This window comes from Dreissena polymorpha, chromosome 2 (assembly GCF_020536995.1).
Source record: "Dreissena polymorpha isolate Duluth1 chromosome 2, UMN_Dpol_1.0, whole genome shotgun sequence".
Taxonomy (NCBI): Eukaryota; Metazoa; Mollusca; class Bivalvia; order Myida; family Dreissenidae; genus Dreissena; species Dreissena polymorpha.
Window position 1 is genome coordinate 26,860,056 of NC_068356.1, and position 123,700 is coordinate 26,983,755.

General features: G+C 35.7%; 3 protein-coding genes and 1 long non-coding RNA gene across 14 annotated transcripts; 2 read left to right on the forward strand and 2 right to left on the reverse strand.

Moving 5' to 3' along the window:
• Positions 1 to 8,056: 8,056 nt before the first annotated feature.
• On the reverse strand, positions 8,057 to 72,037 carry LOC127866330 (uncharacterized). 5 transcript variants are annotated; one of them, XM_052406801.1, is made up of 3 exons: positions 71,895 to 72,037; positions 23,661 to 23,868; positions 8,057 to 10,364 (listed from the first exon to the last, which is right to left on the reverse strand). In XM_052406801.1, the coding sequence occupies exons 2-3, from the start codon at positions 23,812 to 23,814 to the stop codon at positions 9,265 to 9,267; spliced, it is 1,254 nt and encodes a 417-aa protein (XP_052262761.1). In that variant the 5' UTR covers positions 23,815 to 23,868; positions 71,895 to 72,037; the 3' UTR covers positions 8,057 to 9,264. The 5 variants fall into 5 exon arrangements, with proteins under 5 accessions (XP_052262761.1, XP_052262762.1, XP_052262765.1 ...); XM_052406802.1 differs by lacking the exon at positions 71,895 to 72,037 and adding an exon at positions 51,249 to 51,484; XM_052406805.1 differs by lacking the exon at positions 71,895 to 72,037 and adding an exon at positions 33,308 to 33,517.
• Positions 28,159 to 29,131, forward strand: LOC127866341 (uncharacterized). Its single transcript, XR_008042961.1, has 3 exons — positions 28,159 to 28,258; positions 28,375 to 28,401; positions 29,065 to 29,131. It is a non-coding gene; the product is annotated as an uncharacterized LOC127866341 (long non-coding RNA).
• Positions 72,038 to 72,238: 201 nt separating the features above from the next.
• On the forward strand, positions 72,239 to 86,689 carry LOC127866334 (5-demethoxyubiquinone hydroxylase, mitochondrial-like). Of its 3 annotated transcripts, none has more exons than XM_052406812.1 (7): positions 72,239 to 72,361; positions 78,390 to 78,603; positions 79,418 to 79,532; positions 81,567 to 81,651; positions 82,702 to 82,756; positions 83,581 to 83,663; positions 85,849 to 86,689. In XM_052406812.1, coding segments are annotated over exons 2-7 (552 nt in total). In that variant the 5' UTR covers positions 72,239 to 72,361; position 78,390; the 3' UTR covers positions 85,850 to 86,689. The 3 variants fall into 3 exon arrangements, with proteins under 3 accessions (XP_052262772.1, XP_052262770.1, XP_052262771.1); XM_052406810.1 differs by having other exon boundaries at positions 83,581 to 83,649; XM_052406811.1 differs by lacking the exon at positions 72,239 to 72,361 and adding an exon at positions 72,492 to 72,651 and having other exon boundaries at positions 83,581 to 83,649.
• An 867-nt stretch (positions 86,690 to 87,556) lies between these two features.
• LOC127866329 (ethanolamine-phosphate cytidylyltransferase-like) lies at positions 87,557 to 120,392 on the reverse strand. 5 transcript variants are annotated; one of them, XM_052406796.1, is made up of 16 exons: positions 120,240 to 120,392; positions 117,933 to 117,975; positions 117,351 to 117,396; positions 116,552 to 116,637; positions 114,293 to 114,368; positions 111,435 to 111,501; positions 109,992 to 110,039; positions 107,360 to 107,441; positions 106,009 to 106,032; positions 103,913 to 103,945; positions 101,387 to 101,525; positions 97,287 to 97,363; positions 96,865 to 96,942; positions 95,893 to 96,024; positions 90,207 to 90,295; positions 87,557 to 88,326 (listed from the first exon to the last, which is right to left on the reverse strand). In XM_052406796.1, exons 1-16 carry the CDS (start codon positions 120,356 to 120,358, stop codon positions 88,212 to 88,214), a joined length of 1,254 nt encoding a protein of 417 aa, XP_052262756.1. In that variant the 5' UTR covers positions 120,359 to 120,392; the 3' UTR covers positions 87,557 to 88,211. The 5 variants fall into 5 exon arrangements, with proteins under 5 accessions (XP_052262756.1, XP_052262757.1, XP_052262758.1 ...); XM_052406797.1 differs by lacking the exon at positions 103,913 to 103,945 and adding an exon at positions 105,168 to 105,188; XM_052406798.1 differs by lacking the exon at positions 106,009 to 106,032.
• Positions 120,393 to 123,700: the final 3,308 nt, after the last annotated feature.

The window sequence follows — 123,700 nt, forward strand, 5'->3', positions numbered from 1 at the left end:
GGCAACAAAATGACAACCAAAATGACGTTTTTGTTAATAAAATGAATATATAACCATTTGGTTTTACATTATATTCATAATATTTATTTATGTTCATGTAATGTAAAAACAAACACTTACATTAATTAAATTATGCAAGATAAAATCTTAAATATAGTTTTTTGAAGTAGTCATTTTATTGTAAACAGCACTATGGCGATAAAAGATAAAACAATTTAATTTGTTCAACAACTAATTTAACAAGAGGGCCAAGATGGCCCTAGTTCGATCACCTGAGAGAAGTCGGTTCATTCAATCTTTAACAAACGTAAAACTTTACCTAGATATTGTCCAGACAAACATCCTGGTCAAGTTTCATCATTATTGAACCAAAACTCTGGCATATGGAGTGTTTTTGTTTTTGTAAGATTTCTCCTGGTGACCTATATTTTGAGTTGACCCCCCCTTACCAAACATCAAACTTTGCTTACAAAAACAAATATTATGACCAAGATTCATAAAATCTGAAATAAAATTGTGACCTTTATAGTGTTTACAGGGATTTTGTATAACATAATGAAAATTTGGACAATCTAAGGGCAATACTTATGGCATTAATTATGTGATGTATATAAAAGCAATCTGTGTTCCAAGTTTCATGATGATTGGGCAAAAATGTGATTTCTAGAGTGGTCACAAGCTTTTATTACAATATAAATATAAGAAAACTGCCCCCCCCCCCAGCAGCCATGTTATTCAACTGACCAAAACCATTTTCTACCTCAACTCTCATATCAAGGAAACAAATGTTTTGACCAAATTTCATGAAAATTGGGCCAAAAATGTGACTTCTAGAGTGTTCAAATGTTTTCACTATATACATATTGAGAAAAATGCCCCGCCCACTTGCAGCCATGTTTTTTCACCGATCTGGACCATTTTTGAACTCGTCCGAGATATCAATAAAACCAAAGTTTTGACCAACTTTCATGATGATTGGGCAAAAATTGTGACTTCTAGAGTGTTTACAAGGTTTCTCTTTAGCCAAATAAGGAAAACTGCCCCACCTACTGGCGGCCATGTTTTTCAACGGACCGGAACCACTTTTGAACTCAAACATACCATTAAGACAAACATTTTGACAAAGTTACATGAAGATTGGGCATGAAATGTGACTTCTACAGTGTTTAAAAGTTTTTTCTTTATTTTGACCTAGTGACCTAGTTTTTGACTCGGCACGACCCAGTTTCGAACTCGACCGAAATTTCATTGGGACAAAGCTTCTGACAAAGTTTCATGAAGATTGGACAATAAATGTGACCTCTAGAGTGTTTACAAACCAAATGTGGACGACGGACGGACGGACAGACGACGGACAAAGACCGGTCACAAAAGCTCACCTGAGCAATCAGGTGAGCTAAAAATCAACAAGAATGTCAAATACATGTACAGTAGTCACAAAATATGCGCACTCAGGGTTCTGGAATATATTGATTAAGTTGGATGATTATAAGATAAATAAAAATTTGAGTTAGAGAGCAGATAACATTATTTTGGCAAATTTGGTATTATTTTAAGGCAATAATTCCTAATACTTCAGCAATCTGGCTTTTTTCCATACTTGGCCACCAAGATTTCATGCCCACAAACATTGTTACCATGTATGATGAAGATACTTTAAAACTGGGGTATAAAAAAATCATTCCTTTTTACACAAAAAACAAATACACTTACACCAAAAATGTCAACACATTTACATGAAACAATATTGAAACTTTACATACCCAAGAAAGTGTATTATAAAACTAGAATAGGCGGTCTCTATTTATATAGAGCACTAATTTCTATAGATATGTGGTTATCCAAATATCATAATACAGACATGATTGTCATAAAAAATTGAAAGATTTAAGGTTTTATTACACAATTTTACGATGTCCATGTGGAAACATATTTTCCGGTAATTTTTATAAATGTAATAGTTTAAAAATGACTTTTACATATTAATCAAGGATGTCAGTCTGTTAAGTTTTTTAATACAGGGTTGGTGATTCAGCTTAAAACTTACAGAAAAGGAAATCATGGGCATGTTATTCTTCAAATGTGTAGAAAAATGTGTATAGGCAAATCTTTACAGATTAACATTAATTTTGTATGTGTGCCTTTGACTTCAGACTGCTAGCAGAGATTTGGTGGTCTCACTAAAGGAAAATCCCTGTGAAACAAGCAAGTATAGAATTTGTCCCTGACTTGTTTGATAAAGGTTGTATTGGTTCATATGGAGTGTTTGAGATGAAAAATAATTGTATTAATGCAGCAAATGCTTCCACATGGATTACATATGTAACTAACTACTTTCACTATTTAAAACTAGATCAATAAAAGGCAAATATTGTGATGAAAGTCATAAAAATGTCAAGTAAAACAATCACATTTGTCAAAATTAAACAATCACACTTTTCTTTTTAAAGTTTGTTTAACAACATGCAAAAAACATGAGTCCTAAAAGATGTCATAAAATGAGAGATAATGGTATACTATCGGCTACATCCCACATAAAATGAGAGATAATGGTATACTATCGGCTACATCCCACATACAAAGCATAGTGAGAATACATGTAAATATGTTTAATAATTGTATTAACACTATTGTTCTTCTTAACATATTACTTACATTGTACATTCTTTATTATCTTAAACATCGTTTCTGTCACAATTTGTACAAATAGCAGCCTAACAAAGAAAGCCAAAAGGGAAGTTTATTGTAAAGTAAACTTCCATATTGAACACACAATATAACCATGCGTATATTATTTTTAAAGAATGTAGAGACTCTGAAACTTTATTTCAAAGTATTGTCAACTTGATATCTATGAATTACATTTAAAAATCTACACAAAATAAACCCACACATTTCCTACAAATAAGATATTTAAAAATAACCATATAAAACATTTACAATATATGGTTATCCTGCAATAATTCAAACCACAGCTGGCAACTGGCCTGTGGTGAGATATTAGAAGTTGTCAATAATGGTTCAAACTTGTACCTTTACTCTCATATGCTTGGGTTTATAACAAGAATACAAACTGACATATTAGGCTTCTAACATTTATGTAGTTTTTAGCATTATTATTATGTTTGTAACGTAACTTTGGCCTTCTGTATAGCAAACAGTGCATACCAACTCAGTCAAACCTATTCAGCAAAAAGGAAATCAGGCAATTTTGTTGTCATGAGAAGACTTTGATTGTAGTTTGTGGAGTATATTTAGATCCCAAATAGATCAGAAAAATAGAATTATGTTAAGTTCTACAAAATTATTTCATTAACAGGAAATTTCTTATCAACTCAGAAAAAGCTAAAACAGAGTATACAAAAAATCAATAATTAACAGGTAAACAGAAACTGACATCAACTACCCTTAATGATTTCAACCATTCATATTATTTTTAAAACAAAATGTTAGGCAGAAAATAAAATAAAAGTCAGGAGACAATCTTATAAGACATCTTAAAAAACAATTGTTCAACAAGTAAATCTTGTAACAAAATTGTTCAACAAGTAAATCTTGTAACAATGATTAATATCAGAGATACCCACAACTAAGTCCCACTTGGTTGTGATTGAAAACAACCAAAATTCACAGATTAACCAAAATAAAGGAGTGTGTTTAAATGTGAGTTTTGTCTACCCTATACCACAACCATCATGTTTGGTTAAGACATTTTCATGAAGCATTAAGATAAACATTATGTAGCCACCTTTATAGTTTGACCTGCATCATGCAGAAATAGTTCTAAAGCCATATGCCAGGTCAGAAGTTACCATGTCTATTGTGCACAGAGTAGCTCCTGAATGGACTCCATTGATGCACAGGCTGGTCTGGAGCTACTGCTGTATTTGCTATAAGACCCATTTTTGCATGAAATGACCTGAATAATTCAAGTATGAGAACAAACATATTACTGAATACAAGGTTTATATTCATACAAATATTTAATTACACTGCAACGAGTTGATCTTTCTAATATGGAGCAGGTATAGCCAGAAAAGAAAACTTAAGCAAGATGAACACATCATACATAAGTTTGTGGGTTAATTATTAATTCTTCTATATCTTAATATAGTTAAAATATATAAATAATAATAATAATATTATACAAAAGTGAAATCATTTCCTATATGAAACACGTCATAAGATGTACAAAATGTATACTTCACAAAATAAAAATCATTATACAGAATTTTCTCTAAGTGTTGTTATGTTGTTATCTGTATTTTTTAACAGTAGGTGATCTGACAAGTTCAATCAAAACTATACTGCATAAGGAAAACACCATTACCCCATATACTCAACACAGAAAACATGTCAACATCACTCATGTTTATAATACCTCAACTTCAGAAATTTACATTTGGTAAATTACACCTACTACTGCTGGTCAAGCACTACTAAAGAGTAGTGATACCCATTGTTAGTACCCCTACCCCTCTCCATATTCTATTTATTATGTTTTTGCAAATCCCTTTTTTTTTAATATTACTGGAAGTTAATAATTTAATCAATATTATTGCTTTAATATATTGCCTTTTTTGTATATTTTGTATACTTGGGTAAAATAAACTATATGTTCTGTTCTGGTAGATATAGTTAGTAACATGTCACTTTAAACCCAAACACTACATGGAAATATTGAAATAACAAACAATTTTTATCACCAAGCAGCTGTCTATATACATGTATGCATTATGCACATGTTCATCAATAAACAAATGACTAGCTGACAGAATGTAGATATAGTGGCTTTATATTGAAAGAATCAGTCAATAACACTACTTTTTACATGGATATGCATAACAATAGAATGATGTAAGACACTTCACCATGCAATAACAACAAATCATGTCATAACAACAAAGTGTCAGTAAACAAAGGCATACCACAATACGAGAAATTTACAAAAGTAAAAAAAAATATTCACATAGCAAAATAGCTCTAAGCGAATTCCACCTGTATAATGGTAGACTTATTTAGTGCATTTATCTGTCACAATAAATTTTCAGTTACACAAATATTTTTTTTTCAGGACTGCATTTACCAGAAAAAAATCTTTTCTGAATAACCTGTACATGAGCTTGTTTTGATATGGCTGGATGCAAGTGTTTTGTAAGTTGGATGCAAGTGTTTTGTAAGTTGATGGAAGTTTAAATATAGCATGCATCTTCTGCATACCAACAGCTATAAATGTGATATTTTTTATGCTGACCTTGTGAAATAAAACAGAGCTTAAAGCTATCAATTAAACACTATAAAAATAAGGAACCCACTAAAGATATACATTACTATTTTAAGTTGTCCATGGACAAGCAATATTTTAGGGGTTTCAAATGATAAACAAGTTGGGAGTAAATTATTAAATTATAATAAGATTCAGATAATTCACATTTTTTGTGACAACTTAATTTATGCATTTAAACTAATCCATGAACAAATGAAAAGCCATTATATTTCTACAGCCCTGACATGTTTTGCATACTGGTCATGTACGTAATTCCGGCCTGTACGTAAAAAATCGGCCACCTATGTAAAATCATTTTCATGATCTTAACGCACATATTTTGTTTTTATTTAGAAAAATCAACATGAAAACCATCCCTACTCTCAATATTTTGCAAATGTAAGAACCACATCACTGTAAACTTTTGTGTTAAAATGTCACAAATATAGCGGGAAATATTTGGCTCGTGGGGAAAGTGATGTCATCATTTGTTTCAACAATTATATTCATATAAGAAACAAATATATTTGATAAAATTATTTTTATTTTATCTAATAAACTTAAATTAAAGTTTTACCAATTAATTGTACAAAAAATTATATTCAAAACATAAAAATCAGAACCTAAATATATTTTTTAATATATGAATTACCTCCCTTTATAAGAATATTACTAGATTACATGTTTTAATATTATATATAAGCGTTTACTAATAATCAACACTGAAGTCAACTTTTCAAACAAAATGTGTTTACTTTTTTAGCTATGTTTGTAAAGAATTATTAAACACATTAAAAACATTTTTTTTTAATGAATTAGCAGTTTCCCATTGCTTATATTTATTAAAATAGGTAGGGGGAGTAACTGGTATAATAATTTCGCATTTATTTTAAATTTCAAGTCAAAAATTTTAATAGCATAAACATTGATTAATACTCTGAATTTGAGGACATTTGTCAAAAGATAATGCTTTGTAATTTTATCTGCAGATCAAACTGAAAAGTGGCCGATTTTTTAGGTACATTTAACCTACGAAAATGGATAGTTTACATGTCATCATTTTCTGTTAATTAAGTAACATTCACCGATCTAATTCTATTTAAATTTTCATGCTAGGTTAGTTTTGAACCCAGGATTATATATGTGAAGTTTAGTTTCAACCAGTTGCCTAACACTAAAGATTTTTCTTAAATAGTCCCAAAAGTGGCCGGAATTACGTACATGACCAGTAAAGTTATTAACAAATCAAGAAATATTACAACCAAACCAAGTTCACCCCAAACAACTTTTGGAGGAAAAGTACATTGAAGAAAACAATTGTTGAATATTCTCCTGTTTAAATTCACTTAAAGTCTAAACTAGTCTTGTTACATTATTAGAGACACTGTAAGGCAATTAATGTTAACATTCTCCAAGGGCAGAATGTAAAAACTCAAACAAAATCTGGATGATTTATTAAATATGCTCGTATTTGTAACAGCCTGACATATTTATAACTTTATGACACATTAAATCATTCATTATAACATACTTCTAGATCTAATTTTGCATAATTGTCTTCATTGTGTCAACATGACATACAAAAACTCATCAGGGAGTCACATTTTTTAAACTAATATCAATTAACTGTAACATTTATTTTACATCAGCAGGTATTCAAATATTGATAAGTTGTAGGGAACATAATATTGAATGAACTTCAAAAGCTTTTAAAATGCTCCTACTCATCAGATATTTTTAAGAGATTATTTGCACACACAAATGATAAGTACACAAGTTTGTGTGTGTTGTTTACATTATAAACAAGCACCATTTGATAAAAATTAATCAATAATATAATTGGATTAAAAGGTATCATGCAGATGTAAGCAAGCTGAACACAATGTTAAATTCTATTTTGTCATCTAAACAAAAATGTACTCAAGTTATGAGCAAGGCATACTAGGCATACAAGTACAAGTCATGATCAACACTTTTCTAACTTGTGTATGTTTAAATATTAATGTTAACCTCTAGCTAGACTTGAGCTCTTCCATGCTATGACTAAGAGTAACTGGGTAAGGGCAAAACTCCTTATGTAGATTGTGTATCTGGCAACACCTATACATTTTGCTTCACATGGTGAGAATAGAAAAACTGACATATAATCAATAAAAGAATAATTGTAACTTAACAACCTGTTAACATTAACAACTGTTTTTTTAACTGAGTACTTTTTTGTGCTTTAGTTTATTATCAAGCTGTCTGGGACTGACTGTAGTCTTATTTTTTCTTACTAAAATGGTAATGTTTCTCATAAAATTTGGGGATTTATTTTTCATAGGGCAAGTGCAACCAATTGGACAAAATACGATAAATGATATATTAGCTTCAAATGGGATTGATTTTGGTCCGGCCAAATACATTAGAGTGTGATTGTATCACACACACACACACCACAATATCCCCTTTGAAACTTAAGTTATTGAGCAGAAACTGTACTTTCTATATCACAAAAGTGATCTTAACGTTAAGCCCTTACTGGCCTTAAATTAATTTGCATGCGTGGTTAGCATTTTAGCAAAATACACAATTTAATTGCAATATCTCCATTCACTGGAAACCATTTATCTATTTTTAGTAACAGTGAACTTAACCTCAACCTAGCTGGCCCCAAATGCAATGCCAAGCTTATTTTAAATGCAAGCTACCTACCCAATAAATTTAAGTACAATACCCCAATCAAATATTAAGTTTTAGAGCTTATTCAATTGATTATTTCTGTATATTTAGAAATAGTTACATCAAAGTTTCATCAAGATTGGTAAATGAACCCATTTATGCCTAGTTGACTCTCCCATACTTCAAAATTGGATCAATTTATTTCCAAAATTAAGGATGTCTAGTATATTTATTTCTATATTTAGAGTATTTCTTACAGAAATTCCTTTAAGAAAACAGCACAGACCCTGATGAGACGCCGCATCATGTGGCGTCTCATCTGGGTCTACGCTGTTTGCCAAGGCCTTTTGTCTAGATACTAGGCATAAATGGGTTAACTGATGCCACTGACTGAACACCACCTCTTGGATGGCATACACCGCCTGGATTTTTAACTTCTGTTGGTATGATCACATGCCACTAACATTTTCAGTTTAAACAAGACTATTTTCAAGCAATATAAGTCCCCTACCGGCTCCACCATTGTAAAAAATTCCAGATTTTTGTATATATATATGTATTTGTAGCCATAGCAACCAAATTTTTTTATTTAGGAACAAAATGAAATGACGTGCATAATGTCCATATTGCCATCTATCCATGTTTCAAGTTTCATGAAAAAATATTAAGAACTTTAAAAGTTATTGCAGGATCCAGAAAACCACCATTTTCAGCAGTATTTCTAGTCTATTTGTTGCCATAGCAACCAGAATTTTTGATGTCGGAACAAATGAAATGACGTGCATAATGTCCATATTGCCATCTATCCATGTTTTAAGTTACATGAAAAAATATTAAGAACTTTAAAAGTTATCGTGGATCCAGAAAACCACCACTTTCAGCAGTATGTCTAGTCTATTTGTTGCCATAGCAACCAGAATTTTTTACGTCAAAACGAAATGAAATGACGTGCATAATGTCCATATTGCCATCTATCCATGTTTCAAGTTTCATGAAAAAATATATAGAACTTTAAAAGTTATTGCAGGATCCAGAAAAACCAACATTTTCAGCTGTATTTCTAGTCTATTTGTTGCCATAGCAACCAGAATTTTTGACATAGGAACAAAATGAAATGACGTGCATAATCTCCATATTGCCATCTATCTATGTTCCAAGTTTCATGAAAAATATTTAGAACTTTTAAAGTTATCGCAGGATCCAGAAAAGTGTGATGGATGGACGGACGGAGACAAAACCATAAGTCCCCTCCGGTGAAGCCGGTAGGGGACTAATAACAGTTAAAATATTGCTAACTCTTAAGATAGCTTTTAGCACTCTTCTTAAATCTTGTTCCTTCATTCGAATTCTGGATGAAATAGGAGGAATTGAATGATTCTTTTAGGTAAGGGAAGAAGTTTAACTTTGTCTGGTCCATAGCGCTGTATGATTCTGGTTCTACATCGACTCTGAAGGCTCATTGGACTTGGCAGCTTGTAGATTTGCACATGATCCAAAGCATTCTCCAAGTCATTCAGGGCTATTGCCATACGACTTCCACAATGTGAGAAAATCGGCATGTAATTCACCGGGCACAAGTGTACACCGCATGTGAACCGATGATACTGAACACAATGGAGGGTGTCGGCTGTATCAGCATTGAACACATAGATGCTAATATCAACAGGGTTGGTCCTTCGTGAGCGTCTTTCTCTACAATGGCATCCTGCTGTTACAAACACGGCAAATATCAGGTGGCCGTCTCGCGAGTAGACGATGTCCTTGAGTTCAGAACTCTGACTAGGACTCTGGTATTCAAGTCGGGGATTCGTGGCCTTGACCTCCCACGACTTGACCTGCACAATACTCAGACTGTTGTCACTTCCTGGCAAGAAACTTGTTGCAGCAAGATGTGTCCAGTTGAATCTGGGATCGAATGCAAAGGTGGTATCTGTGTAGGGTAGAACATACTGGCTTAGCAAAGTCTTGCTTTTGAGATCATACAACTCTAGGATATAACCATTAGCAACCCGACCCTGAAGGTACGGTAATTTTATAAGGCATAGTGAACAATCTGGACTGATCTTCCCTCTTAAAGCATCATTTTCAAAGGATGCTAACTGCACTCCAAAAACACCAAGGAACTTGTCTGAAGACAGATTTACCGCTCCAAACTGTGTGGTCATATTGCGTTTGAGGTGTAGCACCACCATGTTTTCATGCACACATAGCACACTCATCACTTGAAAATTCTGAATACATGACATTTGCGCTGGCACAACTTTGTACTCAAAATGTTCTGCCATTTTTGTGAACTTTTTTCGTTTGCGAAATCCAAATATCCGTGCAGTTGTAGGGATGTTTATGATGCTCTGTTGACTGGTACAGAATCTTGGGCTGCAGTCCTTGAACACAATGTTGCCACAGGTCAAGAATTTCTCACCAAACCCAGCTGCCTCTGTAATACAAGTACATGCATTTTACTCAAACAATTCAGATAACACTGCTGTTATTATTAAATTAATGGTATGATCTTAACTTTCAGCTACATATCAATCATGGCCAGGGTCTTCTGATCTTGTTAAGAATTTTAAGTCAGTTAATACAATTTATGCTCAGATAAGCATTTTGAATTGTAGCCCAGAAGATCAAAAATGATTTTAAAACCTTTCTTAATATATTTAAGTAGAGATCATTTCCAAACATGCAATACTGACATGCAGCAACCAGCGAATTACTTGCAGGCTTTTAGGGTTTTATGCATGTTGCATATCGCCATTTTCACTTTGCTTCTGAGCAGGTAAGGGCATATAAAATTCTATATTAAATTTGAATCTGTGATATTAGTTTATATGCAAAATGAGACAATGCATTAAGCCATGATTAATAAATAACAAGAGGGCCAAGATGGCCCTAGTTCGCTCACCTGAAAGGAGTCGTTTCATTCAATCTTTACCAAACGTCAAACTTGACCTACATATTGTCCAGACAAACATCCTGGTCAAGTTTCATCATTATTGAACCAAAACTCTGGCATATGGAGTGATTTTGTTTTTGTGAGATTTGACCTGGAGACCTATATTTTAAGTTGACCCCCCTTATCAAACATCAAACTTTGCTTACAAAAATTAATATTATTACCAAGATTCATAAAATCTGACACAAAATTGTGACCTATAGAGTGTTTACAAGGATTTTGTATAATATAATCATAATTTGGACAATCTAAAGGCAATAATTATGGATTTAAATATGTGATATATATAAAACCAATCTTTTCACCAAGTTGCATGATGATTGGGCAAAAAATGTGACTTCTAGAGTGTTTACAAGCTTTTTTTACTATATAAATATGAGAAAACTGCCCCCCCCCCCCCCCTGGCAGCCATGTTATTCAACTGACCGGAACCATTTTCAAACTCAACTCTCATATCAAGGAAACATATGTTTTGACAAAGTTTCATGAACATTGGGCCAAATATGTGACTTCTAGAGCGTTCACATTGGCGGCCATGTTTTTTCACCGATCTGAACTATTTTCAAACTTGTCCGAGATATCAATAAAACCAATGTTTTGACCAACTTTCATGATGATTGGGCAAAAATTGTGACTTCTAGAGTGTTACAAGGTTTCTCTATAGCCAAATAAGGAAAACTGCCCCCCCCCCCCCCCCCTGGCAGCCATTTTATTCAACTGACCAAAACCATTTTCAAACTCAACTCTCATATCAAGGAAACAAATGTTCTGATCACATTTCATGAAAATTGGGCCAAAAATGTGAATTCTAGAGTGTTCACATGTTTTCACTATATACATATAGAGAAAAATGACCCGCCCACTGGCGGCCATGTTTTTTCACCGATCTGGACCATTTTAGAACTCGTCCGAGATATCAATAAAACCAATTTTTGACCAACTTTCATGATGATTGGGCAAAAATTGTGACTTCTAGAGTGTTTGCAAGGTTTATCTATAGCCAAATAAGGAAAACTGCCCCGCCCACTGGCGGCCATGCTTTTAAAAGGACCGGAACCACTTTTGAACTCAACCAACACATCATTAAGACAAACATTTTGACAAAGTTACATGAAGATTGGGCATGAAATGAGACTTCTACAGTGTTTACAAGTTTTTCTTTTTTTTGACCAAGTGACCTAGTTTTTTACCCGGCACGACCCAGTTTCGAACTCGACCAAGATTTCATTTGGACAAAGCTTTTGACAAAGTTTCATGAAGATCGGACAATAAATGTGGCCTCTAGAGTGTTTACGAACAAATGTGGACGGACGGACGATGGACGGATGGACGACGGACAAAGACCAGTCACAAAAGCTCACCTGAGCAATCAGGTGAGCTAAAAATTAATGGAATCAAACACATCAAATAATAAGTATTCTTTGGCTTCCACTCAGGCATAAAATATGTGTGGGAAACGAAAAATAAACAGTGTTAACACTATACCATAAACATTTGAACGGAAACAAAAACACCATGCAGATATAAACAGAAGTTATGTCACAATATTAATTATTTAGTGAATCTGAATTATGATATTTTTTAAATTTCAGCCATGCCTGACACGTTTCTGGTATCAATTATCCCAGCTGACAAACGCTCTTAACAACCAAGACAATTGCCAAGAATCTCCTGATTCAATTATGTTTATTGCGATGGAAACCTGCTAACTACTCCTTGTATTTTACAGATCTGTCTATGGAAGTCTAGGTGCCTGGAATGTCTGCTATTGGATGAGATCATTGACAACACAATTTACTGATGCTATTTTTGGTCTGTTTACTGCATCATATTTTGTGTGTGTGAGGTCAAGCAGGATAACAATAAGAGTATTTGCAGTTTATATCACATGAGAATTGTTTATGTTGAGATATGTTTTGGTGGAAAATAACACATTCCACTATAAATAGATATGTTAATACTTTTTTTGAATCTCTTGAAAATTATACACTGCTGTTATCATTTTTTGGTCAATAAAAAAGGAACATCTACAAACTTAAAACTCTTAATAACTTCACAAGTAAATTAGTTGAATTGATATCCTTTACCAAATAAATGTGTTAATGGAATGGGTGCACTTTCCAAGCTTGCAACTTGAAACTCTGCTCACAACTACTTATAGAATCATTCATTAATATTCTAAAATAATGGTTTAATCATAAAGGCACTCCTAAAATACTTAAGCTCCACATTAAAAATATCCAAAATTATGTATCTCAAATGCCGTCTCAATCTATTTGCTAATTATGCCCCCCTTTGAAGAAGAGGGGGTATATTGTTTTCACATGTCGGTAAGTCCGTCGGTCCGTCCACCAGATGGTTTCCGGATGATAACTCAAGAACGCTTGGCCTAGGATCATGAAACTTCATAGGTACATTGATCATGACTCTCACATGACCTCTATTTATTTTCAGGTCACCAGGTCAAGGTCAAGGTCACTGTGACTAAAAATAGTATAATGGTTTCCGGATGATGACTCAAGAATGCTTACGCCTAGCTAGGATCATGAAACTTCATAGGTACATTGATCATGACTGGCAGATGACCCGTATCGATTTTCAGGTCACTAGGTCAAAGGTCAAGGTCACAGTGACTCGAAACAGTAAAATGGTTTCAAAGAGGGGGTATATTGTTTTGCACATATCGGTCGGTCCGTCCACCAGATGGTTTCCGGATGATAACTCAAGAACGCTTAGGCCTAGGATCATGAAACTTCATTGGTACATTGATCATGACTGGCAGATGACCCCTATTGATTTTATGGTCACTATGTAAAAGGTCAAGGTTACAGTGACTTGAAATAGTAAAATGGTTTCCAGATGATAACTCAAGAATGCTTAGGCCTAAGATCATGAAACTTCATAGGTACATTGATCATGACTGGCAGATGAACCCTATTGATTTTCAGGTCACTAGGTCAAAGGTCAAGGTCACAGTCACTCAAAATAGTAAAATGGTTTTCGGATGATAACTCAAGAATGCTTACGCCTAGGATCATGAAACTTCAAAATTACATTGATCATGACTGGCAAATGACCCCTATTGATTTTCAGGTCACTAGGTCAAAGGTCAAGGTTACAGTGACTCGAAACAGTACAAGGGCTGTTTGTAAAACATGCATGCCCCCCTATATGGGCTATAAGTTGTAGTAGCAGCCATTGTGTGAATACGTTTTTTGTCACTGTGAATGGTGGTGGTGGTGGTGGTGGTGGTGATGGTGGTGGTGGTGGTGGTAGTAGTAGTAGTAGAAGAGTAGTAGAAGTAGTAGTAGTAGTAATAGTAGTAGTCGTAGTAGTAGTAGTAGTAGTAGTAGTAGTTAGTAGTAGTAGTAGTAGTAGTAGTCGTAGTATAGTAGTATTAGTAGTAGTAGTAGTAGAAGTAGTAGTAGTATAGTAGTAGTAGTAGTATAGTAGTAGTAGTAGTAGTAGTAGTAGTAGTAGTAGTAGTAGTAGTAGTAGTAGTAGTATAGATAGTAGTAGTAGTAGGTGTTGTAGCAGAAGAAATAGTAGTAGTAGTAGTAGTAGTAGTAGTAGTAGTAGTAGTAGTAGAAGTAGTAGTAGTAGCAGTAGTAGTAGTAGTAGTAGTAGTAGTAGTAGTAGTAGTAGTGGTAGTAGTAGAAGTAGTAGTAGTAGTAGTAGTAGAGCAGTAGTAGAAGTAGTAGTAGTAGTAGTAGTAGTAGTAGTAGTAGTAGTAATACTAGTAGTAGTAGTAGTAGAAGAGTAGTAGTAGTAGTAGTAGTAGTAGTAGTAGTAGTAGTAGTAGTAGAAACAGTAGAAGTAGTAGTAGTAGTAGTAGTAGTAGTAGTAGTAATAGTAGTAGTAGTAGTAGTAGTAGTAGTAGAAGTAGTAGTAGTAGTAGTAGCAGCAGCAGCAGCAGCAGTAGTAGCAGCAGTAGTAGTAGTAGTAGTAGTAGTAGTAGTAGTAGTAGTAGTAGTAGTAGTAGTAGTAGTAGTAGTAGTAGTAGTAGTAGTAGTAGTAGTAGTAGTAGTATGCATTACAAAAATGCAGTTAGCCTTACATTTGGTAAAATTTAAATATATTACAAGGGAGGCAAATCTGTAACAATAAATTTAAACTTATTGCATTTGTTTCCCCTGTAGTGTATTACCTCCCCTGTCCTGCTTATATTTATATTAATCAACAAAATTAAACATTAACACAATATTTACAAGGGCTGTTTGTAAAACATGCATGCCACCCATATGGGCTGTCCGTTGTAGTGGCAGCCATTGTGTGCAGGGTTCGACATTAACTTTTTTACAGCAAGACCATCGGACCAGCTCCTCTTAAAATCTACTAGCCCGAATCTGATGTATACTAGACCATAAATGACATTGCAAATAAACACAATTGTGTCATGTAACTGTTTAATCAGGATTTATCAGTAAAAAATCAGTGAACACCAGAAAGTTATTTTGATGCATAGAGTAAACAGTTTTTGCTTTTCTTCGTCAAGTTCAAACCATGGAAACTCAATTTTCCATTTAGGATAAAATTGACGTTTTCTTTTTTTTATATTCAAGTTTCCTGTCAGTTTTACCGACGGATTCTTCTTTTTTTTACTGATTTTTCGGACGAAAATCCGAACTTGAACAAAGCCATTCTTTAAATTACATTCTTTCGTCTGCTACGCCAAAATATTTGCATTGACGAAACCGATTTTCGATAGAAGTCATAAAAACATGCTGAAAAGGTTTACGGCACTGCAGAAAATCATTAATATTCATGACAACTTGACCAATGGAAAAAGCAATTTCCGCTGGAAGCCCTCCTTTGCGTCTAAAAATAGCGATGAATCATGTGAATGCTCCGTGTTTATTTATATACGCTAGTTTTGTTCTGATGTAAATAACGGATATGAGAGTAATTTTACACATTAAGAAAAAAGGTTTTCACAGCAGTTAGTAATAGTTCTATTAATCAGTATAGATGTTTTCATGTACGACCAGTCGGACAAGCTAGCCCGCAGTTTAACTAGCCCGACCACCAATCATACTAGACAATGTCTGTCGGACGTGTCTTAGTGTCGAACTCTGGTGTGAATACGATTTTTGTCACTGTGACCTTGACCTTTGACCTAGTGACCTGAAAATCAATAGGGGTCATCAGCGGGTCACGATCAATGTACCTATGAAGTTTCATGATCCTAGGCAAAAGCGTTCTTGAGTTATCATCCGAAAATCATTTTACTATTTCGGGTCACCGTGACCTTGACCTTTGACCTTGTGACCTCAAAATCAATAGGGGTAATCTGCAAGTCATGATCAATTTAACCATGAAGTTTCATGATCCTAGGCGTATGCGTTCTTGAGTTATCATCCGAAAACCATTTTACTATTTCGGGTCACCGTGACCTTGACATTTGACCTAGTGACCTCAAAATCAATAGGGGTCATCTGCGAGTCATGATCAATCTACCCATGAAGTTTCATGATCCTAGGCGTATGCGTTCTTGAGTTATCATCCGGAAACCATTTTACTATTTTGGGTGACCGTGACCTTGACCTTTGACCTAGTAACCTCAAAATCAATAGGGGTCATCTGCAAGTCATGATCAATCTACCCATGAAGTTTCATGATCCTAGGCGTATGCGTTCTTGAGTTATCATTCAAAAACCATTTTACTATTTCTGGTCACCGTGACCTTGACCTTTGACCTAGTGACCTCAAAATCAATAGGGGTCATCTGCGAGTCATGATCAATGTACCTATGAAGTTTCATGATCCTAGGCCCAAGCGTTCTTGAGTTATCGTCTGACAACCACCTGGTGGACGGACAGACCGACCAACAGACCGACAGACTGACATGAGCAAAGCAATATACCCCCTCTTCTTCGAAGGGGGGCATAAAAAATAGTTTCCGGATGATAACTCAAGAATGCTTAAGCCTACAATCATGAAACTTCATAGGAACATTGATCATGACTGGCAGATGACCCCTTTTGATTTTCAGGTCACTATGTCAAAGGTCAAGGTCACAGTGACTCGAAACAGTAAAATGGTTTCCAGATGATAACTCAAGAATGCTTACGCCTAGGATCATGAAACTTCATAGGAACATTGATCATGACTGGCAGATGACCCCTATTGATTATCAGATCACTAGGTCAAAGGTCAAGGTCACAGTGACTCAAAACAGTAAAATGGTTTCGAAGAGGGGGTATATTGTTTTGCACATGTTGGTCAGTCCGTCGGTGGGTCAGTTGGTCCAGATGGTTTCCTGATGATTACTCAAGAACGCTTAGGCCTAGGATCATGAAACTTCATAGGTACATTGATCGTGACTGGCAGATGATCCCTATTGATTTTCAGGTCACTAGGCCAAAGGTCAAGGTCACAGTGACTCGAAATAGTAAAATGGTTTCCGGATGATAACTCAAGAATGCTTAGGCCTAGGATCATGAAACTTCATAGGTACATTGATCATGACTGACAGATGACCCCTATTGATTTTTAGGTCACTAGGTGAAAGGTCACAGTGACTTGAAATAGTAAAATGGTTTTCAGATGATAACTCAAGAATGCTTAGGCCTAGGATCATGAAACTTCATAGGTACATTGATCATGACTGGCAAATGACCCCTATTGATTTTCAGGTCACTAAGTCAAAGGTAAAGGTCACAGTGACTCGAAACAGTAAAATGGTTTCCAGATGATAAATGGAGAATGCTAACGCCTAGAATCATGAAACTTCATAGGTACATTGATCATGACTCGTAAATGACCCCTATAGATTTTCAGGTCACTAGGTCAAAGGCCAAGGTCACAGTGACTCGAAACAGTAAAATGGTTTCCGGATGATAACTCAAGAATGCTTACGCCTAGGATCATGAAACTTCATGGGAACATTGAGCATGATTGGCAGATGACCCCTATTGATTTTCAGGTCACTAGGTCAAAGGTCAAGGTCACAGTGACTTGAAACAGTAAAATGGTTTCCTGATGAAAACTCACGAATAATTAGGCATAGGATCATGAAACTTCATAGGTGCATTGATCATGACTGGCAGATGACCCCTATTGATTTTCAGGTCACTAGGTCAAAGGTCAAGGTCACAGTGACAATAAACGTATTCACACAATGGCTGCCACTACAACTGATAGCCCATATGGGGGGCATGCATGTTTTACAAACAGCCCTTGTTACAGTTATGGCCGTTTTTCACTTGAAAAAAGCTTAATTGTGTGTCTGCAGCCACATCTTGGAACAGATTAGGCAGATTACATTGAAACTTGCAATGAGTGTATAAATAATTTATCAAATTTCTGATTTTTAACCCCAATATGTAACCTTGACATTACATGTGACTTGCCCCCAGATGATTGAGAACATCAGTGACAAGTTTTATGGCTGTAGCTCATATGTTTTTAGTAATACAGCTCAAGACAGAAAAAATCCTTAACAATAAACAGTATTTTCAAGTAAAAAATACCATAACTTAGTTATTGTTAAATGGTTTGTAAAGCAATATGATGACCATCATCCTCTAATCCATGTATATACCCACACCAAGTTTCAATGAAATCTGCCTTATACCTTGCAAGATGTGCAGACACAAAAGTAAGCTTATTTTCAAGTGGAAAAAGGGCCATAACTCCATTATTTTTTCAAATGAATTGTGACGGCATTCGAAGTACATTATGCTTCTAACCATAGATACATTGACTCGTACCAAGTCTCAATAAAATCTGCACAAGCAATTCCAAGATATATACACAGACAAAAAAGTATTGTGGACGAAGGGACACTTTTGAGTACCAATACCAATTGGAGTAACTCCAATATTTGCTAAGGGATTGTGCGACAACATTTGACATACATCATTCGCTAATCCACAATAAACTCATCATAAGTTTCAATGAAATCCACCCAAGCATTTGCAAGATATGGCTATGACAGACACAAAAGTATTTTGGACAGGACAGTTTCAAGCAAAAGAGTGCCAGAACTCAGTTATTTCTCTTATCCATATATATATTCATACCAAGTTTCAATCAAATCAGTCCAGACAGATCTGAGATATGCCTACAGACACAAAGGTGTTCAGGCCCAAAGGACAACACCATAACTAAATCTATCCGACTATCGCAGGGGACAATAAATTGTTATTCTCTAAAGAAAAACGACAAACGATAACATTACTTGCTCTTTATCAGGACCGAAATATTGGTCTAATATTTGTATCATCAAATAATGAACATAACTGTGGTGTGTTCATGCAACCGACAGAGCACTTGTGTATCCTCATGCTGGGTGTTTAATTCTTGGGACATCATATATTAAATCTCTGGCTGTATTTCCTTTGGGGGGGGGGGGGGGGTTCCAATGAAATATCAACAGCCTAAATCACATAAAACATCATGCCAGATACAGAAGCCTTTTTATTTGTCATTTTCCGATCCCATGTATGAGATCAATAGGCTGCTGGCAAGTCTTTCAGGCCTGTAGTTCTTTATAATGGTTAATTGGCTTGATAGGAGACTCTGGTTTGGAATAAACTGAAGTTAATGAAATAATGTCGCATTTACAAGCTCAGTTGTTGCTGTTATGAAAATAAATAATGCATGGTACACAAATGCAACAGTATGACCAAACCAATTTTAAATGTTGTGTTTTGGTGCCAAAATTAGCCTGTAAATACATACAACAAGAAACCGTCGGAGACGGGTGATGCTCCCCAAAGGTTTTTTTTGTCTCAATATTGCACTATATATTCAGATAAAAGGAAACGTCTTGAGGGCACAGTAGTTGGGGGGACAAAAAAAAAAATTATAGAAAATTTTAAAGGGCCATAACTCTGTGAAAAATCATCCGACCAGAACCCGCTGATAATATGCACATCTCCTCTTGGTAGTGAAGCTTCCCATAAAGTTTCATTGAATTCTGTTCATTAGTTGCTGAGAAATAGCCCTGACAAAAACTGTGCACTGACGGACAGAGGGACACACACACGCACGGACAGACGAAGCGGTGACTATATGCTCCCCCCAAAATACATTTTTAGGGAGCATAACAATCAATATAAGGAAATAATAACTATTTCCAAGTTTGTATATATCTGTGTTTTACATACTAATGCAATCATATTTTTCAGGGGCATGCATGGGCATATTTTAGGCTTAACGGCTATGGAGGGGGGAGGCATTCTACTAAGGAAAAAGACTTTCTTTTGGAATGATGTAGATTCATTTTGGAAAGTAGTTACAATCTTAATATTAATTTAAATTAAAAAGACAATGCCAATGAATGATACTTTTTTAAATGGTCATTCCGTCACAACAGGTTATGTTATGTATAATTATGATGAGGATGGCATACCTTACAATGGTGACAGTTTTTTGTTGTTAGAGTTTTAAGACTTTATAAACCATGTGTCTGCGCTTCTTAAGTGCACAAGCCATCGCATGTCCATGCCTTTTGTTTAGACTGAAATACCATCATTTAATTGCACACAACTGCTGGATTGACAAAACTACATACAAAGGCAAACATACCTTCACATTAAGTGATACTATCATCTGCTAACCCCATACTGAAAAAGTTTTACTTGGTTTGATTGAGAGACTGAAATGAATTGACAAGTCAGGAATTTATGAGAAAAACATCTTTAGATTGAATGCATCATCATACAAAAGAAACAACCCGATTTACAATAATTATTATTCTTTAATTTTTAAATAAATTTAAGCAATAATTAACAATTTAAATAAAACATTTCAATGGTGTCTTCTTATGAATCAATGTGATTTGATACAGATATTAATGCCCTCCTCGACAAAAAACTGTTTTGTTCCAGACAAATTATACATTTGATTCCAATATTTGACCTTGACCTTTTTGTAACCAATAATGGTGTTGTGCACAAAAGAAACCCTCTTTCTTACCATTTGGGGCAAGTTATTTTTAAATTGCATGATATATGTGTAGATAATTTACCATAATTATAAACGTATAACTTAAAGTTCTGTTATATTTCAACTTAAACCTGTGTGATTTCTAACTTTCCAGTTAAAGACATTGGTTGTTTCATGCAACAAAACCATTTTCACAAGATGACCATTTACGGCAAATTATTTTCAAACTACTGACAAATTAAGTACAGAAAAGCAGCATGATGTAAATATTTGGCCTTTGGCTTCTCATTGTGACCTTGAATTTAGGGCAAAAGTAACATTGATCATTTGTTTTTTTAATTTATTTATTATAATGTTAAATTTTAATTGTTATATACTTTCTTGAAATATTTGGTAAGAAAAGAACATTAAACTGCATACTGAAATTCTCTGAGCTTAAAATACTGACATTTGTGTGTTTAAGACCTTCCGAAGTAGTTGATATATTATGCCTTATTTTTTAATGTTCTACTGTCTTTATTTCTGAAACAAAATAGGACTAGCGTGTAGCTCAGACCTATAATATTCTAAGCTTGCCTTGGTTTGTCCAGCTTTGATCTCAGAAACAAGACAATGCACTGGAGGCTCAATTTGTAATACTACTACAATATAGTTGTTTACTTAAGATTCCATAGAAATTATATTGCCACAATGCATGCACCAGATAAATGCATGTTAGCAAGAAAGATCTTAGGAGAAAATCGTTTGATGTGTCAGCAATATATTTCAAGTACAGTAAAGCACAAGATTACTTTATCAGTTTTAATGAAAACCTTTTCATGCATAGACATACATCCCCAGTAATCACATTTAAACAATTTGGATTCAGATAAGAGATTTTAATTGCCAATCTTGTTAAAACAGAAAAGAATGTAAAAAGCTTGTACCTGAATGAGATTCCCATTGTGTGAATATGTTTTTTGTCACTGTGACCTTGACCTTTGACCTAGTGACCTGAAAATCAATAGAGGTCATCTGCCAGTCATGATCAATGTACAATTATGTTCGGGTCACTGTGACCTTGACCTTTGACCTAGTGACCTGAAAATCAATAGGGGTCATCTGCGAGTCATGATCAATCTTCCAATCAAGTTTCATGATCCTAGGCCTAAGCGTTCTTGAGTTATCATCCAGAAACCATTTTACTATTTCGGGTCACTGTGACCTTGACCTTTGACCTAGTGACCTGAAAATCAATAGGGGTCATCTGGGGGTCATGATCAATCTACCTATATAGTTTTATGATCCTAGCCATAAGCATTCTTGAGTAATCATCTGGAGAACATTTTACTATTTCGGGTCACCATGACCTTGACCTTTGACCAATTGACCTGTAAATTAATAGAGGTCATCTGCGAGTCATGATCAATCTACCTATCAAGTTTCATGATCCTAGGAATAAGCCTTCTTCAGTTATCATCCGGAAACCATTTTACTATTTCGGTCACTGTGAACTTGACCTTTGACCAAGTGACCTCAAAATCGATAGGGGTCATCTGCGAGTCATGATCAATGAACCTATGAAGTTTCATGATCGTAGCCATTAACGTCCTTGTGTTATCATCCAAAACCAGTTTACTATTTTGGGTCACCGTGACCTTGACCTTTGATATAGTGACCTGAAAATAAATAGGGGTCAACTGCGAGTCATGATCAATGTACCTATAAAGTGTCATGATCGTAGCCATAAGCGTTCTTGAGTTATCATCCGGAAACCATTTTACTATTTCAGGTCACCATGACCTTGACCTTTGAAATAGTGACCTCAAAATCAATAGGGGTCATCTGCGAGTCATGATCAATCTACCTATCAAGTTTCATGATCCTAGGCATAAGCGTTCTTGAGTTATCATCCGGAAACCATTTGACTATTTCGGGTCACCGTGACCTTGACCTTCGACCTAGTGACCTGAAAATCAATAGGGGTCATCTGCCAGTCATGATCAATGTACCTACGCCGTTTTATGATCCTAGGCATAAGATTTCTTGAGTTATCATCTGGAAACCATTTTACTATTTTGGGTCACAATGACCTTGACCTTTGACCTAGTGACCTGAAAATCAATAGGGGTCATCTGCGAGTCATGTTCAATCTTCCTACGAAGTTTCATGATCCTAGGCATAAGCGTTCTTGAGTTATCATCCGGAAACCATTTTACTATTTCGGGTCACTGTGACCTTGACCTTTGAAATAGTGACCTCAAAATCAATGGGGGTCATCTGGGAGTCATGATCAATCTACCTATCAAGTTTCATGATCCTAGGCCTAAGCGTTCTTGAGTTATCATCCGGAAACCATTTTACTATTTCGGGTCACCGTGACCTTGACCTTTGACCTAGTGACCTGAAAATCTATAGGGGTCATCTGCAAGTCATGATCAATCTACCTATCCAGTTTCATGATCCTAGGCCTAAGCGTTCTTGAGTTATCATCCGGAAACCATTTTACTATTTCGGGTCAATGTGACCTTGAACTTTGACCTAATGACCTCAAAATCAATAGGGGTCATCTGCCAGTCATGATCAATGTACCTATGATCCTAGGCCCAAGCGTTCTTGAGTTATCATCCGGAAACCACCTGGTGGACGGACCCACCGACAGACCGACCGACATGTGCAAAGCAATATACCCCCTCTTCTTCGAAGGGGGGCATAAAAATGTTGAACTAATGCATAATGAATAAGACATTTAATTGATTCTATGGCCATTTCTTAAAGAGCATTCATCTTATGATAAGATTCAAATGGTCGCATGCAGGTGGTGTATTCTTTGTCATGTTTGTCATTAAAACAGACCAACGTACCAACTTTCATTCATAAATAAGCTCAAGGATTGAAGCATACCTCCATGTCCAAGTTTCCACTGTTCTATCGAGCACTGGTGGAGAAGTGCCCAAGCCCGGGCCATCTGGGCCTGCCTGTTCATGTTGCTGATCACAGATGAGGGACCCATTAGCCCGAAACATGGGGAGCCTGGTTTGCTTTCCTCTGCACCCATCACGCTGCACTGGCTACCAAGCTACACTCAGAACAGGAGCTAATCTTGAATCCCCTGAAATAAAAGGCAAAAAATAATTATTTTGTTTTTTAACCTCTCAGATAGGCTTTTTGACCCATTTTAGTCCCTTACAAAATACCATTAAATTAAACAATCTTTCTAATAGATTCAAGATTTAAAGGCTTCATTTCCAACCCTAAGATACTGATGCAGCAAAAAGCATAAATCCTGAAAAGCCCGAGAGTTCTAGACATTTTCACTTTGCTTCTAAGCCAGAAAAGGCTAAAATAAACTTTTGTCATCTGATTACCAGTCATTGGTAGGCTAAGGTAACATGTAACATGTAAACCTGAAGCAGAACCATCCTTGTGATGCAAAGATAGCAAATAGAAATATAGTCAGTCAGATAAGGAGCCATCTGCTTCATGTTGTTCAGTTTCAGTCATGCATAGAGTGTTTACAATTTGTTACTAGTGCTATATTTTGAGGTCTACTTAACCTTCATCAGTAATTGTATGGAACATTTTTTAAGTTGAGTTTGTCCCTTTTGCTATATTTAGATATAATTTGTTTCAACAGCTGTAAACTTATAAACACAAGCCACAAGCAGATCAATGATTGGTCACTAATGACCAGTCTCAATAATAAATGAGATAGTGGTAGATAATGGAGCTTACTTAAACTAACATTACTGTTACATTACTAATGTAAAGTTAGCTTTATCAATGCAACAATACACTACAATCTAAAATGTATCTTTAATAAAATGAGCAACATTATGCAAAAGTGGGTCTTATGCTTAATGTGGCCAGTGTAGCTCCAGACAAGCCTGCGCAGTCGTGCAGTCTGGTCCGGAGCTAACATGTCTGCTATAGAGACCACCAAACCTTTATTGCGGACAGGGTAGCTTGTGACCTGACTGTGCAAATACACATGCTGGTCTGGAGCCATGCTGGAAGCCTATGGCATAAGACCCATTTTGGTATGATGCGCCTCATATTATATGAAAAACAAATGTCGATTAATAATAAACATAATTAATTTAAGGTTTCACTCATCAGCTGCTTAGATTTTTTTCATCAATATGATGGCAACTATGTATTTGTATTTGAGCCCATGTTGCAAAAAACATCAGAAGTATTACATTGAACAAAAATTGGTTAATGGTCTTTCTTAAATTCCTTTCTGGAATCATTATTGCTTACAAGAAATTTAAGAATTTATAAATGTATTTATTATCATTTATACTAAAGATCACAGTTTTGATAAATATTTTTTTTCTGGTACTAAATACATAAATCCAACTGATTTATGTATTTATGCACATGCACTGCACAATGCCTTGACACATTTTGCCTCAGATTGATGACTTCAAGATGTTATGCTCAGTTTATTTATAGAAAATTCTTTCTTCTTTTCTGCTGTTATTTCATCTGAGACTAACAATTGTAACAAATTTAAAAGATATTGAGCAAAAAAGAATTGAAACAGCCGCGTTTATTATGGTTTAATCTGCTGACATATATTTGCTTTATGTTTGCACAAAGTCTGCTCTACTCTTCATGTTTAATTCACATTCAATACTAGTCAATCAATATATACATTTACATATATTGGATCAATAAATGTTATTAAAATCTGGCATTCAATGACATATCCCTGACCCATGGCATTTCATTTGATAATGACGGTAATTATAAATGCCTGAATAACAAATATAAATATTTGCATATAGGTTACTTTGTTAGCTTTTGAAATTTAATTACTATATATTCCCACTATGATTGAGCATTCATGATTGTGCAAATCAAAGTGCATCAGGGGTAAAATTTTGATGATGCTTCATCAATATTTACACAACAAACGTTAATATGGCACATAGTACAAATGCAAATAATTATTATCAGATATCCATAATTGTTTCTGGGTAGATAACGTTATAGTTTTCAACAAGAGCTGTCTCCATAGGATGACATATGCCCCCGATAAACGCTTTGATAGAATTTATGAGCATTTTTCGAAACCTAAACGCATTTTTCGAAACCTAAAAGCGGACCCTAAGTTCAAGGTCAAGGTGGTCAAAATTTGTGTGCGTATGGAAAGGCCTTGTCCATATACACATGCATACCATTATAAATGTTACATCTGAAGCGACATAGAAGTTTTGAGCATTTTTCGAAACCTAAACGCAAAGTGTGACGGACAGACAGACGGATCACTATATGCTCTCCTTCAGGGGCATAAAAACAGAGCACTTATTTTTGAAGCCTATATAAGGGAAAGGAAAATGAAGCCTAACACAATGTGGCTGTTGTTATTGCACTATTTGATGCAGATTCAATTCCCACACCTGGCGAATGTTGTGCTTGATTGGTACTCACCATACCAGTAGAGCTGCAACGATTCGATCCGATTCATTGAAAATCGATTCGAAATGCTTCGATTCGATTTCGATACCAAACCTACCAAATTCGATTCGATTCTTCAACATATATACATATAAATACATAGATACGTAAAGCGCGCTGTATTCTGCCTATTGATACAGGAAGGTGTAGGTTTTATCTTTACCTGTAATAACGACGCGCGCGATTGGTTGCTTATTACTTTAGTCATCCAATCAATAAGCCCGTTATGGTCTACTTTCGGAAAAAGCGTCAAAATGGCTGAACAAGTTGTTGCCGACAAATTGAAATTATCAGATGCGCCTAAGAAGCTAGAATCAAAAGTGTGGCAGTATTTTGGGTTTCGGGATGGTAGCCCTACCGATAAAGCAAAGTGTAAACTGTGCTTCACGGATGTGGCGTACGCTAAGTCCGGCTCAACCACTAATCTAATGCAATATGTCAAACGCAAACATAACGTTGATTTAGCAAGACTAAGACTAAGAGGTCGCACAAGTGCAACTACTCAAGTCGCCAGCCAGAAAAGTAGTTATATTTCTGTTGGAGTTTTGTTAAGTTTATTAGAGAGTGTGATTTGTCCTACAGGTAGCAGGTGATGCTGTCATGGCACAATGGTAGACATGCTTATAGCGGTTTTGTGTAAAAGTATAATAGTGATAATACTACCATTCAACTGATTCCAGATACGTTCTTATGATTTTTTTTTTTTATTATTGTGTAATCAACACAATCTTCTAGTCAGAAGTTTTTTTTAATTAAAATTGAGTCCTAATTTGCTGTTCTTTTTTATGTGTTTTATTGAAATCACATTTGAAAAGAAATGTTAATTTTGAGGCATAAGAGTGAATATATGATAAAACTAGGTTTGAAGATGAATCGAATCGAAAAAATCGGTATCGGAGTTTCTGAAATCGAAATCGAATCGAATCGAGCTGTTGGTGAATCGTTGCAGCTCTACATACCAGACAGGTGGGTTTCCTCTGGGTTTCTCCCCACAGCACAACACTACACCAAAATTAAATACATGTATCTTGCAGTGCAATGCTAAATACCCGGTAGATAGAAATTGTAGCTATACTCCTAAATCTGTACCAACACTCATGAGCACATTAAGTAACATTGTATGTTGAAAAATGGGACACATTCTGTGTTCTCACCTAATGCAGCCTCAGGAATGGAAGGACCCCATTAACTTAGAATCATGCATACAGGATCTCAAAATAACAGCCTGGTGCTCTTTCAAGTTTTAAGCACAAGTCTTTAAATTTGGGCTTGGGGTGGTAGGGCGGGGCAAGGGTCACAGAGGCTGCCCATTTCTAGATCTTTACCCAGATGAACATACATAATATTATATCAAACCTTAACAGCAATAATATAAACTGCAGAATACATTTAATAAGCATCATATACAGTAAAACTTCTATAACTAGAGGTATCACCAAGATAACAAAAATGCTAAGTTATCAAAGGTCTCCAATTACACTATATCTTAAGCGCAGTTTCTACTTTCCACCAGGCATTACTGTGGTTCATCTCATCATGACAAAAAAATTTGCCACTGCAGTACATCGTAGGACACACTGAAGTGACTGTGGCTTGCCACTGCAATACATCGTAGGACACACTGAAGTGACTGTGGCTTGCCACTGCAATACATCGTAGGACACACTGAAGTGACTGTGGCTTGCCACTGCAATACATCGTAGGACACACTGAAGTGACTGTGGCTTGCCACTGCAATACATCGTGGGACACACTGAAGTGACTGTGGCTTGCCACTGCAATACATCGTAGGACACACTGAAGTGACTGTGGCTTGCCACTGCAATACATCGTAGGACACACTGAAGTGACTGTGGCTTGCCACTGCAATACATCGTGGGACACACTGAAGTGACTGTGGCGTTTTGCATTCATAGGCTTGATCAAATATGTTGATAAAAATGTGCGGGCCGGCATTATCTGGAAATAAATCTCACGGTGGACCACCGCGCTCACGGTATTGCACCTCGGTCTTGGTAATTTGCGGTGAAATACAGGTATGTTAATAAACATATACATTTAGATAAAAAAATGCATTTGTATGTAATACTTCATAATAAAATCGTCATTTGTTCCACTCTTTATTATTATATTACATTTACCCTCTTTACAGAATCATTTGACATGTCTTACATCAAGCGTGAGTATAGATTGCATTTCATGCTTCATGTTTTGTTTCATTTGTTTCTGCATGAAATTCCACATGTTGTTTTTTAATTACAGATTTGTGCTTGTTAGCATTTCAAAAAAGTTTGCTTGTTCGTGTTCATATAAAGCTTGCCATCGATTTCATAAAAACATGTTGCATTAAATTTGATATCAGACTGTTTTAGTGATTTTCTGTTTCTATTGTGACATGTTTTGAATCGCATACATGTGTAAATTCGTAACATCGGCAGTAAGTATTCAATTCAGTGATAGTTTAATATCATTAAGTCATGCGAACAGATCATTTATCATGTTCGCGAGTGACTATTTGTATACCTGTGCTTTGTTTATAAGAAGTTAATTTTGATACATATGTAAATAACATTTTCGAAGGAATTTTATCATGATGATCAATATTGATTTACTTATAATATTTAAATCGATATTAATCACAACATTAATGTGCATTACATTATGTAAAATCTTCGCTTCGATTGATGTACATGTAAATCACTGTTTAATGAAATGTACATGTTTGTAGAGCATTATATACAGTCTTGATAAGAAATGTTGATGAGAAATTGCGTTGAATTGAACGAGTCATAATATAACATAACATTGAGCTTTTTTAAAACTGTTTTTCTATTTATTTCAGGTACGACCAAGAAAATAAGCATGTAATAACAGCGCTGACGAGATTTGTATTATTTATTTCATAAAGATTTATTAAAATGCATGATAATGTTACAAATATGATTTTTAATACATGTATATCTTTTTATTGTACATGTCCTGAATTAAAACTGATTTTAATACATATTTAAAAAAACGTGAAAGAAGTAATCTTTATATTGTTATATTGAAAAAATAAATATTTATCACAATATTCCTTGATAATGTTATTTTTAAATATGTGACGAAATGAACTTGTTACTGAAAAAACAGGTATAGACATAGTCACCGGGCAACATAAGAACTGATCTTTTTGCATTATAATATCACTAAAATTAATACTTACTGCTGATGTCTCGAATGTATATTTGAATCAATACATGTTACAATAGAAACAGGAAATCACTAAAATAGTCTGATATCAAATTACATGTTCATGTAACATGTTTATAATATTATGTAAATATTGGCAAGCAATATGTACACAAATGAGAGAGCATTTTCAAAACGTTAACAAAAACAATTCTTTAAACAAGACTATTGCCAAGCAATACATGTCCCCTACCGGCTCCACCATTGTCAGATTTTTTTATATATATTTGTTGCCATAGCAAGTAGAATTTTTGACGTAAGAACAAAATGAAATTACGTACATAGTGTCCATATTGCCATCTATCCATGATCTCAAGTTTCATGAAAAAATATTAAGAACTTAAAAGTTATCGCAGGATCCTGAAAAGAGTGACAGACTCACGGACTGACGGACACACAGAGCGCAAACCATAAGTCCCCTGTGGTGAAACCTGTTGGGGACAATAAACAATAAGCAATACTTCATGCAGAAACCATACATTTACCTGTAATCACCGCAAACCACCCGGGCCGCGATGGTCCATCGCGATAGCACCCGCAGTGCTCACCCACTGTCACTGTGATCTATTACGATGGAAACACCTTCAGATCATGGTGATTGTCACACTGACAAAAAGTTGACCACGGTGTGACTGTGTTTTAGGCAGATATCGCGGTAGACGTATTGTATCAAGGCTCTTATATCATGTTTCTCACCCTAAATTTAGAAGAGTAACTTCAGGGCTATAGATAACAAGCGTACTTGCGTTATTATGCAATTAAAATAACCAAAAACGTAAATTAATTCAAAATAAAGTGTACAAAAACGTAAATACAAATTTAATAACGTAATTCCCGTAAAAAACCTTGCGTCACGAAACGCAATCCTTACGAACACCGGGCGTATGTTTTAGACTGGTTATTTTCCGTAAAAAAATGTACTGCATAGTTTATATGCAGTCCCATGAAGAAAAGAAGCAGTCTTTCCAGCGATTATCAATCTTTGGGGTAGTATTGTAATTATTGGTAGACCCGTCCAATTTCTACTTTCATTTCCAAGGTATTCAACTCAAAATGACCCGTAAACGGGGTGCATCGCTTTGAACAGCCAGGACTTAATCAATTGTGAAGAGATTTTCATTAATTCCGTATTATTCAACAAACAATGAATAACTTTGATCAGAAATTCAGTAATTGTTTGTTTTTATGTACAGGTACCTTTTTAAATTCCATTTGTATAAATAATAAAGTAACCTTAGTAGATTTAAATTATGTTATACGTCATTCCCTTAATTACCCAATTGAGTTTAAAAAAAAACGGGGGTGAAAAAAACCCAATTAAGCTCAAAAGTAGGGGGTGAAATTTTTTGATAAAACTCTATTGAATTTACAAAAACCCTATTGTTGTCAAAAACAGGGGGTGAATTACCCAAAATACCCAAAAGTTATCTATAGCCCTGGTAACTTGAAAGTAAGAGAGTCTGACAATCAGAGAAAATAAAAATTACGGACACTTAAAGATCTGTTCAATTATATCTGTTTCATTGTACAAAATGCAATAGCCCAATGAATATATGTTTTATTGTGTTATCTTTATTGAAGAAACTAGTATTTGAATAAAACAAGAGGGCCATGATGGCCCTGAATCGCTCACCTGACTAACCAAATACAATCCCAACCCAGATTTCATCAAGATAAACATTGTGACCAAATTTAATAAAGATTAGATGAAAACTGTGACCTCTACTGTCTACACAAGGTTTTTCTATTATTTGACCTAGTGACCTTGTTTTTGACCCCAGCTGACCCAAATACAATCCCAACCCAGATTATATCAAGATAAACATTCTGATCAAATTTTATAAAGATTGGATGAAAACTGTGACCTCTACTGTCTACACAAGGTTTTTCTATTATTTGATCTAGTGACCTAGTTTTTGACCCCAGATGACCCAAATACAATCCCAACCCAGATTTCATCAAGATAAACATTCTGACCCAATTTCATAAAGATTAGATGAAAACTGTGACCTCTATTGTCTTTACAAGGTTTTTCTATTATTTGACCTAGTGACCTAGTTTTTTACCTAGTGACCTTGTTTTTGACCCCAGATGACCCAAATTCAATCCCAACCCAGATTTCATCAAGATAAACATTCTGACCAAATTTTATAAAGATTGGATGAAAACTGTGACCTTTACTGTCTACACAAATAAATTGTTGACGGTTTTTCTATTATTTGACCTAGTGACCTAGTTTTTGACCTCAGATGACCCAAATACAATCCCAACCCATATTTTATCAAGATAAACATTCTGACCTTATTTCATAAAGATTGGATGAAAACTGCGACCTCTATTGTCTACACAAGGTTTTTCTATTATTTGACCTAGTTTTTGACCTAGTGACCAAGTTTTTGACCCCAGATGACCCAAATACAATCCCAACCCAGATTTTATCAAGATAAACATTCTGACCAAATTTCATAAAGATTGGATGAAAACTGTGATCTCTACTGTCTACACAAGGTTTTTCTACTTTTTGACCTAGTGAACTAGTGTTTAACCCCAGATGACCCAAATACAATCCCAACCCAGATTTCATCAAGATAAACATTCTGACCTTATTTCATAAAGATTGGATGAAAACAGCGACCTCTATTGTCTACACAAGGTTTTTCTATTATTTGACCTATTATGTGACCTAGTTTTTGACCTAGTTACCTAGTTTTTGACCCCAGATAACCCAAATACAATCCCAACCCAGATTTCATCAAGATAAACATTCTGACCAAATTTCATAAAGATTGGATGAAAACTGTGACCTCTACTGTCTACACAAACAAATTGTTTACGGACACACGCACGCACACACATACGGACGCCAGACATCACACGGTCACATAAGCTCACCATGTCACTTTGTGACAGGTGAGCTAAAAACAAAGGATACTCTGCTATTTACTCCACTTCAAGTCTTATAATTGACATGTGATAAAGAGAAGGTAACTACTCTATACGTCTTTATCTACATGAATGAGAACAAGGGCAGATTTTGAATGAAAAAAAATTTATTTTTTCTATTGACCTGGTTTAATTAATTGGCTTAAATTAAAAAGAAGAGCAGAACAAAGTTAATCTCATTCCAAAATAATAATAATTAAGTGTTAAAAAATGTTCAATTTTTTATTTTTTAATTAATTGCATTTGTATTATATACATTGTGTACATCTACTCTGTATTGAATACATAAATAAAATATCTAGCACATAACTAAATTTTATTTTTATTTTTGCCTCGATATACAAATAATTTAAAACTACATTAACAATTATTGTACAGCTCAATAATTTCTTTTTAATAGTTGTAAAAAAAGATAGGTACAAGAAATTTTAAGCCTTAATGATTATGAGAAAATATTGGTTCCTTTTTTTAATCTTTCAGTTATATCAGGAATTATTAATGCAAATTAACCAATATTAACGACGATATATTTCATGTTATTTATATTTATAGAGTTTAAACAGCATTAACCAATTCAAACGTATAAATATGCACAAACAAAATTACACATTATTTTATATCTAAACAAAACAAAAATATACAGTACCTAATTATTTATATAATTACCACTCTCACATCGATCCAATCTGCATTAGTACCAGTAGTGACTAAATTGTTATTCTTAAACTTCCTTTTATACTTAAATAGTATATCCCGACAAATTGTACTACTTACTTTGAGAAACTTGATACCTATTCATGCATTACAAATTCAATCAATCTTTCACCCCTGATAACATTCTCATTGTTAACACTGGTCATAAATTAATCGAAACACACAGGTACATACATGACTTTTAAGTTTTAACATACCACTCGCTGCAATGTTTGAACTTATTGCAGTTCAAAAGCTCCTCTTGTAATTATTCACATACATCAGCTGATGCAAGTATTCCAGATATTGCAAGATAATAGAGCAGAAGCAATCTTTCTTCAATTTTTCACAGAACATTATACGGATGTTTAAACCTTTCTTTATTTACATTTTAACAGAAATTTTAAGTACGCAGAATAAAATATATTATAAACACGATAGTTATGGAAGATAAAAACTGCCTTCTGTAGACAGAAACTGATATGTTTGGTTACTTGACATTATGTTGGTTCAAGTTAACAACTTCACATAATGTGGGGTTAAGTTGACCTTTAGTTGGGTTTAGTTGACATGATATTGGATTTAGTTAGCATTATGTATGGTTAAGGTAACATTATGTTGGGTTAAGGTGACATTATGTTTGGTTATTTTAAAATTATGTTAAGCCAACATTATGTTTGATTAAGTTGACATTATGTTATGTTAACTTGATTTAACATAATACCAATTTGACACAACAGAATCAAAACTGGACGCGACATAATGTCAACTTAACTCAACAGAATGTAAACTTTACCCAACATAATGTCAACTTAACCCAACAGGATGTCAACTTAACCCAACATAATGTAAACTTAACCCAACATAATGTCAATTTAACCCAACAAAATGTCAATTTCACCCAACATAATGTTAACCCAAAATCATGTTGACTGAACACAATGTCAACTTAACCCAACAGAATGTCAACTTATTGCAACATAATGTCCACTTTACTCAACATAATGTTGACCCAACACTAAGTTGACTTAACATAATGTCAACTTAATCCAAAATAAAGTCAATTTAACACAAGATAATGTTAACTTAACCCAACATAATGTCCACTTTACTCAACATGTCAATTAAACCCAACATAATGTCAATTTAACCCAAAATATTGTTAACCCAAAATCATGTTGACTGAACACAATGTCAACTTAACCCAACAGAATGTCAACTTATCCCAACATAATGTCCACTTTACTCAACATGTTAACCCAACATTTAGTTGACTTAAAGTCAACTTAATCTAAAACAAGGGCTGTTTGTAGAAGATGCATGCCCCCCATATGGGCTGTCCGTTGTACTGGCAGCCATTGTGTGAATACGACTTTTGTCACTGTGACCTTGACCTTTGACCTAGTGACCTGAAAATCAACAGGGTCATCTGCAAGTCACGATCAATGTACCTATGAAGTGTCATGATCCTAGGCAAAAGCGTTCTTGAGTTATCATCCGAAAATCATTTTACTATTTTGGGTCACCGTGACCTTGACCTTTGACCTAGTGACCTCAAAATCAATAGGGGTCATCTGCGAGTCATGATCAATCTACCCATGAAGTTTCATGATCCGAGGCATATGCGTTCTTGAGTTATCATCCGGAAACCCTCTTACTATTTCGGGTCACCGTGACCTTGACCTTTGACCCAGTGACCTCAAAATCAATAGGGGTCATCTGCGAGTCATGATCAATCTACCCATGAAGTTTCATGATCCTAAGCTTATGCGTTCTTGAGTTATCATCCGGAAACCATTTTACTATTTCGGGTCACCGTGACCTTGACCTTTGACCTAGTGACCTCAAAATCAATAGGGGTCATCTGCAAGTCATGATCAATGTACCTATGAAGTTTCATGATACTAGGCCCAAGCGTTCTTGAGTTATCGTCTGACAACCACCTGGTGGACGGACGGACCGACCGACATGAGCAAAGCAATATACCCCCTCTTCTTCGAAGGGGGGCATAATAAAGTCAATTTAACACAAGATAATGTTAAATTAACCCAATATAATGTCAACTTATCTCAACATAACCTGACCAACCATAATATCCACTAACACCAACATAATGCCTACTAAGCAAACATAATAGCAGTTTCTCTCAACAAAAGGCAGTTTTGGTGTTCCATAGTATTTATTACCATATCATTATGGGCGATCTCATGAAGGCTACATCCTGTTTTTAGAACATGACCTCTTGCCATATCACCCATAAAGCTTAAATTACACCAAATTAGGTACTTAATATGTTAATCAGTGTGATTATACAACAATGGTGAATAAGTCTCAATAATGACATTTAAAGCTATAATAAAGAGATAAAGAAGGTAATTTTAAAGAACTGGGCCCGATATTCTTTTATTTAATTAACTCCTAATAATCAGCTGCTGTCCGAAATCCAGGTTCTTCCTATCTCTTATAAATCATGAAACCACACAATGTCAACGTGTACAAGTACTCATAACTTTGTTGAAGGGCAAACAATAGTTAACCAATAATAAACAAAGGAAATTGAATTGTCAAGATATATAAAACAAGAGGGCCAATATGGCCCTAGTTGGCTCACCTGAGATGAGTCAGTTCATTCAATCTTTACCAAATGTCAAACTTGACCTAGATATTGTCAAGACAAACATCATGGTCAAGTTTCATCATTATTTCATCTGTAGAGTCATGATCAATATACCTATGAAGTTTCATGATCCTAGGCAAAAGCATTCTTGAGTTATCATCCAGAAACCATTTTTCCAAGTTGAGTCACCGTGACCTTGACAGCCATTGTGTGAATACGTTATTTGGCACTGTGACCTTGACCTTTGACCTAGTGACCTGATAATCAATAGGGGTCATCTGCAAGTCATGAACAATATACATATGAAGTTTCATAAACCTAGACATAAGCGTTCTTGAGTTATCATCCAGACACACTTTTACTATTTCAGATCACCCTGACCTTGACCTTTGACCTAGTGACCTGAAAATCAATAGGAGTCATCTGCGAGTCATGATCATTGTACCTATGAAGTTTCATGATCCTAGGCATAAGCGTTCTTGAGTTATCATCCAGAAACCATTTTACTTTTTCAGGTCATCGTGACCTTTGACCTAGTGACCTGAAAATCAATAGGGGTCATCTTCGAGTCATGATCAATGAATGTACCTATGAAGTTTCATGATCCTAGGCCTAAGTGTTCTTGAGTTATCATCCGGAAACCATTTTACTATTTTGGGTCATCGTGACCTTGACCTTTGACCTAGTGACCTGAAAATCAAAAGGGGTCATCTATGAGTTATGATCCATGTACCAATGAAGTTTCATGATCCTAGGCCTAAGCATTCTTGAGTTATCATCCGGAAACCATTTTAGTTATCATCCGGAAACCATTTTACTATTTTGGGTCATCGTGACCTTGACCTTTGACCTAGTGACCAGAAAATCAATATCTGCGAGTCATGATCATTGTACCTATGAAGTTTCAGGATCCTAGGCATAAGCGTTCTTGAGTTATCATCCAGCAACCATTTTACTGCTTTGGGTCACCGTGACCTTGACCTTAGACCTAGTGACCTGAAAATCAATAGGGGTCATCTGCGACTCATGATCAATGTATCTATGATCTATGAAGTTTCATGATCCTAGGCATAAGTTTTCTTGAGTTATCATCCAGAAACCATTTTACTATTTCGGGTCATCGTGACCTTGACCTTTGACCTAGTGACCTAAAAATCAATAGGAGTCATCTGCGAGTCATGATCAATGTACCTATGAAGTTTCATGATCCTTGGCATAAGCGTTCTTGAGTAATCATCCGGACACCATCTGGTGGACGGACGGACCGACATGAGCAAAACAATATACCCCCTCTTCTTCGAAAGGGGGGGGGGGCATAATGAGAAAACTGCCCCCCTCCCAGCAGCAATGTTATTCAACTGACCGGAACCATTTTTGAACTCAACTCTCGTATCAAAGAAAAAAATGTTCTCAGCAAATTTCATGAAAAAAATTGGGCCAAAAATGTGACTTCTACTGTGTTCACATGTTTTCACTATTTACATATAGAAAAAAATGCCCCGCCCACTGGCGGCCATGTTTTTTCACCTATCCCGACCATTTTCAAACTCGACTGAGATATCAATAAAACCAATGTTTTGACAACTTTCATGATGATTGGGCAAAAATTGTGACTTCTAGAGTGTTAACAAGGTTTCTCTATAGCCAAATAGGAAAATTGCCACTATATACCGGGTACATATAGAGAAAAATGCCCGGCCCACTGGCGGCCATGTTTTTTCACCGATCTCAACCATTTTCGAACTCGTCAGAGACATCAATTGAACCAATCTTTTGACCAACTTTCATGATGATTGGGCAAAAATTGTGACTTCTAGAGTGTTAACAAGGTTTCTCTATAGCCAAATAAGGAAAATTGCCCCGCCCACTGGCGGCCATGTTTTTCAACGGATCGGAACCACTTTTGAACTCAACCAAGATATCATTAAGACAAACATTTTGACAAAGTTACATGAAGATTAGGCATGAAATGTGACTTCTACAGTGTTTACAAGGTTGTTTTTTTTGACCTAGTGACCTAGTTTTTGACCTGGCACAACCCAGTTTTGAACTCGGCCGAGATTTCATTGGGACAAAGCTTTTGACCAAGTTTCATGAAGATAGGACAAGAAATGTGGCCTCTAGAGTATTTACGAGCAAATGTTTACAAACGGACGGACGGACGGACATACGACGGACAAAGACCGGTCACAAAAGCTCACCTGAGCAATCAGGTGAGCTAAAAACTATAAATGGCGCGGCAGAGGCGGACGCGTATCCCCACGCTGAATGTTTGACACTGGGGCGCCCCAGCGTTGGTAATTGGGCCATGCATAATTGAGATTGACTGTATTGTCATATTGTCATTATAGAAGTTCAGTATCAACTAGAAGTGAATTGGTGTAGAAAGGAAGAAATTATAGTAAAACTGCAATTTTGGGTGGGCGTGGCCTATGTGAGCGGGGCGCCCCAGGGTTGGTAATGGGGCCATGCATAGTTGAGATTGACCGTATTGTCATAAGAGAAGTTTGGTATCAATTTGAAGACAATCAGTGTAGAAATGAAGAAATTATAGTAAAATAACCTAAAAAATGAGTGAAAATCTCTGACCCGGCCCCACCACAACCCCCATAACTTTTGACCCAGGGGTCAGATCAAAATTCCAAATAGTGCAGGGTCGCACATATGCTCATAGCTACCATGTGTGTAAGTTTCAAGGTTCTAGTGCTTATAGTGTAGGAGGAGATAGTGGCCAGGACAGACAGACGGACGGCGGACATAACCACAATATCCCCACGCTTTTCAAAAAGCGTGTGGATAATTAATGTATCTGGGTGTGTTTTGTTACCACTGATATACTGCTGGTCTTTTGGCTGCTTGAGGTAATGGCTTGTTCAGCTTTAATTTAGATCTCAAACTCTATTGACGTACATGAACCAACCATTTATACTTTAAATGTTAAGTTTCATTTCAAAGAAAGACTCCCTAATAATGACTATGCGCTTCAAAATTTGTCAAAAAAGTATGTTTTGAGCACCAAGAATACATTTTTTTAAGCAAACATACAAACAAGATTTAAGCTGCCATAAATGTTATATTTCTGTCTTCTTCCTCAGAAGAACTCACATAAATATAAAGGGGAATGCTGGCTCTTTTGGTTTAATTGCTGCTTTTTCTTGAAAATAAATCCTTGCTACATATAACTGATTAACAAAGAAATAAATAAGGATTAAATCCAATATTTCCAAGCAAAACAAGTTTGACTCTTTGAGAATTGAGAATATTGAGCTGCTTCTTTTATTGGTAATATTCCCATTTGTCTCACTTTGAGTTCAACGTCCCATTCATTTGACTACATTATTTCCCAGACTTTATATCAATACATATTTAACAACAAGAAACCGTCAGAGACGGGTGATGCTCCCCAAAGTTTTTTTTTGTCACAATATTGCACTATATATTCAGATAAAAGGAAACATCTTAAGGGCACAGTAGTTGGGGGGACAAGAATTTTTTTTTAGAAAATTTCAAAGGGCCATAACTCTGTGAAAAATCATCCGACCAGAACCCGCTGATAATATGCACATTTCCTCTTGGTAGTGAAGCTTCCCATAAAGTTTCATTGAATTCCGGTCATTAGTTGCTGAGAAATAGCCCAGACAAGAATTGCACTATATGTACAGTTAATGGAAAATTTCAAAAATTTCAAAGGGCCATATCTCTGTGAAAAATCATCCGACCAGAACCCGCTAATAATATGCACATCTCCTCTTGGTAGTGAAGCTTCCCATAAAGTTTCATTGAATTCCGGTCATTAGTTGCTGAGAAATAGCCCGGACAAAAATTGTGCACGGACGGACAGACAGACAGACACACACACGGACAGACGAAGCGGCGACTATATGCTCCTCCCAAAATAAATTATGGGGGAGCATAAAAAGGATCCATGGGCTGTTGTGTTGTTGACAAAAAAAGTATTAAAATGCAATATTTTCCTTCAAATTTGTCATTAAATATTTTGTAGCATTTGTAAATTTCAGCGGTTTGAGAAAGTTTGCCGAGGAAGCCAGACTGCGAGCCCTCTAAGAAAGGCTGCGGAGTAAGCTTGACTGCAACACTGGGCCCCCTCCCCCCCTACACACACACCGCTTATAAAGGTTGTGGAGGAAGCTGGAATGCAGAGCCCCCCTGAGAAAGGTTGTGGAGGTGTGGAGGAAGCGCAACACCAACCCCCCCCCCCAGAAAAGGTCCCAGAGGAAGCTAGACTGCACTGCAACTCCCTATGAGAACGTTTGTGGAGGAAGACAGACTGCAAGTAATGCAGTCATACAATCATATATATGCAAATCAAACATTCAATTTCACTAATAAACACATACAATAAATAAGTGCCCTACATATGGAATATAATCTTGATTTTGTCGATTTTAGAATTAATATTTATTTATATCGTTTGAAACGTATTTTATTGCATCAACAGTAATCAAAATAATTGTTAAAATAATGTTAATTCATAGTTTTCATTTTATTTCATTGAAACATAAGAATATTTGAAACTCAAATTCAAACTAGATATTCAAATAAAATAGAGTATATTTGGTTTCTTACCTGAGCAACGCCACAATCAAACACACAATGTATTTTACACTAGAAATGCAATGCACATGTAGTTCTTGCATTACCTGATATACTTATTATGGTTTTTGTATGGATTATTTGGCGTAACCAGGTGATATAGAAAACCAATAAGAAGTTGTCAAATGTTGGTTCAATACCTTTAAGTACTGTTAAAAAGCAATCTTGCCTCAGAAAAAAAAAATATTCCTGAACACTGATTGCCAACACAAGTACAATTACAACAGTGACATTGCCAATAACACAAGAAACCGTCGGAGACAGGTGATGCACTCCAAAGTTTTTTTTTGTCACAATATTGCACTATATATTCAGATAAAAGGAAACATCTTGAGGGGCATAACTTTGGACAAAATAATATGATGGATGGTTTAGCAACTTAAAAATTTCAAAGGGCCATAACTCTCTAAATAAATCATCTAACCAGAACCCACAAATAACATGCGCATCTCCTCAAGGTAGTTAAGCTTCTCATAAAGCTTCATTGTATTCCAGTCAGTTGGGGATAAATAGCCAGGACAAGAATTGCACTACATGTACAGTTTATAGAAAATTTCAAAGGGCCATTACTCTGTGAAAAATCATCCGACCATAACCGGCTGATAATATGCACATCTCCTCTTGGTAGTGAAGCTTCCCATAAAGTTTCATTGAATTCCGGTCATTAGTTGCTGAGAAATAGCCCAGACAAGAATTGCACTATATGTACAGTTAATGGAAAATTTCAAAGGGCCATAACTCTGTGAAAAATCATCCCACCAGAACCTGATAATATGCACATCTCCTCTTGGTAGTGAAGCTTTTCATAAAGTTTCATTGAATTCCAGTCATTACTTGCTGAGAAATAGCCCGGACATGAATTGCACTATATGTACAGTTAATGGAAAATTTCAAAGGGCCATAACTCTGTGAAATATCATCCGACCAGAACCTGCTGATAATATGCACATCTCCTCTTGGTAGTGAAGCTTCCCATAAAGTTTCATTGAATTCCGGTCATTAGTTGCTGAGAAATAGCCCAGACAAGAATTGCACTATATGTACAGTTCATGGAAAATTTCAAAGGGTCATAACACGGTGAAAAATCATCCCACCAGAACCTGATAATATGCACATCTCCTCTTAGTAGTGAAGCTTTTCATAAAGTTTCATTGAATTCCAGTCATTAGTTGCTGAGAAATAGCCCGGACAAGAATTGCACTATATGTACAGTTAATGGAAAATTTCAAATGGCCATAACTCTGTAAAAAATCATACGACCAGAACCTGCTGATAATATGCACATCTCCTCTTGGTAGTGAAGCTTCCCATAAAGTTTCATTGAATTCTGGTCATTAGTTGCTGAGAAATAGCCCGGACAAAAATTGTGCACGGACGGACACATGAACGGACTGACGAAGCGGCGACTATATCCTCCCCCAAATTTTTTTGGGGGGAGCATTAAAAAGTAGTTGCTAAATTTCATTGTTAGGATGACAACCCATACCATCAGCTTATGAGCTTTTTATATGAGTGCATTATGTCTCTTTGTGTGTGAGACTAAAAAAAAGGAACAACAATATTGTTATTATCATAAATGTATTGGTATCAAGAAGATTGTATTAAATTATCAAGCAAACCACATTTAAATTAAAATTTAATATTTTTCACCTGAAATTAAATGCTTCAATTCATTTGTTTTCATTAAATTTATAATTAATTTTCATGTATTGACAGTATCGGGTAACTCATCTAGGCCCCCCCCTACAGCCTCACCTATATTTTTTTAACCAACGTACTTGTTACACTACGTCTAGAGCGATTTCTGCCATCCACATCGCATCACCATGATTCAGCACAGAGTAAACAATTACTATCTCACTGCGATACACCGTTGAACACGGTGATTTTGCCGTGGCGAATTGCGGTGTCAGTCTCGGTGTTATCGGGAAATTGATCTCACAGTGGACCACCGCAATCGCGGTGGACCACCACAGTCTAGGTGGTTCGCAGTGAAATACATGTGCAACAACAACATTATACAAATGTACGGTCTGCAATATCGAAATGTACATGTTCATTCACATTGCAGATCGTATGTTTTTTTTTTGTATGTACATGTATGACATGCACTTCATAATAAAAACACCAAATGTTCAACTCTTTTCTCTCGTGTTTGCCCTCCTTACAGAATCATTGACATGTCTTACATCAAGCATGAGTATAATTTGCCTTTCATGCTTCAGGTTTTGTTTCAATTGTTTCTACATGAAGTTTCCCTTGTTGTTCTTAATTAAAGATTTGTTTTTTGTTAACCTTTCGAAAATCCTTGCTCGTTTGTGTAAATATATAGCTCGCCAACAATTACATACAAACATGTTACATGTACATGTAATTTGATATCAGACTATTTTTGTGATTTCCTGTTTCTTTTGTTACATATATTGGATGGAATAATTGTACAAATTCGAGACATCCGCAGTTAGTATTAAATTCCGCAATATTTTAATATCATGGTCATGCGAAAAGATCAGTTGTCATGTTGGTGAGTGACTATTTGTAAACCTGTTCTTTTTTCAATAACAAGTTCATTTTGAAACATACACTGTTATAACGTATAAATAACGTAAAACAAGAGATGTGTTTGTCAGAAACACAATGCCCACTAATGCGCCACTTTTTTTTACCTTTGACCTTGAAGGATGACCTTGACCTTGACTTTTCACCACTCAAAATGTGCAGCTTCATGAGATACACATGCATGCCAAATATCAAGTTGCTATGTTCAATATTTCAAAAGTAATTGCAAAACTTTAATGTAAGGTTTAAGTTTTTTTGTTTTGTTTTTTTACCTTTGACCTTGAAGGATGACCTTGACCTTGACCTTTCACCACTCTTAATGTGCAGCTCCATGAGATACACATGCATGCCAAATATCAAGTTGCTATGTTCAATATTTCAAAAGTTATTGCAAAACTTTAATATAAGGTTAAAGTTTTGATGACAGAATGACAGAATGACGGAATGATGGAATGACAGACAGACAGGCCAAAAACAATATACCCCTGATCTTTCAATCCGGGGGCATAAAAATGAAGAGATTTATGCCATAATCATCTTCTTTCTTTACCTCCACCCAGTGTGGATAAAAAATGTAATCATTGTTTTAAATAAAGTATGTCTTCTATAAAAATGTGTCTTGTTTAAAAGGAAAAAACACAGTTTAGTAACTTGTCTTTTTATTCTAAAAATGAAATTTGATATTATGAATATGTGCAATTTATAATTACTTACTATGTTATACACATTCTGATTTATATGATAATTGGATAAAAAATAAACTTTTATTACTTATTGCATGACTAATTGATAATTGTACGTGCAGATAGCATATGTTTGCCAAGGACCTTGGCAAAATGTTGATCATGGTCACCACAGTATTTAACGAATTTCAATTGCTTTTGGTTTATCATGGCAACCAATCAAATAATATGGTAAACCGTGGCCATGAGCATACCATTCATGGTAAAAATGAGAATTGTCAGACTTATAATTGCCTACAATGTGACCATGGTTTTCACTTTTTTGCTTTTATTTTAAACAGATAAAAAAACATTTACAATATTTTATGTAAAAATTGTTTTACTATATTATGGTTATTTTATTAAAATACTTCACACACAAAAAATACACTTTTAACAAGGGCTGTTTGTAAAACATGCATGCCCCCCATATGGGCTGTCAGTTGTAGTGGCAGCCATTGTGTGAATATGTTTTTTGTCACTGTGACCTTGACCTTTGACCTAGTGACCTGAAAATCAATAGGGGTCATGTGCGAGTCATGAATAATGTACCTATGAAGTTTCATGATCCTAGGGGTAAGCGTTGTTGAGTTATCATACGAAAATCATTTTACTGGTTCGAGTCACCGTAACCTTGACCTTTGACCTAGTGACCTGAAAATCAATAGGGGTCATCTGCGAGTCATGATCAATGTAGCTATGAAGTTTCATGATCCTAGGCGTAAGCGTTCTTGAGTTATCATCTGGAAACCATTTTACTGTGTTGAGTCACCGTGACCTTGACCTTTGACCTAGTGACCTGAAAATCAATAGGGGTCATCTGTGAGTCATGATCAATGAACCCATAAAGTTTCATGATCCTAGGCATAAGCGTTCTTGAGTTATCATCTGGAAACCATTTTACTGGTTCGATTCGGCGTGACCTTGACCTTTAAAATAGTGAAAATCAATAGGGATCATCTGAGAGTCATGATCAATGTACCTATTATGAAGTTTCATGATCCTAGGCAAAAGTGTTCTTTAGTTATCATCCGGAAACCATTCGGTGGACGGACAGACCGACATGTGCAAAACAATATGCCCCCTCTTCTTCGAAGGGGGGCATAAATATATTCCTATTAATATACCAATTAATTTTAACTAAGTTTCGGTATGATTAAAAAAGGTTGATACATGTATCTTGAAATTTAACATATCATGTGTTATATATATATTTTTTTAATACAATAAATTTTAAATGTATGAATTACATGTATTTTGAACAGCGTTCATTTCAGACATGATGATTTCAAAGTAAGACTGTCAGTGTTTTTTTTCACCTATATGGGAATGGTGGCGGGGCCCGTCCAAAGGGGAAAAACACGTCGTTTTTTTTAGGAAAAGGGGAAAATAAAAAATTCACTTTTTTATAATGTTATGATATTTATTACAGTCAATCTTGTATTAAGAGACCACTTAAGGGAGTAATCGAAAGTGGTCTCTTAATAAAATGGTCTTTAAATAAAAAAAGGCCATTCTGGAAGAATGCTTACCCTCAATTTTAATCTATATGAAGGATAATCTCTTTTGTCAACAATGATTTTAACTTTTATAATAAAATGATTATAAACACAATACATAATCAAAATTTTACTTATAATGTTTTTTATTTGTTCACTTATTATAAATCATCATTTATTATAAATGAATTGTGTGTACATATTTATTTGCAATAACAACATAGACAAGGAAATATTTTTCGCGTTTTTTTCACCTGACACATTATTTTCAATGTCTTCAAGCACCTTGGCTTTACGCTTAAGAATGTTCTGAATTTGAGTTTTACCGACTCCAAACTCATCTGTGATTTTACGTCCAAAACCCAAATTTTCTCGTTCAACGTTAACACTTTTCTTTTTGACATTTTAATTTCTGCATGTACGCTTAAGGAAATCTGACTCTATTATGATACATAATGAGCTGAAAAAATTAAAACACGTCAATTGAAAACAAACAAACAGACCTGATTGGAAAATTTATTAAGTAAATAACAATGTGATTGGCTAACAAATATCTACTAATTAGCATAATTACAAATTGGTAATGTACAGATTTCGACAGATGTTGCTGATTAATAGTTTATTTTCTGCACTTCTCAGGAAATGTTTGTCGCGTACAGTGCATTGTTTCTGTACCTGTTATCTATACTCGAGAAAAATCGGCGTTGTCTCTTAACGTTCCACATAGTAAACTATTTAAGCTGTAGACTTTGCGTAATACGTTCCTCTATTATTCAACTCAATAAATTGATACGCAGTCTACAACAATACCGGTCAGAACCGGTCAACGAGACAAAGCATAATTATAATGGTTGGTGTGAAAACAAAGCAGAGGTGTAACAGTACATCTTATCGGCTTAGATAAACAATTTACACGGATTTGTCCCTGAAAGATCAATAGATTAACCACTTTTACCTCCTAGTGGTCGCTTAATTCAAGATTCGGACATCAAAATACACAAAAATCAGCGGTCGCTGGTCGCGTAAGAAAAAAGTCGCTTCATACAATATCATTATATAGCGAAAAAGCTACGTGGGATTTCAAAATGGTCGCATAAGACAAAGGTCGCTTAATACAAGTGGTCGCATCCACAAGATTGACTGTATATGAATGCACATGTATGTATGAATGTAATGTTTACAGCTGAATGTCGCTGTCCTTTTTCTTAAATATATATCAATGATTTTTTCAACATTAGTTTCAGACATTTCAGCCGTCATGCACAGTCTCAGTTTTCCAAGCCAATTTGAGTCTTATTGGGATTTTTGTAATCGATAAAATCAGTTGTTTCTTAAAATAATATTTTAAAAAAATAAATTATTGTTTTATTTTTTAGAGGATTTTATTCTACAAAATTGGGGAAAAATATATACTCTTTTTTGAGAGTTGCCATACAAAAACACTGACTTTATAAATTTTCAAGCACAAAAATATTTTAAATTCTCTAAAAAACAGTTAAACAATTTCCTGGGACAAAAATTAATATCATCATACTAAGCAGCAGCAGAAGCAGCAGCAGATATCAACAATCACCATTATCTTGGTCTTCATTTTTGAACATAAAATCATAATTCAGTTACTGGCTAATTTATAGTCATGTCTGGTGATAGGGGTATTAAAAACTAATGCCAGACACAGGACAACATTAGCAATACAGCACAGAAAAACAAATCCAATATGATTAGAATATGTGATTGAGTAACATATAGAAAAGGAAACATTGCAATATCAAGACTAAAACTAGATAATACATCTGAGTCCATTTGCACAATACTATAATATGTGAGTAGAATCATTTACTTGAATTTGTGATTCAATGTTGTCAGAATTGAGAGATAACTGAATAAGCAAGACTGTTGTCAATCAATATAAGTCCCCTACCGGCTCCACCATTGTCAGAAATTCCAGATTTTTTTTACATATATTTGTTGCCATAGCAACCAAATTTTTTTATTTAGGAACAAAATGAAATGACGTGCATAATGTCCATATTGCCATCTATCCATATTTCAAGTTTCATGAAAAAATATTAAGAACTTTAAAAGTTATTGCAGGATCCAGAAAACCACCATTTTCAGCAGTATTTCTAGTCTATTTGTTGCCATAGCAACCAGAATTTTTGACGTCGGAACGAAATGAAATGACAAGCACAATGTCCATATTGCCATCTAACCATATTTCAAGTTACATGAAAAAATATTAAAAACTTTAAAAGTTATCGCAGAATCCAGAAAACCACCATTTTCAGCAGTATGTCTAGTCTATTTGTTGTCATAGCAACCAGAATTTTTACGTCGGAACAAAATGAAATGACGTGTATAATGTCCATATTGCCATCTATCCATGTTTCAAGTTTCATGAAAAAATATTAAGAACTTAAAAAGTTATCGCAGGATCCAGAAAAACCACCATTTTCAGCAGTATTTCTAGTCTATTTGTTGCCATAGCAACCAGAATTTCTGACGTAGGAACAAAATGAAATGATGTGCATAATGTCCATATTGCCATCTATCCATGTTCCAAGTTTCATGAAAAAAATATTAAAAACTTTTAAAGTTATCGCAGGATCCAGAAAAGTGAGACGGACGGACGGACTGAAGGAGACAAAACCATAAGTCCCCTCCGGTGAAACCGGTAGGGGACTAAAAAGAGCAAACAAGATTTATGTTTTATAAAACAATGCAAATTCTAGTGAATCGTATGTTTATTTAATTCCCACTCTTATTGTGTTTATTTTCCAATATTTCTTAATCAAAATGCCCATGTACTTATAATCATAATACTCCCATGTCTGGAAATGGCACCACAATTTTTCCAAGGCTAACCATGGTCAATTAACACACATAAATAACATGGTACCATGATTTTAGTGACAATGGTCACCATGTTCCTTCCTGGCTTTTATCATGGTCAGTTGGCATTGCAAAACTGTTGTGCCATTAAACAAAGAAGGTTCTACCACAGTTATATGCGAATGACCTAGTAGTCCTAGAAAATTGCATTAAAATGAGAATTCATTACCTTTCAACTTAAATTGCAGTCTTGAATTTTCACAGAGGAACACACGAGTATATGATCCAGTAATTTTACTCCTCCCAGGTGACCCACAAGAAGTATCAGTCTGCAGAAACAAATCTGGACAGACAGATAAACAACCAAAACTATGACACTGTCTAACATATGAATTGGAGTATTTCCTGTAGAACAGCTTTCAATAATATCTCATGACAGCTGTGTCTGCTATTGTATAATCCTTTCTGTATGTTATTTATTACTATCATTGGGCTGTTATATTCACTATTTATAGTAGTGTTTACTGAATAGCCTTCTTCTAATTTGGACTATAATAATAATTATCAAAATGAGTTGTTCATGTTTGTTCTGGAACAGGCATGTCCATTAAAAGTAAATAAGAAGAAAATATGTAAAAATAAATAAATAAAAATAAACAGTGATTAAACCCCCACCTACTTATCACATATTGCTTTGATACAGACAAACAACTTTATTGACAGTCAAAGTTTGACCTTGCCCTCGAAGGTAGCCAAAAGGTTCATCTTCCATGACAATTCATCTAATATATGTGAAAATGTGTGTCAATTTATTTCAAAATCCTTCCATATACAGGAATTTGTTACAATGAATTAAGCCGTTTTTGGACAACCAAGTGCTGACAAGTACTAGTATTAAGACATTTTTTTAACTTTACCTCGGAAAGGTACGACATGTTTTTTGCATGTGACAAGCTGTCTTTCAGACCCTTTTCTAAATATTTCAATACATGGTAAAGTTACAGTGCTTACAAGTTCAGGAGCAGACTGATTGAGCCAGATACCTGAGACAAAGCAACTCGATTGCATGGCATTTTTAGACTGAATAATAAATCTCCAATATTCTTTTCTCAGATTAAGTCTTTCTAGAATTGTTGGAATCAGAGTGGCTATAAAATAGTGTCACTTCACAGGCCAAAATTAAAAGAGCTCCAATTAACTAACTAAGAGAGCTTTCTGAACATTAAACAGTGACAATTTTCTCACTGGTTATCAATTCCTCCAGATCAAGCCTAATCTGCTTGTCTGTCTGCTTGAAACCTGGTGTCAAGTTTGAAATAACTGAAAAAAGTCATTGCAAATGCTTCTGTTATCCACTTTGTAACTGACATAATAATTAAACATCCCACATGCAGAATTCTCCTTCTTAAACAAAATCAATGCCCTAGCAATGTGATATATCCTGTTTGGTCTATTGCTGGGGAAGCCCATTATGGTTGTTAAGGATAAGTGTTCAATTGTCTTGGCAATGTTAATAAATCAAGATGTCTTCTCTTGTCTAGAAATATAACTAATGGAAAGAGTTTTGATTTTTGGATTTGTATTACATTTGTCAAGGAGTGGCAGAATGTTTTTGTAGGATGACTTCAAGATAAAATGAAATAAACATGTTTTATCTACCCGCATTGCAAAAGCCTGAGATTGATGACGGCAAATCGTAAATCAGATAAACAAGAAGGCCCTGTGGACTCTAGGACAGACACCTTACTTTATGACACCGGGAATTTGCAATGAGAGATGTTTATAAAAGATGTATGCCCCCTTCCCCCTTGAAAACTGTTACAATTGAAATTTAAGTTTAGTAGGATAGTTCCTTGGAGTGTTGGTACAAAATAATATATTGTTTAACAAATACATTTACATGATTATATTGTAATATTTTTTAAAACATAATGTGTGGTAAATTTGTATCTTTTTTTACCCCAAAAGCGTTTTTTTCTGTTTAATAACTATGCATGAGCTACAAGTAGTTATTTGTGACCCACACTGACCTGGTTTTCAAGGACACATGGAAATACATGGAGGTACACCTGCCTTTCATGATACCAAGGTACCAAAGGACTCATCCAATAAACAGAGGTACATAAACTCCATCAAATTTGGGAATATTAAGGACAAAGCAAAAGGCAGTTCTGTTTGTTCACCTGCCCTTTGTGACATCCAAATACCATTGCAATTGTTGCTTCCTTAGTTATTGTAAATTCATACATATCAGTATTACATAAGGCATCGTTTTATTACACCCATAATGTTTAGCGCAGCATAACATTTCAAGATGTTTGCAGCCCCAGTGAGTATAATAATCCTACTAAAGCTAAACTGCAGCATAAACCATAATAATGCTCTGCCATTTATAGTTTGCTGTTATGTTGACATTTATAAATAACCTTGAGACAATATACATCAGATACTTTGTAACCCAAACAAAGGCTGATTCATTGTACATTTATTCTCAAAAGTGTAACATTTACCTACCATCTGGTATTTTCTTGTGCATTATTCAACACATAGACTGTACTTTATTTCAGTCATATCACATCATTATCACTTGGGAATATCTTTTATTCACTGCCCTTAGCAACAATCTTAATTAAACGCCTGTTCCCCAGCTATAATGTTGCATAGGAGGTCAACATTAGCTTCATAATCTAATTCATGTTCAGTTTGGATAATTGCCTATTTTCTGGCCATTAAACATTCATAAGATAAGCAACATTGCAGTTTGAAGTTATTCTCCCGTGATTTTTGTAAACTATGATCATTAATTGCGTATATTAAAGCTACTACATTGAGGATGATAAGACAATTATAAAGGACACTAAACACCTTGTTGCAATCTCAATACTATAAAATTCATTGACAGGAGTCAATTAAACATCATTTAATATTTTTATAAACATTAAAACACTATCAGTCTAAATAACAACTCTTTCGGGGAAAGACCTTACAAAAATAGACTTGGACTTTTTCACATGTGATTGCATGGGTAATTGTTATTTCTGCAGCGCACCAGCCACTATTTGAAATGGGCAAGTGGTCTTTTGTCAAAAGAACACTTACAAGTGTGCAGTCATATTATTGCTGTTTCATTAATCTATGTGTTAATATAATATATTGAATATAATATATGCATTTTGTGTTCTCCTCCATTGACAAAGAAAGCATTCAGCATCACACTTTTGTCCAGTTTTAAAATGATATGGCTGATTCTTCCAGTTAAGAAAAAAATTCTGAATGATACATTCAACCAAAGCTGTCATAGAAGTTTCTGTCTTACTTCTTATTAGTTCTCCAAACAAAGATCACTTCCTGCTTTTACATCAATTAAGCCATTTCCATCAGAGTCCAATACATAATTTTCTGCATTCCAGCTGTGGCATCTGATATTTTTAAAGGATCAAAGAAGCTGAATTAATACTGCAGTAAAATGCTGGTTTCAATCCTTTACCAGAGCTCCAAAATTGAAAATGCCATCTGCCAGCTGACAGAATGCATATGTTAGCTGAGAAAGCTAAACATAGCAATAAGCTATCTGTAATAAATATATCTCTGGCCGTGTTTTCAAACAGAAACTGGGGATTTTGATTATTGATTTCAACGAACAGTTTTTCGTTGATTGTATAACGTTTATTGGCACAATAACTGAATTATAATGGTACAATTTCATGTAAATTTAAGAGTCGTCTGATTTGGACAGTTTTTTTGCTTACAGTAATTGATTACATTTTTAATTGCATTCTTAAACATACAGTCATTACCTATATACAAATGATGTCACAGAATCAGATTGGTCTAAACAATCACTTATCAGTACAAACAAAACTTTATCTAAGATATTTCAAACTAACACTAGGGAAGATAAACTGAAATATTAGACTCAAAAAGTGGACACAATGTTACTCATTATTTCAAACACACTACGCGACCCGTGATTTTTGCCTTATTCGGTAAGTCATGGTGGACAGTTTGATTTTGAGTGGAAAATCACAAAAATTTCACATGATTCGTAACTCCGCCGTCGCGCGAGAGCAAAATAATCGTCACTGTGATTCGCAGAGATTCACTGCGATTCGCCGTGATCACAGTGGATATCGGTGACATGGGTGTTTTGCCCATTCATGCATATAAACCGAATCGTATCGATAACTGTATACATACCGCTTTTCTAATGTGAACAATTTTCTGAAAAATCCAACATAATTACAATATCACTTAAGAAAATATAATCTTAAACATTTATGACGACAAATTTATTTAACGCTTTCCAGTGGTTTATACAGAAATATCAGTGAATTAAACTGATAATTTCACTGTTTCAAACAATGAAAATTATCAGTGAAAATTATCAATTGTTTTCACTGTTTACTGTGAAATGACGTCATTTTTTTGACGAAATGACGTCATTATTCCAGCAAAATTCTTTAGTTGAACTTTTTAACAATGCATATAAACGGTGAAAAAAAAGCATAAAATAAAAAGAAAATTTGTTGGATTTGGTGGAATATCGATTTTAATTCACTCGTGATCATAGAAACTAATATATTTTTACTCTTGGCTACGTCACTCGTGAAAATATTATTTTCTATGATCACTCGTGAATTAAAATCGATAATCCACCGAATCCAACAAATATCCTCTATATGTTTAGGAATTTCATACACAACATAATTATGCCTACGCCATTTTCAGCAGTGTAAAGAGCACAGTTCATTATGGGACACACCTTTCATTGGACGAGGGAATTTAAATTTGGATTGAATGCAATACGATCATGTACAAAAAAAATGTTTCATTACGTCATATGCAAAATGTAAAAAATGTGCTTCCAGGGGACTTTCTGCTAACAGGTAAAAATGAAAGTGAATATTTGTTTACAGTTACACTGTGTGAACATGTAAATAAATCGTCTGGATTATTTCATATATGTTTCTTACACATACTGCTCTGATAGGGAATACATGTAATAAACACTGACTAGGGAGTTTTTCACACCTTTATTGACATTACACAACAGATCAACACCAATTAGCTGTTATAGGTGGTTTAACCTCTAAGCGATTCAAATGGGTTAAATGGACGGATAAAGCAATGAAGCTGTGATCGTTGCAATCTTTGTAATGGATTGCAGAATTTCTAATTTCAGATTTCCAGTTTGAGTCATTTTTTGCCAATTCTCAATGGGACGAATATTTATTATTTCGGTTATTTACAATGTATCCCAGTTAGCCGAATGCATATTTCTGATTCCCATGTTGCTGACTTCTTTTCATCGCGAAAAAAGGTGTTTCCAGCGGTTCGCGGTGATTCGCGCTGATTGCCTTACAGCGAGATACATCGCGCGACGGTCACCATGGAATCGCCGTGACATCTTCCAAATAATACTGTCGCTCTAAATCACCGCCATTTGTCACATTGCATTGATCACGGTGATGCGAGAATAGCGGCAAAAATCACAGGTCGCATAGTGTACAGAATCTATTTCAACCATTATGGAAGCGGGACTAAGGCTCTTCGATACGACAAATCACTTTGTTAAAACCCTTTACCACTTAGATATGCATTTTCACGCAATTGCAGTCACTTAAAAAGTTAAATTTAATTAAAGACCTTTCTTACTAGATTCAAGTTTTTAAGGCTTCATCTGCAAACCTAATAGATGATGATGAGCAGCAAACAGCATAAAACCTGAACAGACTGCCAGTTAATTACTCGCAGGCTGTTCTTGTTTAATGAAGTTTGCACATAGTCATTTTCACTTTGCTTCTAAGTTGGAAAGGGTTAATTTTAATCACGCATAATATATGTTTTTTGGCTAACCAACACTTTCACATTGAGAATAACAGTGTTTAAATTTAAATTACCATAATGTTTTTTGAGTAATGAAAAAAATTGATAATAAAGAGACAAAGCTAGATCACAAGTTTGTTAACAATAAGGGTTCAACTTCATTAAGTAGAACAAAATAAAAATAAAAGTCAAACAATATCCATTCTTTGACACAGTTAATCATGATTGAAAAGCCAAGCAATAAGTATCTTTTCCTGGTTGCTCAAAATCACACCATGCAATCGACTAATGCATCGTCTGTGGTTCATCCATCGGCTGCGGTACTGTATACATGTCGGGTAAAAGCGGGGTGTAAGTATTTCCCTATTCTTTATATTTTACGTATTGAATTGAGCAGATTTGCGTGTGTTCTTTGAGAGCCTAAGTAAGAATGACTTTGTGAACGTAATCCTTACCTTCCTAGCTGCTTACTATTAAAGAAATCCGTAAGAATGTGGTCAAAAATCAAACAAAATTCACCGCTCTCTCTGTCAAACTCTAATTACACAGGGCTGTTTGTAAAACATGCATGCCCCCCATATGGGCTCTCCGTTGTAGTAACAGCCATTGTGTGAATATGTTTTTTGTCACTATGATCTTGACCTTTGACATAGTGACCTGAAAATCAATAGGGGTCATCTGCGAGTCATGATCAATCTACCTATCAAGTTTCATGATCCTAGGAATAAGCGTTCTTCAGTTATCATCTGGAAACCATTTTACTATTTCGGGTCACCGTGAACTTGACCTGTGACCTAGTAACCTCAAAATCGATAGGGGTCATCTGCGAGTCATGATCAATGTACCTATGAAGTTTCATGATCCTAGGCATAAGCGTTCTTGAGTTATCATCCGGAAACCATTTTACTATTTCGGGTCACCATGACCTTAACGTTTGACCTAGTGACCTCAATATCAATAGGGGTCATCTGCGAGTCATGATCAATCTACCTATCAAGTTTCATGATCGTAGCCATTAGCTTTCTTGAGTTATCATCCGGAAACCATTTTACTATTTCAGGTCACCGTGACCTTGACCTTTGATATAGTGACCTGAAAATCAATAGGGGTCAACTTCGAGTCATGATCAATCTACCTATCAAGTTTCATGATCCTGGGCATAAGTGTTCTTGAGTTATCATCCAGAAACCATTTTAATATTTCGGGTCACTGGACCTTGACCTTTGACCTAGTGACCTGAAAATTGATAGGGGTCATCTGCGAGTCATGATCAATGTACCTATGAAGTTTCATGATCCTAGGCATAAGCGTTCTTGAGTTATCATCCGGAAACCATTTTACTATTTCGGGTCACCGTGACCTTGACCTTTGACCTAGTGACCTGAAAATCAATAGGGGACATATGCCAGCCATTATCAATCTACCTACGAAGTTTCATGATCCTAGGCATAAGCGTTATTGAGTTATCATCCGGAAACCATTTTACTATTTCGGGTCACCGTGACCTTGACCTTTGACCTAGTGACCTCAAAATCAATAGGGGTCATCTGCGAGTCATGAATTATGTACCTATGAATGTTCATGATCCTAGGCCCAAGCGTTCTTGAGTTCTCATCCGGAAACCACCTGGTGGACGGACCGACAGACCGACCAACATGTGCAAAGCAATATACCCCCTCTTCTTCAAAGGGGGGCATAAATATGAACAACATTTTATTGAAATATTTAATAATTTCTCTTCGGTTATTCGAAATTACAGCATCCCACATGAACACACAACATTTTTATCAACATTTAAATTCGAGTAGGGTTGGAAAAACGGCTCAAGACAACGGCCGTGGTTACTTATAAGATGGTCATGACATCGGCTGCGAAAATAAAATTATGCTCAAGCCATCAGCTGAGACAATGAAAATTGGCATGATGAGATGTGGACTTTACTAATTGACCATATTCGATAGAACTATCAGATATTTTGATCACAAAAACAGTTTTAAGATTTTCATTCGTATTTTGAAATAAAATGGGATCGGTGAGTGGATATAGTTTTAAATAATTCATACTTTGACATTATTGAAACAAGTCATTTACACGCAATATGTCTCCACATCATGTAGAGTACACTTGACTATGCGGATACTTTGATAACAGATGGCACTTCGATACCAGACAACAACAAAAGCCATGCGCGAGAGGTAAGTTCATCAGGGTTTTTTTTAAGTTATACCATAAAGATTAGTTTTTTAGACAAGGCACATGGTCGAGTTTATAAATGGTGTTTCCTTTTCTATTGCAAAGAAAAGCATCACGGAAGAATGGTAGATTTTTTCCCAAAAAAATAGAAAATTCGGTGGGAAAACAGCATAAAAGGGATCAACAGTAAACATTTCAACAAAATAACACTACTTAGAAATATTGCAAGACATTGTTTGATATTCCAGCATGTAGAGTAATCACTGTGCTTCAAATCCTGAAATTTTGATAGTATTCAATGAAATATAAACGAAGATAGAGCATGTTTTAATAGGTGGTATTCATGAAGTTGCGGATACTTTGATTCCCAATATAGGGCACTTAGGATAACAGAGACTTTCATCAAATTGGGCACTCTGATAACCGAGTTTTATCTTCTACCTGAAATGCATTTATGTATATTATGGCTATTCTTACCAAACATTTTGAAGTACGAAGCAATGTGCATTGTCAAGCCTGACACATTGGGAATCTATGCATAACGTAATTACATACACATGTAAAATATAACCAATGGCGTTGTTCGTTTTCAAAAATCTTATTACTTTTAATTTATATAATAAATATTATAAGTGCAAATTTTAAATATGATTCAAATGCTTATTTCTGAAGTAATACATTGCAAGTGACGACCGAAAATAATTGTCTAAATAATAAACTTGTTTTTAATTGGTAAATTGAGATTAAGAGCATTGAAAATCGACTGTGTTCAATTGAACTTAAAGCAGGACTCTAGATAAGGTGAGCAAGGGATCTTAAAGCGGCCAATCTTAAAGAGGCTCATAAAATCCTTCGTCATTGGTGCTCATTAGAATCGCATCATGAAACGAAATTTAAGAGATTGGAAAACTCCCTTTATATTGAGCTCTACTTATATGAAGCACTTCCCTTTACACTTCCCTTTGCCTTTTATTATCATATTCCAAAAGGATAAGAACATGTTTCGGTAATTCGTTTTTAATTTACGTTAGTACATACATTTTTATGTATTGCCTGCTTACTATAGCATTATTCCACAGTGAATTCTGCATTTCTGATAAACTTAATAGAGCATGTTCTATCTGGTAAAAAGTGTCGAGTTATCTGGAATCGAAGTGCCATTGTGTTTGAGATGATCGGTAAAAGAAGTGTGCATGAAAATTTTGTATCTGACTCTTAAAACATTTGACTTTCCTCAAATACGTTATTCAACTAAAATTTAACATGTTGTAACATTAATGGACATATTGATCTTTTATTTCGATTAGTTGGCACGTTCTTGATTAATTTCCAAGTATTTTTATTTTGTTGAAATATGTACTGATCATCAAATTCATGACGATTATCGATGATATTTTATCTCTTTTTTTTATAATTAACTGTTGTTTTTTTCACGACTTTCTTGCTCCGCAATACGAAGTACCATACCATTAATCGACCAAACAATGTTACGTGTCTGAAAACCAAATGAACAGAACATAAATGCAAAAAAGCTGAAGAACTCAATTCTCGCGCGTGGTTTTTGATGTTATCTGGTATCGAAGTGCCATCTGTTATCTGCATACACATAAATCACATAAACAAGGTAAATTGTGACTAAGTATTTAATTTTGTATAAGCTGCAATGCCAATAGATTCAATTATTATGAATTTATAATAGAGAACAAAATGTTCTAGCAAAATAATTTTGTATGATAATATAAAAGCCTCAGCTGATAACTGTTTTCAAATCAGGCCATGTGGTTGGGGTTAGGGCTAGTATTGCGCTAATCATTTCCCCATTTGTAATACATGTAGATAAACCTTAAATGTTTAATACTCAAAACAAATTGAATAGAAATAATTAAAGCACAACATAACCTCATCTTGCCCTGCTGTGATATGTCTTCTTGCAACCAATACGTAATAACCAATACAAATTATCCATACAGCTGGTAATATCTTGATGACGTTTAAGAGACTTGTTCACAAATTGTCCTATTTTTGAAAAATTTTATTAGCAACAAAAATAGCAACAAAACTCGCAATATTTTAAAAAGTTTAAAAATTATAACCACAAGGCAAAGGAGGCTCTTTTGTATTTGTTGAAAAAAGTGTGTGATGGGGTAATAGTGTAGGTGTGATGGGGTAATAGTGTAGGTGTGATGGGGTAATAGTGTAAGTGCCTTAATGAGATAATAATACCGTACATCATGTATCATGCATGCAAATAATGCCTCTTTTTGTAAAAGGCTGACTTTTTAATCAAAATTTAAGCTGACAAGTTTTTAGAGAATAAGCAAATTTCAGAGTTCTTACATGTATATACCATCAATTCAAAAACTAGCCCTTTGTTAAGTATAATGAGACTAGTTAGTTACAAATACATGTTATGTAATATATTAAACTAGAAATGGCGCCGCATGTCTGACCCAGGGGGCACCCCAGGGTTGGTAATGGGGCCATTCATAGTTGAGATTGACCGTATTGTCATAAGAGATGTTCAGTATCAATTGGAAGTGAATCGGTGTAGAAATGAACAAGTTAATGTAAAACAAGACTATTGCCAAGCAACATACATGTATACTGGCTCCACCATTGTCAGAATTTTTATATTTTTTTATATTTGTTGCCATAGCAACCAGAATTTTTGACGTAGGAACAAAATGTTCGTACATTATGTCCATATTGCCATCTATCTATGTTTTAAGTTTCATGAAAAAATATGAAGAACTTTTAAAGTTATCGCAGAATCCATAAAAGTGTGACAGACTCACGGACTGACAGACTGACTAACGGACGCACAGAGCGCAAACCATAAGTCGCCTCCAGTGAAACCGGTAGGAGACAATAACATAAAACAAGAGATGTGTTTGTCAGAAACACAATGCTCCCTCCTGCGCCGCTTTGATTTATTTCTAAAAAAAATATCATTTGACAGGTTCATTACTTACCTCCCTTTAAAGCTTATTACTTCTCTTGGATTTGTTTTTTTGACCTTTGACCTTGTAGGATGACCTTAACCTTTCACCACTCAAAATGTGCAGCTCCATGAGATACATGATATTATGCATGCCAAATATCAAGTTGCTATCTTTAATATTGCAAAAGTTATGGCCAATGCACCATACTGGCCCCACCTCATCCCAACCCAACTTAATGTGTTTATTTCATTTTGAAAGTCCAAATCTGTGACGTGATAAACTATAGCTGCAGTATACCTTAAATTAATTATATGATGACGCCATAGACTAGTACCTGCAGTATTGCCTTAACACTGTTTACTGGTAATAAATCAAGCCTTGTTGGAAAGATTAGATTAAATTCCTGAGAAACACAGCATTCATGTTTGGAGGTAACACATTATTCAATCCCAGATGGTGCAAACTGTTCATCTTGTTTTTTTTCTTTTCTAAATTTTATTCATGTTTTTAACTTAACTTCTGGCATTTTGATGTTTAAATTTATCAATTGAAAGCATTTAATGATGAACTTTGAAAAATGCCAAAATCTGTGAAGGAGTCCCTTATAGTGTGCACTAAATATGACAACAATTGATAAGACTTACTGGTATACTTAATTCAATATGCTTGACGTGCAAAACATCTGAGTAAAGATTTTAAATCAGTAAATGTTTAACCCAGGTGAAGATTATAAACATTTTTCAACATGAACATATATTGGGCTTTAATGTCCATTAATTGAAAAAATAAAAGACACTAGATTCTATTTATACAACATGAATTATACTAGTCCCATTTCAAAATGAGAGTATAAACCTTTGTTTACCCATGGCATTACTGTCTGAGCAGTGTTATGCGAAAACTGCTCCTATGCCATATGTCTGGTCTGGAGCTACCCTGGTGTGCCATATGTCTGGTCTGGAGCTACCCTGGTGGCTAATGAGACCAAGAAACATTGCATGGCTTTATAGCGGACAAGGTAGCTCTTGAACAAAGTTCCTGAATGTGCAGTCTAGTCTACACAGGCTGCATTATGGTATAAGACTCATTTTTTGGCATGATGCCACCAAAATGAAATTTTGATATATTTTTAAGGACAAAGGAAAATATCAGTATGGTTATAAGTGATCTGATGAACCATAGAATTCATAAATCACTAGCTATAGGAGTGCATTACAAGCTACAGTTTTAAATGAGTTACTTAATGTGTATGTTATGAATTTAAAAAAATGTACAACTATACAGACAAGAAGTATGTTCAATAAACATAACTTCCAATTTAACAAGACTTTTTGGTAACGAATTCCCAGCAGAATTTTAAGCAGTGATTTTGATAGATTTTCAAAATCAGGGATTATAAGACCACATACATTAGGAATCATATGAAATTTCCAGGGGTCAAAATACCAAAGCACAGAGTTATTTTGTTTGTGCATACTAGTTAAATTTTAAAATGTTCTAATATACATTTTAGTGAATTACTATGTGATTTAACACAATTTGTGTTCTATATACATATATAATTTATTCAGCTTTGCAGTTACATTTGCATCAAAATGTAACAAGACAGCTCATTTGCAGGAGTAAAAAAGAACATTGCAAAATGCTTTCATAAAAAATTGTTAAAGACTTAATACATTATTATACTTATCTTGTTATATACTGTTACAATAATACTAAGATTTTTGCTCATAATGGTTTCCAGTTTTGGACAGCATACACTAAAGATTTAGTAAGGTTTGATTCAGTTTATCAAAGATTGAAACAACAAATAAGAATACAAGTGTCTAATATACTTATAAATGTCGAACCTCTAAACTATAAACAAATCATGGTTGGATTTGTCTTCATTCAAAACATATTAACATACAAACCAAAAGAAAAGGAACAAAATTCAAACTTTTATTTTCTTATTTATTGTTACTTACAGCCGGGAAAACATTGCTGCACTGTGTACAATAAACACATATTATTTTTTACATTTGAATAAACCAGTATTTATGACACTTTTGAAGACCTAATTTTTTATATAAATTCTCTTTGAGAGGACAGGTATTCTGAGAATCTGTCCTTTCAAAGAGGTATTTCACACTGTGTATTGGTCCACCATAAAATTAGTAGTGCCATGCAAAAATGGGTTTTGTGCCATATGTGTACATGCATGGGCAGTTCCGAAAAAACATGTGCAAATGCACAGGCTGGAATGGAACCACGCTGACTGTGTTTGACATTTTACCCATTTTCAGTAGACACTGTTCAAATATCTTACCTTTGGTATCAGGGAAGTACACTGTGTCAGTTGCAGGACCACCACAGTGTGACCATTACAGGATGCCAATAATATGAATACATAGCAATACAGTACCTCTTAATTTGTTTTGGGAAAGATTGATCTATCATATATAAAGATTAAACTAAACCTTTAAGAAAACATTAAGTTATGTGCTAAGTATTTGATTATGACAGAGCATTATTGTCCTTATGGATATCTATCTAGGATTTTAACAAGGCAGCTTAAGTGTCCTTAAGTAGAAGTATGTAACATTTCCTTTGTCAATAACCGTATTAACATTTTCTTTGTTAATGACCGGACAAGCTTCTGATGCCTGAACTCATTAGAATAAACTCACATAAATCTAATATGAATTGATCAAAACAAAATGCTGATAAAATAGGTATTAAATGTATACAGTTGAGGTTCAGGCGGAATATCTTTGGTGCGAACAAAAAAAAATGTGATTAGTTAACATTTCACATCATTTTTATGCCATTTCATGATTTTTAACAGGTTTTACACATTGACAATTCACTTTCCTAGTCAGATCAGCATAAGACAAATCAAGCTCACCGATTGCATTGTTTATTTGTCATATGAGCAGGCAAGTGGAATATTTTACACCCCTTCATTTCCTAAAAGGTTAACTGAGTCCTGAGACTACACAAAAGTAGAGTCCCAAGATTTGGATTCCATTTGTACTAGCTGCTATTTTTAAAATACATTTTGGTGACCTTATCCAAAGTAAACCTCATCCATGTGACACTCATGTAAAACATGTTTGATGTTCATTGCAATTGATGTATATTTGAAATGATGTATGTGTTGTGCATTTATTAAAAATATTTATTATTATTGTATATGTGCGTTATCTTCCATTGTAGTTTATTTGGTTTAATTTAGGGCCAAAATTTGGCTCTAAGATTCCCAATCACATAAAGTACATATTTTTCGATAATGGCTGCCTAAAATTCCCAATTGAAAGTTTAAAACATTTTTTTTTAAATAAATACTTATGTCCAATTCATTTCAATATCAAGCTCTTATGAGTTGAATCTTTGCAAACTTGATAGTAAAAAATACTTTTAGTCTCAAGCCCAAGTCTCACTATTGCCGGTAGAGCCCCGGTCCATCCCGGTTTCCTTACGCTGGTCGACCGGCGAGAACCAGGATGATTCATTTAAATTTTTAACGCGGTCATACTATTTCCCCGTACAGCCCCGGTTAAAGCTGGTCAACAGCCGGGCAGAGTCCCGCTCAACCCCAGACTGGCTACAGTTTATCCCCGTGAAGCCCCGGCAGAGCCCCATTTGTTGCCGGTAATGCTCCAGTTGAGCACCCGTGAAAGCCTGCAGCGTCCCGGCAAGGCCCCGGTATACGGTACTTACGCCAGCACTCACCGGGGCTATACTGGCATCAGACCCCAGCAGAGCTATGGCAAGGCCCCGGTTTAACCCCCATCGCTGGTAATGCCCCGGCAGAGCCCCGGTGAATGCTGGTGGTGTCCAGTCTGAGCGCCAGTTTACTTATGTACCGTAGCTATACTGGGATTCTGCAGGCATTCACTTGGGCTCCACCGTGGCGTTGCCGTAGCTCTGCCAGGGTCTGTATGGGCCCAGGTGGAGCAACGGTGCCGTCCCGGTTGTTCCCGGTGCCACGCCGGTCATTGACAGTCCTTCCCGGTGACTCATGGTTCATCCCGGAGGTATTAAACATTTTAATACTTTTCCGGTGGAGCGCCTGTTGTCCCTGGTCATTCCTGGTTCGTCCCCGTGGAGCCCCGGTTCATCCCGGTAGATGCCGGATCATGCACCAGGGCTACGCCGGCATCATAGTGAGACTGGGCCATCAATTTTGCAATATGTCAAAGCAAAACAAGAGCACAGCCTTGCGGGTGCAGACCGCTCATCTGTTTTTCTGTTTAAAGGTGTAGGGACCTATCTCAATTTCAATCACAAAGGATGGAGGGGTGGAGTGGAGAGGGGTGTATAGAGTGGGGGTGTTGTCATTTATTACATTATCTTCCAAAAATGAAAACAAAATGCAAAAAATGATATAAAAATAATTTGGAAGGGGGGGGGGGGATTTTTGGGTGGGATGGTTGGATGGTATTTCAAAAATAAAATAATAAAAAGAAATATTTGTGTTTTTTAACCAAGTTTGAAAAAAACTCTTTCTTACCATTGACCTAGAAGGATGACCTTGACCTTGAACTTCCAACACTCAAAATGTGCAGCTTTATGAGAAGGCCGCTTTGAATTATTATTTTTTTGACCTTTGACCTTGAAGGATGACCTTAAACTTCCACCACTCAAAATGTGCAGCTTCATGATAACACCGCTTTGAAATTATTTTTTTGACCTTTGACTTTGAAGGATGGTTTTGACCTTGAAGAATGACCTTGACCTTGAACTTCCACCACTGAAAATGTGCAGCTTCATGAGAACGCCGCTTTGAACACCGCTTTTATATTTTTTTATTTATTTTTTTACCTTTGACCTTGAAGGATGACCTTGACCTTGAACTTAGGATGACCTTGACCTTGAACTTCCACCACTCAAAATGTGCATCTTCATGAGGACGCCGCTTTGAAAAAATTTTTGGCCTTGAAGGATGACCTTGACCTTGAACTTCCACCACTCAATATGTGCAGCTTCATGATAACGCCGCTATTATTTTTTTATTTTTTTTACCTTTGACCTTGAAGGATGACATTGACCGTGAAGGATGACCTTGACCTTGAACCTACACCACTCAAAATGTGCAGCTTCATGATAACGCCTCTTTGATTTTTTTTTACCTTTTACCTTGAAGGATGACCTTGACCTTGGAGAATGACATTGACATTGAACTTCCACCACTCAAAATGTGCAGCTTCATGATAATGCTGCTTTGAATTTTTTATTTGTTGTTTGACCTTTGACCTTGAAGGATGACCTTGACCTTGAAGGATGACCTTGAACTTCCACCACTCAAAATGTGCAGCTTCATGAGAATGCCGCTTTGAATTTTCTTTTTTTTTACCATGAAGGATGACCTTGAAGGATTACCTTGACCTTGAACTTCCACCACTCAAAATGTGCAGCTTCATGAGATACATATGCATGCAAAATATCAAGTTGCTATCTTCAATATTGAAAAAAGTTATGGCCAATGTTAAAGTTTTCGGACAGACAGAGGCCATATATTTGACATTTGACCTTGAAGGATGACCTTCACCTTGCCTTTCACCACTCAAAATGTTCAGCTCCATGAGATACACATGCATGCCAAATATCAAGTTGCTGTCTTCAATATTACAAAAGTTATGGCCAACGTTAAAGTTTTGGACGGACAGACACCCTAAATTTGACATTTGACCTTGAAGGATGACCTTGACCTTTCACCACTCAAAATGTGAAGCTCCATAAGATACACATGCATGCCAAATATCAAGTTGCTATCTTAAAAAGTGAATAAGTTATGGCCAATGTTAAAGTTTTTTTCGGACTGACAGACAGACTGACTGACACACTGATATATGCCACCGTACAGGGGGCATAAAAATTATTTTTTGGGGGTGGGGGTGGGGGGCTATAGTGTGAGGGTGTGGTGGTCATTTAATAGATGATCTTTAATTTAATAAAAAATAATGGGGGGGATTGAGGGGGGATTCGGGGTGGGGGGGGGGGGCGTGGTGGATGGTTTGAATGGAGTCAATTGTGGTATGTCAGGTAAGAGTTGTTTTGTCAAAGTATCAATCGAATCTAATCATAAATAAAGAAGTTATGGCAATTTTAGCAAAATTCAATAATTTGACATTGAGAGTCAAGGTCATTCAAAGGTCAAGGTAAAATTCAACTTGCCAGGTACAGAACCCTCATGATAGCATGAAAGTATTTAAAGTTTAAAAGCAATAGCCTTGATACTTTAGAAGTAAAGTGAATCTAAACACAAAATGTTATTATCAGATATATTCAAAGTCACTAAGTCAAACAAGATGTGTTTGTGAAACACTATGTCCCAGTATATGACGTTTGACCTTGGAGGATGACCTTAACCTTGACCCTTCACCACTCAAAATGTGCAGCTCCATGAGATACACATGCATGTCAAATATAAAATTGCTAGCTTCAATATTGCAGAAGTGACATTACATGAGCAATTTTGACCCATATATTTCACCTTGAAGGATGACCTTGACCTTTCACCAATCAAAATGTGCAGCTCAATGAGATACACATGCATGCCAAATATCAAGTTGCTATCTTCAATATTGCAAAAGTATTCATAAAATAAGCGATTTTGGCCACATATATTTGACCTCTGACCTTGAAGGCTGACCTTGACCTTGACCTTTCACCACTCAAAATGTGCATCTCCATGAGATACACATGCATGCCAAATATCAAGTTGCTATCTTGAATATTGAAATATTGCAAAAGTGTACATTAAATGAGCGATTTTGACCCATATATTTGACCTTTGACCTTGAAGGATGACCTTGACCTTGACCTTTCACCACTCAAAATGTGCAGCTCCATGAGCATGCCAAATATCAAGTTGCTATCTTGAATATTGAAATATTGCAAAAGTGTACATTAAATGAGCAATTTTGACCCATATATTTGACCTTTGACCTTGAAGGATGACCTTGACCTTTCACCACTCAAAATGTGCAGCTCCATGAGATACATATGCATGCCAATTATCAAGTTTCTATCTTCAATATTGCAAAAGTTATTGCAAATGTTAAAGTTGGCGCAAACAAACCAACAGACCAACCAACAGACCAACCAACAGACCAACAGACAGGGCAAAAACAATATGTCCCCCACTACTATAGTGGGGGACATAAAAAGGGCCATAATTCGGTAAAAATGACAACCAGAGTTATGCAACTTGTCCTTTACTGTCCCCTTATGATAGTTTGCGAGTGTTCCAAGTATGAAAGCAATATCTATGATACTTTAGGGGTAAAGTGGACCAAAACACAAAACTTAACCAAATTTTCAAGTATAAAGGGCCCATAGTTCCGTCAAAATTCCAGTCAGAGTTACTGAACTTTGCCTGCACAGTCCCCTTACGATAGTTAGTAAGTGTTGCAAGTATGAAAGCAATGGCTTTGATTCTTTAGGAAAAAAGTGGACCTAAACACAAAACTTAACCAAATTCAGGGCTTTTTTTCCTTCTTTGGGACCCGCCGAAAATCGGCCCTTTCCCCTCAGATTTTTTTTCCCCTCAGCAGGTAAATTTTCCCCCAGACTTCAATTTTTTCCCCTAAAAAAAAAAAATATTTTTTTTTTTTTTTTTTTTTTGTAAACTTTAAATACATAAGTTAACCTGATCCAGTGTAGAAAATATAACATATTGCATAATTAAATTATCTGTTGCCTTGATTTTGTTTTAAAAACAGCAAAATATGTTGAATTGATTATTTAAGACTTTCCTTATTTTCCCCAAAATCCGGCGTTTCGCGTGATTTTTTCCCCCAAAATCCGACATTTTGCGCGATTTTTTTCCCCTCAAAAAAGGCCAGGCCCTTTCCCCAAAATCAGATAAAAACCCCTGAAATTTTCAATTTTCTAAGTATAAAAAGGGCACATAATTCTGTAAAAAATGCCAGTCAGAGTTACATAACTTTGCCTGCACAGTCCCCTTACGATAGTTAGTAAGTGTTGCAAGTATGAAAGGCTTTTGAAAGCAATGGCTTTTATACTTTAGGAAATAAGTTGACCTAAATACAAAACTTAACCAAATTTTCAATTTTCTAAGTACATAAAGGGCACATAATTCCGTCAAAATGCCAGTCAGAGTTACATAATTTTGCCTGCACAGCCCCCATACGATAGTAAGTGTTGCAAGTATGAAAGCAATGGCTTTGATACTTTAGGGAAAAAGTGGACCTCAACACAAAACTTAACCAAATTTTCAATTTTCTAAGTATATAAAGGGCACATAATTCTGTCAAAATTCCAGTCAGAGTTACATAACTTTGCCTGCACAGTCCCCTTATGATAATTAGTAAGTGTTGCAAGTATGAAAGCAAAAGCTTTGATACTTAAGGAATAAAATGGACCTAAACACAAAACTTAACCAAAATTTTCAATTTTCTAAGTATAAAAAGGGCACGTAATTCTGTCAAAATGCAAGCCAGATTTATCTAACTTTGCCTACCCAGTCCCCTCATGATAGTAAGTTAGTGTACCAAGTTTGAATGCAATAGCATTGATACTTTATGAGAAAAGTGTACCTAAACGCAAAACTTAACCGGACGCCGACACCGATACCGACGCCAAGGTGATGACAATAGCTCATATTTTCTTTTCAAAAAATAGATCACCTAAAAATGAACAACTTCACTTCCCAAGTTAAGTCCAAACAACACTATTGAATTTTCTAATAAAAAAGTTTCTGGTCCCATTCCTAAAAAGATGGGAAAAATACCGTGCACTTGCTCTGAAAATGTGTGCTTGAGCTTGATACATGTTTAAAATTTCGCTGTTGTCTTTGTTATTGAAATCCTACAATAGAACCATTTATTGTTGCCCTAAAAATAGATAAGGTTTCAACAATTTTTTCTGAAATACTCATGTTCTTGATTTACCTTGATTTACCTTGATCTTCGGGCCGTAATATTAGACAAAGTCTATCGTGGCCCCTCTTCTTTAAAATGTTTATACGCGACATAGAGTGCGCTACACAGTTGATTAAAATTTTTTCTTATTCCAGTTCTCTTTGTTCAAATGCGATTTGAACACATTCAGGGATGTTGCAGAGACATTTTCTTCTGAAAGGGCATTCCACATGTTCACTGTCCTAGCTCCAAATTAATTTAGCTTTACATTATGATGACACTTTTTTTTTATGAATTTTAGGTGATGACCTCTCAAATCCCCTTGAGCCAAGTTAAATATATTGCTCCATTTTAGGTCGTCCAATCCGTAAATAGACTTATACAGAGTAATCATATCACTCCTATCTCTTCGGTACTCCAGAGTTGGTAGACCAAGGAATTTTAGTCTTTCTTCATATGGGAGGGTAGAACATGCAGGAACCAGTCGTGTAGCTCTCCTCTGAACATCCTCAATCTTTTTAATGTCCTTTTTAAGATATGGCGACCACACATTTGATCCATATTCAAGAATAGGCCTAACTAATGATTTATAGAGAGGAAGCAACATTTCCGTTTCCATGTATTCGAAAGATCTGTGAATAAGTCCTAGTACTCTCTGTGCCTTAGAAGTAATGTTTGATATGTGCTCTCCAAAATGTAAATTTTCATTGAAAGTCACTCCCAGGTCCTTTTCAGATTGTGCCAAGTCCAGGTGTATGAAATTTCCATCTTTATCGAGCATTGAATACCTATGCCTTTCATTAGTAGATCCTATATGCATGACTTTGCATTTTTTGGCATTGAAAGAAAGCTTCCATTTCGAACTCCAGTCACATAGGTTGTCCAGATCTTGCTGCAATTCATCACATTGAGTAGTGGTATTAACATTTGAGTAAATCTTGGTATCATCCGCAAAAATTTTGACTATTCCATTGACAACATCTGGCAGGTCATTTATAAAGCAAAGAAAAAGTACAGGACCCAGAACGCTTCCTTGTGGAACTCCGCTTATGACTTTAGACCAATTGGACGTTGCTGGGCCTATCCTTACACATTGAGATCGTGCTGTTAGAAAATTCTCAAACCAATTCAGGGTAACACCATGCACACCCAGACAATTTAGTTTAAATAAGAGCCTATCATGTGCCACGCTGTCAAAGGCTTTGCTGAAATCTAGATAAATAACATCTATAGGGGATCCTTCATCAACACTTTCAGCCCATCTGTCGAGAATTTCCAGTAATTGAATATTACATGAACGTTTAGGACAAAAACCATACTAATTGATCGAAAGTAGGTTCATATTTAACAAGTATGACATTAATTTATCCCGGATGATTTTTTCACAAAGTTTACACACAACAGATGTCAAACTCACAAGTCTATAATTCGATGGTTATTTCTTATTACCAGATTTAAATATTGTTGCTACAGTAGCCTTCTTCCAATCATCTGGCAATTTTCCTTTTATTAGTGATTCCCTAAATATCATATGCAGAGGTTTTAAAATGTGTCCTTGTGTTTCAAATAAAACCTTTGGATGAAGACCATCTGGACCAGGTGATTTATCAGGTTTTAAGGTTTTCAACACTTTTTGAACAACACTAATGGATATCTCAAAATCACTCATAGAAAACGGTATGTCGTTTGGCACTTCCTCATTAAATGCTTCACTTCTTACAAACACACTACTAAAAAAAGAATTCATGACTTCTGCTTTCTCAAAATCTGACTTTGCTTCTGAACCGTCTGCTCTTTTAATGATACTTATACTGTCTCTCGTTTTTCTCTTAGAATTCACATACTTCCAGAACGATTTGTTGTTTCATTTTATTTCCTTGGCGATTTTCCTTTCATAGTCTCTTTTAGCGTCCTTAACAGTGGATGAACTCTCATTTTTGGTTAAGGCGTAGACAGCATAGTTCTCCCTGTTTCTCGAATATTTGTACTGCTTCCACGCTTTATTTTTCTTTAAAAATGCTTCCTTGCACTTTTTGTTGAACCATAGGGGGTTTCTCTTGTGTTTATCATTCCGTTTTCTCTTAGGTACATATTTATTGACAAGATCAGTAAGCGAGATCTTAAAAAAATACCACATTTCATCTATATCCTTATCTTTCATATTGTCCCAGTCTATTTGAGCTAATTCTCTGTTGATAGCGTCATAATCCCCTTTATAGAACTGATAACTTTCCGAAACTTCCTCTCCTGTGTAGTAAAGGGCTAATTGAAAGTTTAAAACAGAATGGTCACTTAAACCAATGGGTGGTTGAATGCTTAAAGAATCCTGGTCAATCATGGTCTCTTCGTTTGTGAAAACAAGATCCAAACAACTTGGAGTTTGACCCTCTCGATTTCTAGTGAAAGTCTTGATATGTTGATGTAAATAATTATCCAAAGAGCAATCCAAGAATCTCGTTCCAGAGGCATTGATTGCGTAATTACTGTTTCAGTTTTCCTAATCTATATCCTTGTAATTGAAATCACCCAATAACATGTAATGACTGTAGTTAAGTGCACAGGACTGGGTTATAAGCTTTAAAAGTCTCTCATTATTGGCCTCAGTAGATGATGGGTTACGATAAATCACTCCAATAAGTATCTTATCATCGTCTTTCAGGATTATTTCACACCACACATTTTCATCAAAATGTATGTCTTCAAACAAGTCAATCTTTGTAGCTTTAAGGTTTTTTCTCATTAACAATATGACACCACGCTTACCATTATGACTTGGCAGGAAAATATTTTAATTTAAAAATGACAAGTTATAAATATTATATTTGTCATAACTGACCTTCGGGAATACTTCACATAGTCCTGCTGCAATTATTTTACATAAATCGTATACAAGAATTAAAAATACATTGATTAATAATCATATTACCTAATTGCTCTATGTTTTCGGACACTTAAAAATAATTAAGCGTCAATTGTATCAACGACTACCGGTAATAGCACGCGCTTGTAAAATACCATGCCGTATAGTATAAATTACAGTTATATATTTTTGCACTGCATTTTAAATAATTTTAAATGCTTTATTTATTTGACAGAAAGTTACTGCAAGGTTGTACTTTGACCAACGAGTTCAAAGATGAGCATGTTATGTACCGATACTCGCTAGTATGAACCTTTAATTAACGCATTAAAAAAGCAAACTATAATTTCTTTGTTTGGTCATTTCCGATAATTGTTGTCTTACTCCTTCCATTGGTTGTAAAACCCCTTGATCGAAGTGTCATTAGATATCGCAGGGACATATTTTGTTTGTATAGGTCCCTGGATATCGAAAACAGGACCGAAATTTGGTTAAATAACGCAGTGAATGAAAGAGTGTGAGTTAATTGGTAGTTATAAATAGAGAATCAACACATATTTTTATAACAAGGGAATACCAAATCGGAAAAGAAAATATCATGGACGAACCATCTTTTGAACCTCTTAATTTTTGACATGTCAATTCGACTAAAATATAATATTGAAATTAGTGAAACATATTAATTAGTACTTTATTTGATAAGTAACTTGTTTCTACATGGCTGGCAACTTTAATTGCTATGTAAATCCTCTTTTGATAACAGATTTTTGCAAGTTTCCAGCACATCCATATCATGTAAAACTATCAATGTTAATTGGCACTACCCATGGTAATCGTCATAACGCTTATTATACTATCGGGCGAAACCATTGTTTAATATGAGCTTACAAGGATATTTACCCAATAACGCAAATGTAATGGTCCGTTGCCCCTCAGGCATGCACCTGCCATGTTTTAAGATGTTAATCTGGTTGTAAAACCCCTTGATCGAAGTGTCATTAGATATCGAAAACAGGACCGAAATTTGGTAAAATAACGCTGTAAAATATACTGTCCGAAAACTTAGAGACATCAATTATGGACGAAAACTCGTGTGTCCGAAAATTAAGAGTCACGAAAAATAATTTGTTATGCTAAAAAAAGGGGGTGTCCGAAAACTTAGAGTGTCCGAAAACATAGAGTTATTACGGTAGGTTTCTGTCGAATGTAAACAACATGAGTCTGAATATGAATTGATAGTGGGTACTAGATAATGACTCTTTAGACTTTACCTGGTCCTTAAATCAAGCTCCTTTCGAGTGTCGGAGTTCCATCTAAGACGATTTGTTTGTTGAAGATAATCACAAGCACAAAGCAATAGAAGAACAGATCATGCATAAAACAATAATAAGATTCATTCAGTTTCTCAAATGATGTCTTAGCAGTGAATGCAAGAGTGTAAGTTAATTGGTAGTTATAAATAGAGAATCAACACATATTTTTATAACAAGGAAATACCGAATCGGAAAAGAAATTAAATCGGAAAGAAGTATAAAATACGACTTTCTACATGAACAACTATATGAAATCCATACCTACGAAAATTAATCGTGATATAACGACTATCTACGGAACCAACAATCGTGATATAACGACTATCTACGGAACCCAGATTTCAGGAATAAATCGTCTGCTTATTCAAAGTGCAATGAAAACGCACGAACCTTATTGGAAGCGTTGTTGTTAGTGAACTTTCTTGGTGTGTTTTTTAATAAATATTAATATGCTTATATAAATTATAATGTTAATTTCCTACTGTTTTATAATGTTATGTGGCTGCTTAAAAAGCAGCTCTCAAAATTAGTTAGTATTAATTAAACATAGATTTGACGTTAGCTCCGTGACTAGCAAATGTCTTCCCAAGAAAGACACAAAATTTGTCAGTTTGAGATTTAATACAATAACATCAACGCCAATAAACAGAGACGTGTAAAATACTGTTTGATTTTTAGAAACAGTATATATTTTTCATTTTTATTTATTTGCAAGGTATTCATAAAACATTATTTATGTTTAAGACACACAATATTTAAGTTGTATAGTTTTCGTCTATTATAATATATTCGGATAGAAAATTATATAAGAGGTTTAATAGATAATAGATACTGATAAGATTTTTAATAATTACATATTCACTCAAACGTCTTATTTATGTGGATCATTTATGTGGTGGAAACCACAAACTCTTAATTATAGTTAATTTCTTATTTCATTTAATTCCCAATTAAAATTCTGCATCTGACATCTGTTCAATTGACGTTCAGGCAGCTGTTATTTTTTCTCAATTCCCACAAATGGTTAAATTCATTAACCAATTAGGTGATTAATATGTTTATTTACAGACAAATTTTATCTGAATAATTACTGTTATAGGTATTTTCCATCAAAAATCAGTTTTAAATGCATAGGTTCAGGGCCCTCAATCTATCAAATCTGCCGCCAAATTTCAGCGGCAGTCCCCCACCTGAAAAGTATATTTTTTACCCTCAAATAATTTTTAAAAACATTTCACTGATTTATAGTTGAAAATTGACCGTTTTTCGCGCACTGAACTATCTACGATTATTTTGTTCCAATGTAATTGGTGCTATGTATCCTTAATCGATTAGATGCTCAATAAAACATCGGTGGAAAAAACACCCATACGATCAAGAATAGCTGGAAGGTGAAGGTCAAAACAACATCATGTCTCATGACAGCAAGTCTTATAGTAAAAAATTCAATAGTAAAACATTCGTCAAATGTAAAAAAAAAAGATCTTCTGTTCAAACAACAGTCCTTTGCCCAGTCAGATGCATTTTGTTCCACTAGTACTACTAGTCATGATGCTAGTGAAGATGCCATGTGTTCCTTGATGAACAGTGTTTGTACCCCACTGCACGCTAGTTTAAAACAAGAAACTTTAGAAAATGTCATGCAAATTGTGCACAGTGGCCAGGATCAGCTCACAGATGCCCAACGGGACACAGCACTAGCTTGTTTGAAGCTGGGTTCCCACTGCCTATCAGATCAACTCAATCAAGCCCAAATAAGCGGTCGGGTACTAGTCTGGTTCGGTCGGCATGAGTGGTCGGGTGCGTCGGAAAGGTTGGCATTGGTTGGGCTTCTTACCCGATATTTTTTTACATGTCAAAAAATATCGAGTAGCGTTCGAGTAGGAAATGGATCGAGAAGCGCTCGGGAAGTGGTTGTGTATTAGTCTAGTAGAAGATCGAATTGATTGTGAAGCAATCGTGTTGCGATAAGATTGACATCTTTTACATGATCTTTACCCTATCTGCTCGACATCTACCCGAGTTATTTAAGATTGCAACACGATCCACTCGACCTCAGTGTTCTGCCGTGGATGCTCCCTTGCGTCATTGGCGCAAAAATAAAAGATTTGTCCCCACCCGTTTTCCGTATATGGGTCTGCGAGCGCACAGGAATTAGTAATAAAAACTAATCAATGAAATTGGTAAGTCGGTAAAGTAATCGAGTGAGTGTGTAATCAACACGAATTATTTCATTGGACGTGACGTCATTTTGCAGCCAATGGTAAATTTACTTTAATAACACTTTATTGCATTGGTAAGTTGAGATTATAACAACCAATCAAAATGGCGGACAGTGACCGGCCGAAGAAAACAAAATCCATTTTAGTTTTTGTCCTCCGGCAAGTAAAATTAGAAAATATGACGAGAATAATAACAACACCCCAACAGAGTCTCCCCAAGTCCCAACATCGTTAAGCAATGACTAAAAAGTCTACCCCTGGCCCTAAACATACGTTCCAAGCAAATTGGCTTCGAAAATTGTCTTGGTCACTGTTTGACAACAACAAAATGACATACACTTTGCGCATAAAGCCCAAAAAAACGCCTTTACTATCGGTAATTCTAATTATCGAACAAGTACTTTGACACGCAATGCTGAGTTCAATGACCATAAATCTGTTGAAAGTTTTGTAAATATGATGACTATTGTTTGACAGTTTTAAAAAGTTTTTAAAATATTCATGGTTGAATTAGAATGTTACCTCCTGTGGAAAACAAGCAAATTTGAGAGTGCATGTATAAAAATATAATTAGTTTCTGAAAATTAAATTCTGCTACAGTAACAAATATATTTCTCTGTCCCCATATTTTTCCTTTTTGTGCCCACTTTTTTAACACTAAAGGGTCCATGTCCTCAACAGTAAAAATTCACGGCAGAACACTGCGACCTCTATTCGATTTGATGTACAGATTTACTAGACTGCTAGCTGACGGCTTCTGGACTGTAAACGATCACTACCCGATTGCTATTCGACCATACATGAACTCATGTCCCTTACACAAAACTCACGTGCAAAAGGATCTGGTCGTGTGAAGATCTGGTGGTAATCGAGCAGAGGTCCACTTGGTCGAGCTGAGATCGTATAGGGCTTGCGTATAGGTCGAGATGATTGATCGGAAAGATGGTTGAGTGGACGTCGTGAATGAGTCGTGTGGGGGACGTGTGTTATCGACAAGAGGTCGAGAAGAAGTCGTGTTTACCCTTTTTAGTCGAGCTTCGTAAGGTTTGGTCGGGAAATTTCGGTGATCGAGCGTATCTGATCGGCAGTGGGAACCCAGCTTTAGGAACTTAAATAAGATTACCGGTACTGTTATATAGATTGCGTAAAAGTCCAACATTCTGTCCTATAGACAGTCAAATATATAGAAATATATGTTTATAACAGTTAAACATAGTTGTTTTTTATTATAAAATTCCCCCATTTACAAAAAATTCCCCCTCCTTAGGGCTATGGACCCCTTCCCCCAAAATAGTGTGAGGGCGCTGAGGGTAACTTACCCTGGGGTTGATCAATTTTATCTTTGAAGTTTGTAAAGATATGTTTAGTTTGACATGATGTTAGACTTTGTTGCAAACAATGTATATTTGGTACACAAAATAAATATAAAATGTTAACAAATATTAGTGCACGATGTATTAAGATATATAACAGTATCAATTACTTTTACTGACGTCCAAAAACTTTAACATTGGCCATAACTTTTGCAATTTTGCAGATACCAACTTGATTTTTGGCATGCATGTGTATCTTATGAAGGGAAGTAATAAGTTTTAAAGAGGGATAATTACTATTTTATATCATTTGGCAGGTACAGATCATTTTCACCAGGGAAGTTATATTTTTATGCCCCCTTTTGAAGAAGAGGGGGAATATTGCTTTGCACATGTCGGTCGGTCCGTCCATCCACCAGGTGGTTTCCGGATGATAACTCAAGAACGCTTGGGCCTAGGATCATGAAACTTTATAGGTACATTGATCATGACTCGCAGATGACCCCTATTGATTTTGAGGTCACTAGGTCAAAAGTCAAGGTCACGGTGACCCGAAATAGTAAAATGGTTTCCGGATGATAACTCAAGAACGCATACGCCTAGGATTATAAAACTTCATCGTTAGATAGATCATGACTCGCAGATGATCCCTATTGATTTTGAGGTCACTAGGTCAAAGGTCAAGGTCACGGTGACCCGAAATAGTAAAATGGTTTTCGGATGATAACTCAAGAACGCATACGCCTAGGATCATGAAACTTCATAGGTAGATTGATCATGACTCGCAGATGACCCCTATTGATTTTGAGGTCACAAGGTCAAAGGTCAAGGTCACGGTGAGCCGAAATAGTAAAATGGTTTTCGGATGATAACTCAAGAACGCATATGCCTAGGATTATGAAACTTCATAGGTACATTGATCATGAATCGCAGATGACCCCTATTGATTTTGAGGTCACTAGGTCAAAGGTCAAGGTCATGGTGACCCAAAATTGTAAAATGTTTTTCGGATGATAACTCAAGAACGCATATGCCTAGGATCATGAAACTTCATGGGTAGATTGATCATGACTCGCAGATGACGGCTATTGATTTTGAGGTCACTAGGTCAAAGGTCACAGTGACCCAAAATAGTAAAATGGTTTTTTGGATGATAACTCAAGAACGCATATGCCTAGGATTATGAAACTTCATGGGTAGACTGATCATGACTCGCAGATGACCCCTTTTGATTTTGAGGTCACTAGGTCAAAGCTCAAGGTCACGGTGACCTGAAATAGTTAAATGGTTTCCGGATGATAACTCAAGAGCGCTTACGCCTAGGATCATGAAACTTCATAGGTACATTGATCATGACTCACAGATGACCCATATTGATTTTCAGGTCACTACGTCAAAGGTCAAGGTCACGGTGACCGGAAACAGTAAAATTGTGTCCGGATGATAACTCAAGAACGCTTTTGCCTAGGATCATGACACTTCATAGGTACATTGATCATGACTCGCAGATGACCCCTATTGATTTTCAGGTCACTAGGTCAAAGGTCAAGGTCACAGTGACAAAAAACGTATTCACACAATGGCTGCCACTACAATGGACAGCCCATATGGGGGGCATGCATGTTTTACAAACAGCCCTTGTTTACAGGGATATAAAAAAAAATTAAAGCGGCACAGTAGGGGGCATTGTGTTTCTGGCAAACACATCTCTTGTTAAATTATCAATCAGCTTAATACCAATGGGATTATGGTCAGTTGCATTTGATTGTACAGCATACACCAATGATTTGATATTGAAAACTCTAACATGTTCTTTGAAAATGGAAGGCTTTTGTCAGTGGTCTGTTCTATTTGTATAGATATAACAGTAAAATATGCTTAAAACTCACTTGGCACTTGAGATGAATGCCCATGCGCCCTTATGGTGTACATGGGTTTAGCTACTGGCTGAGGCATAATGATAATTAACCACATATAATTTCTTATTAACATTACTCAATCTAAGAAAAATAGCTTACAAACAACAAGAATCACATAATATGTATCTTTGTATTTGCATACTTTTCTTTGTTGCCCCCTGCTCTGTAAATCGTTAAATTGCTGTTAAGTTCAAATCAACACAATAAGTGACAGTGTAAGATGTCCTCTTCTTAAAACTTATTATGTTTACATGTTGACAAATTAATGAACTTGTAAATTCAACACTGGACTTTAATAACTGTTAATATTTAAATGTTATATTTCTAATGGATATCCAAATCAGTGCTTAAGACTAATATTTGTGCATGTTAAGGCAAATGTGTTTAACTTGTGGGCGAATCTGTTGGGTACAAGTTATCAAATATTCTTCAATGAAAATAAGGTGGAAACCAACTTGTTTTTTTTTTTATAAAAAGGGACAAAATATATGGTGCTAAAAGCCTTCACCAATTGTAGAGTCATTGCTTTGATCGAAAAGCTTGTATCGCAAACCTGTCCAACTCAAAGACATATTACCTCTATATGCGTTTGTGTATCAAAAATTGGAATTTTAAAAATATTCATGGAACATTAAAAAGGAATCTAGTATTTATACTATAGAATATGAAAATTTTATACTAAAAACTATTACAATGTACATGTTTTGCTGAATATGCTTTTTAGGTGCTCGAAAGATGCACTAAAATCTCATAAGATACAATTTGTTATAAAGGAAAACATTCCACCATCGATTTGATCTTACACCAGAGTCCTAGTAATAGTGCTAACCAAATGCCTACTTTCAAATAAAGCTGTGAAAATGGTAGCTGTTATCAAGCTGTAAAAATGTGAATACCCGGTATCCATATTTGAATACCGGCAGTTGGGAACTTCTGTTAATATTGGGTCGCTTGGTTAGATATATTGATAATATTCATTTAAATTTTTATCTTTTTCAGAATGGCCCTACAGGTTACAAAACGTATATGTTTGCGGTGTAGCATTTGGCATATACTTGTGCGAAATTACAGTCAAAGGGAAAAGGCTGAACAGACAAAAGCTTTACTTGATAAAATTATAAGAATTGACCATGCTGGAGAGTTTGGTGCTAAAAGGATTTATCAAGGTCAATTGGCCGTCCTTGGAAATACACCTTCAGGTCCTGTAATTCAGGTATAAGTTTTATGGTTATTGGTGGGTTTAATTTCAACCCATTTGTTTAAGCTCAATAATGCTTAAAGTATGACCTCTTTAGAAATTATTAGGCCCTTTCAAATGGTGTAACCAACACATGCTTATCTTAAATACAGGACACAGTGTAGGCATAGTAAAACACTGCCTGATTCTGGCCAGATTGAAGGTACACTATAAGTTACACTATGCTATACAGTAGTGAAAAATATAGTTCTCATCCTAAAGCTTGAACCAAATCAATCAGTATCGTGTTAGAATCAAAATAATATTTTTCTATGATGGTTTGTTGTCGAATAACCCACAGTAAGTTGTATAGATGTGTGTTATATAATCACTTGTTCTTTGCACTCGTGATTTAATTCCTACGCATCTATACTCGTTACTGTGGGTTATTCGACAACAAACCATGATAGAAAAATATTATTTCTTAAATTTAGTTCGCCAGGCCGCATCCTTCTCTCGCCATTGTGAGGGGAAGTCAGTTTTCCACCCCTGCTGCCTGAATGCACATACCTTCACATACACAAGACAAGATTGCACAATATATTGTGAATTCATGACGTTTTTTTTCCGAGGATTAAGATTTGCTGATAATTTGAAAACAATACTTAATATTGAAATACCATAATTCTAGTATGTAACCTTTAATATTTTTTTATATTATTGTATATTGTCATAGATAAAAATCAGCTGTCTGAACTTGAACTTATTCCAGGATGAAACTGTTGTTTTTTCCTAACTTTTCTACTTTGGTACAATTATTTGCATTTAAGGCTTGAATTGTGTCATTCAGCAAATGCAAGATGAGGAGCAAAAACATCTGTTGGAGTTTGAGAGGTTGATGCATCAACATCGGGCACGCCCTACAGTTCTCATGCCATTATGGGACATTGCAGGATTTGCTCTTGGTACATAATGTTTGTTTGTGAATACAGATTTATATTTATGCCCCCCTTCGAAGAAGAGGGGGTATATTGCTTTGCTCATGTCGGTCAGTCGGTCGGTCGGTCGGTCCATCCACCAGGTGGTTGTCAGACGATAACTCAAGAACGCTTGGGCCTAGGATCATGAAACTTCATAGGTACATTGATCATGACTTGCAGATGACCCCTATTGATTTTTAGGTCAAAGGTCAAGGTCAGGGTCACGGTGACCAAATTAGTAAAATGATTTTCGGATGATAATTCAAGAACGCATATGCCTAGGATCATGAAACTTCATAGGTAGATTGATCATGACTCGCAGATGACCCCTATTGATTTTCAGGTCACTAGGTCAAAGGTCAAGGTCACAGTGACCCGAAATAGTAAAATGATTTTCGGATGATAACTCAAGAACGCATATGCCTAGGATCATGAAACTTCATAGGTAGATTGATCATGACTCGCAGATGACCCCTATTGATTTTGAGGTCACAAGGTCAAAGGTCAAGGTCACGGTGACCGGAAATAGTAAAATGATTTTCGGATGATAACTCAAGAACGCTTTTGTCTAGGATCATGACACTTCATAGGTACATTGATCGTGACTTGCAGATGACCCCTATTGATTTTCAGGTCACTAGGTCAAAGGATTTGCTCTTGGTACATAATGTTTGTTTGTGAATACAGATTTATATTTATGCTCCCCTTAGAAGAAGAGGGGGTAGATTGCTTTGCTCATGTCAGTCAGTTGGTCGGTCGGTCGGTCCGTCCACCAGGTGGTTGTCAGACGATAACTCAAGAACGCTTGGGCCTAGGATCATGAAACTTCATAGGTTCATTGATCATGACTTGCAGATGACCCCTATTGATTTTGAGGTCACTAGGTCAAAGGTCAAGGTCACTGTGACCCGAAATAGTAAAATGGTTTCCGGATGATAACTCAAGAACGCATACGCCTAGGATCATGAAACTTCATGGGTAGATTGATCACGACTCGCAGATGACCCTTCTTGATTTTGAGGTCACTAGGTCAAAGGTCAAGGTCACGGTGACCGAAATAGTAAAATGATTTTCGGATGATAATTCAAGAACGCATATGCCTAGGATCATGAAACTTTATAGGTAGATTGATCATGACTCGCAGATGACCCCTATTGATTTTCAGGTCACTAGGTCAAAGGTCAAGGTCACAGTGACCCGAAATAGTAAAATGATTTTCGGATGATAACTCAAGAACGCATATGCCTAGGATCATGAAACTTCATAGGTAGATTGATCATGACTCGCAGATGACCCCTAATGATTTTGAGGTCACAAGGTCAACGGTCAAGGTGACCGGAAATAGTAAAATGATTTTCGGATGATAACTCAAGAACGCTTTTGCCTAGGATCATGACACTTCATAGGTACATTGATCGTGACTTGCAGATGACCCCTATTGATTTTCAGGTCACTAGGTCAAAGGTCAAGGTCACAGTGTTAAAAGCCGTATTCACACAATGGCTGCCAGTACAACGGACAGCCCATATGGGGGGCATGCATGTTTTACAAACAGCCCTTGTTTAAGTTCAGATCTAGCACATGATCATACTCTCAAAAACTTGGCGAGAAACTTGATTAACAGACCAGTTTAATGCAGCAACTATTTTTCAACTTAATTTTTTTTTTTTTCAGAAAATAAAAGAAAGAAATTGTCATAGGTTTTAATAGGCATGTTTGCAACATTAAAAACATAATGAAATGTAAATCTTTATATAATTTATATAAATATATATACTTTTGTGTCATCCAATACTTATTCGAGTTAAATTTTTACTTTTTGTAACTGATAATATGCCTCTGCCTTCTCAACTTAAACAAGTTCTCTACACTTGTATTTCATCATAGCCAATGTGCGTGTTTGTATAAATATTACTCTTCCATTGATGTTACATGGTAACTTGTGTCCCCAAATCCCAAAAGCCTGTTTGCACACCCCTTTTTGCTCACTGTGAAATGACTCTATCTATCCTTCTCCAGGGGCTGGATCAGCCCTCCTGGGCAAGGAGGGGGCCATGGCTTGCACGGTCGCTGTTGAGTCTGTCATTGGGGAACATTACAATGAGTAAGTTTAGTAAGGTGACTGAAAACAACATTTTGACTCGTATTCCAAAAATAAACATATTATGTATGTTTACGGAGTGAAATACCATGGGAATACACCATAAATTTGGTGAGCAAGCAGCAATAAAAACTGAGAAAAGAAATAAGCTTTTTAAGGGTTTGTGAGCTAATGCAATATAATAATTAGGAATGATTTAAAATTGTGCATTGATCACACAGAGTAAAAGACTAACCAGATCAATTTATGCACATGGTCAGAGTGGTCAAAGCATTTGCCGTTTCAACAAAAGGACCCATGTTCATGTCACAATAGGATTTTTGTTCAATTTATCATCCTTAACTATATAAAATTAAGCCATTTAATGGCAAACTATTTCAACATTGAACAAGTCGCTTTTAAAGGGACTGTCAACCACGGTGACGAAGAAAAGTTGTAAAATACCGTATATTTTTACAATTATTGGTTTATATTGATTAAAATATCACTTGTATATTACATTACTTTAAAAAAGTTGTTAAGTTTTTATATTTTCAGTACATTCCGTAATACATTTTACTGGGTATGTCTACCACGTAACTACCAGTTAATTATAAATAACGCCAGTAGATTGATCATCATCGTCGAGTGGTAAACAAATTGTGCATGCATAGTGAATTGTATATATTATTTATATAAAATGATCAATCTACTTGCATTATTTTAAGTGTGTATATCCTTATGTCACCTATTTCCGCGATGTACTTTCGATTTTCGAATATACTGAAAATATGAACTTCTGTCAAGTAATGTAATATACCAGTTGTGAAATTTTAATCAATATAAACTAATAATTTTTAAAAATAACGATATTTTATAACTTTTCTTTTTTCGTCATTCGTGGTTGACAGTCCCTTTAAGTTGTTCTTCTGAACTAGTCTTTAAAAGTTGCTTTCATATTGACAGCAATCAATTAATGTTGACAAGTAAAAGAAGTTTTCTTGATATCCATACATTGTCATGTATACATATCTTATTTAATTGACACAAACAACTGCAATTTGTATTTGGCAGCCAGATCAGGGAGCTAATGGAAGACAACCCTGAACAACACAAAGAATTATTAAAGGTACCTGTATGAACACTTGAATTATTTGATGTACCGTAATTGGCAATCAATTTGTTAGTCCTCAGAATTTATTTTTCTATGCTAAAACCTTTGATATAATTGGAACCTTTGTACAAATTATAAAATTTTCATTTGATTCTGAGCAACCGGATCATCATAGCTTCTGACTTTATTATTATGCCCCCCTTCGAAGAAGAGGGGTTGTATTGTTTTGCACATGTCTGTCGGTTCGTCTGTCCATCAGATGGTTTCCGGATGATAACTCAAGAATGCTTACGCCTAGGATCATGAAACTTCATAGGTACATTGATCATGACTGGCAGATGACCCCTATTGATTTTGAGGTCACTAGGTCAAAGTTCAAGGTCACAGTGACTCGTTCTTGTTTTATTCTGATTTTATCATATGACATGTGACAAAGGAGTATTTGTAAAATTATTGGATCATATCTGCAGGAAATTTATAATACTGGGTTGAATTAGTAGGTATAATAGAATATATACCCTGCATTTATGACAATAAAAAACAACCTCCAAATAGTCTCATTTAATTAAAATCATAGCTATACCAATAACAATCTTTCCTTTATCAGCACCAATTACAGAAGACGCATTTATTTTTTGTTACTATTCATTCAAGCGAAGTTTGCATGGTTTATGTTTACATTTAAAACCTTATAGCTTCGATTGTTAAAATTAATCAGAAAATTATTTGTTCATGAATTTTACTAATTTCAATTGATACAATGCAAATCTAGATATGAATATATGAAGTAAACTTAAGAAGTTGTTCAATCCTTGTTAACATTTAATGTATATATTTAGACCCTAAAGGAATTCCGTGATGACGAATTACATCATCATGACACTGGGCTGGAGCACGATGCAGAGAAGGTGGGTTACACATAGTGGGTCAGTCTTTGTAACTTTTTTTTAGCTCACCTGTCACAAAGTGACATGGTGAGCTTATGTGACCGTGTGATGTCCGGCGTCCGTTGTGTTAGCGTGTGTCTGTCAACAATTTGTTTGTGTAGACAGTAGAGGTCACAGTTTTCATCCAATCTTTATGAAATTTGGTCAGAATGTTTATCTTGGTGAAATCTGGGTTGGGATTGTATTTGGGTCATCTGGGGTCAAAAACTAGGTCACTAGGTCAAATAATAGAAAAACCTTGTGTAGACAAAAGAGGTTACAGTTTTCATCCAATCTTCACGAAATTTGGTCAGAATGTTTGTCTTGATGAAATCTGGGTTGGGATTGTATTTGGGTCACCTGGGGTCAAAAACAAGGTAAATAGGTCAAATATTAGAAAAACCTTGTGTAGACAACAGAGGTCACAGTTTTCATCCAATCTTTATGAAATTTGGTGAGAATGTTTGTCTTGATGAAAACTGGGTCGGGATTGTATTTGGTTAGTCAAGTGAGATTGTATGAGTTATGAAATTTGGTCAGAATGTTTATTTTGATGAAATCTGGCTTGGGAATGTATTTGGGTCATCTGGGGTCAAAAACAAGGTCAAAAACTATGTCAAATAATAGAAAAACCTTGTGTAGACAATAGAGGTTGCCGTTTTCATCCAATCTTTATGAAATTTGGTCAGAATGTTTATTTTGATGAAATCTGGGGTGGGATTGTGTTTGGTTGGGTCATCTGAGGTCAAAAACTAGGTCACTAGGTCAAATAATAGAAAAACCGTCAACAATTTGTTTGTGTAGACAGTAGAGGTCACAGTTTTCATCCAAGCTTTATGAAATTTGGTCAGAATGTTTATCTTGATGAAATCTGGGTTGGAATTGTATTTGGGTCATCTGGGGTCAAAAACTAGGTCACTAGGTCAAACACTGGGTCACTATGTGAAATAACATAAAAACATTGTATAGACAATAGAGGTTACAGTTTTCATCGAATCTTTATGAAATTTGGTCAGAATGTTTATCTTGATGAAATCTGGGTTGGGATTGTATTTTGGTCATCTTGGGTCAAAAACTAGGTCACTAGGTCAAATAAAAGAAAAACCGTCAATATTTGTTTGTGTAGACAGTAGAGGTCACAGTGTTCATCCAATCTTTATGAAATTTGGTCAGAATGTTTATCTTGATGAAAACTGGGTTGGGATTGTATTTGGTTAGTCAGGTGAGATTGTATGAGATTTGTATTAACCATGGTGAGAGTTTGAAGACACAATTAGTGTTTTCTCTACTGGCATGAATTTTGGAAAGTGAGAATTCTATTAAGGATAAACAAATACAAGTGTGTTAGAAAGACAAACAAACATTGTGATCTTTAAACAATTGTAAATTATTTTGGACAACGGGTGCCTTTAATCATTCTCAGTCTGTAGATAAATCATGAGAAAACAAAGGCTAGTGCATGTGCGTCAGCCTGTGCAATTGTTAAGAATGGTACAGCATTGAACTTGGGAGTCTTCTGTGTATTTATGGCTTCCTTGAAATTGAAATAATACATACCACTTTAAATTTACATAAAGTAAAAATGCTTACAAAAACATTTTCTAAGTGGTAAAAGTTTGTTCATCTGAAGTCATGTTGTGGTAGAATATTAAAATAGTAACATGTGAAAACCTATAAGATTAAGTTATTCATCACATATTGCAATGAGTACTACTGCATCATCCTGAAATACAAATCAAGTCGGTACATAAGTTAAACCGTGTTGGAAAAGTTTCTCACTGAATGGCAAAAAAATGTCAAATAGCAGAAATTTGCTTGTATATAAATGCATATAGATTTGAAAGTATCAGTATCTAAAAGTTTTAAAATGCTACATCGAACTAAAGAATTATCACATGGTTATTGGTCTTTATGAAGATATCATTGTTTTTATTTGGATTCAGTAGGTCCAAGGTCAATGCTGCATGTGTCACACATGTAAATAGGTTTACAGTCTTTGGGGGGAAACATGCTTTGTTTTTGGAACAAAGTTAACATTTGACCCTTGTCATGGGAACATGAGGCCAGAGTAGCTCCTGACAATCTTGCTAAGTGATGCAGAATAGTCAGGGGATACACTGTCCGGATATGTTGTAAGGCCTATTAATGCATGACACAACATTTAGTTTCAATTTGTTTCAGGCTCCATTCTACAAAGCTCTCACGGAGGTGATAAAGGCAGGATGCAAAGGAGCCATATGGATTTCAGAAAAAATATAAGAACAGACGTTATGCTAGAGTGCTTGTTGAAATGTCCTTCCTTGAATATCGATTTGTCTGCAGTTTATCTGCTACTGGATTCATTCCATCCTGGAGTTTTATTTGCATAATGTTCTTGGAACAAATATCCATCTCATTTAAAAGGCCTGTATAATTGGTTCAAATGTCATTAGCCTCTAACTAACGAAGTCTACATGTGAATGTATTTTTTATTGTTCCAGATAATATATAAACAGATTCAATTTAGAATATTGTCTGATCGCAGGTGTAAGTTGGGATGTTACCTTATTCCCAACCTGGAACAGATGATAGTTGTGACAACTTACTGTTTCCTAAGAGTTTATGTAAGTGTTGTTGTATTTTATATTGAGAGTTGCTTTCATTTTGCATGGAATAAAAGAGCAAAAAAAAAAATATTGTCTTGATAGTTCTTTTTTAGTACCTACTAATGTCTTGTTTTAATACCTTACAACATTGTTTTTTACTCTTAAAGTAACAATCACTCTCAAAAATATCGAATATTTCGTTAAATAAAGCTAACCCATACAAAAATCAATGTTCCTTTTAGCAAAATGCAAAATTTCAACATTAGATGTTTGTGGTAGAATTGATTTAACGAGATACAAAATGCTCGTTTTTATTTTTTGTGGCCACAAATAATTCCATTTATATCTCCCGTGAAATATCCGAACATTTACGGGCGAACACTAGATTGGATACTGTAAGCGTCGGAAGCATGACGTAGCTCTCATGAATAATCATTCTGTGAAATCAAAATGAATTCTGGGTAACTGAAACTTAGCCAATGCGAAAATGGCTTGTATAAATTATGCAAATGAACGCAACCCGAATGAATCCGATCCTGACTCGAAAGCGAAAGTAGATTACATCGTGGAACGATATTTAGATATTTAGATGCTGAAAACTTGCCGAATGCTTGTAATATAACGTTTTTACATCAATGTTACTTGTTTTTAGGGTCTTCCTATTGTAATAAACCATCGTATGGTACTACTTGTTGTCGAATGTTTTTATATAGCATAATACAGTAGCCGTATGTATTGGTGAGCGTGATAGTGACTTTAAGCTCTTACAGCAACCATCATTTGGTGTTCTGTACCATAAACCATGCACAATTAAGTTTTCATTGGCTACTTTTGGTATGTCATTAAAACCCCTGAATATTCAGCAATTTAGGAAGTTGGGTCCGCAATTTATACATATTTTGAAATACAAGCATCTTTTTTTGTTTGAATCCCAGGAATTTGTATAAAGGATATAAGAGGAGCTACATTGCGTATAAACACAAATTTAAATAAAATTATATCATCATATAGTAAATGACAGCATCTTAAATTGTTATAGTGTATGAAAATGTGCGTGCAGGTGAAAATGGTGATGGTACACAAATTACTAGATTCATTTCAAGAACTAAATGTCAGAGCAATGTCAAAACAACATTTGAATGACCCTATACATGAGATGTCATCTGGTAGGGATCGAGTGTCTCAAGCTAAGCTGGTCACATGTGGCATAGGACCCAATGTCGCATGTTACGGTTCATTGAAGTTTAACACTTATAAGTAATACACATACATACCAGTAAGTATCATATACAATAAGACTCAAAATGGTTAATTATTATGCATTTAAATAGATTATGAAACCAAAATCTACTATCTGGAATAAACATTTGTTTACAGCAACGGCATACACCATGTACATGAAGAAATAATGCACTATGGAAATATAGCAGAAATCCAAACTAATGCATGATTTAGAAATATGGATTTATACAGAACTCTATCACAGATATAATATTATTTTTAAACGTAGGTAAGAACAAATGTCAGACACTGACAATGTAAATCAAAATGTGGTGTTTTCCTTCAATTCAAGTAAGGTATCAATCACCAGGTTATGATGCATGTAACAATATCCCTGACTAGAAAAACCACTAATTAACAAATTAAAGCTGAATTTCAGAAGCAAACATTGAATTATCAAATAGATTTTTATCAAGAACTTTATCATTAAAGTACATTTTTCATCAAACAGAAACTATATAGTGAATAAATAAATAATCTACACACATGGTGAAAAACAACATGCTTGGCTACAAATATACCAAATAAAAATTAAAAATAAGTTTGAAATATGCTAAATACTTAAAATGATTGAAACTCTTTTAATTAAACACACAATGACATTCAAAATCATGTCATTGATGGGTGTTTCTGGTTGAGCTGTCCATGATCCAGTTACATCACACACGTTCTACAACACTAAATGTTGAGGACCTGCGGCTGACCGTTTGACTCCTGTTGCTTCTTTTGAAGAGCCTCGAAGATTTTGTTCTCTTTGTCAGCCTTTTTCTTGTTTCTTTCTTCATACTTCAGCCTGTTGGGATACAATTTCTTTGCATGATGGATGAATATAGAAACACCAGATTCATAGAAAGGTGGGAAACTCTTGTCACTATCCAGACGAAAAATTATTTAACCTAAGAGAAGCAAGTAAAAATGCTGTTAGTCCAAATGAAAAAAAAAATTCAAATATAAATGAATAAATAAATAAAATATATCTGACTGTAAATAAATAGGATTTCATTGCAAGAATTTGCAGAAATTATTTTCTGTACTTATTTGCAATAGATATCCATCAAAATGCCTTTTGATTTGTTGCCAAAACTAATAGTTGATCAGTGCTTTTGCTGAAGAAACTGAAATATTTGTTGTTGTGAGGAACTGTTTCTGTCGCCTATTACCCACTAAATCTTTGGAATATCAGTTCACAGACTTTGTGAAATTAATTGTACAATGAATTTCTTTCCAGAGAAATTGATTCACACAATAAATTCAAATAATGCGTGATGTTTACGATTTTATTTGCGTGTATATGCCATTTTGCCCCTTAACAAGAGCAATGTTAGCAAGGTTTCAAAATAGCCGTATAAGAACAACTGCCCCGCGACCTGGTATTTATGTTAGTCAACAGACCAAAACAATTTCCCAACTCGACAGAGATATCATATGAACAAATGTTCTGTGCAATTTTATTTAAGATTGGACCAAATATGGAACTTCAACATTGTTTACAAGTTGTAACTATAGCCATATAAAAACAAGACTATTGTCAAGCAATATATGTCCCCTACCAACTCCACCATTGTCAGATTTTTTAATTTTTTTTGCCATAGCAACCAGAATTTTTGACGTAGGAACAAAATGAAATGACGTGCATAATGTCCGTATTGCCATCTATCCATGTTTCGAGTTTCATGAAAAAATATTAAGAACTTTTAAAGTTATCGCAGGATCCAGAAAAGTGTGACAGACTGACTGACTGACTGACGGACACACGGAGCACAAACCATAAGTCCCCTCCGGGGAAACCGGTAGGGGACTAAAAATGCCCCCAGGCAGAGATGCTTTTCAACAGACCAGAAAAATTTATTGTTAAACTCAGCCGAGATAAAATTACAACAAAAATTCAGAAAAAAGTTGCATCTTGATTGGACCAAAATATGACCGACCTCTAGAGTGTTAACAAGGTCTTACTTTAGCCATAAAGTGAAAACTGCCCCGACCCTTGGCAGCCATGTTTTTTAAACAGACTTCGACCATTTTGGACTGGGCTGGGATACCATTAGAACAAAATTAATGTTCTAATCATGTTTCATGATTATTTTCAAAAAATGGCGAATTCTTGAGAAATAACAAGCTATTTCTTTAATTTGACCAGTGACCTAGTTTGTTTACTCATGTTAAACAGTTTGAAACTTGGCCAAGATATCATTAGGACACATATTCTGACCAAGTTACGGGACAATGGGACAATAAATGTGGCCTCTAGAAATAAAAAAATATTGATGCCGAACAACAAACAATAGGTGACCACAATAGCATCATGGGAACATTGTGATTCTGACACCTAGGCGAGTAGAATAGATGGTCTTTTCTTAGAAAGTACCGGTGAAGCTTAAAGTGAAAAGCAAAACAGTATAACATTAAAACATTATAAATCTTTAAAAAAAAGGATAAGAATTTCAATTATTTTGATATTTGAATGTTGTAAATAGCTACCAATGTATTTGAAAATTTAACATTATAACAATTGTTACCATTTTATTTGATAGGTTAACATTATCTATTTTCATTGACAACTTTATTTTTTCAAATTTTTGAGGTATTGAACATACTACATTATATTCAGCAGATATTCCAACTTTTATGAGGCACATTGACCAACAAGAAATCAAAAATCCTGCCAGTGTATACCTGTTAGTAATTATTCTTTGTATGATGTCTTCAGTAGTGAGAGAATTGCCACTGTCTACAGACTGAAACTTTCCTTTCTGTCGTGGATACTGTACCAAAGAGAGAAATTGTTGGGGTTAAAAACATCATTATAGGACAAAATTTCATTGTTTAAAACACCAAAATGATACATTTATATGTGGAACAAAATATAGTATCAGTATCTCCCCAAAATCGATGCCATACAACTTGCAACCTAAAAGGACATAACAAGATTCTTCTAGCAACAGACTCCTTATGGATGAAGTCAATATGGGTCTCAAAGTAATAAACAAAAGTCAATATGGGTCTCAAAGTAATAAACAAAAGTCAATATGGGTCTCAAAGTAATAAACAAAAGTCAATATGGGTCTCAAAGTAATAAACAAAAGTCAATATGGGTCTCAAAGTAATAAACAAAAGTCAATATGGGTCTCAGAGTAATAAACAAGAGTACCGTGTATGGATCTTGAAGTAACAAAACCTACATTTAATAATACTATTAACAGGCTAAGGCTGTGTTCCTTGTATTGGTCTTAAGTTAATGAATAAAGAATCCTACATTGTAAAAGTACTACTCTACAGTATTACACCTTATAAGGGTCCTGCCTGTCAACATATGCTACAGTATCATACCTTGTCAGGGTCCTGCCTGTCTACAATCCCTACAGTATCATACCTTGTCAGGGTCCTGCCTGTCTACAATCCCTACAGTATCATACCTTGTCAGGGTCCTGCCTGTCTACAATCTGTACAGTATCGTACCTTGTCAGGGTCCTGCCTGTCTACAATCCCTACAGTATCATACCTTGTCAGGGTCCTACCTGTCTACAATCCCTACAGTATCATACCTTATAAGGGTCCTGCCTGTCTACAATCCCTACAGCATCCCTACAGTATCATACCTTATAAGGGCCTGTCAACATATGCTACAGTATCATACCTTGTCAGGGTCCTGCCTGTCTACAATCCCTACAGTATCATACCTTGTAAGGGTCCTGCCTGTCTACAATCCCTACAGTATCATACCTTGTCAGGGTCCTGCCTGTCTACAATCCCTACAGTATCATACCTTGTCAGGGTCCTGCCTGTCTACAATCCCTACAGTATCATACCTTGTAAGGGTCCTGCCTGTCTACAATCCCTACAGTATCATACCTTGTCAGGGTCCTGTCTGTCTACAATCCCTACAGTATCATACCTTGTCAGGGTCCTGCCTGTCTACAATCCCTACAGTATCATACCTTGTCAGGGTCCTGCCTGTCTACAATCCCTACAGCATCCCTACAGTATTATACCTTATAAGGGTCCTGCCTGTCAACATATGCTACAGTATCATACCTTGTCAGGGTCCTGCCTGTCTACAATCCCTACAGTATCATACCTTGTCAGGGTCGTGCCTGTCTACAATCCCTACAGCATCCCTACAGTATCATACCTTATAAGGGTCCTGCCTGTCAACATATGCTACAGTATCATACCTTGTCAGGGTCCTGCCTGTCTACAATCCCTACAGTATCATACCCTGTCAGGGTCCTGCCTGTCTACAATCCCTACAGTATCATACCATGTCAGAGTCCTGCCTGTCTACAATCCCTACAGTATCATACCTTGTCAGGGTCCTGCCTGTCTACAATCCCCACAGTATCATACATTGTCAGGGTCCTGCCTGTCTACAATCCCTACAGTATCATACCTTGTCAGGGTCCTGCCTGTCTACAATCCCTACAGTATCATACCTTGTAAGGGTCCTGCCTGTCAACATATGCTACAGTATCATACCTTATAAGGGTCTACAATCCCTACAGTATCATACCGTGTCAGGGTCCTGCCTGTCTACAATCCCTACAGTATCATACCGTGTCAGGGTCCTGCCTGTCTACAATCCGTACACTATCATACCTTATAAGGGTCCTGCCTGTCAACATATGCTACAGTATCATACCTTGTCAGGGTACTGCCTGTCAACATATGCTACAGCATTATACCTTGTCAGGGTCCTGCCTGTCTACAATCCCTACAGTATCATACCTTGTCAGGGTCCTGCCTGTCTACAATCCCTACAGTATCATACCCTGTCAGGGTCCTGCCTGTCTACAATCCGTACACTATCATACCTCATAAGGGTCCTGCCTGTCAACATATGCTACAGTATCATACCTTGTCAGGGTCCTGCCTGTCAACATATGCTACAGTATCATACCTTGTCAGGGTCCTGCCTGTCTACAATCCCTACAGTATCATACCATGTCAGGGTCCTGCCTGTCTACAATCCCTACAGTATCATACCTTGTCAGGGTCCTGCCTGTCTACAATCCCTACAGTATCATATCTTGTCAGGGTCCTGCCTGTCTACAATCCCTACAGTATCATACCTTGTAAGGGTCCTGCCTGTCTACAATAACTACAGTATCATACCTTGTCAGGGTCCTGCCTGTCTACAATCCCTACAGTATCATACCTTGTCAGGGTCCTGCCTGTCTACAATCCTTACAGTATCATACATTGTCAGGGTCCTGCCTGTCTACAATCCCTACAGTATCATACCTTGTCAGGGTTCTGCCTGTCTACAATCCCTACAGTATCATACCTTGTCAGGGTCCTGACTGTCTGCAATCCCTACAGTATCATACCTTGACAGGGTCCTGCCTGTCTACAATCCCTACAGTATCATACCTTGTAAGGGTCCTGCCTGTCTACAATCCCTACAGTATCATACCTTGTCAGGGTCCTGTCTGTCTACAATCCCTACAGTATCATACCTTGTCAGGGTCCTGCCTGTGTACAATCCCTACAGCATCATACCTTGTCAGGGTCATGTCTGTCTACAATCTCTACAGTATCATACCTTGTAAGGGTCCTGCCTGTCTACAATCCCTACAGTATCATACCTTGTCAGGGTCCTGCTAGTCTACAATCTGTACACTATCATACCTTATAAGGGTCCTGCCTGTCAACATATGCTACAGTATCATACCTTGTCAGGGTGCTGCCTGTCAACATATGCTACAGCATTATACCTTGTCAGGGTCCTGCCTGTCTACAATCCCTACAGTATCATACCTTGTCAGGGTCCTGCCTGTCTACAATCCCTACAGTATCATACCCTGTCAGGGTCCTGCCTGTCTACAATCCGTACACTATCATACCTCATAAGGGTCCTGCCTGTCAACATATGCTACAGTATCATACCTTGTCAGGGTCCTGCCTGTCAACATATGCTACAGTATCATACCTTGTCAGGGTCCTGCCTGTCTACAATCCCTACAGTATCATACCATGTCAGGGTCCTGCCTGTCTACAATCCCTACAGTATCATACCTTGTCAGGGTCCTGCCTGTCTACAATCCCTACAGTATCATACCTTGTCAGGGTCCTGCCTGTCTACAATCCCTACAGTATCATACCTTGTAAGGGTCCTGCCTGTCTACAATAACTACAGTATCATACCTTGTCAGGGTCCTGCCTGTCTACAATCCCTACAGTATCATACCTTGTCAGGGTCCTGCCTGTCTACAATCCCCACAGTATCATACCTTGTCAGGGTCCTGCCTGTATACTACCCCTACAGTATCATACCTTGTCAGGGTCCTGCCTGTCTACAATCCCTACAGTATCATACCTTGTCAGGGTCCTGCCTGTCTACAATCCTTACAGTATCATACCTTGTCAGGGTCCTGCCTGTCTACAATCCCTACAGTATCATACCTTGTCAGGGTCCTGCCTGTCTACAATCCCTACAGTATCATACCTTGTCAGGGTCCTGACTGTCTGCAATCCCTACAGTATCATACCTTGTCAGGGTCCTGCCTGTCTACAATCCCTACAGTATCATACCTTGTCAGGGTCATGTCTGTCTACAATCTCTACAGTATCATACCTTGTCAGGGTCCTGCCTGTCTACAATCCCTACAGTATCATACCTTGTCAGGGTCCTGCCTGTCTACAATCCCTACAGTATCATACCTTGTAAGGGTCCTGCCTGTCTACAATCCCTACAGTATCATACCTTGTCAGGGTCATGTCTGTCTACAATCCCTACAGTATCATACCTTGTCAGGGTCATGTCTGTCTACAATCTCTACAGTATCATACCTTGTAAGGGTCCTGCCTGTCTACAATCCCTACAGCATCATACCTTGTCAGGGTCATGTCTGTCTACAATCTCTACAGTATCATACCTTGTAAGGGTCCTGCCTGTCTACAATCCCTACAGTATCATACCTTGTCAGGGTCCTGCCTGTCTACAATAACTACAGTATCATACCTTGTCAGGGTCCTGCCTGTCTACAATCCCTACAGTATCATACCTTGTCAGGGTCCTGCCTGTCAACATATGCTACAGTATCATACCTTGTCAAGGTCCTGCCTGTCTACAATCCCTTCAGTATCATACCTTGTCAGGGTCCTGCCTGTCTACAATCCCTACAGTATCATACCTTGTAAGGGTCCTGCCTGTCTACTACCCCTACAATATCATACCTTGTCAGGGTCCTGTCTGTCTACAATCCCTACAGTATCATACCTTGTCAGGGTCCTGCCTGTCTACAATCCCTACAGTATCATACCTTGTCAGGGTCCTGCTAGTCTACAATCCCTTCAGTATCATACCTTGTTAGGGTCCTGCCTGTCTACAATCCCTACAGTATCATACCTTGTCAGGGTCCTGCCTGTCTACAATCCCTACAGTATCATACCTTGTCAGGGTCCTGCCTGTCAACATATGCTACAGTATCATACCTAATAAGGGTCCTGCCTGTCTACAATCCCTAAAGTATCATACCTTGTCAGGGTCCTGCCTGTCAACATATGCTACAGTATCATACCTTGTCAGGGTCCTGCCTGTCTACAATCCCTAAAGTATCATACCTTGTCAGGGTCCTGCCTGTCTACAATCCCTACAGTATCATACCTTGTCAGGGTCCTGCCTGTCTACAATCCCTAAAGTATCATACCTTGTCAGGGTCCTGCCTGTCTACAATCCCTAAAGTATCATACCTTGTCAGGGTCCTGCCTGTCAACATATGCTACAGTATCATACCTTGTCAGGGTCCTGCCTGTCAACATATGCTACAGTATCATACCTTGTCAGGGTCCTGCCTGTCTACAATCCCTACAGTATCATACCTTGTCAGGGTCCTGCCTGTCTACAATCCCTACAGTATCATACCTTATAAGGGTCTACAATCCCTACAGTATTATACCTTGTCAGGGTCTACAATCACTACAGTATCATACCTTGTCAGGGTCCTGCCTGTCTACAATCCCTACAGTATCATACCTTGTCAGGGTCCTGCCTGTCTACAATCCCTACAGTATCATACCTTGTCAGGGTCCTGCCTGTCTACAATCCCTACAGTATCATACCTTGTCAGGGTCCTGCCTGTCTACAATCTGTACAGTTTCATACCTTGTCAGGGTCCTGCCTGTCTACAATCTGTACAGTATCATACCTTGTCAGGGTCATGCCTGTCTACAATCCCTACAGTATCATACCTTGTCAGGGTCCTGCCTGTCTACAATCCCCACAGTATCATACCTTGTAAGGGTCCTGCTTGTCTACAATCCCTACAGTATCATACCTTGTCAGGGTCCTACCTGTCTACAATCCCTACAGTATCATACCTTGCAAGGGACCTGTCTGTCTACAATCTCTATAGTATCATACCTTATAAGGGTCCTGCCCGTCTACATCCTCCATGATGTGGGTCTGGCCATGCACCACCACGTCCACATTGAAGTGCTCCATGAGATCCTTGGTCACAGAGTAGGGGGCCCCTATCACCACCTCATTAACAAACTGGAAAAATCTTTGATTTTGATTAACTGGGCGTAATCCATGTGTGTAATATGTTATCCCAGTCTGCACAGGCTAATGAGGGACGACACTTTATACTGAAGGAATTTTTCATTTAAAGGAAGTAGCTTCTAATTGAAAACTCAGTTAAGGCAGAAAGTGAGGTCCCTGATTAGCGTGTGGCCTGCACAGGCTTATCTAGGCTGACACTTTATGCACATGCTTTAAGCACAGTTTTCCCAGAATGTGACTCAATATATTGAAAAAGATGTTAGAAAAATAATTTTACATACTTTAAATTGCTATAAAGAAATATTGCACATAGTAGAAATGTAAGGAGGAAAAAAAGACATACATGTTGGGATGAAAATCATAATCATATGACAAAGTCATACTGTAAATACATGTATTGGTAAGACAAATCTTTGACAATTTTTCATACTGTCCATGTTGAGAGGAACAACCATTCACATATTATTCATGTCAGAAGACATTATTGACATTCAGTAATTGCTGGAAGGAAATATGCAGGGTATGTAACAACAAATTGGAATTTTGTCTCTGAATTTTGCCATTTCAAATTGCATTTATCATTCAATAACAACAATTTACCTATATAGGTTGTTATTTGGTAAAAAGTAAAGATTTCAATGACAGAAGGATTGTAATAATTGATATATTGATAACATCTCATCTACTTCATCATTTGAAAGGAAATGCTGGGTTGTAGGACAAACAGCACCCGGACAATTGGCACCCTGTGGTTTTTGCATACCATATGCTGCTTGTCCGGATGCCGTTTCTCTGGATACTATCTAGTTGCAGTTATTCTCCTGTTCCTACCTTACAAGCCAGCACACTCAGGGTCCTCTCATGCAGGTTCATGATGGGGTAGTTGGCACCTTTGTATCTGTTCACTATCTACAAATGATATACAATAATACATCTTAAGGCCTATTACTGTAGTGTTTTTTTTCTCTATATTTTTGTAACATTATCAATTGTCATTAGTTGTCACAATTTGTGTTCTTGCAGTATAAGAATTGCTGTCATCAGAGCTTGCAACTCAAACTGGCTTTTTATTATGTTTGGTGCACAAAGCATGAACAAACACATCATGTTCAATTGAGCTGACACAAAGGTGGTTGACATTTAAATTTACAAATCCCCAAAACAGTTTCAGATATAAAATATTGACTGTGCATAATTTTCATGTATCGGGTATGTCCATAAAATAGGATAAATGGTAATAATAGAAAACTTACTTTATCAGTATGTAGCCCAACTATCAAGAAATCCCCCAGCTTTGCTGCTTTAGCAAGGAAGTCTAAATGTCCAACATCTAGAATCATGTTGTTAAGGAAAACTATCTCACCAACAAGTTGTAATTAAAAAGAAGTGTTTGCATGCATAATCATCATCAACAACTACCTAGAGAACAAAATTGGAAAGGACAAGAGTGCCAAGCTAGTGATCTTACGTGGAAGAGTTATCACTACGTTCAGTAAGAAAAACGTGTTGCCAGCTGGGTAGGGCAAATGCTGACAACTTAATATAGATTAGATAAGTACGGTCAAAACCACTTTATTATGTTAAATACCAGTTACTAAACCTCTGGGCCTTGGGGGTCCAGAGAATTTTATAGTCATTTCATTATAAGGGAAATGCATATATATTAAGTATATATATAAGATGTGACCCCCCCCCACACCCCAAACACACACAGGGTGTCACCAGATTTGATCTCAGGGGAATAATTTGCACAGGGTCACTACAGGATGCTTCAGACCAAATATTTAGGTTTTAAATGCATATTTATCTTTATAGTAAGGGGACTCAAGGGGCATGATTTGTACAAACTTGCTAGAGGACCACCATACAATGTCACTTGCAAAATACAACAAGAGGGCCAAGATGGCCCTAGTTCGCTCACCTGAGAAGAGTGTGTTCATTGAATTTTTACCAAATGTATTGGGCTCACTTTGACCTAGTGATGAGAAGATCAATAGGGGTCATTGGTGAGTCATGATCAATGTAGCCAACAGTTAGCAATTTACATTCCAAACCGTAAATTCCTTCCTCTTTCTCATAATTAATGTTAGGCATCAATGGGTTAATATCAAATTGAGTTGTGTGTGTTTGTTCGTGTGTACTTAAAGATTTTAGAGCACATATGAGCTGCAGTGTCCTAGTCTGATAGCAAAATAATAATTGTATAGTGTTTTCATAGTTGACATGTTAAGATTTAAAATTACAAAACAAACAAATGAATTACATTCCATCTTGCATCGTTTCAAGGTCAGCCCACTGTTAGTCTGTCTGGAAATCGTCAATTAAGTGCTTTGTGTTTAATAACCAAAACAAACAAAAACTTTAAACCACAAACATCTTTAAAAAAGATGCAATGATTATAATGCACACATGCCAGATGGATAACAAAGTTATAAGATGTTCAAAACATCTACATGATAAATTCCATTTTTGATTGATTTAATAAGGAAATTCTATCAACTTGACCATTATATTGTTTCATGATCCTAGGCGTAAGCTTTCTTGATATATCATCCAAAACCATTTTACTGTGTCAAGTAACCGTGACCTTGACCTAGTGACCTGAAAGTCAATACGGGTCATCTGCAAGTCATGATCAATGTACCTATGAAGTTTCATGATCCTAGGCATTGGCCTTCTTGAGTAATCACCTGGAAACCATTTTTCTAAGTTGAAACACTGTAACCTTGACCTTTGACCTAGTGACCTGAAAATCAATAGGGTTCATCTGCGAGTCATGATCAATGTGCCTATGAAGTTTCATCATCCTAAGCATAAGCGTTCTTGAGTAAAACAATTTTACTATTTTGGGTCACCTCAATGTACCTATGAAGTTTCATGATCCTAGGCGTAAGCGTTCTTGAGTTATCATCCGGAAACCATTTTTCTAAGTTGAGTCACCGTGACCTTGACCTTTGACCTAGTGACCTGAAAATCAATAGGGGTCATCTGCAAGTCATGATCAATGTACCTATGAAGTTCCATGATCCTAAGAATAAGCGTTCTTGAGTTATCATCCGGAAACCATTTTACTATTTCAGGTCCCCATGACCTTTGACCTAATGACCTGAAAATCAATAGGGTTCATCTGCAAGTCATGATCAATGTACCTATGAACTTTCATGATCTTAGGCATAAGAGTTCTTGAGCTTTCATCTGGAAACCATTTTACTGTTTCGGATCACCGTGACCTTGACCTTTGATCTAGTGACCTGAAAATCAATAGGGGTCATCTGTGGGTCATGATTAATGTACCTATGAAGTTTCATTATCCTAGGCATAAGCGTTCTTGAGTTATCATCCATGATCAAGAAACCATTTTACTATTTCAGGGTACCGTCACCTTGACCTTTGACCTAGTGACCTCGAAATCAATAGGGGTCATCTGCGAATCATGATCAATGTACCTATGAAGTTTCATGATCCTAGGCGTAAGTGTTCTAGACATATCATCCGGAAACCATTTTACTATTCCGGTCATCGTGACCTTGACCTTTGACATAGTGACCTCAAAATCGATAGGGTCATCTGCGAGTCATGATCATTGTACCTATGAATTTTCTTGATCCTAGGCCTAAGCGTTCTTGACTTATCATTCGTTAACCATCTGGTGGACAGACAAACGGACCGACATGAGCAAAACAATATACCCCCTCTTCTTCGAAGGGGGAGCATAAAAATGTGACTTCCATAGTGTTCGATCACAAGGTTTGACCGAAACAATTTTTGAACTCAACTCTTGTATCAAAGAAACAAATGTTCTGACCAAATTTCATGAAAATTGGGCCAAAAATGTGACTTCTAAAGTGTTAACGTTTTCACTATATACATAAATAGAAAAATGCCCCGCCCAATGGCGGCCATGTTTTTTCATCGATCTGTACCATTTTTGAACTCGTCTGAGATATCAATTAAATCAATGTTTTGACCACCTTTCATAATGATTCGGTAAAAATTGTGACTTCTAGAGTGTTTACAAGGTTTCTCTATAGCCAAATAAGGAAAACTGCCCCGCCCACTGGCGGCCATGTTTTTCAACAGACCGGAACCACTTTTGAACTCAAATCAAGATATCATTAAGACAAACATTTTGACAAAGTTACATGGAGATTGAACATAAAATGTGACTTCTACAGTGTTGGCAAGGTTTTTCTTTTTTTGACCTAGTTTTTGACCCGGCAAAACCCAGTTTCGAACTCGGCCGAGATTTTATTGGGGCAAAGCTTCTGACCAAGTTTCATGAAGATGGGACAAGAAATGCGGCCTCTAGAGTGTTTACGAGCAAATGTTAACGGACGGACGGATGACGGACAAAGACCGGTCAGAAAAGCTCACCTGAGCAATCAGGTGAGCTAAAAACCCTGTGTCTTGTGGTTGCACTGATTTTTCAAATTTATGCTATGAACATAGGGGAAAGTGATTTGACAAGTCATTGTAGAGGACAACTATATGATCTTAAACCTCGAATTAAAGCCTTGTGGTTTCAGAAATATTGTGTCAAGTTTATATTTTTTGTATCTAAAAAAAACAACTTTTTTTTATTCAAGGACCATTATTTTAAAGGCAATCTGGCTGACACTAGGATTTTGGCCAAGATATTATGTCTTCAATTATTATCCACACGTTTCATGATCCAACTTAAGTATTATGAAATTAAGGGTGGAAACATTTATTTTGGCCATTTTTTTATCAGTCAAGACCATAATTCTCAAATGATCTGGCTTGAAATAAAACTTTGCAGAGATATTGTGCCACAATACATCACTAAGTTTTATGATGACCTGATTTTAATTTTTGAAATAAACGGTGGATGAGTTTTATTTGGTTACATCTTTTATAATTCAAGGGGAACAATTCAGAAGTGCTTCAGGCAATCTGGCTAGCTATCATTCTTAGTCAATATATCAACCCCACAAACATTGTCCAAAGTTTGATGATTATACCATTAAAACTATTTGAGTTAGAGAGCAAACAAACACAATTTTGGCTAGTTTTAATATTCATTATAATTCATAGACAATAATTGTCCATGCTTCAGGTTTTCTGGCTAATTATAGACCTTGCCCAATATCATGCCCACAAACATTATCAACAAGTTTCATGATGATCCAATATTAACTTTTTCGATAGAGAGATGACATGATTGTCCTTTATGCCGCCTGCCTGAAGGCCTGTCACAGGGTTTCTCATAATGAATCCAGTTTTTTAAACGGAGGTATAAAAGGGAAATCTTTATTCACTATAAGGTGACCACCTACCATAATGTACAGTATTTGCTCTTTTGCATTACAAATGACTACTAAGCAAAGGATACGGAATAAATCAAATGCCCCGGCGACATATACGATCTTGTCCCCAGGGTTGGGCTCCTTGCCCTCAGCAAACTGGATGATCTTATTGGTTGTTGGCAGGAACTGAGACACGCACGTCCAGGGACTGTGGGAGTCATGGGCCTAGAACAGGTGGACACTGGGTCAGAACTGTACCGGCACCAATATCATATTTCAAATCTACTTGTACATCCAGACATGATCAAGTTATATATATTTGATTTCTCTTACAATTGCTTTTGATGACTTCTATCATTTACAATGTTATATGTTTACTTTTTTAATACAAATTAAATACAAATTACAAATAAGCATGTGTCTCTTTTTAAATGAATTATCATAAAAAGGTGACAAGAGAATGTTATTACATAACTTAAATAGTTTTGATTGAACATCTGTTGTTTTAAATGCAAGAACAATTTTTAGGGTAAACTGTATGAACATAACATAATTTGCTGAAAAGCAAACATGACACTACTTCAGACCTGTCCACATGATTTCATCACTACAATGCTATTAACTATGTTGGTATCTATGAAATGAGAGAATTCTGTAGACCATTGCAGTAAATATTTGCTGTCAAAAATATACACCAACATTATTTAACTTTCTATGTCAATGTTTGTGATTTTTAATATGACATTGAATGCAAACAGTAATTCATCAACAGGTTTGTTATAGCTATGTTCCATTATCACAAATAAAGCAGGTTGAAGTTGAGGAACCTATTTGAAATAAAATAAAATAAGGAAAGGGTCAAAGAGATGCTGGGCTATATGGGTTGATCAAGAACTGTTGAAGCCAACAGCTGCATTTAATGAAGAGGGTTTATGGGTTAGGTTCATCTTCTGATTATAGTACATGTATGTAACCCTTCCTAATGTAGTTTCCTACAAAGTTTCATTGAATTTCAAATTTTCCTTGCTGATAAAAAGCCCTGGGGTAGTATTCAAAATCCGACTCTTAGACTCAAGTATAACAAGGGCTGTTTGTAAAACATGCATGCCCCCCATATGGGCTCTCCGTTGTAATGACAGCCATTGTGTAAATATGTTTTTTGTCACTGTGACCTTGACCTTTGACCTAGTGACCTGAAAATCAATAGAGGTCATCTGCCAGTCATGACCAATTTACCTATGAAGTTTCATGATCCTAGCCATAAGCATTCATGAGTTATCACCCGGAAACCATTTTACTATTTCGGATCATCGTGTCCTTGACCTTTGACCTAGTGACCTGAAAATCAATAGGGGTCATCTGCAAGTCATGATCAATCTACCTATCAAGTTTCATGATCCTAGGAATAAGCATTCTTCAGTTATCATCCGGAAACCATTTTACTATTTCAGGTCCCCGTGAACTTGACCTTTGACCTAGTGACCTTAAAATTGATAGGGGTCATCTGCAGGTCATGATCAATGTACCTATGAAGTTTCATGATCCTAGGCATAAGCGTTCTTGAGTTATCATCCGGAAACCATTTTACTATTTTGGGTCACCATGACCTTGACCTTTGACCTAGTGGCCTCAAAATCGACAGGGGTCATCTGCCAGTCATAATCAATGTACCTAAGAAGTTTCATGATCGTAGCCATTAGCGTTCTTGCGTTATCATCCGGAAACCATTTTACTATTTCAAGTCACCATGACCTTGACCTTTGATATAGTGACCTGAAAATCAATAGGGGTAAACTGCGAGTCATGATCAATCTACCTATCAAGTTTCATGATCCTAGGCATAAGCGTTCTTGAGTCATCATCCGGAAACCATTTTACTATTTCAGGTCACCGTGACCTTGACCTTTGCCCTAGTGACCTGAAAATCAATAGGGGTCATCTGCCAGCCATTTTCAATCAACCTAAGAAGTTTCATGATCCTAGGCATAAGCGTTATTGAGTTATCATCCGGAAACCATTTTACTATTTCGGGTCACTGTGACCTTGACCTTTGACCTAGTGACCTGAAAATCACTAGGGGTCATCTGTGAGTCATGATTAATCTACCTATCAAGTTTCATAATCCTAGGCCTAAGCGTTCTTGAGTTATCATCCGGAAATCATTTTACTATTTCGGGTCACCGTGACCTTGACCTTTGACCTAGTGACCTCAAAATCAATAGGGGTCATCTGCGAATCATGATCAATGTTCCTATTAAGTTTCATGATCCTAGGCCCAAGCGTTCTTGAATATCATCCGGAAACAACCTGGTGGACGGACCGACAGACCGACCGACATGTGCAAAGCAATATACCCACTCTTCTTCGAAGGGGGCATAAATATAAGACTTAGACCCAAGAAATATTACGTCAAATGTTGAATACAAACAGGCTATCTTTTTTATTTTAAGACTTAATTCAGAGACAGTATTGGTTGGTAAATGTGGGCCCAGACAAAAAAAATTAATGAAAGGACAAAACAAACTATGGAACATACAACGCAACAAGTAAAGGCTCCCCAAAAACATTTCAGTGAGCATAAAAACAAGACAAATAATATAATATATAGTTACATTTGGGAAATGATTTGAATTGTTTATTTCATCCTGAGAAATGAAATATGTCATCCGATGCTAATGGTGAAAAGCTTAATAAAGAAACCACATTGACATTGAAATGACATTGTGATCGACAATCTGTGTATATAAATGGGAAAAGGAAATACTTAAAATAGCTGTGCCAAGTAAGCCCATTCAACTATTCTTCTGCATTGATAGTATAATGTACATTTTAAGTCACCTAATATAATAACCACAAAGACATATTTGAAGTTGCAGTACATGTAAACCGAATGCTGACATTATTCTTTGTAGTCAAAATGACCTATACAAAACTGGCCCCATATGCAAATGGCCCTGGGTCTACATGTAAGTTAACTACAAAGAAAGAATTACTGCACATTTCCTCCACCCAAACTGAAGTTATATAGTGGAATCACTTTTTCTATTTTTACGTACAACTACTTCTTTGACCCCACTAGTCCAAAACGCAATCCCTAGCTAGATCATGAGACTTAATTAATATTTATAAGAAAAAATCAAATTGGTGGTCCATTTCAACAGGCTGCATTTCAATTATTGTAAGACATAACAAGCGATGTGTTTGTGACACACTATGTCCCCATATATTTGGCCTTTGACCTTGGTGGATGACCTTGACCTTTCACCACTCACAATGTGCAGCTCCATGAGATACACATGCATACCAAATATTAAGTTGCTATCTTCAATATTGCAAAAGTGTACATTAAATTAGCGATTTTGACCCATACATTTGACCTTTGACCTTGAAGGATGACCTTGACCTTTCACCACTCAAAATGTGCAGCTCTATGAGATACACCTGCATGTCAAATATGAAGTTGCTATCTTCAATATTGCAAAAGTTATTGCAAATGTTAAAGTTTGCACAAACAAACACACAAACCAACCAACAAACCAACCAACAGACAGTCAAAAACAATATGTCCCCCACTAGTGATCAAAAGCAGTGGTCAAAAGTACAGTGAGAGTGTATATTGCAAACAAGTGGGGGGCCATTCCGGGTACGTTTTAGTGTATTTACTGTACCCGGGGTATATGTAAGTATACCTAAGTTTACCCGGGGTACATGTGAGTAGTACCCGAGCCGACAATGACCAATCGAGCAATATTAACTTAAGCAGAACAATATGCCAACACTTACACTAATGACGACATTTTAATGATTTGGGTGAGCAGTATAGCTTGAACTTTTTGATGCATAGTTAAAATTATTTTCACACAGCACCTTTCTCTGCTGCAGAAGTACCTACCAAAATATTTATGCATATTTTTCAAAGCAGATAATTATCAAGATTGAACAAATGTTATGTACATAAAGTGTTTTATCAGAGCCTTAACCTAACATGTAACTTCGGCTATACTTAAAACTGTGTACTCAAGTGAGTTAAAATATACTCATTATTTGGAAGATTACTTGGTAGGTATTTTATTTCACTGGCAAAATACATGTACAATGCAGATCTGCTAGACAGACAGTAATCCATTTTTAGGCTATATTCAAAGAAAAAAATAAGATCAGACATGGATTCGCATTTCAGGATTTACATGAAAAACATCATCCTATTATAATGATGATTGTATAATTATTATTAAAAATTATTGTAAGTATAATAATAACAATAATTACAGTAATCATTAATAATCATAATTACTATAATTTAAATTCCAATAATAATTATCGGTAACATTGATAAAAATATTAATCATATTATTATTATTACAGTATGACCCAACGCTTAAATAAAACTATGATTTATAATGTTTTAAACAGTTACATTTATGTAACATAGCGCAAAAATCAGTGCCATTGCTTAATGATTGGGTCATTATAACAAATCTAAACCATGGGACACCATGATATGTTGCACATTTGTATCAACAAAGTGTTAAATAGTATAAAATGCTTAATTAACATTTATATAATGAAGAAGGTAATAAAGATGTCTTTAATATGCAATAATAGCCCAGCAAGTATTTACGATCAATAAATCATGAGTATTTAAACCTATGAATCAATATCTTGCACATCTACATAGTACTCCTATATAGTGTAATACACCACTCACAGTTGGTCTGTCATGACCTGTTGCCTGAAATGAACACATGAGTCTTTCCAAATGTTTTAAGCTCAATATATATCCTAAAGCATGTCTATGGAAAAACCAGACTTAATGCAAATGCATAAAGTGCAATCCTAGATTAGTCTTTGCAGTTCGCAAAGTAGAATAAGGGATGAAACTTTTTGCCTAAGCTGGATTTGTTTAGAAGAGACTTTCTTCAAACAAAAAATTTCATAATAGGCTAAGTGTAGGCCCAATAAGCATATATGAAAACAGGACATTCTTAATTTCTGGGACCATACTTTACGCAATCAATTAAGCCCAGTTTTCAAACACTGCAGCTAAAACAGTTTATGAATACATAATTGAACATTTGTACCAATGCAGGGTTTTTTTTGGCCCGATTTTATAGCCAAAATTCGGCTATGTTCCCAATCCCAAAAAGTATACTTTTTTCCCAAAATGTGGCAAAAAGTTCCCAATTTCCAAAAACACAAAAAAAAAATTTTTTTTTTTTTTTTTTTTTTTTAGAAAGAAGTGTCTAATGCATATTTTATCTCAATTTTAATTCAGTTTCATCTAACAAAGTATTATATGATTTTGTTCTTTTACTTTGAATAATTATAAAGAGTTATGTCAAATTTATTATTTCCCTAATCAGTGGACTTTTTGTGTGGAAAAAAAAGGCTAATGAATATATTTTCCCAATTTCATGAAAATGCCGATAAAATTCCCAATTCCAAAGCCATGGGCTATCTTCCCAAAAAGTGGAAAAAAAAACCTGCAATGACATGGATTAGTAATAACTAAGAGATTATTTATGGCCCCCCATAATAGAGATATTATGTTATACAAGAGTTTTCATGCACATGTCCCCGCTAGGTTTAAAGCAAAATTGGTATGGTGAACAAGTAGAAGCTGTGGAGAAAAAAAAATGTTAACATAAACAAAATTCATAGGTTACACTGATCAAGCTTTGCAAATAACACTGATAATCAAACACTTGTATCAAGTAATTATAATAGTGATAAACATTTAACTACAGTTTGTTACAGATAAAAAAGGAACTAGCTTAAAGACCATTAATCAAACAAAACTTTAATCCTGCATTCTTAGAGCAATTTTTGCTGATAAATGAATACGATTTAATGACACTGAATACTTCAATGCGACTTTCAAATTAAGTTTTCAATTCAGTTTTCCCAGTACATTTAATGTTTCATTATATTGATGTGAAAAAAATCACTAAAAGCAAAAGCACAACATATTCTCATATTTGCTAGAATAAAACCTCAATTCCCTCAAGGGCAGCTTCATGCATACATGCTGCATGCCATGCAATGATACAGCTACATACCTGACTGATCTCCCCTGCCTGTGTCGGGTCCACAGATGGCTCCTCACCAAACTGATGATGGGTCTTCGTCACTAATAGCATCCTGTTTGGAAAAGCACACAATGTCAGGTGGACTTAATGCAACAATAACAACAAAGGATTATTGTGATATACCGGCCACCGGCCCCTGACACAAGTTATGGAAAATAATTGCAACAAGCGCTGTTTGTAAAACATGCATGCCCCCCATATGGGCTGTCAGTTGTAGTTGCAGCCATTGTGTGAATACATTTTTTGTCACTGTGACCTTGACCTTTGACCTAGTGACCTGAAAATCAATAGGGGTCATCTACAAGTCATGATCAATGTACTACCTATTAAATTTCATGATCCTAGGCATAAACGTTCTTGAGTTATCATCCGGAAACCATTTTACTTTGAGTAACTGTGACCTTAACCTTTGACCTAGTGACCTGAAAATAAATAGGGGTCATCTGTGAGTCATGATTAATGAACCTATGAAGTTTCATGATCCTAGGCATAAGCGTTCTTGAGTTATCATCCGGAAACCATTTTTCTGTGTCGAGTCACCGTGACCTTGACCTAGTGACCTGAAAATCTATAGGGGTCATCTGCAAGTCATGATCAACGTACTTATGAAGTTTCATGATCCTAGGCGTAAGCGTTCTTGAGTTATCATCCGGAAACCATTTTACTGGTTCTAATCACTGTGACCTTGACCTTTGACCTAGTGACCTGAAAATCAATAGGGGTCATCTGCGAGTCATGATCAATGTACCTATGAAGTTTCATGATCCTAGGCGTAAGCGTTCTTGAGCTATCATCCAGAAACCATTCAGTGGACGGACGGACATGTGCAAAACAATATACCCCCTCTTCTTCGAAGGGGGGCATAAATATGCAAAAGCATGTGTGCGCATAACATCATCAAGCATTAATTGGTTTAGATTTAACATGTTGGAAAATGTAGTAAAAGATAAGTTACTACCCTACAACGTAAGTAACTCCTTCTGTCTTCATGTGCTTAAAGTAACGTCAAAGAATAGCCTGTGCAGTCTGTACAACTTATCAGAGACATAACTTTCTTCCTACACATGATTTTTGTATATAAGAGACCTCTTTTAAACTAAAGAGTCCATAAAAGCTTAAAGTTTTGTTCCTGATTAGCCTGTGCAGAATGGGACAACACTTAATCGAATGCATAAAACCCAGTTTGTCAAGAATAGGGGTGTCAGTTGTCCCAAATACCCAAAAATTAAGACAAGGTCTCTGATACCGCAGATCCAGAGGGTAAAACCCCCAAGCCCTAGCTTTGAGTAATATTTTTAGTCTTTCCAGTTGCACTTTCGGTTGAGTACAATGCGAAATATTATTAACCAGTCCATCCATATCACAGCATGTGTTTTCGTCATTCTATTAAAATGTTAAAAAGAATGTCAAAAATATATTAAAATTGACTAACAAAACTGTATCCAAAAATGACAGTCCAAAAACATGGACATGTTTTGAACATGAAATAAAATATAAGTATTGATAACATTTGACTGCAGAAAAAGAAAACCAGTAACCAAGCAAATAAGTAATCAATTATAAAATTTGGTTAACACATTGCTTTACAATATGTTATTGCAGTGCTTAACTTTGCTAATTGATCACTTTAAATTTCAAGATCTCAGACTTTTACAACATTTTTTAGACTTTAGGTAACTGACGCAACCTCTTTGCATCAACAGCCTTGGGCTTACAGAAACACTCTGATGTCTGTTGCCAAACAAAAATAATTATCTTTACAACAAGAGATGTGTTTGTCAAAAACACAATGCCCCCTACTGCGGCGCTTTTTGATTTTTTATTATATCCAATGATAAATAGAAATTATCTCTCTTTAAATCTTGTTACTTCCCTTGGATTTGTTTTTTTTACCTTTGACCTTGAAGGGTGATCTTGACCTTTCACCACTCAAAATGTGCATCTCCATGAGATACACATGCATGCCAAATATCAAGTTGCTATATTTAATATTGCAAAAGTCAAAATGTTTAAGTTTTTGGAAGGACAGACAGTTCAACTGCTATACGCCACCCTACCAGGGGCATACAAATCTTCAGAACACTAGCTAAAAAGAGATCTTACCTGGAATATCCCTCTTGCAAGGCAGACACAATATGCATTAACCTTTAGAACAAGAAACCGTCCGAGACGGGTGATTCTCCCCAAAGTTTTTTTTTCACAATATTGCACTATATATTCAGATAAATGGAAACGTCTTGAGGGCACAGTAGTTGGGGGGACAACATTTTTTTTTATAGAAAATTTCAAAGGACCATAACTCTGTGAAAAATCATTCGACCAGAACCCGCTGATAATATGAAAATCTCCTCTTGGTAGTGAAGCTTCCCATAAAGTTTCATTGAATTCCGGTCATTAGTTGCTGAGAAATAGCCTGGACAAAAATTGTGCATGGACGGACGGACGCACACACTGACAGACGAAGCGGCGACTACATGCTCCCCCCAAAATAAATTTTGGGGGAGCATAATAAAGGTGAAATACATTATGCTATTTAAATTGAATATCATTTAGGAAAACATAATACACAATATCCATCATACTACAATGAAGGGTTTCCTACCTTCCAACAATATCAGATGTAGACACACCTTGAGTTCTGTGGCATTCCCTACAAAATTGAGAATTTATTAGGTCTAAAAGGCAGACATTTAAGCTAAACAAATTTGAAAAATTGTTGACAGTTTAAACAAGAGTTGTCAGAGGACAGCGCGCTCGACTATCGAGTGCTTGACAGTATTACTTAAGCCATCATGGAGAGGGGGGGGTATAATGTGGGTGTGCGGTCATTTAATAGATGATCTTTAAAAAAAAAAAGAATTAAAAAAAAAAAAAATGGGGCGGGGGGGGGATTCTGGGGTGGGGCGTGGGGGATGGTATGGGTGGAATCCATTGTGGTATGTCAGGTAAGTGTTGTTTTGTCAAGGTATGAATCAAATCTGATCTTAAATAAAGAAGTTATGGCAATTTAAGCAAAATTTATTAATTTGACCTTGAGAGTCAATGTCATTCAAAGGTCAAGGTCAAATTCAACTTGCCAGGTACAGTAACATCATGATAGTCAGAAAGTATTTGAAGTTTGAAAGCAATAGCCTTGATACTTTAGAAGTAAAGTGGATCTAAACACATTATTGAACAAAATATTTAAAGTTACAAAGACAAAAAAGGGCCATAATTCTTACAAAATGCTTGATACAGTTGTCTGCTCTTGTTTATAGATTGGGGTCATGTTGGTAAAGAAGTTTGCAAGATATGAAAGCAATATGTCCAGGGACATTGAAAATATTTGAGGTGGTACGCAAACTTTAACATAGAGTTATCAGTAATATGCATATTCTAAGTGGAAAAAGGGCCATAATTCTTACAAAATGCTTGATACAGTTGTCTGCTCTTGTTTATAGGTTGGGGTCATGTTGGTAAAGAAGTATGCAAAATATTAAAGCAATATGTCAAGGGACATAGGAAATATTTGGGGTGGTACACAAACTTCAACATAGAGTTATCAATAATATGCATATTCTCAGTGGAAAAAGGGCCATAATTATTACAAAATGCTTGAGACAGTTGTCTGCTCTTGTTTTTAGGTTGGGGTCAGTTTGGTAAAGAAGTATGCCAAATATGAAAGCAATATGTCAAGGGACATAGGAAATATTTGGGGTGGTAAGCAAACTTTAACATTTGCACGCTCACGCTAACGCTAACACTAACGCCAACACCGGGTAGAGTAGGATAGCTCCACTATATATATTTCATATATAATAGTCTAGCTAAAAATACAATATTCATTAACACGGCTATCAACTGATATTCATACTATGACGTCTTAAAATTCATTTAAATTAATATAATAACAAGAGTTGAACTTTACAATGTTGAAATTGCTTAAAAATTGAAATGAGGTTCATAAGCTACAAATATTACACTATCAGCTTATCACTTTTAAAAGCAGTTCACATTAACTGCAACACTTCATAAACACAGTGAGAATGTCTCTACAACAACTCACTTGTATCTGCCTCTGTCCTTCACCTCCTGGTAGGTGTCCTTTCCATCAACCGTGGTGGTGATGTCATCTGCAGTAACACACAGCATGTTGCAACATTTAGACCAACTCGGACTAACATGGTCCATATTTATCTCAAGCAACAAAAAATGGTACAAGAGAAATTGCTTAAAAAGTAATGCTCAACAAAACCAGTTTCTACAAAATTCAAATTATGATGGTTTTTAGTTTCATGCATTTGTCTTTTGTTTTTGGAAGGAAGTTCCTATTAAGGCATAATTAAAGCCATAAAAGTTCAACTTGCCAAAGGTAACTTCAACAGTTCCAATCAAAGAAATGCATCTGATGTAGTTTATAACAAAGAATAAAAATAAGTGATTAAAGACAATGTTATATTCCTGGTGATTAAATTTAATTATTTCAAAATGGTGAACTTTTTATTTCGATCAAATTCAAGTTCAGTATTTGGCCCCATTCCCAATTGAGATGTATATTTTTTCCAAACACTACCTGAAAATTCTTAATTGAATGTTTCCAAAACACAATTTTGTTTTCATTTTCCATCCAGCTCTTTCACTTGATCCTAAGTAAATAGAATATTAAAAAGACTTACAATCACGATTTTGAAACATTTGTTAGCAAAACAACAACAACACTTGTTTCTAACATTTTGCTCAAAACACAGCATATTTTCCGCAACAAAAAGGGACCCAGCCCCATTCACAAAATGGTGAAAACAAAACAGTGGTGAATCTCTCCTGTTCTATTTGTTGCAGCAAGACAGATTGATATAACAAGAGGGTCTGAAAGGCCCAAAGTTGCTCACCTGAGATAACAAGATATTATTGGGAAAATTTGTTTGACCAAGTTTCATGAAGATCGGAAAATAAATGTGGCCTTTAGAGTGTTAACAAGGTTTTACTATAGCCATATAAGGAAAATTGCCCAGCCCCTTGTAAGCAACTTTTTCCAAGCAAACATAATTAAGAAATAATATTTTTCTATCATGGTTTGTTGTCGAATAACCCACAGTAAGGAGTATAGATGCGTAGGAATTAAATCACGAGTGCGAAGCACGAGTGATTTGATAACACACATCTATACAACTTACTGTGGGTTATTCGACAACAAACCATCATATAAAAATATTATTTCGATTCTAACACGATTCTGATTGATTTGGTTCAAGCTTTAGGACGTGAACTATATTTTTCAATGCGCCGCCCTTCTTAGTACAAAGTTCACTATTTAGTGACGTCACTGAATTGTACAAACATATGACGTCGTTTTCATTCATAAATATTTTGCAATGACGTCACTTTCATTGAAAACATCAATCGTAGAAACTTAATGACGTCACGTTTATTGATGCTACTGAAAAGCTGACATGCTATAAATGTTTTCTGAATTACGCTTCCTAACCAATAACATTCTTTGTAGGTTTGGTTATGCCACTTATCACCAAATATACAATTTGTTGTTTCATTACATTTATATACATGCTACATTAATTACATTTCTTTTAGGGCGGGTTTTAGCACGTGCATTTTACTGCAATATTTTCTTTATTTATTCGGAACTATTTTCGAAACATTAAGCTCCGCCCATAAGTTATTGCAGAATAACCCACACTTGATGTCCTTCTTTGTCTATAGAAAACAAGTCGCGTGCAGTGTTAGAATTATTTTCAAACTAGTTCAAGATATTATTGAGACCAATCTTCTGACCAAATTTCCTGAAGACTGGACTATCAATGTGGCCTCTAGAGTGTTAACAAGGTTTTACTATAGCCATAAATAGCCATATAAGGAAAAATGCCCCCCCCCCCCCTGGTGGCCATGTTTTTAAAGTAACCAAAACCATTTTCAAACTCATCTAAGATATCATTGGGACAAATATTCTAACCAAGTTTCATGATGATTGGAAAATAAATGTTACCTCTTGAGTGTTAACAAGGTTTTACTATAGCCATTTAACGAAAAATGCCCAGCCCCTTGGCGGTCATGTTTTTCAACCAACCGGCATCATTTTCGAACTAGTCCAAGATATTATTGAGATGAATCTTCTGACCAAGTTTCAAGAAGATTGGACAATAAATGTGGCCTCTAGAGTGTTAATAAGATTTTACTATAGCCATATATAGCCATATAAGGAAAATTGCCCAGCCCTTTGGAAGCCTTGTTTTTCAAGCAAACGTAACCATTTTCGATCTCGTCCAAGATATCATTTGAGACCAATCTTCTGACCAAATTTCATGAAGATTGGACAGAAATGTGCCCTCTAGAGAGTTAACAAGGCAAATGTTGACGCCGCACAACACACAACGGACGACAGACAAAAGTCGATCACAAAAGCTCATCATGAGCACATTGTGCTCAGGTGAGCTCAAAACAAGAGCTGTCTCGATAGGATAACATATGCCACCAATAAACGCTTTGATAGAATTATGAGCATTGTTCGAAACCTAAACACATATTTCGAAACCTAAATGCAAACCCTTAGTTCAAGGTCAAGGTCAAAGGGGTCAAAAATTCTGTGCGTATGGAAAGGCCTTGTCCATATACACATGCATACCAAATATGAATGTTATATCTCAAGGGACATAGAAGTTATGAGCATTCTTCGAAACCTAAATGCAAAGTGCGATGGACAGACAGACGGGCGGACAGTGCTATCACTATATGCTCTCCTTCAGGGGCATAAAAATCCCACTAAGATGTGTACTCATGCTGGGCTTCAACTCAGAAGTTATTTCAAAGTTGAATGTCTGTGGCTATGCACTCTTCCTGTAATAAAAGCTCAATGGTAAAATTATGTCAATCTTTCTTGTCATGCGACAGTAGCAAAGTTAGCAGACCTACCTCCGTGAACACAGAAGTCCATGTTGTAATTGTCAAGTGTTTCTACAGTGGTAACATATGGAGCCTCCTCCACAACCTAAAACAAATTAGATAAGAAAATATTACCTCTTATTAAAAATGTGTTGGGTTTTTTACATTTGAAACTTATTTTTCCTGTTCAGTGAATCAGCTGAAAATAAGTGATGATGTTCATAAAGACCATATAACAGTGTTCAAATAAACTTCATGTAAGCAATACCTTAATTACTCTACATTTTCTGTCACTCTTATTAACAGCCAAAAAATGATTCTTAGCGACTACTTTTTTCTACAATAATAAATTATTATTTTCAACGAATAAAATCTTACCACAATTAAACACTTATGTGATGATTCGTTCACAATATGTTTTTATAACCGGACGACAGCCATAAAATCTGACAGACAAATGCAGCTGTCATTGGACCCTTAAATTATTTGGGTAAATTGGCATGTATGTGAGTATAGAGTCTTAAATAACTTTGAGGTTCATGTATTTGAAATTATTGTAGTAAGTAAAAAATCAGTTCGCATTATTGTTTTGCACAATTTGCGATATGATGTCAAGTAGAGTCAATTATGATAATCCGATGTCTTTTTGAAGTGTTATTTTGTTCAAGGCCACTTAAAAATTAAGTTACCTATGCAACATGTACAAAACATGTTCGTGGCAAATAGACTGCAAATGTATTTCACAATGTTCAAGACAAAGATAAAACAAGAGGCCCATGAGGGCTTGAATCGCTCTACTGGCTGGAATCAATAGGGCTCAAGCCATTGATAGTATGAACAATCTGAGTAAGTTTTAAATAAACAGACCCTAAATGGGAAATTTATCACATAAACAAGAAGAAACGTACAATTTAAACTTCAAATGGCTCCTTTTCAACAATAAGTTGGACAAATTTTCTTCACTCTCAATAGGTTTCTGGCCCTTGATGATAAAAAAACATCCGTTGAAGTTTCAAGGGGATAGAACTTTATATGTAAACAAACAAGAAAAGTGTTTATCGGAAACACTATGTCCCCTTCTGCGCCGCTTTGAATTTTTTTTTTTGGACCTTTGACCTTGAAGGATGACCTTGACCTTTCACTTCTCAAAATGTGCAGCTCCATGAGATACACATGCATGCCAAATATGAAGTTGCTATCTTAAATATTGCAAAAGTTATGGCAAAATAATAAAGATTTTCATTTTTTTCTCAAATTCAAGGGGAGATAATTCTGGACTTATAACTCCGATATTGCTCATTTTCAATAGGGGTTGACTCATCATTCAGATCTGTGGACTTTATTGAGTAAACAAGCCTTATTTCACAATTTTCTCAAATTCAAGGGGAGATAATTCTGGAATTTTTACTCTGATATAACCCATTTACAATAGGGTTTGAGTCCTCTTTAATATAAAGACACTGAACAAGTTTGAAAAGAATCGGATGAAAACTGTGGACTTTATCGCGTAAACAAGAAAAAGTCTAACGCATGCACGGACACACAATGTCCCCTTCTGCGCCGCTTTGAAATTATTTTTTTTTACCTTTGACCTTGAAAGATGACCTTGACCTTTCACCACTCAAAATGTGCAGCTCCATGAGATACACATGCATGCCAAATATGACGGACACGCTATGTCCCTTTCTGCGCCGCTTTGATTTTATGTTTTTTTTACCTTTGACCTTGAAGGATACCCTTGACCTTTCACCACTCAAAATGTGCAGCTCCATGAGATACACCTGCATGCCAAATCTGTAGTTGCTATCTTCAATATTGCAAAAGTTATGGCAAAATGTTAAAGATTTTCTTTTTTTTCTCAAATTCAAGGAGAGATTATTCTGGACTTATAAATCCGATATTGCTCATTTTCAATAGGGTTTGACTCTTCATTCAGATAAAGACACTGTGTAAGTTGGGAAATGATTGGATGAAAACTGTGGACTTAAGTGCGTAAACAAGCCTTATTTCACAATTTTCTAAAATTCAAGGTGAGATAATTCTGGACATTTTACTCTGATGTAAACCATTTTCAATAAGGTTCGAGTCCTCATTAATATAAAGACACTGAACAAGTTTGAAAAGAATCGGATGAAAACTGTGGACTTTGTAGCGTAAACAAGAAAAAGTCTAACGCACACGCGGACGAACGACGGAAAACACGCCATGACATAAGCTCTTCGGGCCTTCCGCCAGTAGAGCTAAAAATAGATAGTTTGCAAATAAACCAGTTATCAGACATCAACATACCTCATCCACCCATTTAATGGCTCGCACCATTCTGTACCTTTCTTCTGCAGTGAACACAGGTGGACCCTTGTGCTTAGTTATTTCATCTGAAAATGAAGATTGAAAATGCCACTTGAAGTAAAAAAAATGGTAATTTGAGTTTAAGCTATAAGCATTTGTGTCAGCATCAAGTTAACATCTAGCAGATCTCACTGAGATAATTTGGTAAAATATGATGCAGACAAAAGTGAAGTTGGTGCTGTTATTTTAAATAGTAGTGCTTCTAGTAAATTATTCTGCTTACTGAAATTTTACCATAAATACATAACATGCTGTTTTACCATAATGACAAATTTAGTTAACAAGAGCACCGCATAATGGGTGCCAACGCTCGGCTGCGGGTGCATTTTTTAATAAATGAAAGCTTGTCAGAATATTTTTTTATTTTTTCGAAGTCACAGTGACCTTGACCTTTGACCTAGTGACCCAAAAATGGGTGTGGCGTTTAGAACTCATCAAGGTGCATCTACATATTCAGTTTCAAAGTTGTAGGTGGAAGAACTTTCATTTTGGAGCAAAATGTCAAAGTTTTAGCACGACGCCAGTGGACGGCGAGCTGGCTATGACAGTACCTCGGGTTTTCTCTGAAAACAGCCGAGCTAAAAAATGATAAATTATAACATCAATTAAGTTTGCTCAGTTAACAAACATATTTTCATACTCAGCTTAGTATGGTATATGTAACATACAAAGCACACATAACTGATTACTAATACTGATAGTGCACCATCCTTCTGTCAGATATACCCTTCATACTCACCATCAGAGTGAACACCAACTATCAGCTTATCACCCATTCTCTTGCCCTATACAATAGAGAAAGTATCAGAATTAATCCAAAAAACTCCACATTTATGTATCCATTTTCAGTCAAATGAGGTGAGAGAGAAATACATAAATAGAACATTTTAACTACACTAAACAAGTTAAAAGTAACATCTCTTACCAGCATGTACACTGTCTGCATTAGTCTCAGACCTTTTGACCATATAAGATCTATGATGTTAAATAATAACAAAAAATACAGGCCTTTTCTTGGCCATTTTGAGAAAAAAAATCATATTTTGGAATTGGGATATGTTTAAGTGGTTCAAGACCACTGATTTGGAGAAACGAATTTAATGTTACTCTTTATAATATTTCAAATAAGAAGAAAAAGATCATAGAAATCATATTTTATAGTTATAAACTTTGTTTGATGTTATTGAAACTAACTTAAGGTATAATAATCATAAGAAACTAATTTGCCTAGGGAATGGGTCCGTTGAACTTTTACAGACCCGTAGATATGCCAGGAAAATGTCTGAATATAACCATCAGTCAGATGTTTATTAAAGATTACCTGTCTAAGAGCATTGGCATGACCAAAGTGCACGATGTCAAAACTGAAAAAAATAGAGAAACAAATATCATTCATTATCAGAAATAGAATTAATTGGACCAAGCAAGATCTACCTCATTCTTATACTAATGCTTCTTGAGAACAAGAAAATGTTACAAGCCTGTCTATAAGAAACTGCTTATCTAAGCAAGCCCAGATGAAATATTACAGTTGCAGGGCTTGCGAGTGCTTATTTTGATCACTGAGTTATACTTAGCTTTGACACAGAGAAATATACAAAGTAACATCATGAAATGATAAACAAGAAGGGATTACATTTGACACAACTACGCAAGAGAAACTATATAAGCTTACCAAAAAACTTAAACTAGCCTTAAATTATTAAGTCTATTAAGTGTCTTGTTTAATAAGAACCAATGTGAACATATTAGCTAGAAAGTTGACATTTTGTTTTCCGAGTTCAAGTGTTTTGATTCAATTGATCACTTTATTTTGAAAAATATTTTTTACTTGTCAGCATTTACTTACATAATATTCTAAGCAGGATATAAAATAAAGTCGTTTACGTATGGATATATAAAATTATGGAAATTACATGTAGCACCAGGGCTTTTCATCAGGAAATTGGGAAATGGCCAGGGGCCTTTCAAATTGGGAATTTTAAGCGCGATAACTGCTCATTTTGGGAAGACCATGTTTTAACAAGTTTTTGAAACAGGGTCATTTCATTGTGCAGAAGTATTAAAAGACACATTGTGGTGCTTTCTTAATCATATTAGAGCTCATTGCTTTCAATTTGGGAGATGCCCAATATGTCTTATTAAAAAAAAAAATACTTTTTTTTGTTGTTTTTACAATTTGGGAAATTCCTCTATCAATTTTGGGAAAAAATGACCTTATTTTCGATTGGGAAGGGTCCGAATTTCGGCCCCAGTTATAAAAGGGTCAAAAACCCTAAGCACTTTGCACGGGTGAGTTAGTTTTTGTTGATATGGTTATGAATTAATATCTGATAAAATAAAATGCACATCAACTGGATAATTAGTGTTAAAGAGTTTTGAAACACGAAACAAGTCAACAGTGGAACATACTAGAATACTGTTGGGAATGTGTTGCGCGTGTTAACATTTTTTGTGCGTTAATATATGTATATAACGACGTCATTACATCGCTTAGGTAAACTACTGCATATGTATATACAATGAGCGCGTTCTCATTGTTTACAACCGATGTTAATGTACCGCTTAACTCGGCCTGCAAGGCGTGTACTAATTGCGCTCGCAGAACAGAGAACTATCAAAACTGTCGGCGAAATGACACTTGCTTTCATCTTCTGATCTAAGCCTTTATTGTTTGGAGTGAATGCCTGTGTATGCCAGTTGCCTGGATAAGCTTTTATAGCAGTTTATCTTTTGCTTTGGTAATAAACTGATAACATAACAGGCATCATTGGTGACTTTATAACATGTGAAAATAGAGACTTTTTGAGAAAAAAAGGTCGATGTTGTAAAAAAAGGGGATGAAGTCGACAGTGACTTCTCCTCAATGTTATTTAAGGGCGACATTATTATGTCCCGGGCAAAGTTATTGTCCACGTCGCCCTCACGGCCAAGCCCTGATATATCACTAATGCGCAAATTCAAACAACTAACATGATGTGGTGTGCTCGCATAATAATGATATAAATCCAAAGTTTCAAACACATCAATGGTTCATGAAAATGTGTAAGATTTTTGCAATGGAAAAGGCGAGTATTCCGAATTCGAAAATAAGGTTTTGATTATCTCCGGAATCCCCCGCGAGATAGATCTCGTGTCTAATCAACCCATTGTAATACACCAACTTTCTATGGAACCTCCGCAAGATAGATCAAATCGTCAATTCAAAACTTCAACTTTCGGTTTGATAACGGTTTTTTTATCAACTTTTTGTTTTGAGCATTTATCCACAAACAACACGCAAATTGATATCGATGGTAACAGGTATTGTGTTTGCTATGCTGTTTTAGGTTGATTGAAATTTGAATTCGATTTTTATAAACAACCTTGAGACATTCTTTTTACATTGAATTTGTTCTAATCAGGAAGAACGCTGAGCTGTACGTATGTACTCATAAAAGCTCATTCAAGAAGAACTACAAAAAGCACCTACGATACATGGACGAGTCATTAAAGGGCGAACCGTTCAGCCTCAGGGGCGAGTCGTTCCTTTGCCGAAACAACACATAATATTAATAGAAACGACTATATTCTTTTTGGTGGGCAACTTATTTACATGCATTAAGGAAAACCTCAATCAAAATACTACCATCCATCCATCCATACTCGGACTTCTTTCCGTTTTTTACCGCAAGATTCATCAGACATTGGACTTGTATCCCGTTTCGACGCCATATTTGTTGTGTTTGTGTACATGGCCGTGTACATGCTCGTACGATGTGCCTTCAATCGCGATGCATCGTTAACCTCCGGAATCCTCCGTAAGATAGGTCTAGGTTACATTTAAGCCATTATCGAGTCTGACTCTCTTAATAAATCAGCATATTTAGCTCGAACGCAGTTTTTCTATTTTCATCTTTAGAGATATCGATTGGGTAAGCATAGGTGTTCAATACTAAATCAACGAAATTTGATAAATGTAGGGACTATGGTTAAACATCGCTCTTAATCTACTAGAAAACGGCCGAAAAAAGGTGGAAAAACAGTCGATTATGATTTGTATCAACTTATCACAGTTCGTGCTTGCCTCGTCATGAGCTACAACGAGGGATTGAACCCGGGTCACCCGAATGTTAACCAGACACTTTAACCGCGGCGTATAGAGCTAGCCCAAAGGAAGGCTGTTGGAAGTGACCTTTTTTCAATACACTTCTTAAATCGATCCATGTTAGAATGCACTTTAAGAATGCAAGGGAAATATTAAGTATATTGTGACTTCAACGTATACGACTGTTTGATTCCAATAAACAAAATTGTATGACTGTGCTGAAGTATCACAGTTGTGATATCTATAAATTCAATGCAGCTTAAGTTAGTTTAAGTTTTATAAGAATAGCGTATAATTAATTTATACAATATCTTTTCACCAATATCAATGGGAAAAAACGTAATAATAAAGGCCGAATTATTTTTTTAAGAATAACAAACCTTTCAATACTGCATTTCCATAAAACTTAATTATTCATTTAAAGAATGTAATGAATACTGTATAAAAATAACGGTGATATAAACTTCTAAATTCTGTAGTAAAACCTTTCTGATTTTAACTGAAATAGTTCCAGAGATAGAAATTGGCGACATTGTACAATAGTTCATGCCCAGTCAGACTATTTAATTAAAAAATACATATTTGCTGTTGCATTTAACTTATCCTTTTTAAAATAATGTTTATTATTTAAGTTTAAGTTTAAATATAAAAACACTTTGCCTGAAAAATGGGTTTGACAGATATAGTTGCGGACATTCCATCTGCGAAACTTTGTAAAATTTCGACGATAACATAATCCATTTCGGATAATTGGGAATTGTATTTTTATACTAATGCCGTTATGATAAACTTTGTTAAATGCATTTAATTCTATACATTATCGAAATTGGTTGAGTCAGACCTTATCGTATTATGGGTAATATTAATTTAACGCAAAGTAGTTTAACAAAACTCGAAAGATTACAAAAAAATATTGTAATTACTCACCCTACAACATTACACATACATTATTAACACTGACAAAATGGACGGTGCAAATAATTCACGATTTTCGGTGCTGCTGAACAATTTTATTACATGTCGATTTTAAATATTATCAGAATAAAATTATTGAACACTATGTCATTATAATGTCACTTTTCAGAACCGAGCATATACAGTTTATAGTGAAAAAGAGAACAAGCACCTTTCTATTAATAAAATATAGTATAGTGATCCTGGTATGTTGAATTGAAAACACAAAGCATTTCCAATTATTATAATTTTAATTAAGTTTGAAATTCAGCATATGTCTTTGAGTAGGACTGCTCTATTTTAAATGTTGTTTGCCCAACTTGGAAGTTCAAGGGCTACTTAATGAATTTACTGCATCTGAAGTATAAAGCAATTTTTGTAAATGTCTACGTGTTAATAATCTGATAATAGTAATACTATAAATGTATTACCTGTGGTCGCTCATTAAGAAGAAAATGTCATGCTATATGTTAACATTTACTTTAGCGTAAAATAAATGTTAACTATTATTTAAAAGACAAGATAACCATGTCATGATTATTTTTATAAAGCAACGTCACCAAATACGTACGCCACATGAAAAGCAAGAGCGTGCCCGACATAAAAACGAATGCATACTATTTATGTTCAATGTACTATGTACACTACGGTATTAATACATGTATTCTAATAAAGCTGTTTATATATTTTTCGTTCGAAAACAAGCATAAAAAGTATGTATATTAAAAAAAATAATCAAATAGTTAATGACTAATAAGTATTTCTTTCATCAACAATCATACAGGGGTTACCCGGTATCTAAATAAATCACATCATTAAGTTATACAGCAATTATGGGCATTCGCGAACAATGTAAACCAAGCATTTTTTTCTAAGTTTAAGTACCCATTCGCAGAATCCATAAAGATGGAAAAGAGATTGACCGCATCTATGTTTCAGACATGCAACATGTTGAACAACATCAACGTATTTGCACGTTTCATCTATGACCACGTGCTATTGTTACCATGGGTATGTCCTTCACACCTGCATGATCAATATTTATGCTTTGGATTTAAAAGAACAATATTACATGTCTTTCTGATATTGGTTGTTTGCAAAGATGAAATGGAATAGGATCCCGCTCTTTATAGGTAAGAACAATACAAAATAAATAAATAACATATAACGCTATATTAAGCTAAGATAGCTAGCGATGTTTAATTATCAACCGGTTGAATTACAGCAAGAAATGCTAAAAATATAACTTTATACAACGTTTTTATGTCTATATATTTTCACGTAGTATGACAAATTTTACATATAATAGCAAATTAAATATATTTATATATAAAGTGTTTTTGTTTGTAATAAAATTGTATATATAAATATATTTATTATGAAACTTCAACTTCGTCAGTTGCTTTGTACTGTCCGTATTGATTAAGGCTGCTAAGAATGTCAAAAAGTGATGGTGTGTGTTTGTTTTTCATTTCAGGACAAACCAATAATAAACATAAATTATTATAATGAATTACAACTAAATATTTCTATTTAAGTCGTATAGACATTTGACATTTTACTTTCTTCCATAGAAATCTGTAATTTGTAATATAATACATAAGATGACATCATATCGAGAGCAGGGGGGGGGGGGGGGGGGGGTAATTGTCCAATACTTATTCTCTCCATAAAACACCTGGATAAAACAGCCTGGTTAACAAGGCGTCTGAATAATGTATGCCTATTAACACCATGCCGAAACATAGTGTCAATTAATTAGTACCGGGTAGATTCCAGGAAGAATCGTCTAGTAAAAATAATAAATGTATGGATTTAAGAACTCAGCTCAAATGACATAGAGTATACGTTAACATTCTCGGGCATTTGCTAGTTTTTCGAAAAACCCACGATTTGAAAACATCTTGACTCGTTTAAAATCCTGTAATAATCACATACCACTCCAACTCAGGTATACTTGAACGAAACTACCTTTGGTAAATACAATATGTCAGCGTTGTTTGAATCTACGTAAAAGATGGTTTTTAAATTACGAATTACAACTTTTG

Bases quoted from the DNA above. Each gene is read 5' to 3' on its own strand.
- LOC127866330 (XM_052406801.1), bottom strand. From the start codon at position 23,814: ATGGGTGCAGAGGAAAGCAAACCAGGCTCCCCATGTTTCGGGCTAATG. The intron at 10,365-23,660 runs GTATGCTTCAAT...CTTGTATTACAG, and splicing joins GTGGAAACTTGGACATGGAG to AGGCAGCTGGGTTTGGTGAG.
- LOC127866334 (XM_052406810.1), top strand. From the start codon at position 78,391: ATGGCCCTACAGGTTACAAAACGTATATGTTTGCGGTGTAGCATTTGG. The intron at 78,604-79,417 runs GTATAAGTTTTA...TGTGTCATTCAG, and splicing joins CTTCAGGTCCTGTAATTCAG to CAAATGCAAGATGAGGAGCA. The intron at 79,533-81,566 runs GTACATAATGTT...ATCCTTCTCCAG, and splicing joins CATTGCAGGATTTGCTCTTG to GGGCTGGATCAGCCCTCCTG.
- LOC127866329 (XM_052406796.1), bottom strand. From the start codon at position 120,358: ATGTACACGGCCATGTACACAAACACAACAAATATGGCGTCGAAACGG. The intron at 110,040-111,434 runs GTGAGTTGTTGT...TCAATTTTGTAG, and splicing joins AAGGACAGAGGCAGATACAA to GGAATGCCACAGAACTCAAG. The intron at 106,033-107,359 runs GTATGTAGCTGT...TGTTCATTTCAG, and splicing joins AGGCAGGGGAGATCAGTCAG to GCAACAGGTCATGACAGACC.